This window comes from Boleophthalmus pectinirostris, unplaced genomic scaffold (assembly GCF_026225935.1).
Source record: "Boleophthalmus pectinirostris isolate CB_2022bp ecotype Guang Dong unplaced genomic scaffold, ASM2622593v1 HiC_scaffold_1, whole genome shotgun sequence".
Taxonomy (NCBI): domain Eukaryota; kingdom Metazoa; phylum Chordata; class Actinopteri; order Gobiiformes; family Gobiidae; genus Boleophthalmus; species Boleophthalmus pectinirostris.
This window is the reverse complement of record NW_026570970.1, coordinates 36,379,992-36,524,170: the sequence shown is the minus strand read 5'-3', so window position 1 is coordinate 36,524,170 and position 144,179 is coordinate 36,379,992. Positions and strand designations below refer to the sequence as shown.

Below are 144,179 nucleotides of genomic sequence, written 5' to 3'. Positions count from 1 at the left end.
ATGTTTTAAACAGACCATGTATGAAACATGGAACAAAAATTATTTCCCAAATTTCAAAGATCTGCAAATCATGAAATAAATGGATGTATTTCATATCTTGTGTTATTCCATCTTTGAAATGTTGATGAAGGTTCATGATTTAAAAAAAATAAATAAATATTTAAAATGATACAAATTAGCTTGGAAGGACTGACATATTTTATAGAAATAGTTTCCTTTCATTTTGAAGTAATATTAAAGTATTCAGAAGAAAAAAGCGACAAATGATGTAAAATCCTGCACCTTCTACTTGTTTGTACAATTTTCCCTCCGTTACTTTTCCCTCCGTTACCATGACCTTTCTTCATAAAAAATCTCATGAGTCAAAAAGTAAGAGGTTTTTCAACCTAATCTTGTACCATATGGTAGAAAACTATATGAAGCAAATATTCAAACCAGTTTGTTAAGGATATGGAAGTGAGAACCAAGAGTTATCACTGTTTGGATTTATTGCCCAAAAAGTGCTGCATATTTCATTCCCTCCGTTACCGACATGAGTTTTTAAATTTTTTGTCAACAACTTGAAAGAATATCACAGGTTTAACTTGACCCTGTTGGAGTGTAACTCTTTCCTACATTCTGATACTTTACTTATTTCAATAGTCCCTCTAGTTTCTGAATAAGAGACATTTGAATGTCAAAAATCTGCCCGTTTCCCTCCGTTACCGCTTGACCAGACCCATAATCGTACAAATCAGCAAGTGCAAAAATCAATTAAATAAACCAGGAAAAATACAAACTATGAGCTCTTTTAGCAGAGGAATCTCGGGAGGTTTAACCAGTGATAAAGGAGCTATGAGATATCCCACAATCCACTGTACAGATCAAACCCAAAAGATTCTTCATTAAATTTGAAATTGAAAGTTTAAGTTACAACATATAAACCATAACCACTATAGATCCACATCAGCCATTTGATCAAATAATTCAGCTTTGATCACATTTGTTTACGTTTTACAGAAACGAAACTTAAAACCGCATGACTCATTTGCATAAACTGTTAGCTCGCTCTTCATGCCACTGATGCAATTCAGCTTCTGTCGGACTAAAGGACACGACTCAATGGATTATGTGTGTTCTTTTTGTGACAGAAGAGGTGCTGATGATGGTGAGTCTGTTCTGTGTCGTATAGGAGATAGTTCATGTTTAACTTTTCAGCGATCAAACACGTGCAGATTTAGCGCAGCTTTTTATTTTACAGTCATTTCACTCATGTATGGTTACTTTATTTATGTTGGTCACTTTATTTATGTTGGTCACTTTATTTAAGGTGTTTAGTGATACTAAAGCTGTGTCCGAATGTCCACACTATTCCCTACTCAGAGCACTATTTATGGGGGTCCAAATGTCCAGTGGTGAAAAAGTAGTGCACTCAAAATTTCCCACAATGCACCTTGAAAAGTAGTGGGCACCGGTGGGCTCTAGACAAGTCAATATAGACCACAGTGCAGTGCGAGAGTTGGGAAAACAGTGTACAGCGACAGGTGTTTAACTGGACACAACACGACTGAATGAAAGCAGAAAGAGTGCTGGTTTATCGGACTATTGATCGCTCCGTGTTTATGAATAAAACACGCTTAAATAAAGTGTTCTGGTGTTTGCGGTGCTCCAGCTGCTAAAAGAGCCGTTTACGTGAATTCCAGCTTGACATAAACTTGTATGGTTATTATTAGTTCAAATCCAAACAGTGCTGCCAGATTGGGTTTAGTGATTTCCACCCAATAACGTTCAAAAACCTGCCCTCTTCAGCAAAAAACAAAACAAAGCAACAACACACACACACACAAAAAAAAAGCCCAACTACTTTTTGTCACAGAAAACACTGAATCTTTGAATAAACATATGTAATCCATTGTTGGGCTTTTTAAAAACATTTCCAGTATTGAGACGTTAAATGTAGAACAGTATTTTCATTAATCACAGAAAAAAATGTAATTTAGTCAATATTTGAATAAACATGTTGTAACTTAATCTGTTGGCTTTTTAAAACCATTGCCAGTATTGAGAAAACACGTTAAATGTAAAACAGTATTTTCATTTATCACAAAAAAAAATGTCATTGAGTCAATGTTTGAATAAACATGTTGTAACATAATTCATCCATTGGCTTTTTAAAACCATTGCCAGGATTGAGAAAACCATCCATCCATCCATGTTCTTCCACTTATCCGGGGCCACGTTGCGGGGGCAGCAGTCTAAGCAGGGACTCCCAGACTTCCTTCATCCCAGACATGTCCTCCAGCTCCTCCGGGGGGACCCCCAGGCCAGCCGAGAGACATAGTCCCTCCAGCATGTCCTGGGTCTTCCCCGAGGCCTCCTTCCGGTTTGGGGACCACAGGATGTCATGTTGTTGATGTTGTCCTGTTGGCTTCCTCAAACCAGGACCTGTGCACTGGGGCGGTTTGCAGGCGAGTGTGAAGCAGCCGGGATGAGGATCAGCTCTTCCAAATCCGAGGCCATGGTTCTTGACCGAAAAAAGGTGTCTTGCCCTCTCCGGGTGGGTGGAGAGTCCCTGCCTCAAGTGAAGGAGTTCAAGTATCTCGGGGTCTTGTTCTCGAGTGAGGGGAGGATGGAGCGTGAGATTGACAGGCGGATCGGTGCAGCGTCAGCAGTGATGCGGTCGCTGTATCAGATCGTTGCGGTGAAGAGGAGCTGAGTCGAAAGGTGAAGCTCTCCATTTACCGTCAATCTTTGTTCCTCCACTCACCTCTGGTCATGAGCTCTGAGTAATGACCGAAAGGACGAGATCGCGGACACAAGCGCTGGAAAAGAGTTTCCTTCACAGGGACAGACTGGTCGCTCCCTTAGAGATAAGGTGAGGAGCTCAGTCACACGGGAGGAGCTCGGAGTAGAGCTGCTGCTCCTCCACGTCGAGAGGAGCCAGTTGAGGTGGCTCGGGCATCTGTCCCGGATGCCTCATTGGCGCCTTCCTTGGGAGGTGTTTTGGGCATGTCCCACCGGAAGATTGAGAAAACGTGTTCTGTAAAACCTGGTAAAACATAGAACAGTGTTTTCATCACACTTAAAAATGAATATCATCAATGGTCGGCTAAAGCCTCGACTACTGCAAGAACAGCTGCACACACAGAGTCTGCCTACACATACATCCATTCATTTGTGCACAGGCCAGAGCGCACGTGAAAGCCCACTACAGTTCCTCGTGTTATTGTGTATCACGTTGACTGTTGTGAAACCAAAAACTGCCCACACTTGTTGAAAGTCGCTTTAATATTATCTGCCCGCCTAAGACTTCCCCTCCCCTCCCGATGTAGTCAAAAGAAGCCCAATGCCCACCCAATATGCCAACACTGAATCCAAATCCAAATCCTCTTTATTTCTACAGCTCATTTTACAAACAAAGCAGTTTCCAAAGTGCTGCACAGAGATCAGAAAATGAAAACAACAAAAAGGTAAATTGCTAAAATATGGTCATTCCAGTCCTAAAACAATAAAAACAGTCAAATCAAATCAAAGTCAAAGCATAAGAATCATAAAATAGCAGTAAATAAGTAAAATAAATAAAAGACAGAGGACCACATAACTCATGCAGTGCTGATCATTAGTTATGACAGAAATCAAATTTTATCAGAGTTTAGCAGACTTTTTTTTTTCACCCAGACGCCAGAGTTGCATGACCAGAATGCAGCGAGCTTTGTGTTCGAATCTCTCTGTGGATAAGTGCAATATAGCACGCTGAACAGTTTGGGGTTTGGATGGAGGGTGGTTTTGGTTTTATTGGGGGTCCACCGCCTATTCCAACATCCCTTCATGACAACATCCCTATATTGAGACATCCTGGTATTACAACATTCCTCCATTTAGACATGCCGGTTTTCTAACACTTTTTGGTATCTCTCTTTTGACCATCATGTTTTATGTCTCTCTCCGTGGTGCTGAATGCAGCAGATCAGGATATAAAGTTGTGAGTGCGACGTCGTCAGTTGTTTCCTGTCTACAATAAAACCAGTCGCTCTGAGACTGTTAAGTGTTCAAAGATCAGAGCTCTGCACTTCTAGTTTAGATACAAGTCAGAACTGAGTTATTATTATTATTTGTGAAATGTGGTGCAAAACTTCAGATACAGGATTTGTAAAGCATAAATATTGGCAATAAAATCCACATCTGCAGCTTCACCTTGATTTGTGCGCTGTGTGGATGTACCGTATTTTCCGGGCTATTATGCTCTCTGGAATAAGTCATTAAATGGTCTATTTTCAAACTTTTTTTCACAAATAAACTGCACTGGACTTTAAAGGAAACCCAACAGTGTGATGGGTGAGTGGTTTTGTTTGTTTGTGGCGTTCACGGTGACTCTGGGCTTTGTTCAGTTGTGGCGTGTAGGGAGGGTGTGTCTGGGATCGCTGGATTGTCGGCGTGTTCGCAGTGACTCAGTTGTTCAGTCGTGTCTAGAAGTGGCACATTGCACTCGCTTTTTCAGTTCGTTCCTCCGTTCTGTTCCTCGTCGGCGTGGAATGATGAGTGTGTCTGTGGGTGTTTTTCTCTGTGTGGTCGCTGTCTGCTCCGTGTGTGTTTGTGTGTTCTGCAGGTGGTGCGGCTTTGCAGTTTACTGAAGTCGTGCTGGGACACCGGAGTGGATGCGTGTATAGGGCGCTCTGGATTGTGGGGTGCGCGGTCGTTTTTTGATGGGTTGGAGGCTTAAGAGCGCGCCCTATAGCCCGGAAAATACGGTTAACAGACATATGTGAACTACTTTCATTCTTTTTATTCTTAAAAAAACATCTCAAACTGGATTAACAGCTCTGTTTTGTGGACTGGATGCATTTATTTCATGTCTAACTTACTAGCTTTGTTTCTCTAACATGTCGGTTGCACATATAAAGTTGTCATAACTGTAAATATACTTTAGTTATTTATCATAAGATCAAGTCAGCGCTTGAGAGAGATTATTTTATGTTTACATTGACTTTTTGCCGTCTTCTTTTCGCGTCTGCTTTCTCCCTTCTCCCTTTAATCATCTCCTAGCTCCTCCTAAACAAAGTGAGTCAGACAGTGGAGACACTCTCAGGTCTCTCTCAGGTCATACCGACCGCTCCAAAGTGAACCAACGTGAGCTTAAAACACCTGTAATGGAATAAATGTAAGATAGATGCATTTAATGTCATAGTGTGGAATATTTCAGGTAAAGTAATAACATCACACACTGAGTCACTGTTCCCCAGAATGGATGTTCAATCCCAGCTCTCACAGATGGATACTGATGTTAAATCCTTGGGCAAGACACTTAAGCTGCCTCACCCTCACTGTGTAAGAGTGAGTGAGTGTGTGTGTGTGAGTGTGTGTGAGTGTGTGTGACGTAACTGAATGCCTTGAAGGTAGCAGAGAGCTGTGGACATTTCCTTCTGGTTATTAGAGGCAGAACTTTACATCAGACACACTGTTCTGTCTCCTGCCTCATTCTCAGTGTTATTTCTGTTTCAGATTCAGGAGCTGGAGACAGAAAACGCAGAGTTGAAGAAGCAGCTTCAGGATCTAGAGGAGCAGCTCATGATCGCTCATGTCCCCCCGGTAAGAAACCACGGACCCAAAAGAAACCACTAACTCCAATCTGACCAAAATACAGACTGAAAACCAACTAATGTTATCACTAACACCAACATGACCAAACTACAGACCCAAAACAAACTACTGTCACCACCACCACCACCAATCTGACCAAATTACAAACTGAAAATCAACTACTGTCACCACCAACTCCAATCTGACTAAACTACAGACCTAAAACTAACTAATGTCATTACTAACACCAATCTGACCAAACTACAGACCTGAAATAAACTACTGTCAACGCCAACAACAATCTGACCAAACTACAGATTAGAAAACTAACTAATGTCACCATCAACATCAATTTAACCAAACTACACACTGAAAACAAACTACTGTCACCACCAGCACCAGTCTGACCAAACTACAGACCTGAAATAAACTACTGTCAACGCCAACGATAGTCTGACCAAACTACAGATTAGAAAACTAACTAATGTCACCATCAACATCAATTTAACCAAACTACACACTGAAAACAAACTACTGTCACCACCAGCACCAGTCTGACCAAACTACACAATTGAAATAAACTACTGTCAACACCAACAACAATCGGACCAAACTACAAACTGAAAACAAACTACTCTCACACTACCAATACCAATGTGACCAAACTACAGATGGAAAACAAACTACTGTCACCAACAACACCAACCTGACCAAACTACAGAGCCAAAAGAAACTACTGTTAACACTGACACCAATCTAACCAAACTACAGAATTGAAAGAAACCACTGTCACCACCAACACCGACCTGACCAAACTACAAACTGAAAACAAACTACTCTCACACCACCAACAGCAATCTGACCAAACTAGAGACCCAAAACCAACTAATGCCACCACCAATACCAGTCTGACCAAACTACAGACCTGAAAGAAAGTACTATCACCACCAGCACAAATCTGACCAAACTACAGACCCAAAACAAACCACTCTCATCACCAACACCAATTTGATCAAACTACAGATTAGAAAACCAACTAATGTCACCATCAACATCAATTTAACCAAACTACACACTGAAAACAAACTACTGTCACTACCAACACCAATCTGACCAAACTACAAACTGAAAACAAACTACTGTCACTACCAACAGCAATCTGACCAAACTACAGATGGAACACAAATTACTGTCACCACTAACACCAATCTGACCAAACTATGGACCCCAAACAAACTACTGTCACCACCAACTCCAGTCAGAACAAACTACAGACTGTAAACAATCTACTCTCACCAAACACACACAAACCAACCAACTCACTACAAACACCACACCATAATCCCATGAATAAACAACTCCCTCAGCACCAAACCAAATGACCAAACTCTAGACTGGAATAATAAAAAAAAAAATAAAAAAAGTAAAATTAAGAACAGCTTGAGATGAGTAGTAATTATTTGGATGTGAGCACATGTTGGCTGTTTTGCCACTGGCATTGATTTACTTAAAATAAGAAAAAAATAACACATTTTCAGTTTCAAATGAGGAGACAGATTCTATTGCCCTTTAAATAAGAAAAATTAATCGAAAATGTTCTTAAATCAAGATAACTACTGCTACTGGATTCAGGGACATATGAACTTATTATGTTAATTTAGATAGTATTTAGTACAAGCAATATCTGAGCAAGTTAAAATAAATAATAAAATAAAGGGATAGTCTTGAATTTTGGACATAGGGCCTCATTTCCTAGTGAGCCAGAGTGTTGGAGACATGTGGAGACACTTTTTGAAATATTCCATCCAGTCCTTGTATTTGCAGAGGTCGCTGGTGCTAGGCTAGTGCATGTCAATGGCCATAGTTAGCCTGCCACTAAAAACAGTCTTACCCACTCCACAAAACACCTGAAACAAATCTATTATTACACCAGACTGTCCATGTGAATGTCTGTGCTGATAAAATAATGTTTGAAATAAAACTAACATTGCATCATGTGAATCGTTGCATGTTAAGGGACTATTTTCTCATATATCAGTCCGCCGCTACCGAGCTTTCTATCAGGAAGAACAACTCACTGCTGCTGCTCAGACATAAATCCTTCAAATACAAGGTTGGTTTTACTTCTAAAGATGTGTGAAGAATCCCTCAGTCGTCCAGGTAGAATCCATGAGGAGAAAATTCAGTTTGTCGACTGGACAAAAGTTAGTTTGGTTGAAGACGTTTTGCAGCTCATCCAAACTGCTTCTTCAGTTCTGGTTAGATGCTGGTGGACACTTCCTTATATCTGCAGGGAGGAGCTAACTACACTGAAACTAATACAGACTTGTTTACAGTTTCTCTTAGTTAATTAGGCCTATTGACCTGTACAGGGGGTGGGGTCTAATTAGCAGAACAATTCATGGCGCATAATGGAGCTTCCTCACCTCTGGACCTGACCTGACTACACCTGTTGTTCTCTTGTTTGTTTTGTTTTAGGGTTGAGGATGGAGTTGTAAATAGGAGAGAGTTGGTGTCTGTGGCCTCCATTTCTATTTAGAGAAAGATTCTCTTTCTTAACAAAAATGGATTCTTTCACTCCCCTCTCAAACCAATTCTTTTCTCTGGCTAAAATCTGTACCTCGCTGTCCTCAAATGAGTGGCCCGTGGAGATGTACAGCAGACTGAGGTCCACTGCTGCTCTCTCGTCTGTCCAGAACTGAAGAAGCAGCTTGGATGAGCTGCGAAACATCTTCAACCAAACTAACTTTTGTCCAGTCGACAAACTGAATTTTTCTCCTCTTTTACTTCTAAAATGATTCTATCAACACAGACATTCACATGGACAGTCTGGTGTAATAATAGATTTGTTTCGGGTGTTTTATGGAGTGGGTAAGACTGTTTTTAGTGGCAGGAGAACTATGACCATTGACATGCACTAACCTAGCACCAGCGACCTCTGTAAATACAAGGACTGGGTGGAATATTTCAAAAAGTGTCTCCACACGTCTCCAACACTCTGGATCACTAGGAAATGAAGCCCTATGTCCAAAATTCCAGACTATCCCTTTAAGAACATTTTGCTTCAACTTGACAAGTAAACTAATCTACCAATGGAATAAGTGTGATTTTCTTGATTCAAGCTAAACTGTGTGCAAAGTTTTGGTTTTTATCTTAAGTGTAACAAGATGTATTTTTATATTTTAAAGGGCCCATCTCATGCAAACTCAACTTTTCAGAGCTTTGTACCTTCTAAGAGTGATGTTTGGGCCTTGTATTTTAGATTTTAGATAGAGTTTTTTGGATTGATTCTGCGTTTTTTTTTTGTTTTTTTTTTACAAATTCCAGTGTATTTCTGCCACCCTCCCACATGACAACAAACAAAAGCTGCTACAACGATGACGCGTTTGACGTAGCAGAAAGCGCTTCAAAAGTCTTGTTCCGTTGATTCTTTTACTTATCAAGTGAAATCTACTTCAAAACACGATCAAACTTAAAATTCAAGTCGTCTTAACTTAGCTAGATGTTCCTTTTAACATTAAAGGAATGCCCCCCGCCGAGTCGACCGAACTCCAGACCAAAAAAACCCCCAAAAAACGACTAAGTGTAACAGAAATAGTGTGAGTTTCCTCTTTTAGCCTGAGCCTCCCACAGTTCAGTGTCTCTGCTGTGATTCTGAACAGAACCAGGCCCAGCTGAGAGCCTCTGATACCTCTATCTCTTCCTCTGTCTACCTCTCCTCTATCTCTCTCTCTCTCCATCTGTCTCTCTCTTCTCTCTCTCTCTCCCTCTCTCTCCTCTCTCTCCTCTACCCTCTCCTATTTTGTCTCTCTTATCCTCTCTCCTCTCTCTCTTCTATCTCTCTCCTGTCTCTTCTTTATCTCTCCCTCTCTCTCTCTCTCTCTCCTCTCTCTGCTCTCTCCTCTATATCTCTCTCTCTTCTCTCCCATCTTTGCTCTCTCCTCTCTTCCTCTCTCATCTCCCTCTGTCCCCTCTCTGCTCTGTCTCTCCCTTTCTCTTCTCCCCTGTCTCTTCCCTTTCTTCTAGCTGTCCCTCTCTCTCCTCTGTCCTGTCCTTTCCTTTCCCCCTCTCTGCTCTCTCCTCTGTCTCTCCCTCTCTGCCCTCTACTTTATCTCTCCCTCCCTCTCTCTCATCTCTGCTCTCTCCTCTATCTCTCCCTTTCTCTCCTCTCCTCTCTCTGCTCTCTCATCTGGCTCTCCCACTCTCTCCTCTCCTCCTTCTGCCCTCTCCTCTATCTTCTCTCCCCTCTCTTCTAGCTCTCCCTGTCTCTCCTCTTCACTCTCCCCTCTCTCTCTCTCTCTCTCTCTCTCTCTCTCTCTCTCTCCTCTCCACTCTCCTCTCCCTCTCTCTTCCCTCTCTGCTCTGTCTCTCTCTTCTCTTCCATCTCTCCCCTTTCTTCTAGTTCTCCCTCTTTCTCCTTTATCCATCCCCACCCCCCGCTCTCTTTTATCTCTCCCCGCTCTCCTCTCTCTCTGCTCTCTCATGCCTCTCCTCTCTCTCTGCCCTCTGATCTAGCTCTCCCTCTTTCTCCTCTATTCCTCCCTCTCCCCCTCTCTGCTCTGTCCTCTAACTGTCCCTCTCTCTCACTCTCTCTCCTCTCTCCTCTCTCTCTCTCTCTGTCTCTCTCTCCTCTCTCTCTCTCTCTCTCCTCTAGCTCTCCCTCTCTCCTCTTTCTCACATTCTCTCTCCTCTCCTCTCTCTGCCCTTTCCTCTATCTGTCTCTCTCTCCTCTCCTCTATCCCTCCCTCTCTCTCCACTCTCTCTCCTCTGTCTCTCCCTCTCTCTCTCTCCTCTCTCTCTCTCTCCTCTATCTCTCTCTCCTCTCCTCTCCTCTCTCTCCTCTATCTCTCTCTCCTCTATCTCTCTCTCCTCTATCTCTCTCTCTCTCTCTCTCTCTCTCCTCTATCTCTCTCTCTCTCTCTCCTCTATCTCTCTCTCTCTCTCTCTCTCCTCTCTCTCTCTCTATCTCTCTCTCCTCTCTCTCCTCTATCTCTCTCTCTTTATCTCTCCTCTCTCTCCTCTCCTCTCCTCCTCTCCTCTCTCCCCTCTCTCTCTCTCTCCTCTCTCCTCTATCTCTCTCTCTCTCCTCTCTCTCCTTTAGCCCTCCCTCTCTCCTCTTTCTCACATTCTCTCTCCTCTCCTCTCTCTGCCCTTTTCTCAATCTATCTCTCTCTCCCTCTCTCTCTTTCCTCTCCTCTCTCTCTCCCTCTCTCTCCTCTCCTCTGCTCTCCCTTCTTCCTCTCCGTCTCTCTCTCTTCTCTGTTCTGTTCTTCTCGGGTCTGCAGGCTCCAGACAAGAACTGGACAAGAACCAGTAATTACCCACACGTCTGAGGACCGAAAGTTCACTGCTAAAAACTTTCCCTTTTCTTCATCACAGCGGAGCAGCCGTAGCATAAAGAAAACTACCCTTGTGTCCACGGGCAAGACACTTCGCCCACATTATGACTCATTCTTGCTTGCTGTGTTATTCTTTGTTTAGTCTCTATTTATGCAAACTAAAATTGTAATTTCTGTTCAAATATTCTGATTTCTGACTAACAAGAAACTCTCTCCATCCCTCTCTCCCTCCCTCCGTCCTTCCCTTTGCTCTCTTCTCTCTCTCTCCCCCCTCAGCCTCTCCTGACTCCCCCTCTCCCCTCCCTCCTCTCCTTCTCTCCCTCCTCTCTCCTCTTTTCCCTCTCTTGTTTCGAGATCTCTTCGCTCTCCCTCTCTCCGCTCAGTTCTCCGGACTCCAACACGTCTTCTTCCGGCCTTCTGACGCCGCCGCCCTCCAAACCTCTGTCCGCCGCGGCGCCCCCCGGCTGCAGCATCCCGCGGCCTAGAGTAAAATACTGCAATACTTTTACTCATGCTTTTACTATCACTTTTACTGCTACTACAACCTTTGCAAATGTGACTTTCAATTCCTTTCTGCCTTTGCTCTGTGCTTTTGTGTGGACTTTTGCTGCCCCCTACAGGCCATGTCTTGTACCTGCAATAACAATGTGCTTAATAGAATTTTTTTAGGAAATATAATTAGTCTGTGCGTTACAATAAAAAAAAATAATAAAAAAAAAAAAAAAAAAAAATTAAATTGAAAAAAGTAATAAAATAGAAAAATAGAAAAAAGTAATAAAATAGAAAATAAATAAATATAAACAAAAAATAAGGGTGAGTCTGTTACATAAAGGTGAGATGTTGTACAGTTGTAGGGAGTATTATATGTTCTATAAGGGTGAGTTGTTGTACAGTTGTAGGGAGTATTATCTGTTCCATAAGGGTGAGTTGTTGTACAGTTGTAGGGAGTATTATCTGTTACATAAGGTGAGTTGTTGTACAGTTGTTAGGGAGTATTTATCTGTTCCATAAGGGTGAGTTGTTGTACAGTTGTAGGGAGTATTATCTGTTCCATAAGGGTGAGTTGTTGTACAGTTGTAGGGAGTATTATCTGTTCCATAAGGGTGAGTTGTTGTACAGTTGTAGGGAGTATTATCTGTTCCATAAGGGTGAGTTGTTGTACAGTTGTAGGGAGTATTATCTGTTACATAAGGGTGAGTTGTTGTACAGTTGTAGGGAGTATTATCTGATTGGATAATTATACCAAATAATATGCCAAATAATAACATGAACAAAATGGTGCCCAATGTATTTTGGTGATTAAGAGTAAAATCAGAATTACAGTTGTTATCAGTAAAAGTAATTTTCGATGTGAAAATGTTTGCCTCATATCTGGGTCCACAGATCGCTAAAGTTTATGGAATTTAAATGAGAAATTATGCACATTTTGGCGACTGCGGTTTAGAAATATAAAGTGGACTTCTTCTGGGAATTTGTGTAGTGTATTTAAGAGTGTATGAAATATGAATGTGCACTGAGCTGTTCCACCCACTATAGGCCAATGCAAATGAGATCTTATAATGGAGTTTGCTTAGTTTAGTTTGTCTTCTTTTGCATTTTAAAATGTTTTTCTGCCTAAAACTAAATTGTAAAAAAAAAAAATTAATAAGCTCAACAAAATGTTAAATTCCTCCAGCTAAGGACAAAGACTAGTAGACACTAGACCTGAGACACAAATGCAGGAAGGACAAATGGGTCAAATGGGTCAGATTTTAACCCAGTAACACTGAAGACTGGGTCAAATGCAAGACAGGTTTAACCCACAGGAGAGGACACTGAAGGATGGGTCAAATGCAGGTTTAATCCAGTAACACTGAAGGATGGGTCAAATGCAAGTCTAACCCAGAGATACTGAAGGATGGGTCAAATCCAGGCTTAACACAGTAACACTAAAGGATGGGTCAAATGCAGGTTTAACTCAGAGACATTCAGTCCAAATAAAGAGTGTGTGTAATCTTTGTGTATCATCTGGTGTATATTTTGTGGTGTGTTTTCAGGCGGGCAGTGTGTCTCAGAAGCCTCAGTCCACAGACATCTTCGACATGGTTCCCTTTTCTCCGGTCGCTCCCTTGGTTCCCACTCGGGCGTCCAACGGGTGCCCCCCTCCGCCCCCCACCTCACCCCCTCCAGACATCAGTAAGAACTACACCTTTTGACCTTTTTTTTTTTTTTTAAACCTTTTTACCATTTTACCATGCGCTGAGGTCTGAATTAGTCCACTGTGTTCTGTCTGCATCCAATTATGAACCATTTAATTGTCTGATCATCAGGACATGTTTGTTAGCATGCTGGTTGTTGTTATTAGTTCTTTTACTCTGCTCTGGTCTCTGAGAGTTGTGAAGAGCTCTTATAAACGCATCATGGTGAATAATTAGGATGTTCTGAATGCATGAGCTGAGTGAGGACGAACTTTGCACTGGTGTTACTAAAAATTCAAATCTCAATTTCATTAGACTAGTTTCGATCAAACTCAAGACAAAATGATTCAGAAAAAGTCAATTTAAATTATTATTTTTTTTTTAATTATAATATTTTTTTTTATTCTTTTGACAGTCCTACTTTGGACCACTGCAAATGGTCCTAAAATGTACAAGTTCAGCTTTTTTACATTTTCAAAACAGTGGAAATCATTTACAGCTCCTTTATGCCTCCCGGTTATATCTGATGTGATGTTTTGTGTTGTTGATTTCAGACAAAGATCTGTTTGGAGCTGAGCCGTTTGACCCGTTCACCTGTGGAGCTGCAGACTTCCCTCCAGACATACAGTCCAAACTGGACGAGATGCAGGTCAGGAGAAACATCTGATACTTTTATTGTTTATTCAGTAGCAAGGACCACGCCTCAACAATGTAACACGATAATGATGTTTATTGACGGTGGATAGATGTTGACAGTGTTGTCGGGAAAGGCCGTATAAACAGGGTTTCTGGGTAACTGAAGGTGTGGTTGAGATAAGTTGTGGTTGGCTGGAGAGGAGGTAGAGACAAAGACAGTCTGGTGCCACCTAGTGTCTCCACTCAATTTCATTTCTCTCCAGCGACTAGGTCAGGAATCAGAATACACTAGAGCAGAAGTGTCAAACTCATTTTGGTCCGGGGGTCGTATCCAACCTACTTTGATCCCAAAGGGGCCGGATCAGAAAACTCATGGCATATAAACCCCAAAAATAACAATAAGTTCAAATATTTGTGCAGAGAAACACAAATCTATTACAGAAAACTTTTACAAAATATGATAATATTATGAACAACCTGAAACTTTAAGAAAAATGTAATTTCAACACAATGTTTTAACATGAACTTGTATGTAAATAGGAATAAGTCCATTTTTGTTGTAAAATTCTGCACTCGGCTCCACTTTTCTCATGTTGGACATTTTTCTGATGAGGGTGTCACGGTCAAGAGTCAAAACGATCGTCCTTTAAGAGCGTTTGGAAAGAGACAAGTCTTCATTTGTGCTGCTCTGGTGGGAGGGGCCACGTACAGAGACGCTGGAGACGCTGCTGTGATAAACACCACAGAAATTTACCAATATTTTAATAGAAAATATAATTAAAATATTTTAGTAGAAAATCAGCCGAGGGACAGATTAAAGGTCTTGGAGGGCCGGATCTGGTCCTCGGGCCGTATGTTTGACACCCCTGCACTAGACGATTCGCAAAAACCCCAGAAGTGCAAGTTTGGGCACCAGCCAATCAGCAAAGAGCTATATATTCTGTGTTGATAACAATTCCCAAGCCAGAACAAAGAGAATGTTTGGTGAATTTTATCAAGGGGAAAGATGTTATTGTCCTTCTTCCTACAGGATTTGGGAAAACCTTAATATACCAGTTAGTCCCGTTAGCGGCGCTTTACATACGTTACAACCAAATAGCAGTGATTGGTTAAATAAAAAAGTACACGCCTAACATTGAGCGAACGAACCCTAATGCTGTGAAGTCAGACGGTTTCCATGAAGTGAAACTGTCTGATGAATCAGGCTAATAGAGACGTGGTCCAGCTCCTGAATCTCATAATCATATTAACTTCACATATGAATTCATGAAACTGCAATATCAGCACTGTTTATCTTTCTATAGTTTCTCTTCTCTCTCTTTCTGTCTCACTTGCTCTGGCTGTCTTTCTCTGTTTCTCTTTCTCTCTCTGTCTCTCTCAATCTAAATTTACTGCGGTTGTTTCTAACATGACTCTTCCAGCATTAGGCAGAAAAGTGCACATTGTTCTGACTGTAAATCTTACCTGTGTTTCTCTTCTCTTTTCCTCCTTTTCTTTCTGTTCCCTCTCTTCTGTGGTTCTGATGCAGAGACAGAGATGGTCAGTACTTTTCCTCTCTGTGTAAATGTTTGGATGTGTTGCTTGTTCATTGGGCTGCACAATTTATCACAAACATATGGATATCACAATACTCACTATCACAAGAGAACAGATCAAGTTCTTTATCTGACACAAATGTACTGTGTTTAAAAGACATTTGACTTTAATTTTTTTCTGTCTTGTTTTTATTTTTATTTATTTGTTTATTTATTATTATTATTATTATTATTATTATTATTATTATTATTATTATTATTATTATTATATTATTATTATTATTATTATTATTTTATTATTATTATTACATTTTATACAGTTTTATTATTTTTATGTATTTGTTTTATTTGATGAAACACGTAACACACTCCAGTCCTGATTCAAGGCTAATTTGCAACACAGTTAGACTAGTAAATCATGCCATGTACATTTTAGTTTTAAATTAAAGCCACAGTATGTAACTTTTCAGTCTAAATGTCTGTTTTTTTTTGTGTTTATTGCACAGAAAAAACATATAAAAACATGCGTCCTTACTGTAAGTGGGCTTGCATCTCCACAAACTTGACTCGAATTTAGTACTTTCTGTTTCCATGGAATCATGCAGGTCACGTCCAACTCCAGAAAGTCACATGGGCTACGTTCAGACAGCAGCCTGAAGTGATCCAAATCTGATTTTTTCACTCCTATGCTCCTGTATCTGATCTTTTAATGAGTCTGAATGACACAGATCTGATTTTTTTTCAAATGTGACCCAGGACACTTGGATATGTGCTCCTAAAACCCATAAATATCTGATCTTTTGACATGTGACTTCAGTCTGAACGGTCAGGTCACATTCATCCCACCTACACGTCACAAATGTACACAAACATTCTTCATGTCAGATGAAAACTGTGTCTGAGCTCTGTGTCAGTGAAGCACATGTCAGTCCCACCACTCTTGTCTGTGACTCTGCATCCACATGTTTCTTTCTACGGACGTCACTGCCACTGCCCCACAAAACATCATGACCAAAAACCTCGTCCTTCTCCTTCTCAATCTCCTCCTTAAAACAAATAAGCTGTACATTAGTGTTATAACTTTTTTACAACCTCTATACCCTGTATCATATTTTGATGAACTTTTGCGAGTAATGAAAGGAATTGACCTTCAGTTGGTCATATTTTTGAAAAAAGTCCCCCCAGACTCAAAATGAAGTTTTCGTAAAGCCTCCAACAACCAGAATAAAACTGTTAGAAGGTTAATATCTGTTCAATCATAAAATAACCAAAGGCAATTTTCTCTTTAATAACACAGGAACAAAACACATAATCAGGGTAAAGATCATATAAAATAGGTCACTAAAAGTCAAAAAATGATGATTGTCAGTGAGTGTGTACACATGCACATCAATAACCCGGTTATGATCAGGTTTTTTGAGTATCCCGGTTTCTTCATGGTGCATGTAAACGCAGTATCCCGGTTTCAGTATCCCAGTTATGGCAGTATCCGATAGTAACCAGGATACTTGTGACATGTATACACAGTACCCCGGTTACTGCAACATAAAGTTGAGTGCGTATGCGTCCAAAAGACACTTTCCAGTCTTTTCACCACAACAGTAGCGACATAAATAAACTGACCAACATAAATAAAGTGACCAAATGAGTGAAATGACTGTAAAATTAAGAGCTGCGCTAAACCTGCACATGTACAATATGAACTCGTATGACCTGCACTTGTGTGATCGCTGAAAAGCTAAAACATGAACTATCTCCTATACGATATCCACACAGAACAGACTCACCATCATCAGCACCTCTTCTGTCACAAAAAGAGCACACATAATCCACAGAGACGTGTCCTTTAGTCCAAAAGAAACTGATCGCATCAGCGGCACAAGGAGCAGCTGTTTTTATCACCACTAACCGTTTATGCTAATTAGCAATGCGGTCTTAAGTTTCGTTTCTGTAAAACGTAAACAAATGTGATCAAAGCTGAATGATCTGATCAAACGGGCTGATGTGGATCTATAGTCTTTATGGTTTATATGTTGTAAAGTTGAGTTTATTTATGCAGAAGATTTTAATGAAGAATCTGTTGGTTTGATGTGCGCAGTGGATTGTGGGAGATCTCGTAGCTCCTTAGCTTCTTATGCTAAAGGAGCTCACGGTTTGTATTTTTCCTGGTTTATGAAATTGATTTAAGTTAATTTTTGAGCTTGCACATTTGTAAGATTATGTCAAGAAACCGGGATACTCCATTTGATCATGTACACAGGGATATGAGTGTCCCGGTTTCTCAGTGCACATGTAAACGCAGTAACCTGAATACTGACATAACCGGGATATGGCTAATAACTGGGATACTGATGTGCATGTATACACACTCAGTGTTGGTTAACAACGATGAATCGAATGACTTATAAAGTGAAAGCAAGAATAGAAACTGAAACTCCATTATATTATGATGCAGTTATTAACTTATTATTGATCCATTTTGAATTAAATTGACTTGTAATGGCCTTTGTGAGAACTTAGCACGGTTTCACATTTCATATCATTGGCTGTAATGTGCATTTAATATGTTTTGTTTTGGGGGGACTTTTATAAAAGAGTGTTGAAAATGTTGTTTGGTTTCTTCAATTATACCAAAAAGTTCATCCAATCATGAGGCAGGACTTTGATTTTGGGAATAAAGTTCCAAAAGTTATAACCCTACTGTCCATGTTCTGCTCCAGTACGACACCAACTTTAAAATCTCCAGGTGCTCAATGCTGCGTCCATGTTTAGACGACTTCTGACACTTTGGGGGCATTTAAAGTTCACACTGGAGATCACATACAAGTTACATTTACCGTATTTTTCGGACTAGAAGTCGCACTTTTTTTCATGGTTTGGGGGGTCTTTTAAATTTTCAGACTGACAGCCACGAGAAGGAGCTCTAGGCTTGTTTTCTGCACGTCTCCTGCAGAAAGAAAGTTTGGAGTGAGCGAGAAACTTGAATTCAATGGATTCAGTGGATGTAGTGATTTGGAGTGAGATGGAGAGTTTGATAAACTTGTTCTGTTCTATTGTTTATGCTATATTCACAGTGTTGTGCATGAACGAGTTCAAAAGAACACTTTCATCGAACACGTTCATTTTTCAGTGAACTTTGAACTTGAACGCAACGCTTTTGTAAATCAAGAACTTGAACGTGAATTTGTTCAAATTATGTGAGATGAACGACGTACGTCACTGTTGGTTCAGTCCTGGTTTAGACCTGGTTCAGTCCTGGTTCAGTCCTGGTTTAGACCTGGTTTAGACCTGGTTTAGTCCTGGTTCAGTCCTGGTTTAGACCTGGTTGAGTTCATCCTGGTTTAGACCTGGTTTAGACCTGGTTTAGTCCTAGTTCAGTCCTGGTTTAGACCTGGTTCAGTCCTGGTTTAGACCTGGTTCAGTCCTGGTTTAGACCTGGTTTAGTCCTGGTTTGGACCTGGTTCAGTTCTGGTTCAGTCCATATATGGTGCAAAAGTTCAGCATCTTAACAGTTCTTTTGGTGAGAGTAAATTAAAAGTGCTGCAATAGTCATGCAACGTTTTACATTTTAAATACAGTAATATTGTAATGTAACAAATGACTTTGAAATGACACTAACAAGTCATAAATAACACATTACAGTTTTAAAGTCACTTGCCCAACAGTGTATCTTGTAAAGTTGTTGTAAACTAGAAGTCAGTTTGAAAAATGAGTTCAGCCTTTCATTTACAGATCTCACCTAAAAATAAAATGAACTGAACTTTGAACTAGTTCAAATTTACAATTGTGAACTATGAACGTGAACTATTCACTTTGAACAAGTGTGAACTGAACTTTGAACTAGTTCATGAAAAGTGTGAACTTGCACAACACTGTATATTCAACTGAAGAACTGTTCATATGTGACATTAACATACCAGACGCCTATTCAGCCTGTTGTTCTTTATTCTGTTATTACTAGAACTTGCCTTTCAAGATGAAATGTTAGTTCCTGGCCTCTGATTTCATAAAATACATTTCCCCAAAAAAGTGCAATTGATATATGTTTTCTCTTCTTCATTACGCATTTTTTGGCTGGTGCGACTTACAGTCCGGAGTAACTTATAGTCAGAAAAAATATGATAATTGGAAATGTGAACTACCTCGCCAAAAAATCGACCATTAAGCCCCGCAGTCTGAATGTAGCCAAAGTGTTGCTTTAACTGCACTTATTGTGTCTAAAAGTGTATTCAAATATAGTTTTAATACCATTATCACATTTTTGTCACATCTTTTTGTCACAAGGTTCAGTCTGTGGTTTGTGTTGCGTGTGTGAGTTCTTTTTTTTTCCTGTTCATTTAAAAGTGTGTCTGCAGAAGCTCCATTGTTCTTCCTCTTCACTTGGACGATAAACATCTTCTCCTGTATTTCTTCCTAATCCGAGTTCCTGTTTATTCTTCCAGGAGGGGTTCAAAATGGGACTGACTCTAGAGGGCGCTGTGTTCTCTCTGGACCCGCTGGACAGTCGCTGCTGATCGTCTCAAGAGGAGGAAGAGGAGGAGAGGAGGAAGAGGAGGAAGAGGAGGAAGTGCCAAACTCGAGCCAAGATGTCCGCCATCCGTCCACACGTTCACAAGTTTATATGCACCCAGCGGAAAAACGCCCCGCACTGCAAAACAACTCTGACCGGAGTTCTCAGTATTGATCTTGTTTTCAAGTTTAGTGTAGTTTCAAAAGTAAAATCCAAACTTGTGGCTTTATAAATGCATTGCCCAAGAGCACAACAGTATGAACTCAGGAATTGAACCAGTTTGCATTGAAATAGTCAAAATTGGCAGTAGACAGACTAGAAGATCATGGCAAAAATTACATGAAACACACAAACTCCAGTGATTCAAAAACTAGTTTTGGTTGAACTTCATCATCAATAGCCACTAGTAAATTTTAAATAATAAAATCATTTGATCAAAGTCGGCCTGAAAACTCCTGATCGCAGCACGTCTAGTAGAAAAAGTTACACCACAAAAACTAAAATCTATCCAAGTTAAGATGACTTGAATTAAGAAAGTAAAATACATTTCACTTGACAAGTAAAACAATCTGTCAGTGGAACAAGACTTTTTGTTCTTAAATTATGAAAATACATCTGGTTACACTTAAAAAAAGAAAAACAACAACTCCTTGCACTTAAAATAAGAAACAGAATCAAATGTTACTTGAATTAAGAAAAACACACTTATTCCATTGTCAGATCATTTTACTTGTCAAGTTAAATCTAGTCAAAGTAAAATGTTCTTAATTTAAATCATTGTAACTTACTTAAATATTGTGTTTTGTGTACATATTATTTACAAAGAAGTGTGTTTGAGTTCTTCTTAAAGTGCCTATGACAGGTTAGACCTCTCATTTGACTAAAATACAGTCAACATCATGAGATTTCAGATTTGACTAAAAGTTTTTAACAGAATTCTCCCTGTTTGGTGTCAAAAAAAAAAAAAAAAAAAAAGTGTGATTCTCTAAAATAGAAATCTCTACTTCCTCTAGGATCAGGGGTGTCAAACTCAAATTGACAGAGGCCAAAATTAAAAACTGGAACTAAGTCATGGGCCAAACTAAATCCATACATCCAAACTAAATATTTATTGAAAAATGTATCTCCTTTCGAGATATGTAATGTACATTTTTTTCTTATTAAAATGTTTAATAATAGTTTTGCTTAAACACTGAATCCAGAACATGCAAAATATAAAATAATAACAACATTTTAAATAAATCATGTGTCTATAGTCTATCTGCAGCCAGCGGGCAGCTTTAACACATGTTTGATATGATCTCGCGGGCCAAATATAATTATAACACAAGGCCAAATTTGGCCCCCGAGCCTGAGTTTGACATGTCTGCTCTAGAGCAGTGTTTCTCAATTATTTTCTGTCATGCCCACTCTAGGAAGAAGAAAACATGTCTCGTGTCCCTTCATTCCTCAGAACTACTACCAAACATGGACAAATCGCACCCTCGCCTTCAGTAGTAGTAGTAGTAGTAGTAGTAGTAGTAGTAGTAGTAGTTCAGGAGTAGCTTTCAGTACCTGCAGCACGTGTCCGTCCATATTACTCACTGTGTTCACCTGCGTCATGAGGCGTCCGCTCCTGTGTTCTCCTCGTCTTTAAAGATCATGTCTGTTATAGTTCGGGGCACTCGCTTCATCCAGCGTGACAGAAACCACGTGTAATGCTGCAGCAGAATCAGCTCCTCTGCTGTTTGGTATGTCACCTTATATCAGGCATGTCCAAACTGCGGCCCGTGGGCCAAATGCGGCCCTCGGACAAATTTTTCTTGGCCCTCGGGGTTCCAGGTGATTTGGCCCCTATTACTTTGCATCAATTAAAAATGAACTTTTTTACCGCAAGTTTTTTGAAAATCTACTTTGATAAAGCAAATATTGAAGATTTAATGTGTGGTTTGAGAATTTTGAAATGAGTGAATAAAGACTGATGGCTTATTCTAAAGTGTTAAACATGCACATATTTCAATTATTCACTGTATTGAGCTCCAGTCTATGGCCCTCGATCGGCCCTCTGCTTCATCTGTGTTTAGACATGTGGCCCGTGATGAAAAAAGTTTGGACACCCCTGCCTTATATGATTCCAGTAGAGCGGGATGATTATTGTAATATTCAGCATGTTTTCTCTGAAAAAACTCAAACGGCTTATCAGCAGGATTGGGCTGTAATGTCTTTAAGTGACGCTGTAATTTATTTGGCTTCATGCTGTCCGGTGCCAACATTTTTAGTCACAGTAAACGCAGCGGTCTTTCCTCGTTTCCCGTCGTAGTCACAGTGAAGCCGAGCGCTACAGACGCTTTACATACCGTTTGTTCTCTGCACTTCATATCTCCTGCTCTATAGTGCTAATACTCCGTGCGCTCACTCCGACAATGAGAGCGTCACTGCCAACTACTGTAGTGGATGTGCATTTACACTTTACGAAAAAAAAAAACATATTCCCCGAGGTCACACGTGCCCCCTCTGGCATCGCACGCCCCGCTATTTGAGAAGAACTGCTCTAGAGAGTTTACTGTTCTCAACATATTTTTCAACTTTTCTTCACTAATTGTGTTCTTGATTGAAACTATAATTTATATTTATACAGCTGTAACTCAATTAAGTGGAAATTTCACCAGAATTTGTCACACATACTTTAACCATGTCCATGTGTGTGGACTATGATCATTGAAAGTAAAACATTTGCTTTGGATTAACTGAAAAAAAAAAAAAAAAAGTAATAATATTTGCGTGGGATTTTTAACTCTACACTAATAAATAGTGTGTAATTTTAATTATATCATATTAATAATAATGATAACCAACACTAACAAAAATAAAAACCTTATATTCAAATGAGGCCAAAATAAACCTGAAAAAATTAAATCAAAATGAATATTGAGAATCCAAGTCATGATTTGAAGCAGGATTGTTTTGCAGTGCACTTCCCATTGTAGAAAAGAGATATTTTTGTAAACAGAATCTCATAGTTTTGAGTACAGGTGACAGGTGTAAATAATGTAACGTTCAGAGGTACGGTCAGTGTGGGATTTTTCATACTCGAGCAGTTTGAGTGAATGCATTTGTTTAAAACATTCCTTTTGTACGTCCAGTGTTGATGACATATGATTATGAAATGTAGCTTCAGTTTCGCAGCAGCAGCAGAGTTTAAACAGACAGGACTGGAGACTCTCTCTAGAAACTCTATTTGTGTTGGGGTTGGTGCAGTGGCAGAGTGGTTAGCCTCTTGCCCAAGGACACAACAGCAGTATGTATTAGTCTGAGCAGCATTTGAACCACCAACCTTCCCTGACTTCATCTGCAAGAAGAGAAGTTTGTGATTATGGTTTCCACAGAAGAGGAATGAGTCATCATTTCTAGTACAACAGTGCCCTCTACTGGCCCTATTCAAATGTTTTTAAAAATCTAATTAAAGTGGAACTAAAAACATTAAATCCACGTTAATTTGGTTACGAAACTGTGAATATGTTTTTTTTAATAACATTATCTACCACTCCTAATCATTTTTTTGGCAACTTTAATGCTAACTAGGTATATTTGCAGCTTTCTGCTGCAAATGTATAAATGTAAGTGTGAGCTGACTCATGCCAGATTGATTCATCTGAATCACTCTGAACTGAGTTCTACACATCATCCCTCTGGAACGGCTCTCGCTGAAAGCCATTCATCCATCCATTTTCTTCCTCTTCATCCGGGGCCGGGTCGTGGAGGCAGCAGTCTGAGTAGGGAGGCCCAGACTTCTCTTTCCACGCACACTTCCTCCAGCTCTTCCGGGGGACCCCGAGGTGTTCCCAGGCCAGCCCAGAGACATAGTCCCTCCAGTGTGTCCTGGGTCTTCCCCAGGGTCTCCTTCCAGTGGGACATGCCTGGAACACCTCCTGAGGAGGTGTCCAGGAGGCATCAGAACAGATGTCCGAGCCACCTCAGCTGCTCCTCTCCACGTGGAGGAGCAGCGGCTCTGCTCCGAGCTCCTCCCATGTAACTGAGCTCCAACCCTATCTCTAAGGGAGCTCCCTGCCACCCTGCAGAGGAAACTCATTTCAGTCGCTTGTATCCGTGATCTCGTCCTTTCAGCCAATACCCAGAGCTCATGATCATAGGTGAGAGAAGGAACATAGATTGACGGTAAATCGAGAGCTTTGCCTTTCGACTCAACTCCCTCTTCAACACAGTGGTTCGATACAGCGACCGCATCACTGCCGACGCTGCACTGATCCGCTGAAATCTCAGTCCCAAAATCAATCTCGCTGAAAGAGTTTAGAAAAAGGAGGGACTTGCAGCAGAATGACTCAAGCTGATTGAGTGAACCACCCCAAAGTGCCCACCCACCAGTTTCTTTTTAGCCAATCACGGCAAACCTGTCAAAATTAAGTATCCAACTAGTGGCAGGTAAAACCAAAACAAGGGAACATGTTGGAGAGGGAACATGTCCATAAACAAATCTAACTGTTTCTGCAATACAAATTAAGCCACCATCACTGTCTGCCAGCACCACCATGTTTGTGCAGCTCTCTGTAGACTGTATATAGAATATATATAAAGTCTGTGGTGTGGGCCTGGAGCTTGAGGCTGTCGTCATGTCGCCTGAAACTCCTCCCCCTGTCAGACAAGCTCTGTGATTGGGCCGACCACTGCGAGGGTCTGATTTAAACTGTACAGTTGGAGCAAACCTAGATGGATTCTCGTGAGTTTGTGAACTCAAAAAGAAGAATCCATCCAGCAAGAATCCATCTTGCTGCACTAGGCTGGACTTCAGTGGCCTCTGCAATTTCAAGTACTATGTGACATCACACAAGACTGCCCTGATTACAGCCAGGTGTTTTTGATAGAAAGTTTGAAGTGTGGATACCTGTTAGACCAATCACACTCTTTCTTATTTTCAAAATCAGTTCTCTCCACATCCTCGTGTGCGCTCGGCTCTGCTGCTGCTGCTCAGAACATTCCAGTGTCTTTTACATTTCAGTATTAACATGTTTGAACTATAGTCATTTGATTCTTGTGTTCATGTTGTTTTTGCACCAGAAGGCACTTTGTTTTTTATGGGAGGTATTTTACTACATGTGGAAATGTCCACTCGGCATTTTGGTTGCAATGACTGTTGTTTGATTGATAATAAACAGATGTCTACACAAACGTTTGAGTCTTTTGAATAGAATACTTTTTAGTTTAAGTATTATACACTTCTCCAGTGCTTTCTGAAGGTGTGAGTCTGGTCACCGGTGAATCTTCCCAAGTTCAGATGGACAGGTGGATGAGCCAATGAGGGACGCTTATGGTCCGTCTGTATCAAAACAAATATGGCTGCTTACGACCAAAAAATAAGAGCAAATATTTTCACGGAGGGCTGAAAAACATGACAGATGTGTGCAGAATCAATGAGCGAAGCATATTAGTTTGTTGAGAAAGAAAAGTCAGTTTATTTATTAAAGGTGCACTGTGTAACTTTTCTGCTATCTGCTTGTCTCCATGGTGATATTATGACTTTGTCTGGAATGTTCCACAGTATGCCCTTAAACAAATATATCTTGTATTTATTCAATTTTTATGTTTTTATTTATTAAACTACTGCAAACCATGTACATTATTACTGCGATCGGGCCCACCTCTCCACAGATCTGACCTGTAACTTGGCCTGGTGACGAGGTCATGGAGATATAATGGTTAAATTAAATGTTGCACTGTAGGAAAAAACAATAACATCTACATGGAATCAAGCAGGTGCTGGACACTTTATTAGAAAGTTACACAGTGCGTCTTTAATGATGGGGACCAATGAGCTTTTTAGTTTCACGCGTTACTCAAACAAATCTGATTGGATGGTCATGTTTTTTCGGGCTTCAGACAACAGAGTGTGCACGGACAGTCTGGACACTCAACCTCGTCTAGATGTGACACATGAAACGAACGAGCACTTTGGTCAACATCATGTACAAACAAAAACACGTTTCTCTTTCCTCAGATGAATAAAATTTAGTGTTTCGCTCATTGATTCTGCAGAAATCCCTCTGATTGGCCAATCTGCCCGTCAATCACACCCATCTGACCTCTGGAAGGTTCACAAGTGACCAAACTCACATCTTCAGAAAGTGTTTAAGCAGTGTCTGTTCTGGACCTCAGACAAAGGTAAGTTAACCCATATAGAAGTAGTTTTTGTCAACTAAAAAGTATGTCTATGTATTTCACTTCCTGATCTGGTTTGGGTCTGGGGTTAAAAAGTAGGACTCGTAGACACATTCTTTCATTACCTTAAGTTTACTTTATATGATTTATTATCAGTACCTTATTTTTCAGACTATTAAGTGGCACTTTTTATCATGGTTTGGATGTTTCCGGTGTGACTTATATATTCAAATGTTGACAGTGAAGTGGTGAGAGGTTCTAGTCTTGTGTGTGAGTATCTGCTGCTCCTGTTCCTCCTGTACCACTGTCACTTCACTCTACTGCACATGTCTCCTGCAGAAAGAGCCTCTGTTCTGTCTGGATCATGTCAGTCGATCGCACCATTACTTCTGCACCACTGAACAATTTAACATTTAAACAAACTTATGAAGACGACTGAGAAAACTGAACACAAATAAACCCTAAAACAAAATCAGATTTTGCAGATTACAAACTGCAAGTCGTGAAATTTGCAGTAGAAAACGGTAATTGAGCAGCAGAAAGAAAGTTTGGAGTGAGAGAGAAACTTGTGACACCGGGAGGATGCACCATGAAACTTTCCTGAAGTCACTGGATGGATGGACAAAGTCTGGACTTCAGTGACACTGAAACCATCCTGTCGAGATTCAGAAAGACCCGAATAATTCTAACTGGAACTGATGCTGAGTCTGACGACAGCGACACAGAAGAGGAAGCGACGCTCTGTTTACCTCCGGAGGTCGAGGCCGAGTTGTTCAGAAGTGACACCGAGGATGAAGAATTGAATGGATTTAGTGATTTGGAGTGAGATGGAGAGTTTGGTTAAACTTGTTCTGTTCTGTTGTTTATGTTATAGTTTATCTGAAGAACTGTTCATATGTGACGTTAACAGTCTGTTGTTCTCTCTTCTATTGTTATTACTACAACTTGACTTTACACAGGAAATGTCAGTTCCTGGTCTCTGATTTTATAAAATACATTTCCCCCAAAAAGTGCAACTTATAGTCCAGAAAATACAGTAATTTTAATCATAGTTTAAGTTGCCAAAAATGTTTTACTGTATTGATAAGTGATGATGGTCCATTTCTATTTAGTTTGAATCAGCAGAAATATGACATGGACAAAATCTATGATGACAATATTTTAGCTGACAAAAGTAACTCTGTGTGAAAGCAAACACACGCAAAAAAAGAGAAAGGAAAGATTTATTTATTTATTTAAAAAAAAAAGTTAAATTTCATCTGCCTGTTTACCTGTAGTTTTTCCTGTCCTCTAAAATAAATAGATTGATTAAACTAATTAAAGGTGCTGCGTGCACTATGGAACTTTTCAGGGTCCACCACCTGCTTGTTTCCATGGGGATGTCATGACTTTTATTGTCTGGAAAGCTCCACAGTGTAGCATTAAACAGCAGTATGGCAACTACAGATGTGATGACTAAAAATACAGTGATTAACTTAAGTGGGCTCGCATAGATCTGACCTGTAACTTGGCTCAATCATGATTTAATGCCGTAGTGTGGAAAATTCCAGACAAAGCAATAACATCTCCATAGATACAAGCTCATCATCCACCAGAAAAGTTACACAGTGTAGCTTTAATAAACAAAAAGTCAATTCTACAGTTACAATAATCTATCCAGACCTGTCCCTGACCAAAGCTGAATTAACGTGACGAGAGCTGTGAACAGTTTACACTTTAATGTGATGCAAAGCAAAAGTACAGCCAACAGCGCCCCCTTCCTGCAGCATGCAAACAACATGCAGAAAAATACACGGTCAAAAAAAAACTACACAGTGACACGCGCTCATGTCCATCAGATCTTTATTATGGGCCCGGAGTGCACGGGCCGCCTCTGTGTCACACGAGGTAGAAGCTAACACTGCAGTACCGCCTACAACCACCAGGGGGAGCACGGACTCTGAGCCGCGGGGGAAGGTGCGTCGCTGCGGTCGTGCGGAAGCAGCCGAACGACCAAAGGTGAAGATTCAGTTTTACCGCTCTGTCTACTCTCCTCTCGCCTATGGTCCTGGTTTAGTCCTGGTTTAGTCCTGGTTTAGTCCTAGTTTAGTCCTGGTGGTTTAGTCCTGGTTTAGTCCTAGTTTAGTTCTGATTTAGTCCTAGTTTAGTTCTGGTTTAGTCCTAGTTTAGTTCTGGTTTAGTCCTAGTTTAGTCCTGGTTTAGTTCTTGTTTAGTCCTGGTTTCGATCGCTGCTCCTTCTCTCACCTCTAACAGTAAAGAACACAATTCCGGATACAAAAAGCTGAAATGAGCTCCGGGTCCGCCCGTAGATTTACAGAGGGTAGAGCTTGACAGAGCTTGGAGTAGAGCCGCTTCTCCTCCACATCCAGAAGAGCAGCTGAAGCTCCGACGCCCGATCTGTCAACCTCCCGGACTCTTTTCCGAGGAGATACTTTTTAGACGCCAAAGAAAACCCGGGGCTACAGTTCGTGCTTCTGGACTAAATCATCTAAACCTGTCGTAAACACGCTCCGAGTCACGACTGGAGGTACTGAGCTGGAGGAAGCGTCTGGGGAGAGGGAGGTACACACTCTACAGTACACACAGACAACAACAGAGCAGCTGACAGCTCTATAATCGCGTACATCGCTACTGCAAACAGCTCAGAGATGTGTTCAAAAGTCTGAGTGGTTCAAAAATCCTCCACGGAAATCACTAGAATGCAAACGTACTCCTGTATATGGATCGATACTCTTTAATAACACTGATTTGAGCCTATTCTACAGATTTTACACATTTTCTAAAAGCGTGCTGAGCCGAAACTCGTCTTTACAGTGGCGCGGTGTCTCCCCCTGGTGGCCGTCGGCGAGTATAAGTTTTCCGCGGGCAGTACAAGCTGATGTGTCACATTCATACAAATCCCAGCTCCTCTTCCTCAATAGCACCACAAAGACTTTTACACAACATTTATTATAAAAAATGAAATTAAACAAAAACTAATTTATAAAAACAACATGTAGAAGTACCATTCGACTCCATAGAAATTTCTTACACAGTAGTTGGGAGTACTACCGGAAACGTTCATTTTTAACGGGGCGGGGGATAATTGGGAAGAAAGCACCATAAAACTTTGGCTATAAACAGTAAACACAAGCGCTTGGTCCGGTCTTTGGGTCTGGATTAGGTCTGGTTCTGGGTCCAGTTCTGGGTCCTTTTTATTGGGTCTGGTTTAGATCCGGTTTAGTGAAAGACATAATAAATATCCTTGTACACGTGCAGCTGTCTGTACAAAATGGCCTCCGGTTGGTTTAGAGTCTTGGGGTCCGGGCTACACAGAGCTGGTTCCTGGTCCGGTCTTGAGGAGGTTTTTTTTTTTTTTTTTTGTGGGGGGTCTTATAAGAAGCAGACCGGTCCGATGTCCAGTCCGAACTCCTGGTCGTTGCCTCCGATGTCCACGGGGGCGACGTCCACGATGGGCAGACGCGCCGTCTTCTGGGTCCTGTACTCGAACACGGTCTTACCCCACGAGCCTGTGTGTTTCTGCAGAGGAAGAGCAGGAGACAATCAGGGACTAAAGCAGGACTGAATCAGGACTAAACAAGGTCTAAACCAGGTTTAAACCAGGTCTAACCCAGCTCTAACCTTGCATGTGTCCTATTTGACAGTGTATCTAAGCGGTTGTTACCCTAAAACTAAGGACTAAACCAGGTCTAACCCAGGTCTAAACTGGGACTAAACCAGGACTAACTCAAGATTAATCCAGGACTAAATCAGATCTAACCCAGGTTTTACCATGCATGCATCCTGTATGATGGTCTAAAGCAGGTCTAAAGCAACTAAACCAGGACTAACCCAGATCTAAACCAACTAAACTAGGTCTAACCCAGATCTAAACCAGGGCAAAACCAAGTCTAACCCAGGTCTTACAGTGCACATGTCCTGTACAATGCTCTAACCAAGATCTAAACCAGGACTAAACCAGGTTTAACCCAGGCCTAAACCAGGACTGAATAAAGATTAAACCAGGACTAAACCAGGTCTAAAACAGGTTTTACCGTGCATCCATGATGTATGATGGTCTAAACCAGGTCTAAACCAACTAAACCAGATCTAATCCAGATCTAAACCAGGTCTAAACCAACTAAATCAGGTCTAACTCAGATCTAAACCAGGACAAAACCAGGTCTAACCAGGTCTTATAGTGCACATGTCCTTTATCATGCTCTAACCAAGATCTAAACCAGGACTAAACCAGGTCCAAATCCGGATTAAGCCAGGTCTAACCCAGGTCTTAAACCAGGACTAAATCAAGGTTAAACCAGGACTAAATTAGATCTAACCCAAGTTTTACCATGAATACATCCAGTATGACGGTCTAAACCAGGTCTAAAGCAACTAAACCAGGTCTAACCCAGATCTAAACCAGGCCTTACCCAGGTCTTACAGTGCACATGTCCTGTATCATGCTCTAACCAAGATCTAAACCAGGTCTAACCCAGGTCTGAACCAGGACTAAATCAATATTAAACCAGGGCTAAACCAGCTCTAACTCGGTTTTACCATGCAAGCATCCTGTATGATGGTCTAAACCAGGTCTAAACCAACTACACCAGGTCTATACCAGGTCTAAAGCAGGTCTAAACCAGTTCTAGTCCAGTCCTCACCGTGCACGTGTCCTGTATGACGGTGTATCTGAAGCGGTTGTTGCCTTCAGCCTTGAGCTCCAGGTCGTTGGACCCTTTGAGGATCAGGGCTTTCTTCAGGTTTCCGTTCCTCTCGTCTTTGTAGGCCACAGAGTTCTTGCAGTGGTACGTGAGGCTCTGAGAAGCTTCTTTAGACAGGAGGCGGATAAATGTCATCTGCACCGTCACAGAGTTTGCAGACTGATCCTTATTTCCATACGAGAACTGGAACGAGACACAGAAGACGTGACAAGGATTAGTAGTAACCAGTGGTGGAGGGAACATAGTACAAAAGTAAAAGTACAACACATAAAGTACCATTTTTAGGCATGTGTGCTCCACTTAAGTGAATTTTTCAGTGGATACTTAACTACGTTTGTCAGCAATCTGTACTTTCTACTCCAACTATATTTTAAATCTGGACTGAAAAGTAAAAAGTACTTTTCTTTACGGTTTGAGAAATGACATTTAATTTGAGTTAATGTCCCAACTTTGAGCAAACTAAATACACAAATACACTCAAACAGCTATAAAAATCAAGAAATCAGCTGAATCACTTAAAATCAACTAAAATTTGAATCAAAATCACTACATTTGTTGCTTTAGCTGTTCCAAACATCTCTGCAAAATACCTTTACGTTTTCTCTTTAAATACATTTATAAACAGCTATATATAGTTTTCCATGTGATACTTTTACTTTTACTTGAGTAATATACTGCCCCTGTATGTGTACTTTTACTTAAGTAACATACATTATGATTAGAGGTCGACCAATGTGTGTATATTTTTTTACTTTTCAGGGTATCAGCCTTAAATCTACTGCCTAAAAAATACAAAAAAACAAAAAAACTAAAACGTTTTATTAACAGTAAGAAAGAGATAACTGCTGAAAACTACACTGCTCTCTTAAAGGCGCACTGTGTAACTTTTCTGGTGGAGAGTCTGCCACCTGCAAGTCTCCATGGAGATGTTATTGCTTGGTCTGAAATGTTCCGTGGTATGACTTTAATCTCATTTCCATCTAGCATTTATTCATTACAGGTGTTTCTATTGCACAAAAAATACAATAATTCCTTCTGTGAATAGGGGCACTTCTCCACAGATCTGAACTGTAATGTAGTGTTGTGATGTAACCTGTGTGTCTTTCTTGTTATACAAGTTTAATCTACACTGTGGAACATTCTAGATACAGCAACATTTCCATAGAGACAAGGTGGTGGACTCTCAACTTGAAATGTTACACACTGCAGCTTTTAAGTTTTATGGTAAAAAGGGCTGTGGGTGAGTTTGTAGTAAATTTTAAAATAATCAAATTGACCCAAAAATATCAAAATATCGGCAGAGTTTATACATTGGTTGCTCTGGATTCTAAATGATCAGCATTGGCTATGAAAAACCCATCTCTGCTGATTTCTTGTTAGGATTGTACTAGCAGGCCTGGTTGCGGTGGTAGTAAAAGTAGTTTTTACATAATAGTCGTAGTAATAGTACATAAAAGAGATTGGTGTGATGTCATTTGTCCAGGTGTGGTCCACGCTAGAATGACTTCTGCACTGCAAAAAACTTAATCTTGTCTATTCTAGTGTAATCTTGACTTGAATAAAAAATAAATAAATAAAAAAATCATAATGTGAGTCAATTTCACTTGACAAATAAAATGATCTGCCAGTGGAACAAGACTTTTTGTACTTAAAATATGAAAATACATCTTACTACACTTAAAATAAGAAACAGAATCGAATGTTGTTTGAATTAAGAAAAATAAACTTGTTCCATTGGTCGATAATTTTACTTGTCAAGTTGAACTGACTCAAATAAAGTAAAATGTTTTTAATTTAAGTCATTTTAATTTACCTAGATATTGTTTTTTCTAGTGTGGATGTCAAAATACCTCAATTTACAAAATATTGTCCGCATGACAAATTTTAGAAAAGAAAAGAAAACAGTGGTAATAGCAGTAACATTTGGTTTGCTTTGTGAAGTTATAGTGAATTGTTTTGTATCATGCTTTCGTATATTTATGGAAAAGTGTTGCCTTGGACAGAATCATACTGCTAAGCACAAGGAAGGTCTGAGAGAGATCTCTAGATTACTCAAACATGCATGGACGATATCTAAAACCTCTTCAGGCAGGTTTTTGATAAGGAAACAACATTATAGTAGAAAGAAGAAAGCTCCAGAAGTCAAATTTGCATAATACATACTAGTGCATATTTGTCTCTAGTTTAATTCTAGTACTACAGGTACTTTGCATACATGTAGTTGCAGTACTACTAGAAAAAGTACATTATCCCAGGTGTCTGTGTCCCTCTCACCTGTGTCCCTCTGTTGATGTCTGCTCCCCACCACACAGGTTTGCCTCTGGAGGAGGTCCACCACACCTTCTTGGGGATGTTCTCTGGGTTGGCAGAGATGCACGTTTCTCCTGTCTCCATGTTACAGTGCACTTTGATGGCATCTTCTGCACTGCCCTGGTTCGGGTCCACCCAGTACTCTCCTAAAGACACGTGTGATCAGGATCAGGATCAGTATCAGGACAGTGAGTCAGTCCAAACTCCCACACAGACATGCACACAGTGTCTAAGTGCTGAGGAGCTGTTTATGAGACTGCGCCTGCACATGATCTCTCCCATTTTTATCCCATTATTACTCCATTTTCCCTGTAAGATTGTTTTTGGATCAGCCCTGTGTTTCCCTCATCCTTTACTCTCACTAATCAAGAGAAAGGAATGTGTTCCACCAAACAAGGGCCAGATAAAACTCTCTCAGAGCTCTCACTACAACTCTAAACCTGACCCACTCACCTCTCCTCTACATTTGACCTACTCATTGCTCTTTTACATTTGACCCACTCCTCCACATTTGACCCCCTCACCGCTCGAGTACATTTGACCCACTCACCTGTCTTCTTGTCGGGGTAGCACTGCTTGAGGTCTCCACAGGTGCGAGCTGGGTGCTTCCTGGTGCCGTCGGGACTCTTCATGCTGTCGATCTGGCTGCTCAGGGCCTTCAGAGTGGCCTGGACTCCGGGGTCCACGGCCACGATGGTGCTCTGGTTACTGTTGGGCAGAGCCTCGTCTTCACTGAACTCTGGAGGAGGAGGGGGGCCCGAGTCGTAGTCGTGTGATCCCGCAAACAGGTCGTCCATTGCAGCCATGGGGGGTCCGGGGGGACCGGGAGGGCCTGGGGGTCCGGGCTCTCCTGGAGGGCCCTAAGAGAGAGAGAGAGAGATTAATACAGGACTACATTTACATGATACTACATTACAACTGCACAACTATTCATCCTCATGTAATACAAAAGCTTATGTCAGGTCAAAGGTTCAAGCTTCTTTATTTGTCATTCAAACATGCAGGAGAAACACATGGCAGAACGAAATGTTCTCCCCGAGGCCCAGTGATCCAGAGAGAGATCAAAACAATAATAAATACACAATATTAAAAAAAAAGTAAGTACATCAAAACAACTACATTTAGCAGTTCCAGTAGACAAGTACAAGTAAAAGTAAAACATGTGGCAAGACAGAGACGCAGGTGAAGCAGGTAGTCAGTGTGCACTGTTCAAAAGTCTGACAGCCTCAGGAAAAAAGCACCATTTCACATGGAGTATACTGTTGTATGCAGAATAGATATATTTTATATTTACTATACACAAACATCTGAATATTTGTACTAGAGGTGTTTTGTCTCTCGCCCGCAAATCCCGCAGGATGGGGACGTTGTCTTAATCTCTATCAAACATGGAGAAGCAGAAAGGAATTGTCTAAAATGTTTAGATTAGACCACATCTACAAGTTTAGGCACTTAAAATGTTTTTATGAATGCCAAATAAAATATCCAGCACAAATGATGTATGATAGACAAATATGAATCATTTGTATATTTCACTTTACGTTCATATTTAGTTTGCAGGACTGCAGTTTATCATCCCACCCGCCCACTCCCTCATTGTGCAGTCTCACTCCCGCTTCCACCTGCGCCCGTGCCCACGATGAGCTTTCAAAATGTGTCCCGTACCTGCACTGTTTTGTGTTGGTTCCCACAGGTGCAGGACACAAATCCTTTCTATTTCATGATACTGTAATGCCATTCTTGTTATGGGTGTGTGTAATGAAGTATTCAGAGATAGACTAATATCTGAAGAGTGTGTTTACCTCTGGTCCCACTTCTCCTGTGATGCCTCTGGTTCCAGGAGGTCCCATGGGTCCCGGCTGCCCGATGTAGCCTTCCTTTCCTGGGGGTCCGATGGGTCCTTGAGGGCCCTGGATCACACCAACAAAAGCGTATTGTTATTATCACTGATAGAACACTGTGCTGCTACGACCACATGATAATCTGTTTGTTATCCCAGTGTTCACGTGTGGTTTGCTTTAGCGTAAATATGGCACATGACAGAAGAAAGACATACCCTGGATCCACTGGGTCCAACGATTCCTGGAGCTCCCTGTTCTCCGGTGGTGCCCTGAAAAGAGAGAAGGGTGTGAGAACAGGACACAGAGGGACATTTAACTTTTAATATAAAGCTGCAGTTCAATTTCTAATGTGTTTGTTTGGGAATCACAGATGGGCCAAACACTGGACTCATATTTAAACCACAGTGTAAAGGTGTTTCAGACGATATCCTAACATTCTACAGGACAATCATATGGAATACAGAATGAATCTTGTGCAGATTTGTGTTGTAATACAGTGGGTTCTTGGCTCTAGTCACTAATAGAAATGAGCAGGATCAACATTTGTGAATTTACCTTTTTGAGATTTCAAGGCAAAATACAATGTAAAGACTATCTCTATCAACCTCCAGAAGCTCTTGAGTTATTTTTGACTCCCTCTCCCTTCGCTGTTTGTTTTGAAGACTAATTCATGAAATAATCTGACCCCTCATATAAGCGTTGAATGTTTCCCAAAGTATGGACCTTGTGATATATGGATTTAACGCGAGAAATAAAGTTATTTGTTTTTGGATTTCTTCTTTTACTTTACAATTTGATAAAAGAGTATTATTAAATCGCCACCTTTTGTTTACTGGGTTATGTTCCATCTCTGTCTGGAGTGTTACCGGGCTGTGATCTGATAATATAATTGCTTCATAATTGCAGTGCCTGAATTTCAGTAGATATTCATAGTCAACTTAAAAAAAAAGAGTGGTGGACTGGCGAAAAGAAAGAATATTTCCTTGTGTTAGGAGACTTGGCTCAAAATGGGTCATATCATTTGTATTTTGTCATAAATGTTTGAATAGCTTTGGCAGATTTGGACATAGACGATATTTTTTGTGATGATCTATCAATCACTGGGTCCAACACTAGATTGAAGTCACCCCCAGTTATCAACTGATGGGAGTCCATGTTAGGTAGCGCTGAAAAAAAAGTGTTCTTATCATCAGTATTGGGAGCATAAGTATTAGCTAATGTAACACGATTATTATACAAGACGCAAGAAGTACATTATGAATTAAGGGGAAGGGGTCAATTTAAAACAAAATCAGTGAGAAGCACCAGAAAAAGCCTGAAGCAGTGCCCAAATATTCACAGGTTCAAAAGGAATTATAAAGAATTTCTACTTTCATGGTATAAGAGTGAGTGACAGCAGTGGGTGAAAAAAAAAAAACAAAAAAAACATGTGTGTATGTTTGTATATATATTTATATATATTGATCAGTGTGTGTTTATTTATGGGTGTATATATGTAGAATATATATGTATATATGTATATGTATGTGTATATATATGTATACAAGTGTGTATGTGTATATATATATATATATATATATATATATATATATATATATATATATATATATATATATATATATATATATATATATATATATATATATATATATATATATATATATATATATATGTCTATGTGTATGGATATGTGTACAGTACAAAGTGGAAAAAAAAAAAAAAAAGAAAACATTTTGGGGTTAATATTATATTTTGTTTGCATAATATGTAATTTATTTTTTCTATATGTAAATATTTGTTAAGTTCCGTGATCAATGTACAGAAGCAACCACATAAATTTTGAAACTACGTCATGAACAGAGGTGGGTTCATATAAGTGTTTCTTCTTCCCACTCCTTTTCGAGAAATGTGCTTTTCTGTTGTTTATGATGTATATGTAGTATATATGATTATTGTTTCTCTCTTGGCACAAACTTCGAAATAAAAAATGAATGAATGAATTAATGAAATTTGCCTGTAACTATAATAGATCGTCCATGAGGGTCAGACACTACTTTTGAGGCTATAAGCAAAGTACAATGTAAACAAAAAGAAAACTGTCTTTCTATGAGGTGTATGTTCGTAGTATAAAAACTTAATTGTATACACAGTGTACAGGAGGTCCGGGCTGTATTATATGTGTATTGCATTTTATAAATTTTGTATTTTAAGGTACAGTATGTGACTCACAGGAGGTCCGGGCAGACCCTGGAGTCCAGTGAATCCTCGGTGACCCTTCTGTCCTCTCTCTCCATGATCTCCCAGGTCTCCTTTATCTCCTCTAGGTCCTTGAGGTCCCTAGAAACAAAAATAAAAAAACAACAGATTTCACAGTTTATGACTAAATTAAACCTACATTCTGCTCTACATGATGCTGCAGTACCACTTCTTACCCCTAGGCCTCTCTTTCCGGCTGCTCCTGGGGGTCCCACTGGTCCTCTTGAACCCTGCACAGACACGTGGGTTAGAGAAACACTGCTTGTAACATTCAGAACCTTTTATAACATGGATATAAAAGTAAATTCTGGATTATCATAAGAAAAGGTTTTGGCGTAAATATTAAACATGGACTAAACCAACACCAGATCAATGAAGTGTACTCACGGCATCTCCCCGTTTCCCGGCCGGTCCTGGAGATCCGACCGGTCCTGCGGGTCCTGGGAGTCCCTGAGGTCCCACCAGCCCCTCTGCGCCCGGGTCTCCTCTGTCGCCCTGGACACAGCGTCACATGTTTACTGAGGATTTACACATTTTATGACGATTGTTATGATCCTCTGTGCGCTCCACTCACCCTCTGTCCCATGAGGCCATCTTTGCCTGGAGGACCGTCAGAACCAGCAGGGCCCTGGAACAGAACAGCGTCAACGTCAGGTTTGGACTAAGTCAGAATTAGTTCAAGTCTGTGTTTGTTTGAGTCAGAGTTTGCATAAGTCTTAAAGTAAACATATGATGCATTCTTGTGGCTTTAATTCCAATTTAAACATCACACTGGCACCTCTATTTAACATATTCTAACTGAAAATAACGTCTAACTGCACCTCAGTTTTTAATGAGATATGTAGCCATTTACACATTTAAAAAAAAATATAAGACCAGAATTATAGAGAAATATAAAGAAATACAATGAATCATATTTTACCCCATGGAACTTACAGAATAACTGTAACCCTCAATTATATTTATATACCGTATTTTCTGCACCATAGGGCGCGCTCTTAAGCCTCCAACACCCACAAACCCGTAGACACACTCATCACTCCACGCCGACAAGGAACGGAACGGAGGAACGAATCGAAAAAGCGAGTGCAATGTGCCACTTCTAGACACGACTGAACAACTGAGTCCGGTCCCAGACAGCACCCTCCCTCCCCTGCGCCTTATAATCCAGAGCGCACTATAGCGTAATATGATGTATGATTATGTTAACTGATTGAAGAAAATAAACCAACTAAATAACTAACTAACTAGCCACTGGAGCGCCCTCTCCTGTCAGCAGTGGGAATGAAGAATGACAAAATAAATGAAGTCATTACGTTCATGAGCACAATTTAACTCAGTATGGTGATTTTTACCTTTGACGCAACAATCCCGAAAATAAATAAATAAATAAAACGGAGAGATTTCTGAGGCTCAGAGAAAACAACCTCATAAACAGGATGAATGAAAAATACAACTGCAGGTATGTTTTTGATCAGGGAACATGGTTACAACATATTTAAAAGCTAAAGTAAATATACGATCATAAACGATACATTTTGTGCCTAGATTAACATTATTATTAGTTTGTACGACCATAAACGAAAATATGTTTCTGCATGTATGTATATGTGTGTTATGCATATGTGTGTATAAATATTTATATTGAGTATATGTACTGGATATCTATGATGCGTATATGTATGTATGTATGTATGTATGTGTAGATATGTTTTTTATATATGTGGGTATATTTTTGCAAATGACAGGTAAGCACTCCAAGCATATAAAAAAAAAAAAAAAAAAAAAGTGAACCACTCTATTGTGTAAAACAGTTGGGGTAGGACTCCATAAGTTTTTTTTTAAACTTCATCCTCCTCCTTTTAAGCACCAGGTCCCAAATATGTCATGTCCATATCACTATTTTTGTTATTGTTTTTGAATCATGTTGTACCTGGCTCAAATAAATAAATAAATAAATAAATGAATGTAGGACATACAGTATTATGCAATATTTACTTAAGTCTGAGTTTGTTCAAGTCAGACTTAGTTTGAATCTTGGTTCTGGACTTACATCTGGACCAGGATCTCCTCGGGGTCCGTTCGCTCCCTGCGTTCCCACTGGACCAGATGGACCTTTCTCTCCGGGTGCGCCTGAGGATCCCTGCTTTCCTGGAGGACCCTAAAACCAAATGTACATCTTCAGTGCACTGCTCTGACTGATAAAATGAGTGATAATAATGTTACTTCAAATCAGTGACTCACAGCAGGTCCGGGCAGGCCGGGCATGCCCCTCTCTCCTCTCTGGCCGGGCAGACCCACAATGCCCCTCTGTCCGGTGGTACCAGCAGGACCTGGAGGACCATCAGGGCCCTGGAACACAAACACAAGCACTCAGACACAGACCACACTGTAGATTATTATTGTTATCTCTCATTCATCCAGATGGGCCCATAGCAACAGACAAAGGAATTTGGTCAAGTGGACAAAGGTTTTAAGAGCGAATACATTTTACTGCTCATCATAAGTTTCTTCAGTTGTGACAGAGCTCAGTGAGTCTCTGTCATGTGTCTGTCTGAGGGGCGGAGCAACGTACAGTGAAACTAAGGCCACGTTCACATTGCAGCCTGAAGTGACCCAAATCCGATTGTTTGGCCTCTATGCTCCTGTATCTGATCTTTTAATGACAGTCTGAACAACACAGAGCTGATTTTTTTCAAATGTGAATCAGGCCACTTGGATATGTGCTCGGGATGTAACAATAACCAAAGTATTGTGATATTGTATCATCAAAGTTCTCACAATAATATCGTGGACCATCAAAGTATATGAGAAAGTTTATTTCAGAGGGAACTACAGAGACCATGATCCTTTGCTCCATTGCAGTGCAGACTACAAGAAGAAATAACAGTTCTAAGCGCTTTTATGTTTTAGTTTTTTTTGTTGTTGTTGTTGTTGTTTTTGTTTTGTTTTTTAGATTAAGTCTTGTCAAGGCATTTTAAGAGGAAAAAGTAGCATATTAACAGTTTTTTTAGCCTAAATATACCATGAGATGTACATTGTGAAAATATCATACCAAGAGATTTGGATATTGTTACATCTCTAATCGTGAGTCTCCCCAACATATCGTGAGCTTTCCCAAGATATCGTAATAAATATCTTATCATGAGATTCATACTGTGACGATATCATATCGTGAGACTTGGATATCGTTACACACCATATTTTGTGCTCCTAAAACCGATACATATCTGATCTTTTGACATGCGACTTCAGTCTGAACGGTCAGGTCACATTCATCCCACCTACACGTCAGGCTCAGAGTCTCGTCAGTGGAGGGAAAGTGAGGTTAGAGAGTTCATTCATATTTGGGGGGATCGCTGTATTCAGGTCAAACTGGAGGAGTCTTATCGGAACCGAGCGGTTTTTGAAATGATTGTCAAAGAAATGTCCAAGAGCAGCTACAGACGTCCTGACTCCAGTGTCAACGAAAAATAAAGAGCCTATAAAGATAAAGACTCAAACAAACGAAGCGGGCGTGGAATTGTAGCCGGTCCATTTTACCAAGAACTGGACTGGATTTTGGGAGACAAGCCCAGAGTTTAGACGACTTCAGTAAACACTGAGCTTTGTGTGTGACGTCGTCGTGTCTTCCAGTGCTCACGTAGGACGCTTTTGGAACGCTTAAAGTTCACACTGGAGATCACACACAAGTCACATTTAACTGGAAATGTGAATTGAAGTAACCTACCACACCCCGGTTGTTTACAGTAAGGAGCATTTGTTATTAGTTAAGTTGACTTGGATCAGTTGTTCAAACATTCTCCCGGGTCACCAGGGGGTCAGACGGAGCAGCTCTGTAGTTTGGGTGATGGATTTCTGGAGATTTGATTGGAAAGAAACCGGGTAGAGGGAAATGTTTTCTGCATTTGTGGAGGGAAAGATGTCTGTACTTTCCCATCTGTGTCTTAAATGATTAATTTTCTCTCAAATGGATTTAACTTAATTTTGTTTTGTTGTTCTGCTGTTGTGACTCGTCGACCCATCAGATGCAAATATTCATCATGACGTTCCAACTTTTCCTGATCACTTTCATCGAGAGCCGTTCCAGACTGATATGAATGCTACTCATATCAGTCTGGTGTTAGTGAAGCGTATCGAGTTCTATTTTCAGATTTTCTTTTATCATAAACTTCAGAAGTCTTTTAAGAGCTCACCGTGGGCCCGTCCTCTCCAGAGTCGCCCTTGTCTCCGGGGGTGCCTGGGGGTCCTGGGGGTCCTCTCTCTCCCTGTCGGCCCTGAGCTCCGTGGTCTCCGCGCAGACCGGCTGGACCCTCTTTACCGGGAGGTCCTAGGGGTCCGGCCTCTCCCAGCGGGCCCTGATTGGACAGGAGCAGGTCGTGTGATCAGTACAGACACATGTATGACTGCAGATGAGAAGGTGTGTTAGAAGGTGTGTTACTCACAGGAGGACCAGGGGCACCCACTCTCCCAGCTGGCCCCGGGTAACCGCTCGAACCCTGAAGAAGAAAAGAAAGAAAGCTCACTTAGCGTTGAAACTGACAGCACAATTATTAACAACATCACTCTAACATTTACTCTAACATTTACACAAGTTTACAGTTTAAAGGAGCACTCACTGGAGGTCCTTGAGTTCCTCTTCCTCCTTTCAGTCCGGCCACACCCACTGGACCCTGGACACATCGCACAGTTGTCAGTGATGTTATAATCATCATATAAAAGCTTTGTAAACAAATACATTCAAATTTCTTTTTAGGTTTTACTGGACAAATTGACAAAACTAAAACACAAAGAAGTACAAAAAGTAAAAAAAATCACATGAGAAAAACTGTTTTGGAAATTGTTTTGTTTATAAAATTTGCTATACAAATAAAGTTGGATTGTATTGGATTCAATTCAAAAATAGCGGCTGATTTTTTGTTAGAACGTCTTAAAAGTCATTAGCATTTATATCTAATGTCACTTAATTATAAAAGATGTGGTTGACTTCATTTAGCCTCAGTCAACTTCATTCCGTTTGAATATACGTTGTTGACATGGCATTTATAAAGTCTTTCTTTATTTCACTCAGACTCACTGGAGGTCCGTGAGCTCCGGCCTGTCCTTGAGGTCCTGGTGATCCAGCGTCTCCCTTCTGACCGGGCTCTCCAGGCTCTCCCTTCACTCCAGGCTGACCGTCTGGGCCCTGGGCATGAGATGGACAGAGAAGCACAGGTTTATGTTACAGTAAACACATGTGCACAGTGTATTTGTATGAGAGTCAGTTTGGTCAGTGCTCCTGACACTCTTCATGTTATAGATCACACTGAGTCGGTGATGGTCAGAGTTACTCACAGGAGGTCCAGCAAATCCAACAGCACCGATGGGACCAGGGTCTCCTCTCGACCCCTGCAGCAGGAAAAAGGAAGCAGAACTTTAAAACTGAAGCAGTTTTCAATGACACTTCATAGAAACTAAAAAAAGCAATACAAATATCAGGCTTCTGAACGTGCCTGTATTTATATCCACACAACAGCAGCAAGAACTGAGACTGAACCTCCAACCTTTGAGGTGAACATTCTCACCACTGAGCCAGTGTCCATCCAATTATTATTATTATTATTATTATTATTATTATTATTATTATTATTATTATTATTATTATTATTATTATTATTATATTTGAGTCAAATAAACTTGATTTTGCATGAATGCACAGGAACATAGAGTCTTGTAAAAAGAGATTACTCACTGGAACGCCTCTGGATCCTGGAGGTCCATGGGGTCCTTTAGGTCCTGGTTCACCCTACAACAGATCACACTTATGAGTTTAGGTTTCATTTCTGTGTTTCATTATTTCACTTGCAAATGTCTAAGATAGTTTGATTACAAACAGAAAAAAAATGTATAAAACATATACCATACCTTTTCTCCGCTTGGTCCTGCAGGTCCGGCTGGTCCCACAGGCCCTGGGGCTCCCTGTTGGACACATACACATCAGATATGTGACTCCAGCACAGTGTAAAATAAAAACAACATATATAGGAGTTTGTGTGAAGGTGTGAAGGTGTGAAGGTGAAGTGACTTACTCTGGCTCCATCGTTTCCTGGCGTTCCCTCTGATCCTTTCTCTCCAATCGCTCCCTGAAACAAAACGAGAAAGTGAAATGAGTTTTCAGACTACAGCAGCTGCGGCGACAGGACACAGAAGACTGACTGCAAAAAGACAGCTGCAAGAAACCAAATCAATTCACTCAAATGTCTGTGAAATGAAGATGAGGTAGAAGTGGTTTCATTTATGGAATAAAATACTGTACGGAGTCGCACATGTGGGAGAATCTGGAAACTTGCTCGTATTTTCAAGGTTATGAATTCAAGAAAGCTGCAGTTTCATTTCACATTTCTATACTATCTCTGACTACAACCACGTCACAAAACACAAAACAGAGTGATTTCAGCAGCCACGTGTTACTACAAAAGCAACCGACACCAACACACAGCTGTACTACTTCACTTATGTCTTCTGTATTATATAAGCAAAGTATTATTACCACAACTCACTCATTTTCAGAGTAAAACAAACGTACCCGGTCTCCTTTGGGTCCTGGTGGTCCCGAGATGCCTCTCTCTCCGGGCATTCCCTGTAAACCTAGAGGACCTGCATCTCCCACTGTGCCTGGGGGTCCTGGACTGCCCTGGAGGAGGGACACGAGACATAAGGTTAATAAAGGTCACTGTTATGGTGTAGAATTTGACATGGGCATGTTCGTCTTTGTGCCAGTTTTTTGTTTCGTGTTTTTCGACATGAACCAGAAACCAGGTCAACAAATCTGTGATTTGACAGTGACACAACAAACTCCAGCTGAGAATAAGGGCCTTCTCCAGCTCAGTTTAAACTACAGAGACTCTGAACTCTACCTACATCCACCTGAAAGCTCACCAACATATTACATCACAGCTTTAATTCGGAATAAAAATGAATTCCGCTTAAAAAAAAAGACCATGTAAACAATTCCTAATGATTATTCAGAATTAAACTTGTTCAGAATTAAACTTAAGTGCGTGGTTTATTCAGATTTTAAAGCCAAATTAATTTATTCCTCGATCATGTAAACATTTATTCCGCTGAAAAATATTGCCGGTTGTTCGCATGCTCGTCGGGTCGCCCTTCTGACGCAACGACGCACAGCAAGATGGCGACCGGAGCAAACTTTTACATTTTTTTTTTATAAGTACGCTGGAAGAAGAGCGTTCGTCCACGTCTCTTTGGATTTGCGAGCGGGATGCAGGAGTGGGCTAAGGTAGAGCAGCTGTTGACTCAGTTTGTCTTCTTCCTCCTTTCTCCGACCTTCCCGTCTCCTCCTCAGCTGACAGACGTAAGTTTGGATCATGTTTGTGTCCGTGGCATAACAACAAACCAAGATGATAAAAAAAAAGCCGGTAGCAGATGAAGTGTGTGTTTTCTTCAGGTCAACGTATATACATTCATGTGCGTGTCCAATCAGAAACTGCCTGACTCCCCGACGTTGAGCAGAATTAAATAAAACCGATTTAATGTGTTTTCCATGTAAACCTTAATTTGCAATGATTATTTCCATGTAAACTCGAAGGAGAATAATTTAATTCCAAGGCAAAGGAGAAATTCAGTTTGTCGACTGGACTAAAGTTGATTTGGTCGAATACGTCATTTCTTCATTTTTGGGAACTGTGACACACTGAATTTCTCCTTAGTCATGGATTCTACCTGGACGACTGAGGGATTTTTCACACAAATTAAATTCAAAACTATTTAAGTCATAATAATGAATTCGGAATTGAAACCATCATGTAAACGTGGACTCTGTATCACCAAAGACATGTGATAGTCAACAGTTTTGCACACGTACCTTAGGCCCGTCTGGACCGGGCGCTCCGGGGATACCCTTGGGTCCCTGTAGTCCGGTTGGTCCCAGCTCTCCTCTCTCCCCTGGGATCCCTCTCTCTCCCTGTGGGTGAGCTTCAGTCAGTCTAAAGTAAATTCTAAACTTTATATAAAAGACAAACCCTACTCACCCTTGGTCCGACTTGTCCGACGGGACCCAGCTCTCCGGGAATGCCCTGGGACCACACGCAGGTTTGTCAGTCAGAAAAAAACTACACATGATGAATAATGTTTGATTCTGTTATGTTTAAGTGGCTCACCAGATCTCCAGGTTTACCAGGCTCTCCAGGAGGGCCTTGGTTTCCGGGCAAACCCTAAAAGTGTAAAAGGCATCAACACAAATGTACCACAAAATAAAAGGAATATTTATTTTAGTGTAAAAATGACAAACCTGGAATCCAGTGACTCCTGGGGGTCCCTGCTCTCCTCTCTCTCCTGCAGAGCCCTGAAACACACAGTCAGAGCTTTCGAATCATCAGGGATCATTAAGTGTGTCTGAACCCCTCTGAGATCTGCTGAGTCATGTCTGTGTCGCAGCCCTGGGGCACACTGACAGATGACCACTGATCACACTAATACATGAGGCGTGTCCAGCTCAAGGACACAAGGACAGCAGGGCCCCAGATGCTCCTGACAGGGACAGAAACAGAAAAAAAAATCCTAAATGTGAGTGATACTTACAGGAGGTCCTGGGGGTCCGGCTGGTCCCACCTCTCCGTCTTTACCCGGGGGTCCCTGAGGACAGGAGCAGCTCAGAATCAAAACTCAATCAACAAAATATCAACCACAAAGTGTCACTGTGTGAATCCAGCACTCACCCTCTGACCCGGCACTCCAGCTGAGCCCTGCTCCCCTGTCTTCCCTGGGTCACCCTGTCAGAGGAAGTACAGTTAATAATACATATGGTAGTAGTAGTATAGATAGTATAGTACAGTAAGTATAATTCTGTCTTTATTAACAGCACAAAGTATCTGGTTCATACAAGTTTTCTCATATTCCGTATTTGTTGGATTATAAGTGGCACTTTTTTCATGGTTTGTTTGTTTCCTGCAACTTATACTCTACTGTGACTTATATATTCAAATGTTCACAGTGAAGTGGTGAGAGGTTCTAGTCTTGTGTGTGAGTATCTGCTGCTCCTGTTCCTCCTGCACCACTGTCACTTCACTCTACTGCACATGTCTCCTGCAGAAAGAGCCTCTGTTCTGTCTGTATCATGTCAGTCGATCGCACCATTACTTCTGCACCACTGAACAATTTAACATTTAAACAAACTTATAAAGACGACTGAGAAAACTGAACACAAATGAACCCAAAAAGAAAATCAGATTTTGCAGATTACAAACTGCAAGTTGTGAAATCTGCAGCAGAAAACGATAGTCGAGCAACAGAAAGAAAGTTTGGAGTGAGCGAGAAACTTGTGACACTGGGAGGATGCACCATGAAACTTTCCTGAAGTCACTGGATGGATGGACAAAGTCTGGACTTCAGTGACACTGAAACCATCCTGTCGAGATTCAGAAAGACCCGAATAATTCTAACTGGAACTGATGCTGAGTCTGACGACAGCGACACAGAAGAGGAAGCGACGCTCTGTTTACCTCCGGAGGTCGAGGACGAGTTGTTCAGAAGTGACACCGAGGATGAAGAATTGAATGGATTTAGTGATTTGGAGTGAGATGAGAGTTTGTTAAACTTGTTCTGTTCTGTTGTTTATGTTATAGTTTATCTGAAGAACTGTTCATATGTGACGTTCTCTGTTCTGTTGTTTTTATTACTAGAACTTGACTTATATATGTTTTTTCTTCTTCATTACGCATTTTTTGGCTGGTGCAACTTATAGTCCAGAGCAATTTATAGTCCGAAAAATATGGTATTCAGAATAGAGGTTCTTACAGCAAATCCTTTGGGTCCTGGAGCTCCCATGGTTCCAGCTGGACCTCTGTTCCCAATGGATCCGGCTGGACCAGGACGACCGTCTTCACCTGGAGCTCCCTGTGACCCACACAGACAATTGTCAGTCCAAATGGATCTAAACCAGGACTAAACAAACACTAAACCAGGTCTAAACCAAGACTAAACCAGGACTAAACCAGGACTAACCCAGGAATAAACCAGGACTAACCCAGGACTAAACTAGGACTAAACCAGGGCTAAACCAGGACTAAACCAGGACTAAACCAGACTAAACCAGGGACTAAACCAGGGCTAAACCAGGACTAAACCAGGACTAAACCAGATCTAAACCAAACCAGGCCTAAACCAGGACTAAATTAGATCTAAACCAAGACTAAACCAGGACTAAATTAGATCTAAACCAAGACTAAACCAGGACTAACCCAGATCTAAACCACGACTAACCTAGGACTAACCCAGGACTAAACCAGGACTAAACCAGATCTAAACCAGAACTAAACCAGATCTAACCCAGGACTAAACCATACAATTACACTCACACTTTGACAGACTGTATTGTATTTTAACTCACCAGTGGACCCGGTTTGCCCTCAGCTCCTTGCACTCCAGGCGTTCCAGTCAAGCCCTTTCAAAATAAAACACATTATATAGTTTTATTGTGAAATCTTGAACATTTAATTCCACAAGTGTTGGCTCCTCTTACCCTGGCACCAGGAAGTCCAGGCTCTCCAGTGCGACCAGGGTCTCCCAGAGCACCTTTAGGACCTGGAGGACCCGAGACACCCCGATCTCCCTGCGCTCCCTGTGGGTACGAAAAGAAAGTTTAACTGGAGGAATATTTGGGGAATACTGAAGGAATACTGGAAGATAATGGAGGAATACTGTAGGAATACTGTAGGAATACTGGAAGATAAAGGAGGAATACTGGATGAATATTGGAGGAATAATGGAGGATACTTGAGGAACAGTGGAGGATACTGTAGGAATACTGTAGGAATATTGGTGCAATACTGGGGAATACAGGAGGAATACTGGAGGAACATTGGAGGAATACTGTGGGATACTGCTGGAATACTTGAGGGATACTGGAGGATACTGTAGGGATGCTGTAGGAATATTGGTGCAATACTGGGGGATACTGGAAGAATACTGGAATAATACTGGAGGAATATTGGGTGAATACTGTGGGATACTGCTGGAATACTGGAGGAATACTGGAATAATACTGGTGGAATACTGGAAGAATACTGAAGGACTACTGGTGGAATACTGGTGGAATACTGGTAGATAATACTGGAGGAATACTGGCTGAAATACTGGTGGAATACTGGAAGAATACTGTGGGATACTGCTGGAATACTGCAGGAATACTGGAGGATACTGTAGGGATACTGAAATGTTTGAGGAATACTGGTATATATGGAAGCATACTGGAAGAATAGAGGAAGAATACTGGAGGAATGCTGGAAGAATATTGGAGGGATACTGAAAGATACTTTATGAATACAGGAACAATGTTGGAGGAATAGTGGCGGAATACTGAAGGAATACTGAAGGAATATTGGAAGAATACTGGAGGATACTGTAAGAATACAGTAGGAATTTTGGAGCAATACTGGGGAAAACTGGTGGAATACTGGAGGAATAATGGAAGATTTTGTAGGAATACTGTAGGAATATTGGAGGAATACTGGGGGATTCTGGGGGAATGCTGAAGAAATACTGGAGGACAGTGGTAAATAGTATCATTTGTATGAATCTAGTGAGGGGTTCATACCTTTGGTCCAGGCAGTCCATCAGCTCCCGGGAATCCTCTGTTACCAGGAGGTCCCTGAAATATACAACTCCAATTAGATGTTGATATGTTCTACTTCCTGAACTGTCTCTGTGTTTATTTCTTGAGAAGAGTCATTTGTTTTTGCACCTGGAACAAATACCAGCACTGTCTCTCGTGACCCGTTTGTGTAAACCTTGTCTGTAAATGTGATTAAACTAAAACTAAACTAAAGAGTAAGAGTAATACACTTTATTATCCCTGTAGAATAATTAGTTCTCTGCATTTAACTCATAATGTAGGGTCCGTTTTTGTACTTACACTAGGGTTGGGTGGTATCAGTTTCATCACGGTCATAAAAAAATAAATGAATAAATACATTTTTTAAAAATTCAGTGCATAAGGACCTAATAATGTCATTTATTGATACCTAAATTTGTTTGCTCAACACAAATGAAGGTGTTGTTTTATTTTAATGTTATCGCGATTTAAAACTAATAGTGTCTATAATGTTTCTTTTAACTGCGTGGGTTCGATTAGTTTCCTTCCGTCACGTGACAGCTCAAGACAAAATGGCAAGTCCGGTCGCAAGTGAGTTGGTTCCCCCACAAAAAATAAAAATAATAGTACTTCTGCAATTTGGCAGCATTTTGGCTTCAGGCTGAGTGACAGTATCCTGATTCATCAGCCGGTTTCACCTCACAGTGTTAGAATTTGTTCACTCAACAGTAGGCGGGTACTTTTTATCATTTAACCAATCGCTGCTGTTTGGTTGTCACGTATGTAATGCACCGCTAACGGGGCTAACTGGAATATTAAGCTTTTCCCAAATCCCGTAGGAAGAAGGACAATAACGTCTTTCCCTTTGATGAAATTCACTAACATTGTTTTTATTCCGGCTTTAAATCCTCGATCTCTGGAATCGTTGACAACACAGAATATATGTCTCTTCGCTGATTGGCTGGTCTCTGAACTTGCACTTCCAGGGTTTTTCGAAGTGTCTAGTGTATTCTGATTCCTGACCTAGTTGCTGGACAGAAATGAAATTGAGCAGAGGCAGGTGTGACGGGACAGCCAGTAAATGCTGACAAGGCTGTATGCAAAATATGTACGAAGACGACGGTAAATAAACCAACTGAGCATGCCTGTTGCAATCTCAGGATACGATGTAGCCTATAGCCTATATTTTCATTACTGCATTTGTTATTTATATTTCTTTTATTATTAGTGTTTTCATTATTATAAGTTCTGTTGATAAGAGTGCAAAATGCTATAGGTCTGTGTTTTAATTTAGACTCATTGATTTGTGTTGATTAAGTTGAAGTGCACTTTAGCTCCTTGTACAGTTTGTTGTTATTTTATTATGATCCATTAAGTGTTACATTTGCACTTTAAACATGTTGATAAAAGTTGTAAATGGTGTACATGTTTTGCTGATACTTTTCAATATGTTTGGCAAATATAATGCTTGCTATTCTGTTTCTGAATGTTACAGGCGCAAGTTACAAAATAATTAGTAACAATAATACCATATATCCTGGTAAAATGCTGAGAAGGTTTAACGGTATGAAAATTTTAGATACCGCCCAACCCTAACTTACACTTTTCCAAAATAAACTGAGACTAATTGCAGAACTAAACCAGAACTAAACCAGGACTAAACCAAATCAAATCAAGCGTGAAACCGTTAGAGTCAGGTGTGTCAAACTCATTTTGGTCCAGGGGCCGTATCCAACCTACTTTGATCCCAAAGGGGCCGGATCAGAAAATTCATGTCATATAAACCCCAAAAATAACAATAAGTTGAAATATTTGTGCAGAGAAACACAAATCTATTACAGAAATCTTTTTTAATTGAAGAACTCTTTCTTTGACAAAATATTATATTATGAACAACCTGAAATTTTAAGAAAAATGCAATTTCAACACAGTGTTTTAACATGAACTTGTATGTAAATAGGAATAAGTCAATTTTTCTTGGAAAATCCTGCACTCGGCTCCACTTTTCTCATGGTGGACATTTTGTTGATGAGGGTGTCACAGTCAAGAGTCAAAACGATCGTCCTTTAAGAGCGTTTGGAAAGAGGCAAGTCTTCATTTGTGCTGCTCTGGTGGGAGGGGCCACGTACAGAGGCACATTACCAATATTTTAATAGCATTTATAATTAAAATAAGCCAATGATGTTCATTTTGTCTTCTTATATACTTTAACTTCTTAGGTTCTTTTTAACACTTTACTGCACTGTCTTTAAAAAGAACCTAAGAAGTTAAAGTATAATTAAAATATTTTAGTAGAAAATCAGCCGAGGGCCAGATTAAAGGTCTTGGAGGGCCGGATCTGGACCCCGGGCCGTATGTTTGACACCCCTGCCTTAGAGTGTCTAAACTATGGTCCAGAGTCCAAATGCAGCCCTCAGAGCAATTTTTGGTTTATATGAGCATAAACAGAACAGTTTTATTGAAATTTGATACTAATTTGAGTAATTCTACCACTGTAAACTCAATAATTTCAAATCATATTGTGACACAAAACTCAAATTAATGGACTAGTAAACCAGAAGTAGATTTTAAAGGACGATTAATTAACTTGGGCATCAAATTTTGGACTTTCTTAATGTAAGAATACAGACACTGCCCCCTGGTGGTGATGGGAGACACTCACCCTCTCTCCCACAGGTCCGGGTGGTCCAATAGCTCCAGAGTCTCCTCGGGGTCCTCTCTTTCCCTCTTCACCCTGAGGTCCGAGGATGCCCTGAGAGCCGGGGGGACCCTACGGTGACACACATACGCACAGACTTTGTAATAATCACAAATCTACTGACAGTTTTCAGTCATGTGATGTTCTTGAAAACAGTTCTGATCCGACAGGACTTGTAGTTTTATCAGACGGGTGTTGATCTTACCGGTTCTCCCTTTGGTCCTGCCTCTCCTTTGAATCCAGGGACTCCAACGTCTCCCTGAAACAAGCAACAGAATGAGTCAGGACAGCACAAACTATAACTGGGACTGAACCTGGACCAAACCTGGACTAAACCTGGACTAAACCTGAGCTAGAACATGACCCACCCCGGACTAGAACAGAACTAGAACAAAGACAAAAACAGGTCTACATCAGGACTAAACCAGAACCAAACCCAAGTGTGAATCCAGCTTTTGTACATTTACCAGCTGTCCTGTGATACCTGGAACTAAAACTGGACTAGAACCAGACTAAACCAGGACTAGATCCAGACTAAACCAGGACTAGAATCAGACTAAACCAGGACTAGATCCAGACTAAACCAGGACTAGACCAAGACTAAAGCAGGACTAGACCAAGACTAAACCAGGACTAGAACCAGACTAAAGCAGGAATAGAACAAAACTAAACCAGGACTAGACCAAGACTAAACCAGGACTAGAAACCAGACTAAACCAGGACTAGAAACAGACTCAACCAGGACTAGAACAAGTCGATATTTACCAGTTGTCCCTTGATACCCGGCTGCCCGGTGCTGCCTTGAGGTCCAGGAGGTCCGGAGGGTCCTGGATGACCAGCGCCTCCTTGAGGACCGATGTTACCCTACAGGAGAAGAACAGGGGTCAGGTCAGAGAGTATTTACAGTAAATGTATACGTAAATGTACGTGTATGTGTATGTGAGGTATAGAGGTGCTCACCACTGGTCCTTTGGGTCCTGGGCCTCCATCTCCTCCTGCGGGGCCCTAAACACACGGTTTTGGACTTAGATATTTAAACAGAACTTTTGATAACACATTGTTCATTTACTGTTGTAGCCACAGCTGCCCCTCCCAATACCAACATTGTCTCACCACATTCATACTAAGCAAGGTGGGTGAAGTGTCTTGCCCAAGAACACAACTACAAAGCCACTACCACCCAACTGTGTGAAATAATACAAACTGCTTTTCTTGTCAGTTAAATGGTTTGAAAACATTTTAATCTAAAGGATTAGATTGAGACAGGTGGACCAGGACTAGACCAAGACAAAACCAGGACTAGAATCAGACTAAACCAGGACTAGACCAAGACTAAACCAGGACTAGAATCAGACTAAACCAGGACTAGACCAAGACTAAACTGGGACTAGAACCAGACTAAACCAGGACTAGAATCAGACCAGGGCTAAACCAAGACTAAACCAGGACTAGAACCAGACTAAACCAGGACTAGACCAAGACTAAACTAGGATTAGAACCAGACTAAACCAGGACTAGATCAAGACTAAACTAGGACTAGAACCAGACTAAACCAGGACTAGATCAAGACTAAACCAGGACTAGAACCAGACTAAACCAGGACTAGAACCAGACTAAACCAGGACTAGAACCAGACTAAACCAGGACTAGACCAAGACTAAACCAGGACTAGAACCAGACTAAACCAGGACTAGACCAAGACTAAACTAGGATTAGAACCAGACTAAACCAGGACTAGATCAAGACTAAACCAGGACTAGAACTAGACTAAACCAGGACTAAAATCAGACTAAACCAGGACTAGAACCAGACTAAACCAGGACTAGAACCAGACTAAACCAGGACTAGATCAAGACTAAACCAGGACTAGAACCAGACTAAACCAGGACTAGAACCAGACTAAACCAGGACTAGACCAAGACTAAACCAGGACTAGAACCAGACTAAACCAGGACTAGATCAGACTAAACCAGGACTAGATCCAGACTAAACCAGGACTAGAACCAGACTAAACCTAAAATTCTTGCCAACAGAAAGTATTGAAGGAAACAGGGATTTAACCACCAACTATGCTGATGAAAATGAGTCTATTAGTGGATACTTACAGCGAGTCCAGTGGGTCCTGCTCTGCCTTGGTGACCGGTCTCTCCTCTCTGTCCTTGGGGACCTTCAGGACCTCGGACTCCGGTGGGGCCTGGTTGTCCCTGGATCAAACATTTCATGATCATTCAAATAAAAGTAAATACATGTGTGATTTTGTATCTTTTGATGACACATTTTGTGCATATGGACGTACCTTCATTCCTGGAGTTCCTGGGTATCCAGGAGGACCGTTCATACCCAGTGGACCCTGTGCAACAAAACCATAAGAGTTCATTATTTTGCCACAAACTCATGCTGTGTCAGATTATACATGTTCAGATTTGACTGAGTCTCACCATTGGTCCTGGTTTGCCCATGTTTCCAGATGAACCACGTTTTCCCTGAAGAATGTAAACGTAAATGTTAAAATGATTTATTCAAACTAAATGTTCAAATGTGAAATGATAATATTCATTTACAGTGTTGGGAGTAACATGTTATAAAAGTAATGGATTAATGTAATACATTGCTTTTTGCTCTAACGCAGTAATGTTCGGCATTACATGGGGAAAAAAAATGTAATATTGTACTGGGTACAAATGTGAGTAACGCGCGTCACAAAGCTTTTTTAACCTGGATTGAAGTGGTGGGTTTTTCTTCATACAAATTCGCTAAAATCACCGCGAAATCAGTAGCGGTGAAACACCGGAGACACGCCTGTGGAGACTGTCAGGTGACCGACACAGAACCGCACGCTCCATGGGGAGAAATGCAGGTGACGCCCGAAGGCGCTTCTTAGGTCTAGTCCAAGATTAGCCCTAGTTTAGTCCTGGTTTAGTCCTGGTTAAGACCTGGATTAGACCTGGTTCAGCTCTGGTTTATTCCTGGTTTAGTCCTGGTTCAGTCCTGGTTTAGTTCTAGTTTAGTCCTGGTTCAGTTCTGTTTTAGACCTGGTTCAGTCCTGGTTTAGTCCTGGTTCAGTTGTTTTAGTCCTGGTTTAGACCTGGTTTAGTCCACATACGGCGCAAAAGTTCAGCATCTTCGCAGTTCTTTTGGTGAGAGTAACTTAAAAGTGCTGTAATAGTCATGTAATGCCTTACATTTTAAATACAGTAATATTGTAATGTAACAAATGACTTTGAAATGACAATAACAAGTCATAAATAACACATTACAGTTTTAAAGTGACAGTGATCATTTATAAAGAGACTTACCGGGATACCACCGGGTCCTGGACGACCTCTCTCTCCAGGCATACCCGCGGGGCCCTAGCACAGTACAATAAGTCAGTACGATCTATGTTTTGTGACACACATAATGAGCTTCAGATGAATGATTAGAGAAAACTATTAAACTCACCATTGGTCCTGGAGCGCCCATGGGACCAGAGGGACCTGTAGCACCCTAAGGACACAAGCATTAGCATAATATGATCATTATACTGTCAGATATTCAATAAAGGAGACATATCATTTACACTGGCTTTTAACATATTTTAAAGTTTAATCATCTACAATCTAAAAGTGTAGATCTGAAGGGAAAAACATCTACTTTTGCTGCACTTTCACTTAAAAAAAAAAAAACTGATTGAAAAGTCTGCATGGTTATTGAGAGCTGAGTGGAGATACAACAAAACGTGTCATATTTTCTCGTACCTTGGATCCGACCGTTCCCGTCTCTCCCTTCTGTCCTTGGAGTCCGCCGTGTCCCTGAAAATACGTCATTATAAAAGTTACAAGAGTGGAAAAACCTTTAAAGATCGCTCATCATTTAAGGCGCCGACTGAACTCACCCTGTGTCCTTTGAGTCCAGGAGGTCCGGGGGTGCCAGGGAATCCACGGGAACCCTGAAAGAAGATTTGATTTAGTCTTTTTTGTGAGTTTTTTTTTCAAACGTGAGAGAAGGTGGGCGTCCTCACAGGTGATCCGGGGAAGCCTCTGTCTCCGGAGTTTCCAGCTTTTCCGGCTTCACCCTGAAATCACACGAAATATCAATGTAAATAAGAAAATTATGACTTTCTTCTTCTTTAAAGCTATTGTGTAAAGATGTCACTTTTTAGTTGGGGGTCCGTCACCTTTTTGTTTCTCTGGAGATGTCATTGCTCTGCAGTAATGACATTAAACAGCTCTACCTTACATTTAGTTAATAAGCTCTATTCATGCTTACGTCACAATCCAGGAAGACATTTGGAAAGATGGGATTACAAACCCACTGATCAAACCCACTGAAGTAAATGTGATCAGCGGTAAAATAAAGATCATCTTGAACTTAGTGCCCTCATCTCTTCTAATCGCATGTACCCAGTGTGCTCAGAGCTGAAATGATAGACGCATCAAGAATCGTGGACTTCCGGTCATTGTGCAGTGCATACTGGGAAGGATTCTCCAAAAAAGTGAGCATCAAACCTCCATGTTTGTTTTCCCAGTGGGATGTGTCTATTGACAAATCCGATCTTTTCAAGTCTTTTGAACCATATCACTTTTGTTTCTGGTTCTGATATTGTCATATTTTACTTTTGGGATTCGGACATCGTAATTGTGTGGTTGTTGGATCCTAACAGTGGAAAACGGCTCGAGAAATTTGTTTGCAAACTTCATAAATGTAAAAGGGAATCAGATTCTTTTCCCAACGCAAATGAAAAATAGTGAAAGGTGAAGGTGATGGGCAGGATTGATCCACAGGAAGAACCAAAAAGGAAACATTTGACTGTTGAAATCATCGTGAGTTTGCAGCGAACATTTTGTATGTGGAGCGACAACAAAGCAGGATCCTGTTTGTTAAGTGAGAGGTACAGAAGACAAACAGACTGAGCTGCACTTTCTTGTTCTTGTGGTTTTACAGCAACATCACATCTTGGTCTCTTTGCAGTGGAAGGTGTTTCTTGGTGAACAGTTGGTGCCTTTCGCTTTTACGTTGACTTTTTAAATTCATAACCAAGACTGAGTGAAGGATCAGAATTTTGCTTTGATGTTCCACATACTAAATGTTCACTGTAAACTCAGGATGATTTAATCAGTCAAATGTTTCCTTTTTGGTTCTTCCTGTGGATCAATCCTGCCCATCACCTTCACCTTTCACTATTTTTCAATTCCGTGGGGAAAAGAAACAGTTTGAACAGAGGTTTGCAGTCACACACATCTGATTCACTTTTGCATTTATGGAGTTCGCAAACACATTTCTCGAGCCGTTTTCGCTGTTAGGATCCAACAACCACACAATTAACAATGTCCGAATCCCAAAACTAAAATATGACAATATCAGAACCAGAAACAAAAGCGACATGGTTCAAAAGACTTTGTCAATAGACACATTCCACTGGGAAAACAAACATGGCGGTTTGATGCTCACTTTTTCGAAAAATCCTTCCCAGTCTGCACTGCGCAATGACCGGAAGTCTGACATTCTTGATGCGTGTATTGTTGATGAGCCGAACATAAGGGAACACTACAATGACATGGAGATGAAGAAAACTGGGACACTTTCTCATTTTTCCTAGATTTTGTCAAACTTACTACTGCGAACAGAGCCCAGAGGAAGTTGTCATGGCATGTTTCTAAACGTCTTCCTGGTTTGTGACGTAAGTGAGGATAGGGCCTATTACAGGTGGTTTTATAGCTCAAAAATATGTGTAGAACCCCTCAGTCGTCCAGGTAGAATCCATGGCAAAGGAGAAATTCAATTTGTGAACTGGACAAACCTTTATTTATGTTGAAAACAGCTCATCCAAGTTGCTTCTGAAGAACCGAAGAAGCTGCAAAATGTTTTCAACCTAAATAAACGTTTGTCCAGTTGACAAATTGAATTTCTCCTTCGCCATAGCCAGATAAACAGGCATTCTGACTGTGAGCGGGGTCGCCTCTCCACAGATCTGACCTGTAACTTGGATCTGGTTTGTTCTCCATGAAGATAGAAAAGTTTAATGTCGTACTGTGAAACATTCCAGACAAAGCATTAACATCTCCATGGAGAAAAGTATTTGAGGGACCCTCCACCAAACTAAAAATAATCATCCAAAAATAATAATATATGTTGATCATACAGGTTAATTCAGAAAAAAAAAAAAAGTGATGTTTTGCTCACATCTTCACCAGGCTTTCCAGCTGGTCCCTCGGGTCCTCTCTGACCAGACGGCCCCTGTTACAAACACAAAACACATTGAAACACATTCACGTTCAAACTGTTTGTGTTACAATCCAGATATTATTTATTTACGTTAAGACAAAATGAAAATCATAAAAGTAAAAGGTCTCACCATGTGTCCAGGGTCACCCACATCTCCAGGAGGTCCCTGAGGTCCAGACTGACCCTACAACACAAAACAATGGATTTAGAAAAAATAATCATGTTTTTTTTTTTAATTGGATTGTTTGTTTTTCTTTTGGTTTTATTATAATAGATTGTCATTAAATATCAGTAAAACAAAATTCATGGTATTAAGTAGGAAAAAAGTGTTCAATTCCACATTAAAAACACAGAGAGGACAGATGAGTTCAAACGTTTGTGTGTTATGATCAATGAACACCTGACATGGAAATCCCATTCAGGTTAAGTCCAAATGAAATGATCCCAAGTAATATCTGTGTTACATGAGGTTATTTGCTGTATAATTCATTGATTGTTCAATATTTAATCTGCTGAACTGAAGTTTAGGGAAGTTAATCCAGTGTTCCTTTTACAGAAAAGAGCTGTAAGAGAGGTCAGTGGAAGTGGAAACAGAAACTCAACAAACAATATTTACATAATTACAGATCATGAAATTCAACAACTTGGTAGAACTTTATATTTAAAAAATTATGTACAAAGCAAATCAGCAGATCTTGCCCACAAATTTACAAAGAGAGAAAGTCATTATAATTTGAAAGCAATTGAATGGAAAAATGTGTTTCAGTTAAAGGTGTGAACCTATGGAACAGTCTAAATCAGGGCTCATCAAACTAAGGCCCGCGGGCTGACTCTGGTCCTCCACCCACTTTGATCGGCCCCCAGCCCCTCTGCCCCCACCACATGAACTGGCCCTATGAGACAATCCTCAAAAGTGTTATGGTCTATTTTTTTTTTTTTTTTACGTTTTGGCAAATAATAACACGTCTGCATCTTGTATTTTGTTGATTTTTTTCAATAAAAAAAAATGATACTGAAATGACATATTTACATTTGCCTCCGAATTTGCCGCCAAATTTTCGTCACCTGATGAAAACAGCGACAGTCGATGCATGTGCAGAGTTGTGTACTGCAGAGTTGTGTAGTGCAGAGTTGTGTACTGCAGAGTTGTGTAGAGTTGTGTAGTGTAGAGTTGTGTGGTGCAGAGTTGTGTAGAGTGTGTGGTGTAGAGTTGTGTAGTGTAGAGTTGTGTAGTGCAGAGTTGTGTACTGCAGAGTACTGTAGTGCATTTAAGGACAGCAAAATTGTGTTAAAGTTCTAAAAGTTGAGTTCCGAGTTTTCAAAGAACAGTGGACAACCAATTATTTTTTTGTTCAGTGTAAGGACCTTACAGTTTGTTCAATATGTAAAGAAAATGGGGTGGTTTTCAAAGAATATAATCTGCGTCGTCAGGGTCAAACTTTTCTGTTATACGGCCCTGACTTGACCCCGGCCCCCATCACCGTTCTGGAGCCATAATGTGACCCCCAGAGAAATAAGTTTGGTGACCTAAATGAAATTCTAAATGAAAAAATCAAAGCCTCAAAATCTAGTCAAGTGTTTAAACAAAATGTCAAGCATGAAGAGCTAAAAAAAGTACGGTAACACTTCATAATAACTACACCTTATTTAGCCTTAATAAAGTATGAAGAAAGAGTTAATTAATAATGATTCATGCTTAGTAACTACTTAATTACTACCTTAATTAGCACTTGCACTTAATTTGCCTGTGCTGTAAATAGTTACTCATAATTATTTCATACTTAAAATACTCATGGACTAACCATTTGAGCATTTATTAATGATTAATAAGCTATGAGAGAATGATTTACTAATAATACAATGCAATGATCATTCAGGCAGCTGTTATCTGTTAGTTAAGTCTTTCTGAGAGCTTTTCTAAAGTGAAGACAAATTATGCTTTATTAAGCATTTACTAAGTGTGAATCATTATTAATTAAATCTTTGTTCATTATTAATTAAGTCTTTGTTCATGCTTTATTAAGGCTAAGTAAGGTGTAGTTATTATAAAGTGTTACCAAAAGTACAAACTGTCCTTTTGTGTTAAGTATTTCACATTGTGTATGTCAAGTAAATAAATTGCTAGTTGTAATTGTTGAAGCATTAGAAATGTTTTACTTTGTGTGAAAAGGGGCAGATATTACAGGTCTAAACTTCTTTCTGCTCCTTTTCATCTACATTGAAGCATAAAACATGATTATTTTGTATTCATTTTCATGAATGAAACAAATAAAAGAATGAAAATGACTCTTTGTTGTCTTTGTTTTTTTTCTTTGTCAGATGTGAAGAGAATTGACCAAATGTGTGTAGTTGGACATTTTAATTAGGTTAGATACAAATGATAAGACTGAAATATCACTGTGATAAGAACTGTTCTACATGTATTTGAATGTTATAAGTCAAATGCATGTAGAACAAATCTTCTCACAGTTACTTTGGACTTACAGGGGATCCGTTTGGTCCTGGAGGTCCTCTGGTTCCGGCTTCTCCCTAAACAGTCAAATATTGTTTAGAATGTATTTAAAATCAAAAAATACAAATAGAATCAAATTTAAATGTACTAATACTGACTCTTGATCCACTGAGCATTCCCTGGGGTCCGGTTTTCGAGTCAAATCCTGAAGTCATGTGAGCTCCCAAACCCTGAAAGAAAAGATCAATATTAAAATGATATTAAAGTTTCTCTTGTACATACATTATATAGACCAAAATGTGAAAAGTTTTGATGTACGCATAATTTAATCAATTAAAGCTGAGTTTGCACTTCACTGTGATTGGTTAAATCCACCTGTCAATCACTCAGAGCATGACAGATACTGACCAATAGGAGAGAGAAGAAAAACGTTTGTGTTTCAGCATAGAGCTGCAAAAATGATCTATGTTCTCATGTCGTTTCCTCGTCACAAACAGACCTGGAGTTGTGTTTTGTTTCATTCACACATGTTAAACTCACAAACCTTGCATATTTAGGGTGGGTTCTTCTCTCAGGAAGTGCTCCACTGTGTTTTTAAACTGCATACACCTTCACGAGAATCATTTGGATTTAGACCTTTTTCACAACGTCCGGAAGCGCCGGGATGTAGGGTAAACATCACTTCCGGTTAATGGTTTTCTATGGCAAAATATCTGTGGAAATGTCTCACGTATTTTCCACCAGCTTCATAAATCTGCCCCATCACCAAATCTTCAACCAACAAGGTCGAAAAATGAAGAATTTATCCACAACTATCAAGGTAAGAAAGACGAAAACTTAAAGGCGAACAATGACAATGCTTTAGTGAACTACTCCTGCGCTGGAAAAAACTTTATTGAGTAGATTCAACTTGACAAGTAAAATGATCTACCAATGGAATAAGTGTGTTTTTAGATTGTGTTTCTTATTTCAACTGCAAAAAGTTTTTTTTTTTTATTATTATTTTAAGTGTAACAAGATGTATTTTCATATTTTAAGTACAAAAAGTCTTATTCCATTGGCAGATACTTTTACTTGTCAAGTGAAATTTACTTAAAAACAAACAAAACAAAAACTTTCTTAATTCAAGTCATCTGAACTTGGCTAGATTTCTTTTTTGTTTTTGCAGTGTGAGAAAAATTAACATTATAACCAAGAATAAAACTTAAGTAGTAAAAGTAATTCATTAATAAGTGACTTGTTAACTCAGACTGATTCTAGAATTAAAATAAACAATTGATTTCATGATGTAGATATGAGCATAGATAGATAGTAAGTGTGTGCAAAAATATCAAAATATTGATATATAGTATCGTTTAATGTGCTGATACAGTATCGATATCGTGGGCTGGTATACTGATATATCACCAAGAGTATTTTTTGGTTTGTCTTATTATAATTATTTTGTTACAGCTACAGTTTTGTGACTTTATGCGACACATTTGACATTTTCACAGTTTTCATGATTAAAATGTTTGTGTTTCATATGAACTTTGCACAAGAAGTGATTTAATAAAGTGGTTTAATAAAGTATCATCTATTTATTTATCATCTTTTAGTATATCTTCTTGAACTGTATTGAATTCGACTTGAAAGATATATCAAATTGAAAGTGCACTGTATCGAGGTATGTATCGTACCCTGGCCTATGTATCGAGGTATGTGTATATTATATATATATATATATATATATATATATATATATATATATATATATATATATATATATATATATATATATATATATAATAAATGTTTGAAATAAAACTAACCTCACATCGCATGAATTGTCACATGTTGAGGGACTATTTTCTCATATATCAGTCCGCCACTGCTAAGCTTTCTGGTTGGTTTTACTTCTAAAATGATTCTATGAACACAGACATTCACATGGACAGTCTGGTGTAATAATAGATTTGTTTCGGGTGTTTTGTGGAGTGGTTTAGTGGAAGGCTAACTATGGCCATTGACATGCACTAGCCTAGCACCAGTGACCTCTGCAAATACAAGGACTGGATGGAATATTTCAAAAAGTGTCTCCACACGTCTCCAACACTCTGGCTCACTAGGAAATGAGGCCCTATGTCCAAAATTCCGGACTGTCCCTTTAACCAGCTGTTGTGAAAATGGTCTATTTCAGTCCTGGAATTTCCATTCGCTACTGAAATTAAGGTAAAAGGAGCTGTTCACTTGAAAACTACATCTTCATCTTCTTCTTCACAAGGTGGAACAGAGCACTTTGAGCTTTGGAGATGCAGAAAGACTAATAATAAAGATACTCAAACATAACACCTACTCAACAAAACACAACTCCAGGTCTGTTTTTGAGGACGAAACAACATTAGAACATGAGTAAAAGCTCACAAGAGCCAATAGAGGACCTTTAAAAAAAAAAACTGAATCATGTCACCAAAGAGCGCATTGTAGGAATTAGATCATTTATGTTTATGTTTCTATTACCAAATCACCCAGAGACCACAGGGTTAAGACAAAGGTAACACGTCTTCTATAAATCATACAGTTGGAGTCCGTCTTACCCCCTGGTGAGTGGGGTGTCCTGGGGGTCCGGCCTCTCCTGGGTTTCCTGGAACACCTGGCTCTCCATCGTAACCCGCGGGGCCTCGCTGACCCTGGACAAAAACACAAAGATTGACATTGTTCATTCATACACTGGCAAGAAGTGAGGCTGCCGATCTGCGCCACCGTCTCCTCCATCCACCACCAACCCTCACACCATGTCGTAAAAGGCAGTGTGGGTGGAGTGTCTTGCCTAAGGACACAACAACTCGTATAAACAGCTGTAACAATGGTCCTTTATTTTAGGTTCAAGCAGATAAATCATAAGTCTCTCTGTGGTTTCTTGGAGCGCTGTCATTTCCACTCCATTTCTGTCTCTATGTTTTGTTTTGTTTTGCTTTTTTTTGTTGTTTTTTTACTGAGTCACACTGAAATCAATAAAAACTGGCAGATCTCACAGTGGAGGGAGCCGTGGGTGCGGTAAAAGACTGAACAAATGAGCTGAAGTCTTCACTGGAGGACACTGTGAAGAGCTCAATTGCAAAAACTGATATCACTGTTTTGGAAAATTCTTTTGATAGATTTGGCTTTTGAAAATATTACTGTGATGAAAATAAACCAAAAGCTTCCTGTGATTTTTTTTTATTATTATTTTATTTTATTTATTTTTATTTTTTCAAATGGCTGTTTTTGCAAATCTGTTTTTGCAATGAACTCTTCGGTCTAGTTGAATAACTTCTTAAAGGAAACTAAACACTACTAAACTGTTTACATAGTGTTTTAAGAACATTATCTGTCCCCAAGTGGATTTCTTTTTTTTTTTTTTTCTTAGCAGTATTGGTGCAGACTTGGTACATTTACAGATTTCTGGCCAAAAAACGTCTTAATTGAGTCTGGCCTCTGCAACTTTAAGTACTACATGACATCACACAGCACTGCCTTGATTACAGCCTGTGTTTCTGATTAGGGCCCCACCGATATATCGGTTGGCCGATATTATCAGTCTATATGGGCACTTGGAGGCACATTGGCTAAAGGCCTAAATCTTGCCGATCTGGGCCAGTAGTCCACGTGGGCAGGTTATATCTTATTATAAAGCTTAAACTCTCTTTATAATTACTTATGTTATATTACTGCCCCTGAACGCACCCCAGAGTCATGTCACTCACATGTGCTTGTGCACAGACATAGATCCACGTGCACCACACTGAGGCACTGCTTTACGCTCTTGTGTCTGATCTCAAACTCACCATAAATAAAAGTGAACTTCAGCACAGAAACAAAACTACTACTGTATTTATCAAAGTGCGAAGAAGACGGTCCCCACAGACAGAAGACTGTCCCACAGACAGAAGACTGTCCCCACAGACAGAAGACTGTCCCACAGACAGAAGACTGTCCCCACAGACAGAAGACTGTCCCCACAGACAGAAGACTGTCCCACAGACAGAAGACTGTCCCCACAGACAGAAGACTGTCCCCACAGACAGAAGACTGACGACACCGACAGAAGACTGTCCCCACAGACAGAAGACTGTCCCCACAGACAGAAGACTGTCCCACAGACAGAAGACTGTCCCCACAGACAGAAGACTGTCCCACAGACAGACTGACAGACAGACTGTCCCACAGACAGAAGACTGTCCCACAGACAGAAGACTGTCCCACAGACAGAAGACTGTCCCCACAGACAGAAGACTGTCCCACAAACAGAAGACTGTCCCCACAGACAGAAGACTGTCCCCACAGACAGAAGACTGTCCCCACAGACAGAAGACTGTCCCCACAGACAGAAGACTGTCCCCACAGACAGAAGACTGTCTAACAGACAGAAGACTGTCCCACAGACAGAAGACTGTCCCACAGACAGAAGACTGTCCCCACAGACAGAAGACTGTCCCCACAGACAGAAGACTGTCCCACAGACAGAAGACTGTCCCCACAGACAGAAGACTGTCCCCACAGACAGAAGACTGTCCCCACAGACAGAAGACTGTCCAACAGACAGAAGACTGTCCCCCAGACAGAAGACTGTCCCACAGACAGAAGACTGTCCCACAGACAGAAGACTGTCCCACAGACAGAGGACACACACACAGCTGCTGTCAACATGCTGGATTCTGTTATTTTTATGGGCAATAGTTTTGAGTCAGGATTAAAAGGACACTTATTAGTGCAGATTTGTGATCTGAGAAGAGCTTGTCTGAGGCTGAATCTTCAAATGTGTCGGTTTTGAAGCTACTTTTGGTTCTTTCTCATTGGTTAGTGCTTCACTGCTGTAGCTCCCACATAAACAGTCTGTTTTCTTTTCCACTGGCTGACTGTAAAGTGACTATAATGTCTGTACATGTTACTGCACCTGCATTGATATATAAATGAGCTGTGAATAGAGGTGTGAATGATTGGCATTTACGCATATAATTAATTACCTCAGCACACACACATTTATCAATAAAGGCTAATAGCAATAGTTTTTACTTTTTTTACTGGCTAGAATGTGATGTAAAAATGTCCTTAGTCCAACCTACTGTCTTTAAATATGACATAAAGATGCACAATAAGAGTAAATGTCACCTAAACAAATGTCATTTAGAGGCAGACCTAAGTTTTATAATCAATTGAAGATTTACAGTTTTACATCACTAACTATATCGGCTTTTATATCGGCTATCAGCAGCTCCGACTCCCATTTTTAGTCCACCCTTTAGTCCTCCAGTAAAAGTCGGCGGGGTCGTACCGGTCGTCCTTTGTTTCCGCGTTGTCCTCTGGGTCCTGGAGATCCTGGAGGACCCTGGAAACATGGAAAACACAAACAAACAGTTTAAAATCAAAATAGTCATCACCATAATCATAATAATAATAGTTAGTGCAGAGTTTGGGAAAAAAAAAAAAGGGAGGAAGGAGAGAAAGTGACAGAATTAAGAGAGAGGAGGAGGGAGGGAGGGAGGGAAGGAAGGAAGGAAGAAAGAAAGGAAGGAAGGAAGGAAGAGGGAGAGAAAGAGAGAGAGGAGGAGGGGTGGAAGAGAGAAGGAAGATGGCTCTACTGCCATCTAGAGTCAATGAGCTGAAACTTTTCCAAATATATGAAAATATTTTTTAGAGAGAGAGAAAGAGAGATAGATAGATGGATGGATGGATATAGATATAGATAAAGGAAAAAAATAAAATAAAATAAAATAAATCATAAAATGGCCTGGTGGCATTAACTGCTTGTCTCCATGGTGATGAATAAGTTTTATACAAGACTGTGGAACATTCTAAGCACAGCAACAGCATTACTTAAGTACTTATTACTTATTATACTACTTTTACTACTACTACTATACTACTACCCTGCCTGCTTCTGTCTCATAAACCGTGTTCTTTTGTCGTGGCACTTCCAGTTAAACGGGAATCCCATTTATTTCAATGGGGAATTTGGGAAAATGTTCTGTGTTGATGTGACCAACAAGTCACAGATTCTCTGGAGGCTTTAAAGCGTCTTTATAGTCCATATACAGTAGAACTTATCTGCTGTCCCCTACACAATAAGACAATGATGATGGCAGCGTCCATAGAAACTTCCGAAATAAAGTGGGTATGTAATGCATCATTTATTGAAAACAGGTTTATAATCAATCAATATTGTGAGTTTGAGTGTGTCTCACCATTGGTCCAGGTCGCCCTCTGATCCCAGTCACCTGTGGAGACATTTAGAATCAATGTAACCTTCACTCAATCATAAATAAAAAAAATAAAAGTATTCCACATGAATACTTCATATAACAGAATCCTTACCACAGGTACATCTCCAGGCTCTCCCTTCTGACCCTGAGACAAAACACACAACGTTAAACCAAGTCAAGAGTTATTTGATAAATAAAAAGTGAGAGAGTGAGTTACCCTATAGATTTTTCCACCACCTGAAACATAAGAAACAAAACACATCATTATTATTAGTGTCATAGTGAAAGTGAATATGCTGAAGGTGAACTGAAAAAGTTAAAACAGTATAAATAGACTCATTATAATTATAAACGGTGGTGGAGTGGCCAAAAGTAGTCTGATTAGAGTACAGTTACTTCAGAATAATATTGCTCAACTAAAAGTACAAGGAAGTGGTTCAAGATATTACTCAAGAGTTGTTGTTTTTTTTTTCTTTTTTCACCACAGAACTGATTGAACGAGACAATTTCCACAAGACGAGATGAGATACAAGATGAGATTTGACCTCACTATTTCTTACTTACTTGATTTTATGTTTTTGTTTCCATTCCAGTACACACTTGTTTTAAACATTGTAAATACGGTAAATTCGTTACTCACCGAAGCTCCCTCCTCCTCCTCCTCCTCCCTGGCCTCCTCCTCCTCCTCCTGTACTCCCGGAGTCCTGGCACACGGGGCAGCACTCCCCCTCGGGCACCACGGTCCTGTCACAGCCCACCACGTCGTCACACTGGATCTCGTCGCACAGCACCAGCCCGTTATCGCACACGCAGATCCGACACGGCTCCGGCTTCCAGATGTCCCTGTTTGTGTACGTCTGCCCGTCCGCCTCGCACGGCTTATCGTCATCTGGAACAGCAAGAGCACGAGGAAAAGTTCATTTAAAGTCATTTTTTCTAACGCTTTTTGTAAACACAGATCCTTTAAATTGCATTATACATTCACATTTAACAATCTATATCCCAAAACTACAACAAACGCACACAACTTGAATATAATGTTTGTCTCCTTCTGCTGGCAACATTTATCCAAGCTGGCGCCACCTAGTGTCTTCGCTCAGTTTCATTTCTCTCCAACCACTAGGTCAGGAATCAGAACACACTGAATACACTAGACCAGGGGTGTCATACTCAAATTCACAGAGGGCCGAAATTTAAAAATGGGACTAAGTTGTGGGCCAAACCAAATTTCAACAACATCTGAAGGTTTTCTCTTCTTTCAAAATATGTAATGTTAAACCTTTTCTTATTAAAATAAATGTTTAATAATAGTTTTGCTTAAACGCTGAATCCAGAACAAGCAGAATATAAAATAACAACATTTAAAAAAATAATGTCTCTATATTCTATCTGTAGCCGGTGGGCAGCTCTAATACATAACTGATATGATCCTGCGGGCCAAATATAATTATATCGTGAGCCAAATTTGGCCCCCAGGCCTGAGTTTGACATGTCTGCTCTAGACGGTTCACAAAAACCCTGGAAGTGCAAGTTGGGGCACCAGCCAATCAGTGAATAGCCATATATTTTGTGTTGGCAACGATTCCTGAGATCGAGGATTTAAAGCTGGAACAAAGAGAATGTTTGATGAATTTTATCAAGGGGAAAGACGTTATTGTCCTTCTTCCTACAGGATTTGAGAAAAGCTTAATATACCAGTTAGTCCCGTTAGCGGCGCATTACATACGCCACGACCAAATAGCAGCTATTGGTTAAATGATAAAAAATATCCGTCAGACAGTTTCTACGAAGTGAAACTGACTGATGAATGAGGCTGAGCAACAGTTGGGAGTGATGCAGTGTTAAAAGGCAAATTAGCCAATCAGTCTTTATTTACAGACAACACTCAGGGTGACCAAAGTGCTTTTCAGTGAAACCAGGACATGTTACGAGCATTACTGTTGTATACACACTGGAGTATAACCCTAATTTACACCAAAGAAGTAACAGTGGGTAAGCACAGCAGCACAACATCCACACAAGTAATGCTTTCCATTTTAACTGGTCGGACAATTTACACCAGCAGTGTCATACACACATCCAAAGGTCGTCATGACACTACGTGCTGCTCAGATAAGGTTTTAGTTCTAATTTTGCAGTGTCAACCGAGCGTCTCCAGGCTTTTTATCAGGGACAAGACATGAAATAAGCACGTGATGTCAAAATAAACGTCCAATGCCCTTTCAAAATACGTTCTGTAAAACCACTACAGTCACATAAACACCGTGCGTCGCATCAGGAGCTCGGGGAATGACTCACGATGGACTACAGAAAGTTTACAGCCGTGGAAGATAAATATAAAACACTTTACAACATCAAACAAAACTTTACAAGAACAACTTCTGAAGGAAAAGACGCCTGGTGCAGACGACCGAAGTGAAATGGTGAGTAGCTTCAGTCACCACAGATACGGCTCAGTTATCACAGCAAAACATCGTCTCTCTTGTTGTCAACTTCTGTTTTGTGACTTTAAACAGAATTTGTCCAATCAATACACTACATAAACAATATAAAAAGTTTAGTTTAGTATTTAGTTCAGTATTGCCTCTGGTGTAAATTGGAGCTTTTAAAAGTACATGCATGTGTAGCTCTGCCTTGGCTACGTGCTGCTGACTCTCCTGGTGTAAAGTCCAGGAAGCACTTGTCTTGTTTCAGAGTGACTTTAGTCAAGAGTTCATCATCTCTGGCAATGACACACTCCTATAGTTGCCCCAGGCAGTGTTGGGGAGTAACAGATTACATGTACCGGAGTTACGTAATCAGAGTACAAATTATGAGTAACTGTATTCAGTTACAGTTACTGTTTCAGTGAGTGGTAATTGGATTACAGTTACTTTGTTGAAATAAATGGATTACACAGCAGATGTTCACATTTTGGGCTATTTGGGCTTTTTTTCTTTTTCTTTTTTTTTTTCGGTAATTCCACTCATTGCCAGAAACTAAACCAGGTCTAAACTAGATCTAAACCAGGTGTAAAGCAGGACTAAACCAGGACTAAAACCAGGTCAAAACTACATCTAAACCAGGTCTAAAACCAGGACTAAACCAGGTCTAAACCAGGACTAAACCAGGACTAAACCAGGACTACACCAGGTCTAAACCAGGTCTAAACCAGGAATAAACCAGGACTAAATCAGGTCTACACCAGGACTAAACCAAGACTAAACCAGGTCTAAAACAAGATTTAACAGGACTAAATCATGCTGCGGGGGCATGTTTCCTCGTCTTCTATCAATAATATTTTTAATTTGTTTAAGTAAAGTCTGGGCTTTTTATTTTCTATTAGCAGACAAAACATCTTATGTGAAGATTTCCTCGTCTTTGCTTCTCTACAGCAAATCAAGTAATCCAAAGTATTCAGATTACATTACTCAGTTTAAGTAATTTAATGGATTACGTTACAAACTACATTTTGGGGTCTGTAATGTGTAATCTGTAAGGGAATACATTTTAAAAGTCACCTTCCCAAAACTGCCCCGGGGCAGATGTGGCAGCCACCGAACCACAGCCAAACAACAGAGCTGTTTACAGCGCCTCCATAAACTGTGCACCGCCGTATTCACACATTTGGACTTTCTGTCAAACGCTTTTCTCCGTGGAGACGTTGTTGCTTTGTCTGGAATGTTTCAGAGTGGCTTTAAACCTTTCTATCTTCATGGAGACCAAACCAGATGAAGTTACAGGTCAGATCTGTGGAGAGGCGACCCCGCTCACAGTCAGAATGCCAGTTTTTTTTAGGTATTTCTGCGCCATAAAACCACCTGTAACTGAATCAACGTAAGGTAGAGCTGTTTAATGTCACACTGTGGAACATCTCCGTAGAAACCAGCAGTGATCAGTGACGGACACTCCACCAGAAAAGTTACACAATGCACCTTTAAGTATCAAGAGCCCAACCATAAATAAAGGAGATTGCACCACAACTTCAAATGCCATGTGAAAAAATGTGTTTGCCATCCAAAAAATGAAGTTTCAAGGGTTAAATTTGAAGTTAAATACAGATTTATATTTTAAACAAATTACCTTGGAACAAATATTTTTTGACTTTGGGTCAGTATTAAACAATGACATGGGAAAACGTGACATAGTCCAACTTTTTACCACATTTTATACTGCAAATATACAAATAAAGTTATAATGCAGTACTGTTGATGTAGTATAAGTATTCATGACAAACCCAAATCCAAACGTCACTCTTTTATAATCCTTCTGTGTGCATATTCCAGGTGAGGAGAGTCCTGCTGTACCTGGAGCACACAGCAGGGGGCAGCTGTGAGCCTGGTTCAGGTAAAGTGTCAGGTTAACCACGAGAAGCCACTGTTCACCAAAACTCACACTTGTATTTATCCGATCTGAAAACATCAGTGTCCGGTTCACAGCAGCTTAACAGGATCTGAAGAGCTTAATGATGCTATTTCCTGATCTATGTTCTGATTTTGTTTCCTCACAAGAGTCACAAGAGGAAATTTAGTGAATATTGGATGTTTAAAGGACAAAAATTAGAAATGGAAACCAAAACTGTGAAGTAATGTGGGTTTGGAAAAAGTACAAACATATACTGTCCATAAAAAGATGATTTTGATTTCGATTGGAATGTCATTAAACCAAAACTAAGATCATCTCTCTGGAAAACATTTTAATGATATTTTCCATGTTTTAAAGCCGCTCTATGTCACTTTTCAGGTCAAGTGACAGGTTAGATCTGTGGAGAGGCGACCCTGCTCACAGTACAAATGTTTTTCAATGGATTTTTGAACTATGAAAACAGCGGGAATTGAAGAAATATGAAATTTCCAGGACTAAACCAGAATTAAAGCAGGACTGAACCAGGACTAAACCAGAACTAAACCAGGACTGAACCAAAACTAAACCAAGACTGAACCAGGACTAAACCAGGACTAAAACCAGGACTAAACCCGGACTAAACCAGGCCTGAACAGGACTAAACCAGGACTATTATTATTATTATTATTATTACATTTAGTTAAAGATACAGTATGTAACCTCCTGAAATCTCACTTATTTCCATGGAAACAGAAAGTTCAAACTACACTTCAGAACATTCTCCACAGAGACAGATAGACATTTAATGCCATACTACGGGATATTACAGCCAAAGGAACTGCATTTCTATGGCAACAACAAGCAGTGAGACCACATACGAATCAGGTTTGTGGAGATGCGAGCCCAGTCTCAGTGAGGACGCAGGAGTTTGAAGGTTTTACCGTGCACCAAGTAACCTTTATCAGAGTGTTTTTCTTGGCTAAAAAGTTCCAGACTGAGGCTTTAATCAGAGTGGGCTGTGTGCAGATGTGGTTCAGACCCTCGCTCTCGCTCTTTTCTCCGTAGGATGGACAGATTTTTCCCTTTGCTCAGCTTCACTTCAGTTTTTCCGCCGTCTGCAAGAGGTGAGGAAATCCAGAGGAGACGTGACACCACAGGACCGCAACGCTTTCAACCAATCACGCGTCAGATGCCCTCCCGTCCTCCCGTCCCCCTACAGCGCTGTGAGCCAGATGCCCTCCCGTGTTCACTTTCATGTAGAAATGAGAGAAAAAACTAAACCAAGACTAAACCAGGACTAAAACCAGACTGCAGGATTTAACTAGAACAACAGGACAACAGGACTGAACCAGGACTGAACCAGGACTGAACCAGGTCTAAACCAGGACCAAAAAACAGAACTAAAAGAGGTCGAAACAAGGTCTAAACCAGGACCAAAAAACAGAAATAAACTAGGACTAAACCAGGATTAAACCAGGTCTAAACCAGAACTAAAACAGGATTAAACTAAATTAGGACTAAAGTACTACTAAACAAAAAATAAACCAGGACTGAACTAGGACTAAACCAGGACTAAACCAGGAGTAAACTAGGACTAAACCAGGACTAAACTATGACTGAACCAGGACTAAGCCAGGACAAAAGCAGAACTAAAAGAGGTCGAAACCAGGTCTAAACCAGGACCAAAAAACAGAACTAAACTAGGACTAAACCAGGATTAAACCAGGTCTAAACCAGGACTAAAACAGGATTAAACTAGGACTGAACCAGGACTAAGCCAGGACTAAACCAGGACTAACAATGGTCTAAAACAGGACTGAACCAGGACCAAAGTCGGACTAAACTAGGTCTAAACCAGGACTCAAACAGAACTAAATGAGGACTAAACCAAGACTAAAGCAGGACTAAACCAGGTCTAAACCAGGTCTAAACCAGGACTAAACTAAAAGTAGGATTGAACAAGGTCTGGAGCAAGACTAAACCAGAACTAAACCTGGACTGAATAAGAACCAAACCAGGTCTGGACCAGGTCTAAACTTTTCTTTCTTTTCAAAAATGTCCAGAACAAAAACAGGAGTCTGATGTATCTGGCAGATGTTTGAAACCTGGGCACTTTATGGATTTTCCTAAAGCAAAAGAGACGGATGGAGAGAAAGAGGGAGGGAGAGAGAGACGGATGGAGAGAGAGGGAGAGAGAGAGAGAGAGAAGGAGAGAGGAGGAGAGAAGGGATTGAGGAAGCAAGAAAAGAAAGAAAAGAGGAGGTAAAAGAGAGTGGAGAGAGGAAAAATAAGTAAGGGAAGACGGGTGAAAAGAAAAAGAGTCAGGGATAGAGAGAAGAAGGTAGGGTTAAAATGAGAAGAGAGAGAGAGAGAGAGAGAGAGAGGAAGAGATGGAGAGAAGAGAGAGAGAGGGAGAGATGAGAGACAAAGAGAGGAAGTAAGAGGAGAGAAGGAGAGGGGGCCGTGATGGAGAGCCAGGAAAAACGAGATACGGAAAAAGGAAAGAACAAGGCAGAGAGGGAGGGGAGGAGGGAGGAAAAAAGAGAAGTGGAGGAGGAGGAGGGAGAGACGAAGAGACAGGAGGGAGAAGAGAGAGAAAAGGAGAGGAGGAGGAGGAGGGGGAGGAGAGGAGAGTCTATGGAAACTTTGAGTCACAGAAAGATTCAGACAGAGCTTTTCTAATCATTACAGCAGATATACAGGACTGAAGGGGATTTCACTTTAGGCCCCGTTTAGTCCTGGTTTAGTCCTGGTTTAGTCCTGGTTTAGTCCTGGTTTAGTCCTGGTTTAGTCCTGTCTGGTTTAGTCCTGGTTTAGACCTGGTTTAGTCCTGGTTTAGTCCTGGTTTAGTTCTGGTTTAGTCCTGGTTTAGTCCTGGTTTAGACCTGGTTTAATCAAACGAAACAGAAAACGCACAAACCAAAGCAAGAAAAATGATCTGACAAAAGTTTTGTTTTTTCTGCCAATGTGCAATTTTTTTTTTCACTTTTATTAGTCCTGGTTTAGTCCTGGTTTAGACCTGGTTTAGTCCTGGTTAAGACCTGGTTTAGTCCTGGTTTAGTCCTGTTTTAGTTCTGGTTTAATCCTGGGTTAGACCTGGTTTAGACCTGGTTTAGTCCTGGTTTAGTTCTGGTTTAATCCTGGGTTAGACCTGGTTTAGACCTGGTTTAGTCCTGGTTTAGTTCTGGTTTAATCCTGGGTTAGACCTGGTTTAGTTCTGGTTTAATCCTGGGTTAGACCTGGTTTAGTCCTGGTTTAGTTCTGGTTTAATCCTGGGTTAGACCTGGTTTAGACCTGGTTTAGTCCTGGTTTAGACCTGGTTTAGTCCTGGTTTAGTTCTGGTTTAATCCTGGGTTAGACCTGGTTTAGACCTGGTTTAGTCCTGGTCTAGTCCTGGTTTATACCTGGTTCAGTCCTGATTCAGCCCTGGTTTAGTCCTGGTTTAGTCCTTGTTTAATCCTGGTTTAGTTCTGGTTTAGTTCTAGTTTAGACCTAGTTCAGTCCTGGTTCAGTCCTGATTCAGTTCTGGTTTAGTCCTGGTTTAGTCCTGTTTTAGTCCTGATTCAGCCCTGGTTTAGTCCTGGTTTTAGTCCTGGTTTAGTCCTGGTTTAGTCCTGGTTAGTCCTGGTCTGTAGGTGTGTGTGGTGCAGCTGTTTTCTCTAAATCTCAAACACAGGCTCAGAGTTCCACATAAATCACCATCTCTTTTGCTCTCTTTTCTTTCCACTGATGACATCATGAGGTGTTACGTAGGATTAGTGACAGGAGAATGAAACAAAACTGCACAGTGTGGAACATTTCAGCACATTAACAACTGAAGCTCAAAATAACAACTTTAAATTGCAGGGGAAAAAAAAAAAAGGTTTAGTAACAGACTGAATGTACTCTGTTTAAATAAAACTAAACCAGGACTAAATCAGGACTGAACCAGGACTAAATCAAGACTGAACTAGGACTAAACCAGGACTAAACTGGGACTAAAACTGGACTAAACCAGGACTAAACTGGGACTAACCCAGGACTGAACCAGTCCTAAACCTGGACTAAACCAGGAATACAACGAGTCTAAAACAGGTCTAAACCAGGACTATACTCAGGACTAAACTAGGACTGAACAAGGACTAAACCAGGACTGAACCAGGACTAAGCCAGGACTAAAGCAGGACTAAACCAGGACTAACCCAGGACTAAACTAGGACTGAACAAGGACTAAACCAGGACTAAACCTGGACTAAACCAGGACTAAAACAGGACTAAACCAGGACTACAACCAGTCTAAACCAGGCCTAAACCAGGTCTTAACCAGGACTCAACACGGATTAAACTAGGACTAAATGAGGACTAAACCAGAACCAGACCAGGAGTTAGACCAGGACTAAACCAGGACTGAACCAGGACTTTTTCCACAGTTAGATTTGGCTCGGTCACAGTTCTCCTCAGACATGTTCAGACTGATCCTCTTTAATATTCAAACTTCTGAACTCTGTGATTATTATTCCTCCATCTTTAACTCCAGTCTGCTCCTCTCTGAACCAGGCTCCACGGGACAACATGGAGCTCAGGAACCTTTAGGCCTGGTTTGGTCCTCATCAAGTCTTGGTTTAGTCCAGGTTTAGATCTGGTTTGCTTTTTCCTTTTAACATGTTTTAGATTTGGTTTAGTCCTGGTTTGTCCTGGTTTAGTCCTGGTTTGGTCCTGGTTTGGTCCTGGATGAGTTCACACTTGAGACGGTTTAATTCAGATTTAGATTTGGTTTGGCTCTCTTCTAGTCCTGGTTTAGTCCTGGTCTAGTCCTAAAATAGTTCAGAATTTAGGCCCAGTTTAGTCCCAATGTTGTTGTTTTGTTGTTAATGTTTTATCTAAGTGCAAGTGTGAACGCAACCTTGAACTTGATTTAATTCAGTTTTAGTCCTGGTTTGGTCAGTCTGGGTTCAATCCTGCTTTAGTCCTGGTTCAGTCCTGGTTCAGTCCTGGTTTAGTCCTGGTTTAGTCCTGGTTTAGGTCTGGTTCAATCCTGGTTTAGTTATAGTTTAGTCCTGGTTTAGTCCTGTTGTAGTCCTGGTTCAGTCCTGGTTCAGTCCTAGTTCAGTCCTGGTTTAGTCCTGGTTTAGTTCTGGTTCAATCCTGGTTTAAGTCTGGTTTAGTCCTGTTGTAGTCCTGGTTTAGTCCTGGTTCAGTCCTGTTCCAGTTCTAGTTTAGTCCTGGTTTAGTCCTGGTTCAGTCCTGGTTTAGTCCTGGTTTAGTCCTGGTTCAGTCCTGGTTCAGTCCTGGTTCAGTCCTGGTTTAGTCCTGGTTTAGTCCTGGTTCAGTCCTGGTTCAGTCCTGGTTTAGTCCTGGTTCAGTCCTGGTTTAGTCCTGGTTTAGTCCTGGTTCAGTCCTTTAGTCTGTTTAGTCTGGTTCAGTCCTGGTTTAGTCCTGGTTCAGTCCTGGTTCAGTCCTGTTAGTCCTGGTTCAGTCCTGGTTAGTCCTAGTTAGTCCTGGTTTAGTCCTGGTTCAGTTCTGGTTAGTCCTGGTTTAGTCCTGGTTCAGTCCTGGTTCAGTCCTGGTTTAGTCCTGGTTTAGTCCTGGTTCCGTCCTGTTTCAGTCCTGGTTCAGTCCTGTTTCAGTTCTGGTTCAGTCCTGGTTTAGTCCTGGTTTAGTCCTGGTTTAGTCCTGGTTCAGTTGTTTGTCCAGTAGAAAACACAGGGACATGAATTATGTTAAAAACAACAAACACAGACGAGTCAAACAGACTGAAATCTTCCACCTGTAAATCCTGTTGATAAAAACATGAGGACATGAACAGAAGCTGGAGTCCACACAGTCAGGCTCCTTTATCTGTGCTCATTTAACAGAAGACCAACGCTACTCAAGTATAAGTACTGAAGTACAAAATAATATTACTCAAGCAACTGAAGAAGCAGCTTGGACGAGCTGCGAAACATATTCGACCAGATAAACATTTGTCCTGAATTCCTCCTTTGCCATTACTCCAACAAAAGTACAAAGAAGTGATCCAAGTCAGACGAAAAAAAGATTTAGAAAAAGTAACAAGGTCATAACAAAAATGAGACAAACTAAATCAAATCTGAAGGAGCCACAAGAAACACAAATGTTTCAATCATTTCAGATTGTGTCACTTTAGACTCACAGTGGAAGAGGAAGTACAACTTTTACTCAAGTAAGAGTACTGTTACTCTGTACTATATTACTCAAGTAAGAGTACTGTTACTCTGTACTATATTACTCAAGTAAGAGTACTGTTACTCTGTACTATATTACTCAAGTAAGAGTACTGTTACTCTGTACTATATTACTCAAGTAAGAGTACTGTTACATTATATTATATGTTACTCAAGTAAGAGTACTGTTACACTGTACTGTGTATTACTCGAGTAAGAGTACCATTATACTGTACAACATATTACTGAAGTAGTAGTAAAAGTACAGGGTCTGTAGTAGTTTTTCAGTGAGTATTTACTACTCTACAAATCTAATACTCTGACATTCTTAAAACATTCCATTTGGTCCAAAATTCAGTCAGAAAAAAATATGTTTTTAAATCCTGTACAAAAGTTATTTGTGAGTAAAGGAGGAAACATGTGACTCCTGGAACTGTCCAAGGAAAAAAAGGAGGCTTTTTTTTTTTTTTTTTTTTTTTACATTTTGGACTTTTTGCTGTTTAAAGTTGCACTAAATAACGTGACTGTTATGACGGGTCTGATATCTGTTTGTCTCCATGGTAACGCTCACTGCATCATTCATGGTTTAAAGGCTGAAAAATCACTTGAGAAACACATTCTTCCTTTGAGAAAGGTCACGTGCTGCTTGATGACAAGTTTAAGTTCTTATTTTGGAACTCTTCCAGAAAAGTGACAGAGTGCAGCTTTAATATACCACGTGTCATAGGCCTGCTGTTAAATACATTAGACATATGTATCCTCTCTCCTCCTGACAGGAGAATATAAATGTTTTAAATCTGTATGTTGTCGTGTAGGAGCAGGTCCAGAGAGAGGAATGTTACACAGTGGAGCTTTAATGTAGCACGTGTCATGTGCTCTGTGTCTCTTTGAGTCCTGACAGGAGAATGTGAGTGTTTATAAACGGGTCCCACTCTCTTTGTCCTGAGTCGTGTAGAAGCAGGTCCACAAGAATGAAACACGCCACGGATTCCACAGCTCGCACTCTAACGCCAAACTATACTCTAATATACTCTAATATACTACACTACACTATACTACACTACACTACACTACACTACACTACACTATACTACACTACACTACACTACACTACACTACACTACACTACTACACTACACTACACTACACTACACTACACTACACTACACTACACTACACTACTACACTACTACTACACTATACTACACTACACTACTACACTACACTACACTACACTACTACTACACTACACTACACTACACTATACTACACTACACTACTACTACACTACACTACACTACACTACTACTACACTACACTATACTACATTACACTACACTACACTACACTATACTACACTATACTACACTGTACTGTACTACTGTACTGTACTGTACTGTACTGTACTATACTATAATATACTGTAATATACTATACTACACTGTACTGTACTATACTGTACTGTACTATACTATAATATACTGTAATATACTATACTATACTGTACTGTACTATACTATACTACACTACACTATACTACACTACACTACACTACATACTACTACTATACTACACTACACTACACTATACTACACTACACTATACTACACTGTACTGTACTATACTGTACTCTACTATACTATAATATACTGTAATATACTATACTATACTGTACTGTACTATACTATACTACACTACACTATACTACACTATACTACACTATACTACACTACTACTATACTACACTATACTATATTATACTACTATACTATACTACACTATACTACACTATACTATACTATACTATACTACACTATACTACACTACTACACTACACTACTACACTACACTACTACACTATACTACACTATACTACACTACACTACACTACACTATACTACACTACTACACTATACTACACTGTACTGTACTATACTGTACTACTACTATATACTATAATATACTGTAACTATACTATACTGTATACTGTACTATACTACTATACTACTATACTACTACACTATACTACTACACTATACTACTATACTATACTACACTATACTACACTATACTACACTACACTATACTACACTATACTACACTACACTATACTACACTACACTATACTACACTATACACTATACTATACTATACTATACTATATTATACTGTACTATACTATAATATGCTATTCTATACCATACTATACTCTTAACTAATGTCAAACTACTATATACTATACTATACTATACTATACTATACTATACTATATACTAGTGTAAAAGTATACTCTCTAATCCAGGCGTCTCCAACCTGTAGGAGAGTTACCAGTACCTCTTCACCCCCGTCCAAGTAGCACAGCAAAGGGATTTCTGAATTCTATGTATAGTGGATAAGAAGTCAAATTTGATTAATCACCAAGGTAAATATGTCATTTTGATGCTTCACTTGGTGCACTGATAAATGATTATTCTATACTCCAAACAAGAGTGTCTCTAAAGGAAATCTATACTATTCTATAGTCTGGAACAGGAGTCTAAAGTAAAAATATCTCAAACCAGAGTGTGATTAAAACTCTTCTCAAACTGTGCCAACTGTGGAAACTTGAAACCTGATTTAAAATATAAACTAAAAGACAAAACATAAAACGATGCACAAAAAGGGAGACAATATTTAACCGTCAAATCACGTCTAGTGTTTGTAACATCATTCAAAACGACAAGTAACTTTGACACAGTGGAGAAAATTCAAGCTTTTTCTGCTCTGGAATTCCCAATCTCTATTAAAAACTACAGCTTCATGACATCACAAGGTGGAACAGAGCATTTGGAGTTTTGGAGAGCTGGTCGGCGTGTTGTTCTCCAGGTGATAGTCTGTTCCCGGTGTGTTCCAGGTGATAGTCTGTGGTGTCGTGTCTTTTACGGCGTCTGTGTGTTTAAGTTGATTTTATGAGAGCAGAAGGTTGTTATTACACACATGACACTCTGTTAACCTGCACAACACTCTGCACTTTCACACATTTTAACAACATACACACAACTGCCTCACACTCTCCAACGACAACCGCACAATTTGTAAATAACATGTTAGAAAGATCTTTTTGGAACATTGTTGGACATTTTTACAACTTGATCCTGTGTCAAAAACAAGTGTAATTTGCCTTTACAACTCAAATGACTCCATGTTTCAGTCCAGACAGGTTCAGTGTCGTACTGTGGAACATTCCAGACAACGCAACAGTATCTCCATGGAAACAAGGAGGTGGAAAAGTGACACGGTGCAGCTTTAACATCAGCTCTAAACGTCTTGCATTTTAGATAAAGTGTGTGTTATTTCTATTTTTATTTAACTTTTCTTCTATTCTCTCCATCCTAACTCCTCCTTAATCTGTGTTTCTTCCTCCTTCTCTCACTCTGCTCCTCTTTCTCTCTCTCCTTCACCTCCTGTATCCCTCTCTCTCTCACTCTATCTCTTCTGTCTCTCTTTCCAAGCTCTACTTCCCTTCCTTCCTTCTCTCTCCTCCGACCCCTCTCTCTTTCTCTATGCTTCTGCTTCCCTCTCTTTTCCCTTCACCAAGTCTTTCTCCTCCTCCTAGTCCTCGTCGTCCTCCTCCTCTTCCTTTCTGTTCCTCTTCTTGTTCTCTTCCTTCTCTCCCTCCATCTCTCTCCCTCGTCCAGTTCTTTCTTCAAAGTGAAGTTTTTCTCTCTACTTCTCTCCTGTCTTCTGTCTTTCTTTCTTTCTCTCTCTTTTCCTTCCTTCATCCCTCTCTCTCTCCTCCTACCTCTCTCTCCTTTCCCTCCACCTCCTACTCCTCCCTCTCTTTGCCTCTTTATCTCTTTTCTCTCCCTCCATCTCTCTCCCTCCTCCAGTTATTTCCTCAAAGCAAAGTTTATGTGTCTCTCTACTTCCCTCTCCTCTTCTGTCTTTCTTTCCCCCTTCATCCCTCTCTCTCTTCCTACCTGCCTCTCTTCATCTCTCTCTTTCTTTATCTCCTTTCCCTCCATCTCTCTCCCTCCTCCAGTTATTTCCTCAAAGCAAAGTTCATCTACCTCTCTACTTCTTCTCTCTTCTCTTCTGTCTTTCTTTCTCTTTCTCTTTTCATTCCTTCATCCCTCTTTCTCTCTCTCCTCCTACCTCTCTCTCTCTTCCTTTCTCTCCTTTCCCTCCTCCAACTCTTCCTCCATCTCTCTCCATCCTCCAGTTCTTTCTTCCAAGTGAAGTTTATCTATCTCACTTCTTCTCTCTCCTCTTTGGTCTTTTTTTTCTCTCTCTCTCTCTTTTCCTTCCTTCATCACTCTTTCTCTCTCTCCTCCTACCGCTCTCTCTTCCTCTCTCTCCCTCCCCTCCTCCCTCCATCTCTCTCCCTCCTCCCTCCAGTTCTTTCTTCAAAGCGATGTTTTCTATCTCTCTACTTCTCTCCCCTCTTCAGTTTTTTCTCTCTCTTTTCCTTCCTTCATCCCTCTCTCTCTCCTCCTACCCCTCTCTCCTCTCCCTCCACCTCCTACTCCTCCCTCTCTTTGCCTCTTTATCTCTTTTCTCTTCGTCCATCTGTCTCTCTCTCTCCTCTCCAGTTCTTTTTTTCAGAGCAAAGTTTTTCTACCTCTCGACTTCTCTCTTTCTTTCTCTCTCTCTTTTCCTTCTTTCATCCCTCCTTCTGTTTCTTCATCTCTCTCTCTTCCTCTCACTCTTTTCCCTCCCTCCATCTCTCTCTCTCTCTCTCTCTCTCTCTCTCCTTCCCCTCCTCCAGTTCTCTCTTCAAATTGAAGTTTAGCCATGTCTCTTCTCCTCTCTCCTCTTCTGTCTCTCTTCCTCTCTTCTTTCCTTCCTTCATCCCTCTTTCTCGCTCTCCTCCTACCTCTCTCTCCTTCCCCTCCTCCCTCCATTTCTCTCCTTCCTTCCAGTTATTTCCTCAATGCAAAGTTTATGCATCTCTCTACTTCTCTTCTGTCTCTTTTCCTCTCTTTTCTCTCAGTTCTTCATCTCTCTCTCCACTCTTTCTCTTCCTACCTCTTTCTCTCTCTCTCTCTCCTTCCCCTCCTCCGTTTCTTTCTTTAAAGTGCAGACTTAATCTCTTGTTTAAATCTTTCTAAACATGTTCCAAACACGTGGACGAGAGGCAGCTGTTTCCAGTCGTCCAACGGAGAAGCGTAAACTCTTTGAATCTCTCCTTCCTCCCTCCTTCCTCGCTCCTTCCTCCTCTCGCCTTCATCGTCTTAAAGAGTTTGTTTAGCTCAGTGAAAGCGTCTGTAATCGAGAAAACACAAAACGTCTCTGCGCTTCACAACAATCGTTCCGTCCTTTCTCCTCACACTTTTTGTTTCATCAAAATCAACACTGGCACTTTGCAGCAATTCCACTTTTTTTTTTTTTTTTTTTTTTTGGTGTTGGTTCCCGTCAGCTGCTTGTTTCTACGGCGATGTCATTGCTCCACCTGGAATGTTCCACAGCGTGACATTAAACAGCCCTACTTTACATTTGTTCAATTACAGGTGCAGGTTTTATAGCTCAAAAATATCAACAAAAATTATGATAAAAAAAAATTATCATGTATCGAAAACAAGTGAAATTCTGTCTTTACAACTCAAATGACTCCATGTTTCAGTCCAGACAGGTTCAATGTCGTACTGTGGAACATTCCAGACAAAGTGACTCTATCTCCATGGAAACAAGGAGGTGGAAAAGGGACACGGTGCAGCTTTAACATGAGCTCTAAAAGTCCTGCAGTTTAGATAAAACATGTGTTATTTTTTATTTTTCCATGTTCTCCTTCTCTTCTCTCTATATTAACTCCTCCTTAATCTGTCTTTCTTCCTCCTTCTCTCGCTCTGCTCATCTTTCTCTCTCTCTTTCACCTCCTGTATCCTTCCTAGGAACAAGAGAGGGAGAGAGAACAGCAGAGGAGAGAGGGACAGGGGGAGAAGAGAGAGAAGAGAGCAGGAAGAAGGAGAGGGAGAGAAGAGAGGGAGGGAGAGAAGAGAGAGAAGAGTGGAGACGGGAGAGAAAGGGAGGGACAAGGAGAAGGGGAGAAGAGGAGAAGGGAAAGAGAGAGGGGGGGAGAAGGGAGAGAAAAGAGGAGGAAGGAGGGAGAGAGAGGAAGAAGGGGAGGGAGGGAGAGAGAGAGGGGGATGGAGGGAGTTAGGGAGGAGGATAGAAGAGAGAGAAAAGAGGCGGAGGGAGAGAGAGGGAGGGTGAGGAAGAGGGAGAGGAGGGGGGAGAGGGAAAGGATTCAGGAGAGAGAGGGTGGGATGGAAGGAGAGAGGGAGGGGGAGAAGAGAGAGAAGAGAGGAGGGAGAGAGAGGGAGGGAGTGAGAGAGAAGAAAGAGAGAGAGCTTTTGAGAGAGGGAAGGAGAGACATAAGACGAAAAAGAGGCAAAGAGACAGACAGATAGAGCAGTGAGAGAAAGAAAGAGAGAGAGAGAGAGAAGGAGAGAGAAAGAGGAGGGTGGGACAGAAGGAGTGTTGGAGGTCAGAAGGTCAGAGAGATGAAACCAAGAAGACACACGAATGAAACCTCGCCAGCTTAATCTGAAAACTCCACAAAACTCCACAAAATAACACTTGAAACTCGACTCAAAACACAGTTCACTCCTGTCCCTCTCACTGAACATCTACTGAAGAAGAAGAAGACCTGAATCCATGAGGAGCACGTGTCATCTGGATGAATCTGCTGCACGTGTGAGGAGCAAATCCACGTCCTCCGCACACTTCTGTCACTGCTGAACTCTGAGTAACACTGACAAAAGCTCTAAATATTTGCAGAGTGATTTATCTTCTCTATATCTCTTTCATTTCTTCTTCTCTTCTCGATGACCTTCACAATCTCATGCTCACTGGACTGTTCTACTACTGGATGTGTTCAGTGCTGGAGGAAACCTGCACAGACACAGGCAGAACACACAAACTCCACACAGAAAAGCCCCAGGAATCAAACCCAAGACCTTCTGACGTACACAAACTTTACTGATCCACAAGGGGAATGATTTGGACAAAGGAGCTCAAACAAGAGACAAAATATAAATGGTGATGGGTCTGGTCAAGTGTTAACGGAGGGAAACAGGGGCAGATTTTTGACATTCAAATGTCTCTTATTCAGAAACTAGTTGAAATAAGTAAAGTATCAGAATGTAGGAAAGAGTTACACTCCAACAGGGTCAAGTTAAACCTGTGATATATTCTTTCAAGTTGTGACAAAAAATTTAAAAACTCATGTCTGTAACGGAGGGAATTAAATATGCAGCACTTTTTGGCAATAAATCCAAACAGTGATAACTCTTGGTTCTCACTTCCATATCCTTAACAAACTGGTTTGAATATTTGCTTCATATAGTTTTCTACCATATGGTACAAGATTAGGTTGAAAAACCTCTTACTTTTTGACTCATGAGATTTTTTATGAAGAAAGGTCATGGTAACGGAGGGAAAAGTAACGGAGGGAAAATTGTGCAAACAAGTAGAAGGTGCAGGATTTTACATCATTTGTCGCTTTTTTCTTCTGAATACTTTAATATTACTTCAAAATGAAAGGAAACTATTTCTATAAAATATGTCAGTCCTTCCAAGCAAATTTTTATCATTTTAAATACTTTTTTTTTTTTTTTATCATGTCCCTTCATCAACAGTTCAAAGATGGAATAACACAAGATATGATGAAATACATCCATTTATTTACATGATTTGCAGGTCTTTGAAATTTGGGAAATAATTTTTGTTCCATGTTTCATACATGGTCTGTTTAAAACATATGGAACTTTAGAACCAAAAATGGTACAGAAAAAAGGTCAACAGTTTGATAAACTAGAGTACATATGTATCTGTTCAATACATTTTTAGATCAGATGCATTAACTTGAATTTTTGGCCTTGCTGTTTACTTCTGCTTGGCCCAGATGTAAAATGTAAACAAATATGCTCAGGTGTGTGGATAGAGAAGGACTGTGGATCGTTTCTGATACGGTGATATGTGGATTTGTTTCAGTGTAAACGTAGTCTGTTCAATGTAGGATTCTCTTTCTTAACAAAAACAGCTTCTTGAACTCCTTTCTGAATGTAAATGAACACGTCAAAATAAAACAGAAAGGTAAGTCATAAAATATCAAATGTGAGCTTTCAACAGTAGCTCATAAAGACATTACAGTGCAACATGTACATGAGAAGTTAAAAGAATCTGCTTTGTTGTGTTGTGAGTCGCGCTGCAGCTGTGGGTGACGTCTGCTCCAAAGAATGCCACAGATTCAGAGGAGGGAAAGGGAGCGATGGAGGAGAGGACGAGGAAGACGAGGTGAGCCCAAACGGAAACATAAAATAAAGTGTTTTGCATATCAGACGCCTGTAGCCAAAACGAGTGTGAAATAAGTTGCAGAAGTTGTATCTGAGTTTGGAAAAGTCTCCAAATATGTTTTATAGTTTAGAAAATAGAAGAAGGAACCAAAAAAATGGAAAAACGACTTTGACGAGAAGTGGAGATATACTGTACGTCCAATTACGTGTACAGTCTTGGTTCTCTTTCCTCACTTCCTTCTCCTTGATTCCTTTCCTTGATCCTCCATTTTTCATCTGTCAATCAAATGTGTCTCAAAGAAAACTACGGAATGAAGGAGTAAACCTGAGGGAGGCTTCAGGAGCAAACTTCAGAAAAAAGAATGAAACGTCATTGGTGTTTAGATCCTCTCTCCTCCCCGTGTCTCCTCTCCTCTGTAACTTAAAGATGTAGTGTGTAACTTTCCCTTTCTTTGTTCAGACTCTGCCTCATTCCAGAGTTTAATTTTAAAGTCATTTTGTGGAATGTTCCAGGCAAAACAATAAGGTCTCCATGGAAATGAGCAGGTCGCAGATTTCAATAGAAAGGTTACAGAATTGAACTTTAAATGATGTTTTAGGCCTAATTTACTTTACTCTTAGTTCAGTCCTGGTTTAGTCCTAGTTCAGTCCTGGTTTAGTTCTGGTTTAGTCCCGGTTTAGTCCTGGTTTAGTCCTTGTTCAACCCTGGTTCAGTTCTGGTTCAGTCCTGGTTTAGTCCTGGTTTAGTCCTAGTTTAGTCCTGGTTCAGTCCTGGTTTAGTCCTGATTCAGTCCTGGTTTAATCCTGGTTTAGTCCTGGTTTAGTCCTGGTTTAATTCTGGTTTAGTCCTGGTTTAGTCTTGGTTTAGTCCTGGTTTAGTCTTGGTTTAGTCCTAGTTTAGTCCTGGTTCAGTCCTGATTCAGTCCTGGTTTAATCCAAGAGTAACTCAAAATTTATCTGGATTTTAATCTTTTTACTCAAACAATTTGTAATGTAAATTCTGTAGAAATAAAAACGATACCAACAATATTTCACCTCAAAGACTGGAAAAGAAAACACCTGTACGTCAAATTTCCCAAACCAGATTTCTCCCAAATAAAACTCTTTCATCTTCATCCTAAACTCCGGTGTTCCTGTCTCTGTCCACTCTTTCATTTCCTGTTTTTCCTTTTAACACTTTTGCTCAAATCTCCTCCAGATATTTTCATAAAAACACATGTCGGCTCCGTCGCTCACACGCAGCTTCAGTATCACCTTCACTAAACCGATTTCTCATGCTAGTCCTCGAGGGAGACGTTTTGTGGGCGAAAACAGAAAAACTAAAAACTCAATCACGAACCAACTCATTTCAAGGAATATTAATAGTTCTAATTGCTCAAAAATACCTTAAAAAAAACATGCTTCAACTTGTAACCTGGTGCTGTCGCCTGCTCGTCTCCATGGAGATCTAGAAATGAAATCTCAGACTGCAGAATATTCCAGGCTGACTGTCCTCTACAAAGGTTACATGGTGAAGCTTTAAAATGGTAATGTTTGCACCATTTTGCTGGAGAAAACGAAAAGAACGGAAGAATGAAGATGAGAAAGGGGGAAAGAGGAGAAAGTGAGAGAGAGAACTAAGAATTGTGAACTGCCATTGTGCTCTTTTGCAATGCATCTCTTCCAGTACATGTTATTTATTTATTTATTTTTTTATTTCAATTCAAGTTTGAGGGATTGGATACCCAGCACATCCACAACAAGACATACATAACTAAATATAAAACTAACACGCTAAAAAAAAAAAAAAAAAAAAAAGTACACGTTATTTATAAGAACATACCGTAAAATACCAAACAGTAGCCAGGTTTCAATTACCTTATTTTTCAGACTATAAGACACACTTAAAATCCTTTAATTTACTCAAACATCAACAGTGTGTCTTGTAATCTGATGCGCCTTCTGGACCAATTCTGCTTGTGCTCACTGATCTCAAACTGATTTTATGTGGTACACAGCGCAATCAAAATGTTTTAGTACGACTTTAGTAAACTACGAAGCCGCACCGCTTGATGGATTGTCTGATTAGTCTGACAGAAGCTGAACCGCATCAGTGCACAAGGAGCGCTGACAAGTTTATGCAAATGAGCCATGTGGTTTTAAGTTTCATTTCTGTAAAACGTAAACAAATGTGCACAAAGCTGCATTAAACACATTATTACTCATTGTAGATTTGAGTCCACCTCATATTCACCACATTCACCAAGACAGGGAGGCAACGCCGGGCGAGTTACACCACAATCTGTCGATGGACCGTGGACGCCTGGAGTAAGGATCAGTCTCAAGTGTCGTCCGTTTGTTTCACTTAATGCTCCTTATAATCCAGTGCACCTTATGTATGAAAATAGACATAGACATTATTGATGTTGCGCCTTATAATCCAATGCGCTTTACAGTCCGAAAAATACGGTGAGCAACCCTTTAAACAGTGTGTGCAGGTTTATATTTGATATTTTTCATTCTCATTACTGTTTATTTTGTACGATCTTAAACGATAAACTTTGTGCCTTCTTTATTACTATTATCAGCTTGAACGACCATAAACGAAAACAAAAAATCCTCACATTTTTCATTCTCATTACTGTTTATTTTATACGATCATAAACGATAAACTTTGTGCCTACGATAACATTATTATAAGTTTGTATGACCATAAATGAAAATATGTTTCTGCATGTATGTATATGTGTGTTATGCATATGTGTGTATAAACATTTATATTGAGTATATGTACTGGATACCTATGATGCGTATATGTATGTATGTATGTATGTATGTATGTATGTACATATGTGTGTACATGTTTATGTATGTATGTATGTATGTATGTATGTATGTACATATGTGTGGACATGTTTATGTATGTATGTATGTATGTATGTATGTATGTATGTATGTACATATGTGTGTACATGTTTATGTATGTATGTATGTATGTATGTATGTATGTGTGGATATGTGGATATAAGACAGGTAAGCAATCCAAAGATGATATAAAAAAAAATAAATAAAAAAAAAGTGAACCACGTGATTATGTAAAACAATTGGGGTAGGACTCCATAAGGTTTTTAAATTTCATCCTCCTCCTTCTGAGCACCAGGTCCCAAATTATTATTATTAATTTATTTATTTATTTGGGTCACAGGTATATTTTGAAATTAATTCACAGACAGTCATATTTAACACACACAGACCGAAAAGGTGCAGGCTGAAGCTTAAGCTTATTCTGCCTTTTACCCTTTATTCCTTTTACCCTTTATTTCCATCTTTATAAATACAGCAGGAGGAAACAAACTAATCAGAAAAAGTACAACAAAGTTCCTACAGCACAAACTAAGTATCATATTTCATGTATCTGTCCAGAGTTAAACATTTAAACTTCTTTATAAAGTGAAAGAGCGTGGGGCACAGTTTGAGGTTTTCTGTACAGTTGTTCCAGAGCTCCAGCCCTTTAACAGATTTACAAAATTTCATAATGTTTGTTCTGATTTTCTTTTAAACGTCGTGCCTCTGAGCTCATATCGGCTCTTTTGGATTTTGAACATGTTCTGTAACGATTTTGATCAAGGGGATTGTTGTTTACTTTGAACATGATTTTCAGAGTGTAAAGGTAAAGACTAAATCATAAAATTTCAGCATTTGAAGGTTTATAAATAATGCATTGGTTGGTTCGTTATAAGTTGATAATGTGATGCTCTTATTGCCTTTTTTTGCAGGTAAAGACTGGATTTGTATTAGTCTTATATGTATTGCCCCAAATCTCAATACCGTAGGTTATGTAGAACATTACCAGCCAGTTATATATAATAAAAAGACTGTTTTTATCTAGGGTATATCTATATTTATATATGATTGCGATCACTTTGGATAATTTATTTCTAACTGTATTTATGTGTGATTTCCAAATATGTTCATGTACATATCACTGCTTTTGATATTGTTTTTGAAGTCTTGTTGTACCTGGCTCAAACAAATAAATAAATGAATGAATGAATAAATAACCTCCAGTTTCAAATAAACGTCCCCCCAGCGGTCGTTCTGCTGCTGCCGAGGAGCTGCTCAAACTCCCATTTCCTGTTTTTTGTGCTTTATTTACGCAAGATATCATGATTAGTGCAGCGACCATATTTTCCCAGTTTCTTGAGCAAGATTTTTGTGAGGAAGGAATTAATCAGACGCCCCAAATTGCCGCCTGGTCTCAAATAAAAGCCTGGTCTGTTAAGTGACTGAAACAAATAAACATCCCAGCTATTATTTGGTATTTTACAGTTTATGTTCATGTAAATATATATTTTTACCTGAAAGTATGTTTTGTTGACTAAATGTATTGATACTTTGACATCACGCTGGGGGTGCTCTACATGTATGACTAGGACGGAATGTGCATCAGTTACCATGGTGACACATTGCACGATTGTCAACTGTCAAAATGCTTAAAAATTGCCTGAAAACTCGAGAGAAAATGCTAAAAGGATTTAAAAGAGCACATTTTCAGAAGATTGTGATCAGTGCGAGCGTTCATGGTCATGTTTAGGAGTTTTAGGAGCTCACCTGTTATAGTTCCAGCTAAATCAGCTCTTTTTTGATCAGATTGTGTTTGAATAAAGATTAGATTAAAGTCTAAGAAAGCCTCAGACGGAGCACGCCTACAGTTAACATCACAGCTGCAAAATATCAACAATATATGGAACTTTTGTGGACTAAAGACAGATAGACTGACCAAAAAAAGTCTCATTGTTCTCAAATTAGTATGTCACTGACCCCTGCACAGCACCAGTGTGAAAAGAGTCAACGCACATTCTGAAAAAAACAATTTCAGTTTCCCCAAAGCTGTTTATACGTTTAGTCTGCGTCCTTAAATCTTTCCTCAAATGAAAAGAAACGGCGTAAACATGAGATTACAACGAGGGCAGGTTAATTACAGCTTAAACTTCAACTTAAACTGTGAAATTACAAGTCTGTCTTCTCAAATGACACAAACGCTCTTTGATGTAAACTGCATACGCTCAACGGTAAATACACGACCTGATCTGAATCATGTGGCAGCCATTTTGAAACCTCTCAACTTGCCTAACAGACAAATATGAGGGAAAATGACAGACTTAAGCATATTTAAGTTTTCATTTCAGGTTAAATTGACCATAACTGTTAACTTGTTGTCACAGCAAATGGTGTTTTGAAGAAGAAGTATGATGCAGCAGTGACTTTTTGGAGCTTTCTACCGTGTTATAATGTTGTTCTCTCATCAGAAACCTGCCTGAAGAGTTTAGATTCATCCATACATGTTTGAGGAATCTAGCGATCTCTCCCGGGGCCTATTCGAACCCTATTTACTAGGGATGCAATGATATTTGCTATAATATCGAATCTTTCAATACTGGTCCTACAATTTGATACATGTGTTTGTTTCATACGCGTGTCCGTCCAGGCCTCTGTGTGTCATTTATTTTGGTCCGAAAGGAAAACGATTATTTTTGTTTTATTATCTCTGCGTCTTCCTCAGATGCAGCAGAAAACAGCTCCATAGAGACTTACAGCTGAAATATTCTAACAGAGGAGGATTTTATCTTTCAGTCACTTTTTATTTTGATATGAACTTTTAAATACTTCAGAATCACTTTTGGTTTCATATTTAATCAAATACGCTCGCATAAGCACACTTGATACGGCTCGTGATATACATGGTCTTTTTCTCAGACTCTATCTCATGAGTTTTAGTCAGAAAACAGTCCATTGAGACATTTCTATGTAATATAACACAGTTTTAGTGTCCAAAAAGAGGATGGGAGAGCACAGTGTGTGTGTAAGGGCAGTGTGGGAGGAGCTACGTACTGTCTCTGCTGGAGGAGGTAGAGCAGCACCAGCACAGACATGTGAACTCAGTGAGACTCAGGAGGAAAAGAAATCATGATTAAAGAAGGAAAATCAGATAGTGTAACTCCCCTACAGAGTCGACTGGTTTATTATGAAATATAAAACAGCCTGAGAAACTTAGGCTAATTTTCTTATTTTCACTGAATCAACATTCGGAGCTGTAAATCACTGAACCAAATGAACTAAAACACTTCACATATAAACTACAGCCGTACAGGAGTACTACTGTCAGGTATTGTGTGTAATGTATGTAAAGTTTCATTAACATCATAGTGTTATTAAATTATACTCAGCAGAAAAAAAAAAAAAAAAAAAAAATATATATATATATTATATATATATATATATATATATATATATATATATATATATAATATATATATATATATGTGTGTGTGTGTGTGTGTGTGTATATATATGTATTTATTTTATTTTTTGCATCTTAAAAATGTATCAAAAATCGAATCAATATCATGCAATATCATGACCCGAGTCATATCGCGAAACATATTCAATCGTGGGAAAACCATAGCGTTGCGTCCCCATTACTTACACTTAACAGTACAGTTCTGTCCAAGGCTCCGCCCACAAGCCAACGTCACCCATGCTCAACAATTCTCCAAAATATACAAAAACATGCTACAAAACTGTTCACAACAACTTCACAAACCTGTAGAACTGTAATACTTCTATACTAAACATGAATAAATAAATAAACAAAACAACAAGTCAGTTCTTAATTACAAATAAGGCTCTAAATTCAAGGTGCACTGTGTAAATGTGTGATGGATCGTACGCCACCTGCTCGTCTCCCTGGAGATGTTATTGTCTGCCTGGAATGTTCCACAGTATAACATTAAACTTATCCATCTTATCCCCATGGCAACACGCACATAACACCACCAGGCAAAGTTACAGGTCAGATCTGTGGAGAGCCGAGTCCTCTCACAGTCAGAAGGCATGTGCTGAATGTAGTTTTAACTGAATTAAAAAAAAGCTACACTGTGGAACATACAAAGCAAAGTAGTAACATAGAGACAGAGGACAGAGAACGTGCACCTTTAACTTTGAAAAAAAAAAAAAAGTAGGTCACTTAGGTGTTTAAGCAATGTATTTCAGAAGAAAAAAAAAAACAGTAATTACTTCCCAAAATGACGTCAAGTACAAAGTGGATGAAACGTCTCTCCAAACGACTCCACAAACAACCAAACCACAAGATTATTTCCTCATAAAATCAACAGAAATTTGTATTAAAAGTGCTCTGGCGCGTTGTGCGGACAGAGTGAAGTCATGTCTTTTGAATGGGACGTGAGAGACGCTTTTAAAACAGACGTGAATGGGACGAGTGTGAGGACAGATTCACAGATGGACGTTGTACTGGGACAATGGAGCTTCAGTGTGTTCGGAGCACACTCTTTAGACTTTACTGCGGCCGATACAATGGGAACATGAACTCTACACAACACGAGGCCCATCAGCACAAGTCAGGGGACAATATTGTGCACTGTATTTTCCAGACTATAAGTAGAGTATAGAGTATATGCCACATCAGCCAAAAAATGTGTAATGAAGAAGAAAAAAACAAATATATGTCACACTTTTCAGAACTCAGAGACCAGGAACCAATTTATCGATTAAAATGAGTGATTAAACATTCTTCAAACATTCATAAATCACTCCAAATCATAGACTGTATACAGAAGGAACTGTGACGCTCCGTGTACCATTCGTTCTTTTGAATTTCAAATAAGAACGAAAAACAATACAATGGGAAAACAGTTTGTTATTTAATTTTTACGTTTCAATGTCAAACAAAAAAAAACAGATTTCACCAATCAAACAACAGTCATCTTGTCTATTTTGCCCAAGCGCTTTGTGTTGCATTTTTGTATGAAAAGAGTTCTATAAATAAAGTTTGACTAATTGATTGATTTCAGTTTTGACATTTTATTCTCTCTGATTTATTTGCCCCAGATGTTCTGCAGCACGTGTGAATTCAATTTCAACTCATCAAAGAAGATTTCTACTGACTTAAATACACACAAACAGCATTTGCATTGAAATTGTACATAAAATACCTTTTATCACTACTAGGATGTAGTAGCCTGATTCATCAGACGGTTTCACTTCATGGAAACTGTCTGACCTCACAGCATTAGGATTCTTTCGCTCGATGGTAGGCGGGTACTTTTTTTATGTAATGCGCCGTTAACGGGGTTAACTGGTGTATTAAGCTTTTCCCAAATCCCGTAGGAAGAAGGACAATAACATCTTTCCCCTTGATAAAATTCAACAAACATTCTCTTTGTTCCGGCTTTAAATCCTCGATCTCGGAAATCATTGACAACACTGAATATATCAATCTTCGCTGATTGGCTGGTGCCCAAACTCGCACTTCCAGGGTTTTTGTAAACCATCTAGTGTATTCTGGTTCCTGACCTAGTCACTGGAGAGAAATGAAATTGACCGGAGGCACTAGATGGTGCCAGCCTGGCTAAGAATGTAGATGCTTAAATTTAAAAACATGAACCTCAACAACATTAAATCTCATTAGTTAACGAAAGAAGAAGCAGAATTTTGACAATGTAAACAATGTTTATTTAAGTCATTAATTATAAACCTTAGGACATGAGTCATTATTATTAACAGTATAGGACTTATATACCCTTCTGAGTTAGTTCACCAATGCTTCATTCTAAATATGAAAATGACAATTTACAGTCTTTACTAAGTACTAAAAACAGTTCATGTGAAGCAAAGTTTAAAAAATAAAAGCCACATGAGTAAAAGCTTGGACAGATGAGACTGAGTTGTTCAGTTGACAAATGAATTCACAGCACTGAGCAGCAGAACTTCTGAGAAAAAAAACAAAAAAGAGAGAATAAAATATCCAAATTGAAATAGATATGAGACTGTTTTTGATTGGTGTTCATTTGAAATAAACTTAGATATTGGAAATAGAGGTCGAAATCTGTTTTTGTTTTGTATTTTGTTTTGTTTTTTTAAACACTAAAACGGAAAAATGAAATAAGAAACAGTTTTCCCATTTTATTGTTTTTGGTTCTTAACTGAAATTCAAAAGAACGAGTGGTACACAGACCTGTGACGTCACCTATAGTGTTCAGCTCCAGTCAAATGAAGCTCATCGATGACACAGTTACAGGGGCAAATTTAAAGCTAAGTTCCATATTTTGAACAGGAATTTATTTACAGACAAAATAGTGAAATAAAAACACCAGGATCATGTTGAGCGGGTTAACACAAGCGTTTTAAGAACAAAATAACGACGCTTCCTGCAGCAGTTACAGAAAGAGAGGCGACAATTTCTCAATGTACAGTTTTTTGGAAAGTCGATGGAGCCGAAAGCACACTCATAAGTCACTTCTAGCAATGTCTACTTATATATAACAACTATGATACGATTGTTAATGGTTCAAAGCTTGCATAATAAGTGTGCTTTTAAACACGACGTTAATCTGTTTACCACCGTGGAGCTCCCTTACAGACATAACAATGAGTTTTCTCCTACACAGTTTAAATCAGCAACATTCATCCTCTTGATGCTTTATTGCGATGTGGGAAAGTTTTGAAATTATACGGGCTTAGATGAAATCCGTGTGCTTCCCAAATAAGCATGTCTTAAGTGTTTGCACAGAGCGCAGACCGAGGGAGCCACAATTATTGGATTTAATATTGAGGCTGATCCAAGTTGTGATAGAGCGGAGACAAGCTCGGGCGCAGGAGCATACGGGGAATTCCAGAACACTGCGAACCCGATGAGCTGCGCAGAAGTGTGCCACATGTACAGGAGTCGAACCCGCGACGCCGGCTATGAGCGAGTGACGCCGCCGGGTCGAGTTACGGGTCGGATCTGCGAGAATGTGATTTTGAGCAAAAAAAAAAAATACGGTGAACTTTGATTAAATGTGCGATACATCGGTTTAACGTCACACTGTGGGAATTCTAGGTGAAGTCGTAATATCTCCATGGCAACAAGCAGGTGATAGACCGTACTCCAGAGAAATTACGTAATGCAGCTTTAATCTTTGTTTTAAAAATGTCAAATAATAGATAAGGCAACATTTTCCACACTATAGGGCGAGCTCATAAGCCTCCAACCGCATTAAAAAACGACCACGTGCCCAAAATCCAGAGCATCCTATACACGAATCCACTCAGGTGTCCCAGACTTCAGTAAAAGGACAAACACCCGCAGACACGCTCGTCGCTCCACGCCGAGGAGGAACGGAACGGAGGAACGAACCGGAAAAAGCGAGCGCAACGTGCTGCTTCTAGACACGACTGAACAACTGAGTCACTGCGAACACGCCGACAATCCGTTGGTCCCAGACACACCCTCCCTACACACCACAACTGAACAAAGCCCAGAGTCACCGTGAACGAACAAACAAACAAAACCACTCACCCATCACACTGTTGGGTTTCCTTTAAAGTCCGGTGCGGTTTATTTGTGAAAAAAGTTCGAAAATAGACCATTCAATGACAGTGCGTCTTATAATCCAGAGAGCCCAATAGTGAGGAAAATACGGTAACTGTAAAATACCAAAATATAGGCGAGTTTCATTGAAAGCGCGCGTTGCATGCTGGGAATTATTTTGGTCGGCGGCAAGAAACACTAATTCAACATGATGGACGGAGCGAGAAAGCACGTAAAGGGTATTGATCCCGGTTATTTATCCACTCTAACGGCAGAGGAGCCAAGACCATTTGACCAGAAATTGGTCATAAGCATCGATGGAGCCAAATCACCCTTTTCAACCCCGACAAAAGGTGGACCAAACCACAATTTCTGGTCAGAATCACCAACTACCTGGACAAATATTCACTTGGGCGATATCCACAATGACTTGGTGGAAACTCCTGGGCCATTCACAGCAGAAAAGATGAAAACCTCCAAGAGTCTCGATGTGTTGTTGAACTTGTTGGAGTCCACGGTTTGTTAGGATCTTCTACGTTTGCTCTGCGGAATGTTTGAAAGTCATTTAATTCACCGTTAGCGGTTCTTTTCACTCAGAATACGAAAAAGACATTTTCCTTCTTCCGTGCTTCTATTTGTGCATCCGATAATGCAGCAGGAATTTACCATTATTCGGGGAATAAATATGCGAGGTTACGCACTGTGTTTGATCGCTACCGCGTTTCTTGCCTCGGACCAAAATATTTCCCAGCATGCAACGCGGGCTTTTAATAACAATGACGTCAGCTGAAACTCGCCTATAGCCGGGTGCAAGTGCAGGTTTGATAAATAACCATCGGTTCCAAATAAACGCTGAGTCTGTCTAAGTCTGTGTAGACAGTCGCCTATGATGACACCTCCAGCGGTCGTTGTGTCTGCTGCTGAGGAGCTGCTCAAACTCCCATTTTCCCGTTTTTTGTGTTTTATTTAACCAAGATTTGATGATTAGTGCAGCGACATCACAGAGAGCATCATGTTTCCACTGACACGGCAGCAGTTTGACTTCAGGTCAGTCCTGCCTGGTTGTGTGACTGAATGGATAGGCTGTATTCTCTGTGCTGTGTCCGATCAGCCTCAGCTTCTAAATGACGTAAAAAAGAAAGTGGTGCAACATAGCAGGCAGGAAATGGAAGCTGTTTTTAGGAGTTTTGGTGATATTACTTCAGTTTGGCAAATGGGAGAAAGCAGTAATGTGATCATCACTGCTGTGGCGTAAGAGGAAAGTTGTGGCAAAGGGGTTAGGAAAGACAGGAGGACGAGGCAGCAGGAATCGTGCCCACAAGGTCAGGAAAGTAGTCGCCAGGACGTCGCATAACTGCTGTAATGCCTGTACTACTGTAAATTATAATCATACTGGTTAAAAGCATTTGAGAACCATATTTTCCCAGTTTTGCTGAGCAAGATTTTTGTGGTGAAGGAAATAATCAGATGTCCCAAATTGCAGCTTGATCTCAAATAAATGCCTGGTCTGTTCAGTGATTGAAACAAATAAACTCTCAGCTATCATTTGGTATTTTACAGTAGCTCTGTTTATACTGTATATTTGATCCAATCTTCTTTGTCTTGAACCTTTTACAAAAGTTACATAGTGCACCTTTAAGTGAATATTATTTGTAAGTTTAAAGCAACAATCTGTACCTTTCTGGCTGTGGCATGTCATCTATGATTCTATGTAAAAAAAAAAAAAAAAAAAAAAATAAAGTTCAAACTATACTTTGGAACATTTTCCATGGAGATACTGTACATGTGTTTTACTACTGTGGAATAGTACAGCCAGAGGAACAACATTTCCATGGAAGCAAGCATCTTAGAGTCAGGTTTATGGAAATGCAAGCCCGCTCACAGTAAAGACACATGTTTCTATGTTTTGTTTTGTTTTTCTGTGCAATAAACACAACCAGTTTTTACTTTTACTTACTCAAATCACACTTTGATTTGGTCTAATTTGAGGCTAAAATGTTTCATACTGTGTTTAAAAAAAGACAGTGACCAATTTAATCTAAACCAGGACCACATCAAGTCTAGACCAGGATTAAACAGGACTATCACATTTTTTGACTAATCTGATCCCCGCCAACAGTAATGTGGAGCATAAATTGTTATTTTTTAAGTCAAAATACAGAAATCCGTGTTTGCGAATGACCATAAAGCAAAAAAATGCAGCGTCAGAAATCCCTCAGATTATGACAAACACAAGAATCCAGACTAGAATCCAAAACTAAACCCGGATTACATTAGGTCTAGACCAGGACTAAAACAGGACTACCATAATTTTTGACCAATCTGACCCCCGCCGACAGTAAAGAAATATAAATGAATTGTCATTTGTTTTATGTGTTTGTGAATGACCATAAAGATCATGACTGACACGACAATGTTCCACACTCTTCACTATTTTATTTATCTCGACCGTCCAAACCCAGGTGTGTCCCAGATTAGAACTTTGAAAATCTGGTCACACTAGTATTGAGTATCGAGTCTTTTCCTTAGTATCGAGTTGGAAATGTATCATGGCAACACTACTTTAGTCTGGTCAGCTCTTAAAACAACCACTGACCGTTGGTGCTTCATTCTCAAACCTCCGTAGCCGCCGCAGCGCTAACCCCGGACTAGCCAAACACATGTAATATACACAAGCTAACGCCAACGTAGCATTTAGCCTCGCCACAACCTGTAATTACCAGGCCCAGGATCAGGGGTTAGCGCCGTCTGACAGGAGCGCGAACGGATAATTGTGCCATAAGGAAGACAAATGAGAAACACTGCAGTGAGTGTGAAACAGAAGGGTTTGGCTGCAGACGGACGGACGCAAATTTATGAGTCGTACTACGGCCACGCCACAGTTCACCAAACTCTACTTCTGACTGAACTTCAGACTCGACCCAAACATGTGATCTGCATCAGCGGGAGATGGAGAAGATGAGAAGGTTATTATTTATGAAACACCCAGTTAATGTATAGTTATATGATTATTGATTATATTGTGAGCTGTATTCTTTTTCTTGGTGCATGTATATTTAAAATGCCTCTGGTTTCCCTCTGCTCTCCTCTACTGCACCTCAGATGTCTTTGTGATCAACACTTTTTACTGTCTGACTCTGATGTAGGCCTATAATAGATTTAGAATAGACTTATAATAGTCCTATAAGAGACTTATAATAGACTTATAATAGTCCTATAATAGACTTATAATAGTCTTATAATAGTGCTATAATAGACTTATAATAGACTTATAATAGACTTATAATAGACTTATAATAGGCCTATAATAGACCTATAATAGTCCTATAATAGACTTATAATAGACTTAAAAATAGTCCTATAATAGACTTATAATAGACTAAAAATAGTCCTATAATAGTCCTATAATAGACTTATAATAGACCTATGATAGACTTATAATAGACCTATACCCAATATTGATATTTGACATCATTACATCTGTTACTCATTAAAACTTCAATGTTGGAAACAGCTAAGATTATTCTTTTTTATTATGTACAGTTTCCCACATTACATTATTTATTTTCATCCTTAAAAAACTATTTGTTGCCCACTAACTGTCTTCCTGATGTAGGTCTGGTCTGGCTTATCATCACGTGACCTTGTGTCTTTAACATGTGTAAGATGAACCAAACATGAATCTGATCTTGTTTATGTTGTAAATGATGAACAGTGTGACTCTGCAGCTAAAGACATGAGACTATTATTCTTTAGTTCCAGCGGCGAAGCAAAACAATTGTCTGACTTTCTCATCTTCTCCATCTTCTACTGATGCAGATCACAAAGTCTGACTTATCTGACTCTTTGGTTTCACTTAATGTGCTTTGCTTAATCCTCTGCGCCTTAAAGTCCAAAAAATATGATGTGTGAACAAATTCCAGAACATAAAAACATTAAACATATAAACTACATGACTAATTAATCAATATTTTCTGTTCTAGAGCTCCACTTACTCTAACTTGAAAATTATTGTTTGATGACATCACAAGGTGGAACTGAGCATTCAGACATGTGCGAATGAAACAAGACACAACTCCAGATCTGTTTGTGATAAGGAAACAACATCAGAAAATATCCTAATATGGACTCTTTAACATGCATCAAATCTACAAAAGCTTTAATTTAAAATGCAATGTGTGAAGTGTCTTGCCAAAGTGAACAACAACAGCTTATTTGCAAAAAAAGATCATTGCGGTTTGGAGAAAAGGTTTAGAGTTTGTTCTTTCAGTCTTTTCAAAAGCTCAGTCTGGTTTTGTGCAGTAAAAACAGTCTTCCATACTTTCTTATCTGGAGTAAATTCCTTCAACTGGAACTATTACAAAAATCAGGAAGTCTCTCTCTCTCCTTCTCCTCTTTTTTTCCCTCCCTCTGCTCTCTCTTATTCTCTCTCACTATCTGTCTTTATCTCTTTCCTTATCTCTGTCTCTTTTTTCCTCCCTCTACTCCTCTCTCTTTCTATTGTTTCTGTCTGTTTCTTTCTCTTCCTCTCTCCCCTCACTTTCTTCCTTCTCTCTCCTCTTTCCTCTCTCTCACCCCTCCCTTCCCGTCCCTTCTTTCCTCTCCTCCTCTCCCATTCTCTCCCTCCCTCTCCTGTCTCTCATCCCTCTCCTCTCTTTCCTCCTCCTCGCTCTCATCCTCTCCTTTCCTCCCTTTTCTCTCACTCCCATTCTTTCTCACTAAATTTCTCTCTCCTTTTCTCCTCACTTTATTCCTCTCTTTCTCTCCATCGCTCCCTCATCTCATTCTTCCTCCTCCTCTCCTCGTCGTCGTCGTGTGTCCCTCACTGGGAGCTGGAGCTCTGCGGGGCATCAGGTTGTGATTTGTAGAGAAAACATTCACAGCTGAATCAACAGAGAGTCAGAGAAGTGTTCTGAGCCGCAGCAGCTGCTCCACCATTTTACACACGACCTGAGCCCAGCGTGGGTTTACGTTAAACCTGACGCTATACATTTACATATGGACCTGACTCTATAATGTGTTTACATTAAACCTGACTCTATACATTTACATAAGGACCTGACTCTATAATGTGTTTACGTTAAACCTGACGCTATACATTTACATATGGACCTGACTCTATAATGTGTTTACGTTAAACCTGACTCTATACATTTACATATGGACCTGACTCTATACATTTACATAAGGACCTGACTCTATACATTAACATATGGACCTGACTCTATACATTTACATATGGACCTGACTCTATAATGTGTTTACATTTATAAGGACCTGACTCTATACATTTACATAAGGACCTGACTCTATACATTAACATATGGACCTGACTCTATACATTTACATACGGACCTGACTCTATACATTTACATAAGGACCTGACTCTATACATTTACATATGGACCTGACTCTATAATGTGTTTACATTAAACCTGACTCTATAATGTATTTACATTAAACCTGACTCTATACATTTACATATGGACTGACTCTATACATTTACATATGGACCTGACTCTACACATTTACATATGGACCTGACTTTATACATTTACCTATGGACCTGACTCTATACATTTACATGAGGACCTGACTCTATACATTTACATATGGACCTGACTCTATACATTTACATATGGACCTGACTCTATACATTTACATATGGACCTGACTCTATACATTTACATATGGACCTGACTCTACACATTTACATATGGACCTGACTTTATACATTTATATGAGGACCTGACTTTATACATTTACATATGGACCTGACTCTATACATTTACCTATGGACCTGACTCTATAATGTATTTACATTAAACCTCACTCTATACATTTACATATGGACCTGACTCTATACATTTACATATGGACCTGACTCTACACATTTATATGAGGACCTGACTTTATACATTTACCTATGGACCTGACTCTATAATGTATTTACATTAAACCTCACTCTATAAATTTACATATGGACCTGACTCTATGCATTTACATAAGGACCTCAGTCTATACATTTACAGATGACCTGAGTACATCATGCATTTACATAAAATCTGATGTTATACATTTACATATGGACCTGAGTCTATAATGTATTTACATTAAACCTGACTCTATACATTTACACGAGGAACCGAGTCTATACATTTACAGATGACCTGCTGAGTCCATCATGTATTTACATATGGATCTGACTCTATACGTTTACATAAAGACTTGAGTCTGTAATATATTTTACATTAAACCTGACTCTATAAATGTACATAAGGAACTGAGTGTGTACATTTACATATGAACCTGAGTCTGAGTCATTTACATATGAACCTGAGTCTATACATTTCTATACATTTACATATGAACCTGAGTCTATACATTTCTATACATTTACATAAGGACCTGAGTTTATACATTTATATATGGAAATTAGTTTTTTTTTTTTTTTTTTTTTATGTATTTATACATGGACCTGAGTCTACATATTTACATAATGACCTGGGCCTATACATTTACATATGGACCTGAGTTTATAATGTATTTACATAAGGACCTGACTCTATACATTTATATAACAAACAAGAGACATGAGGAAAGTCTGACACAGGAAGAACACGCAAACTGTACACAGACAGACCCTATATGATCAGGGGAATAGAACCTCAAACCCTCTGGTCTTGTGGTACAGAAGTGACCCCACTGTGCCACCTGTTTACACTTCCACAGCACAAACAAGGGCAGCGTCACCTCATGACATCACTAAGTGGAGTCAGAGCTGAACGTGCAGTTTAACAAAACACAGATGCTTTTCAGAGAGAAGACAGAGACAGAGAGAGAGAGAGAGAGAGAGAGCAGCTGTATAACCTGGTCAGAAACAGATCACTATAATGCTGTACTGTGGAACATTCCAGGGGCGTCACATCTCCATGGAGACGAGAGCACTTGTCTGCACAGCTGCTCCACAGACTGGAGGTTCACACGGAGCAGACGTGAAGACGCGAGCGCAGGTGGATTTGTGTTTAGACCCAGACAGATCCTTCATCAGCCCCCTCCTCCTCCTCCTCCTCCTCCTCCTCTGTCTGTGAACTCTCCTGTCATCAAGACCGGCCTCAAACCAGGACTAAACCAGGACTAAACCAGGACTGAACCAGGACTAAACCAGGTCTAAACCAGGACTGAACCAGGACTAAACCAGGACTAAACCAGGACTGAACCAGGACTGAAACCAGGACTGAACCAGGACTAAACCAGGACTGAACCAGGACTAAACCAGGACTAAACCAGGACTAAAACCAGGACTACTGAACCAGGACTGAACCAGGACTGAACCAGGACTGAACCAGGTCTAAACCAGGACTTAAACCAGGACTGAACCAGGAACCAGGACTGAACCAGGACTAAACCAGGACTGAACCAGGACTAAACCAGGAATGAACCAGGACTAAACCAGGACTTAACCAGGACTAAACTAAACCAGACTAACCAGGACAAACTAAACCAGGAACTAAACCAGGAAACCAGGACTAAACCAGGACTAAACCAGGACTAAACAGGAATAAACCAGAACAAATCAGGATAAACCAGAACTAAATCAGGACTAAACCAGGAATAAACCAGAACTAAACCAGGACTAAACCAGGAATAACCAGGACTAAACCAAAACTGAACCAGGACTAAACCAGAACTAAACCAAGACTAAACCAGGACTAAACTAGGACTAAACCAGGACTGAACCAGGTCTGAAACTGAGTTTAAATGAGTTCTCCACCAGGTCTAAAACTATTCCAAATTTGAACCACTTCTGAAAGTAGTAGAAATCAGGACTAAACCAGGACTAAACCAGGTCTAATCCAGGTCTAGACTGTCCTGAGACCTGCCTGGAGCACAGTTTCTATTACAGACCTGTTTAGTCCAGGAAATACTCAGGACGGGTCTAATTACAGCTCAGACTGGACCCTCCACTTTAACTTTGACCTAAGGAGGACTGACTCACTGAGGGGGTGTGAGAGGAGGCCGGGGATGAGGTCTGGACCAGGTCTGGACCGGGTCTGGACCAGGTCTGGACCGGGTCTGGACCAGGTCTGGACCGGGTCTGGACCAGGACTACAGGGGTAATTTACAAGGCTATGAAAATGGATATCAGCAATTGTACAACTGGACTAGACCAGAACTAAACCAGGACTAAACCAGGACTAGACCAGAACTAAACTAGGAAAACTAGGACTAGAACAGGACTAGACCAGGACTAAACCAGGACTAGACCAGAGCAAAACTAGGACTAAACCAGGACTAGACCAGAACAAAACTAGGACTAGAAAATGACTAAACTAGGACTAAACCAGGACTGGACCAGAACTAAACCAGGACTAAACCAGGTCTAGAAAAGGTCTAAACCAGCACTAGACCAGAACTAAGCCAGGACTAGAAGAAAACTAAACCAGGACTAACCACAGTTTACATTTGGATTAAACCAGGATAAAACCAGGGCCAATCTGGGCCAAACTACGACTTTCCAATTTAAATTAAATCAACGAATAAACAACGTGAACGAATCCTCTGTTTTAATGTGAAAATGCAGAAGTTTCTCTCTTTTCATTTCTCTCTTTCTTTTTCCTCTATTGCTTTTTCTCTTGTTTGTTTTTGCTTCTTTCTTTACTCTCTCTCTCCCTGTTTCTCTCTTTTCCTTTCTCTCGTTCTCATTTGTCGCTTTCTCTCTCTCTTTTACCCATCTCTCCCTTCCCTTTCTTTATCACCTTTCTCTCTATCCCTCTCTTCCTTCCTGACTCTTCCTCTCCTCTCTGTATTTTTCCCTCCGTCCTCTCTCTTTTCTCCTCCATTATTCGCCCTTTCTCTCTTTTCATCTCTATTCTTCATTCTTTCTTTTTTATCTCTTCCCTTTCTCCCCCTCCATCTCTCTCTCTTTCACTCACTTCCATTTTTTTTTTCACCTTCCTCTCTCTTTGTCCTCTCTTTCTCTTCTCCTTCTCTTTCTCTTCTTCTTGAAACATTTTAGAATTTGATTTCCAGAATTCTCTCACAAAATCTGTCTCACATTTGAATCTGTTCTTTTGTTTTTCTAGAATTCAGAAAATTTGAAAAAAAAATCTTTTAACAAACACATTGTCCAAACTAAAAACGCAGAAGAACCAAGACTAAACAGAACGCTTTTATTAGTAATATCCCGCAGTATGGCATTAAACACATCTATCTCCATGCAGGTACAGGTCAGGTGTGTGGAGAGGCGAGTCCACTCACGATAACCCTGCATGATTTTGAGTCGTTTTTTAGCAATTCATCTCCAGAAATCGACTAAATCCAAACCGACACTGCGGAACATTTCAGGGAAAGTATTCGCATCGCCACGGAGACGGGGCTCGGGAACGGGACCCCCGACCTCCCCGCGACGAGACGAGTGTGAGCCCCGCGCCGCTCTCTCCTCCGTTTTCTCCCAGAGCCATCCCTCGCTCCGTTTTATTGTGTAAATCCTTCCACTCCGACGGCGAGCACATCTGGAAGTCATCCACTCCTCCTTCACTCTCCCTCTCTTCTCTCGCTTTTTCCACTTCTCTCTCTCTTTTTTATTCCTCAAGTGCTTTTTTCTCTCTTTCTTTATGCTCTCTCTCTGTTTTACTTTTTCCTTTCTCTCTTTCTCTTCCTCTTGTTTTCTTTGTTTCTTTCTTTTTCTGTGCCCTCTCTCTCTCTCTCCCTCTCTCTCTTTTCCTTTCTCTCTTTCGTATTCCTCTAGCACTTTTTCTCTTGTTCTCTTTTGCTTTCCTCTATTTCTGTGCTCTCTCTCTCTAACTTTCTCTCTGTTTTCCTTTCTCTCTTTCTTATTCCTCTGTCGCTTTTTTCTCTCGTTCTCCTTGGTTCCCTCTTTTCCTATGCTCTCTCCCTGTTTCTCTTTTTCTTTTCCCTTTTTTATTCCTCTAGCCCTTTTTTTTCTCTTTCTCTTTTTGCTTCTTTCTTTTTCTGTGCTCACTCTCTCCCTTTTTCCTTTCTCTCTTTCTTATTTCTCTAGCACTTTTTTTCTGTCTTTCTCTTTAGTTCCCTCTTTTTTGATGCTTTCTGTCCCTGTTTCTCTTTTTTTCCTTTCTCTCTTTCTTATTTCTCTATGGCTTTTTTCTCTTTCTCTTTTTGCTTTTTTCTCTCTATTTCTGTGCTCTCTCTCCCTCTCTCTTTTTCCTTTCTCTCTTTCTTTTTTTTTTTTTTTTGCTTTTTTCTCTTGTTCTCTATTTCTATGCTGTTTTCTCTATCTATCTCTGTCTCTGTCTCTCTCTATCTGTCTCTCTTTTCCTTTCTCTCTTTCTTATTCCTTTAGCACTTTTTCTCTTGTTCTCTTTTGCTTCTCTATTCTTCAACCTTTCCTTTCTCCTCCTCCTTCTCTCTCTTTTTCCTATCTCTCCCTTCCCTTTTGTTATCCCCTTTCTCTCCATCCCTCTCTCTATCATTCTCTTCCTTCCTCTCTTCTCTGTCTTTTCAATTTCGGTCCCCTCGTTATCCCCTCTCTCTTTTCTTTTTTTCTTTTCTATTCTTCACTCTTTCTTTGTTTGTTATCACTTCTTTCTCCTCTCTTCCTTTCTCTCTCTTTTTTTGAATCATTTTCCTGTTTGAATTTGTTCATTTGTTTTTCCAGCATTTAGCAAAATTTTGAAAAAATAAATAAATCTTTAAACAAATCCATTTCAAATTCCAGTCAAAACGTGAAACTCGTGTGTATATTTGTGGTATTTTAGTTTCTTGAAATAGTTGGGAGCTTGAAAGAAACGAGGGATGAGCCGCTTCAGCCAATGAAACATGACACAGAGTTAAACAGGAAAACCCCATCAAGAGTCAAACTGACCCCAGTGAAACACAAGAAACACGACTGAAACTGAAGGAAACTATACACCATCATGAAGGTTTATTTAGTCCTGGTTTAGTCCTGGTTTAGTTCTGGTTTAGTCCTGGTTTAGTCCTGCTTCAGTCCTCTCTTAGTCCTGGTTTAATCTTGGTTTAGTCTGGGTCAAATGCAGAGACACTGAAGGACGGGTGAAATGCAGAGACAAAGAAGGATGGGTCAAATGTTAAGACACTGAAGGACAGGTCAAATGCTGAGACACTGATGGCTGGATCAAACACTGAGATACTAAAGCACAGCTCAAATATAGAGACAACAAAGGACGGGTCAAATGCAGAGACACAGAAGAAAGAACGGGTCAAATGCAGAAACAATGAAGGATGGGTCAAATGCAGAGACACTGTAGGTCAAATGCAGAGACACTGTAGGACAGGTCAAATGCAGAGACACTAGGATGGGTCAAATGCAGAGACACTGAAAAACGAGTCAAATGCAGAGATACTGGAGGACAGGTCAAATGCAGAGACGCTAATGGATGAGTCAAATGCAGAGACAATGAAGGATGGGTTAAATGCAAAGACAATATAGGACAGGTCAAATGCAGAGACACTGAAGTATGGGTCAAATGCAGAGACACTGTAGGTTGGGTCAAATGCATAAACACTGCAGGACAGGTCAAATGCAGAAACAGTGTAGGACAGGTCAAATGCAGAGACACTGACGACTGGGTCAAATGCTGAGACACTGAGAGACAAGTCAAATGCAGAGACACTGAAGGACGGGTCAAATGAAGAGATACTGAAGGACAGGTCAAATGCACAGACAATGATGGATGGGTCAAATGCAGAGACACTAAAGGGATGAGTCAAATGCAGAAACAATGAAGGATGGGTCAAATGCAGAGATACTGTAGGACTGGTCAAATGTAGAGACACCGAGCGATGGGTCAAATGCAGAGACACTGAGGGGTGGGTTAAATGCAGAAACACTGAAGGATGGGTCAAATGCAGAAACACTGAAGGATGGGTCAACTGCAGAGACATTAGGATGGGTCAAATACAGAGACACTGAGGGACAGCTCAAATATAGAGACAACGAAGGATGGGTCAAATGCAGAGACACTGCAGGACGGGTCAAATGCAGAAACAATGAAGGATGGGTCAAATGCAGAGACACAGAAATATGGGTCAAATGCAGAGACATTACAGGACTGGTCAAATGCAGAGACACAGAAATATGGGTCAAATGCAGAGACACTACAGGACTGGTCAAATGCAGAGACACTACAGGATGGGTCAAATGCAGAGACATTACAGGATGGGTCAAATGCAGAGACACTGTAGGACAGGTCAAATGCATAGACACAGAAATATGGGTCAAATACAGAGACAGTGAAGGACGGGTCAAATGCAGAGACAGTCAAAGTGCCTATGACCGGTTAAACCACTCATTTTACTAAAACACACTCATACAACATAATTTGATTTAAGATTTTACACAAAAAAAATACAATTCTTGTTTCCAAGTTTTAAAAATTGTATTTCCTGGATGAAAATCACAACATGACACTTTGGAATTCCAAAACAGTTACCGACAGCAACCAGTGAAAACCAAACAAAACTCCTCTAATGTACACAGAAAATATAATGTGACAAATACAAATGGAAGAAAACACCTTGATTTGGTTGAAATCATCTTTAAAATCATCAAATTGTGTTGATTTTGTAAATTGCGTTGGACATTAAAACAGAATTCTCCCAGTGTGATGTCATCTTGAACTAAACTCTCAACTCAACATATTTTTCCACTTTTCTTGGCAAATAGTTTCTCAGAGTGTAAAACTATCATTTATATTTACAACAGGTTTTATCCCACACAATTGAAATGAAATTAAAGAATCATTTGTGATTTATTTTGATTCAATTTACCAAATAAATTGTTTCATTATTTTCTCCTTCTCACATCTCTCCCCCAGCATCAGCTCTTTCTCTCTCTCCTCTGCCCTCTTTTATGTCCCTCTCTTTTTTCTCTTTTTCTCAGCTGCTTCATTCCTTCTCTCTTTCCCCCCCTCTCTCTCTTTCTCTCCTTTTCTCTCTTTCTCTCTCTATTCTTTTCTCTCTTTCTCTCTGTCTTCTGTTCTCTGTCTCTCTCTCCTCTTCTCTCTCTCTTCTCTCTCTCTCTCCTCTTCTCTCTCTCTTTCTCTCTCTCTCATCTCTCTGTCTCTCTCTCTCTCTTTCTCTCACTCTCTCTTCTCTCTGTCTTCTGTTCTCTGTCTCTCTCTCCTCTTCTCTCTCTCATCTCTCTCTCTCTTCCTTTCTCTTCTCTCTTTCTCTCTCTCCTCTTCTCTCTGTCTCTCTCTTCTCTCTTTCTCTTCTCTTCTGTCTCTCACTTCTCTCTTTCTCTTCTCTTCTCTCTCTCCTCTTCTCTCTTTCTCTCTCTCACTCTATTCTCTTCTCTCTTTCTTCTGTTCTCTGTCTCTCTCTCCTCTTCTCTCTCTCTTCTCTCGCTCCCCTCCTCTCTTCTCTTCACTTCTCATCTCTTCTCTCTCTCTCTCTCTCCCCTCCTCTCTTCTTTTCTCTTCACTTCTCATCTCGTCTCTCTCTCTCTCTCTCTCTCTCTGTGTCTCCCCTCTTCTCTTTGCTCTCTCTTTCTCTGTCTCCCCTCTTCTCTTCTTTTCTCTCATCCATTTCTCTCTTCTCTCTTTTTTCTCTTCTTTTCTCTCTCTCTCTTCTCTTCTCTCTGTTCTGTCCGTTGCAGATGGAGCAGAGAGATGGAGTCACTGCCCAAATATGTGCATGTGTTTCTCATCATCATCACTTCTCTCTCTCTCTCCCACCCTCCTTTTACCTCTTTCTCTCTCTCTCTTTCTCTCCCTTGTCTAACACCCCCTCTCTCTTTCTCTCTCTCTCTCTCTCTCACTCTTTCCCATTCTTCCAAGTTTTCCTTTTCTCTAGCTCATCATAAAGATTCTCTCTTCTCATTCCTCCTTCTGTCTTTTCTGTCTTTCCCTGTTTCTCTCTCTCTCTCTGTCCTGCACACTCTTTTCTTCTCTCTCTCCTCTCCCTCTTCTTCTTCTCGTCGTCTTTTCTCGCTCTGTCCGTTTGTCAGTGGGTGGTTTACTGCTGCGGAGCTGTGGCCTCATGTGGAGCAGCAAAAGAACGTTTTTATTTTCACTAATGATTCGAAAACAAATTCAATCACAAATGACCTGATTTGAAAAATAAACTCCAAATTTCCCGTCACTGATTTGAGATTTGAGGTTCTGTAAATCCTGAACTTTTTGCCCATATTCTGTGTGGAGTATTTAGAGTAAGTTTAGTCCTGGTTTAGTCCTGGTTTAGTCCAAATTTAGTCCTGGTTTAGTTCTGTGGTTAGTCCAGATTTAGTCCTGGTTTAGTCCAGATTTAATCCTGGTTTAGTCCTGGTTTAGTCCAGATTTAATCCTGGTTTAGTCCTGGTTTTAGTCCAGATTTATAGATTATGGTGTTTATCTGAATCTGATTGGTCAAAACATCACAACAACAGAACAAGAAAAAAAATAAAAAATAATAAAAAATAAAAAATCAAACTTGAGTTAAATCCAATATCCAATCTCCAGATGGATCCTCACAATATCAGAGACAAAACTAAAACATCCACAGTTCTCCTCCAGCAGATCCTCCTGACCAGGATCCTGACTCAGACCTGGTCCACTGCTCCTGACAGGTTCAACCTAAAGACACTAATGGACGGGTCAAATGCAGAGGACACTCTTCATCAGTACAGATGTGTCAGTCTTATAAACAACCAGACTCGATCCCCTTGATCATGTGTAGAACTTCAGATGTTCCTCTTGTACCTCTGCAGTACATTTCATGAGTCTGAACTCTCAGTTCTCTGCTCTTTGAACATTTTTACAGTTTTCTGCACCAAAAGATCCACATCATCCAAACACATGTGTCCACCAGAACCTCCTGCACCAGAACCTCCTGCACCAGAACCTCCTGCACCAGAACCTCCTGCACCAGAACCTCCTGCACCAGAACCTCCTGCACCAGAACCTCCTGCACCAGACCTGCACCAGAACTCCTGCACCAGAACCTCCTGCACCAGAGTTTCCTGCACCAGAACCTCCGGCACCAGAACCTCCTGCACCAGAACCTCCTGCACCAGAAACCTCCTGCACCAGAACCTCCTGTACCAGAACCTCCTGCACCAGAACCTCCTGCACCAGAACCTCCCGCACCAGAACCTCCCGCACCAGAACCTCCCGCACCAGAACCTCCTGCACCAGAACCTCCTGCTCTGATTGAGAAACCTGCTGTAGGCACGTTTCACATGGCTGTTTAGTTGTTCTTCTGAGTCCTGATTTTGTTCTAATTTAGTCCTGTTTTAATCCTGTTTTAGTCCTGTTTTAGTCCTGGTTTAGTCCTGGTTTAGTCCTGGTTTAGTCCTGTTTTAATCCTGTTTTAATCCTGTTTTAGTCCTGGTTTAGTCCTGGTTTAGTCCTGTTTTAGTCCTGTTTTAATCCTGTTTTAGTCCTGTTTTAGTCCTGGTTTAGTCCTGTTTTAATCCTGTTTTAGTCCTGGTTTAGTTGCAGGTCTGTAGTTTGATTCCACAGTGACTCTTCTCTTCTTGTACAAACTCCCTGCACTTTTCTCTTTCTGTTTTTAGAAAACAAAAACAAAAAAGTGTCGAGCCAAACTCCAAACATGTGGATCTCTCATGACGGTGCATAACGTCAAAGCATGACCTGTGTCTTTCTCTCCTCCATCTCTCCCTCTCTCTCTCCCTCTCTCCTTGCACCACCACCCCATTTTCTCTCTCCTCCCTCTCTTTTGAACTTCTCTCCTTCTCTCCCCTGTCTCTTTTTGTCTCCTCCCGCTCTCCATTTTTCTGTTTCTCTCCCTTCTTCTCTAATGCTCTTCCTTCTCTCTATCTCTATATTGTCTCTCTGTTCTCCCTCTCTCTCTCTCTCTCTCTCTCTCTCTCTCTCTCTCTCTCTCTCTCTCTCTCTCTCTCTCTCTCTCTCTCTCTCTCTCTCTCTTTCTCTCTCTCTTCTGAACCACATTTTCCTTCATCAACAAAAAACAGGAGCCATGAACTTTCCACAAAATACAAACCACAGCCCCTCCTCCTGTGGATGAAACCAGGACTAAACCAGGACTAAACCAAACTAAACCAGAACTAAACCAGGACTAAACCAGACTAAACAAGGACTAAACCAGGACTAAACCAGAACTAAACCAGAACTAAACCAGGACTAAACCAGGACTAAACAAGGACTAAACCTGGACTAAACAAGGACTAAACCAGAACTAAACCAGGACTAAACCAGGACTAAACCAGAACTAAACCAGAACTAAACCAGGACTAAATCAGGACTAAACAAGGACTAAACCTGGACTAAACAAGGACTAAACAAGGACTAAACCAGGACTAAACCAGGACTAAACCAGAACTAAACCAGGACTAAACCAGGACTAAACCAAGGACTAAACCAGGTCTACACCATGTCTAAAACAGGACTAAACCAGAACTAAACCAGAACTAAACCAGGACTAAACCAGGACTAAACAAGGACTAAACCTGGACTAGAACTAAACCAGAACTAAACCAGAACTAAACCAGGACTAAACCAGAACTAAACCAGAACTAAACCAGGACTAAACCAGGACTAAACCAGAACTAAACCAGAACTAAACCAGGACTAAACAAGGACTAAACCTGGACTAAACAAGGACTAAACCAGAACTAAACCAGAACTAAACCAGGACTAAACCAGGACTAAACCAGAACTAAACCAGAACTAAACCAAGACTAAACCAAGACTAAACAAGGACTAAACCTGGACTAAACCAGGACTAAACCAGAACTAAACCAGAACTAAACCACAACTAAACCAGGACTAAACAAGGACTAAACCAGGACTAAACAAGGACTAGACCTGGACTAAACAAGGACTAAACAAGGACTAAACCAGGACTAAACAAGGACTAAACCAGGACTAAACCAGGACTAAACCAGACTAAAGGACTAAACCAGGACTAAACCAGGACTAAACCAAGGACTAAACCAGGACTAAACAAGGACTAAACCTGGACTAAACCAGGACTAAACCAGAACTAAACCAGAACTAAACCAAACTAAACCAGGACTAAACAGGACTAAAAACAAGACTAAACCTGGACTAAACAAGGACTAAACAAGGACTAAACCAGGACTAAACAAGGACTAAACAAGGACTAGACCTGGACTAAACAAGGACTAAACAAGGACTAAACCAGGACTAAACCAGGACTAAACAAGGACTAAACCTGGACTAAACCAGGACTAAACCAGAACTAAACCAGAACTAAACCAGAACTAAACCAGGACTAAACAAGGACTAAACCTGGACTAAACAAGGACTAAACAAGGACTAAACCAGACTAAACCAGGACTAAACCTGGACTAAACAAGGACTAAACAAGGACTAAACCAGGACTAGACCAGGACTAAAGCAGGGCTGGATCAGGACCAAAGCAGACACATGGGTCAGTGACAGGATCCAGGTACATACAAACATGTGTACAGGCGCTGCTGCCTCTGACCTCTGACCCCAGCCATCTGAGCCCATCCCACACTGATGACATCATCGAGTGCCAGACCTGTGATGTCATCAGTCCCATTCCTGATGACAGGTCCAGAGCTCAAACATGAGACCAGGTCTAAACCAGGTCTAAACCAGGTCTAAACCAGGTCTAAACCAGGTCTAAACCAGGTCTAAACCAGGTCTAAACCAGGTCTAAACCAGGACTAAAACCAGGTCTAAACCAGGTCTAAACCAGGTCTAAACCAGGACTAAACCAGGTTCTAAACCAGGTCTAAACCAGGTCTAAACCAGGACTAAACCAGGTCTAAACCAGGACTAAACCAGGACTAAACCATGTCTAAACCAGGACTAAACCCGGTCTACACCAGGACTAAACCAGGACTAAACCCGGTCTACACCAGGACTAAACCAGGACTAAACCAGGACTGAACCAGGACTAAACCAGGACTGAACCACCCAGTAAACATTAGACATCTTATGGACGTTCAGATCATGTTAGTCCAAGACCAGTTCTGGACTAAAATATGGCATGTAAATGACGTCTCACTCTGACCCACTTGGACGTCAGTCTGCAGTTCAACATTTGGACAGTGGACTAGGGGACTTTCGTGGACGTCATGTGGACGTCTCACACAGACGCAGGAAAATGATGTTATCAAAGAATAAACTCACTGCACAAAGAAACGATGAAAGTGTTTGTAGGTTTGTCTGATCTGGGTCCAGTGAAGGAGCAGGACTCTGGATGAGGCTGATTCTATGATGAGGTTGTTGTCCACGACTTTTCAACTTTTTATTATTAATTTATGAAAACATTGTTGTGATCAGTATTATTCATTAATACTAATCCTGATGATTTGTGATTAAACATTTATTACAAATTATTTATTTGAGTACATGATATTTTGTCAGGTCTAAACCAGGTCTAAACCAGGACTGAACCAGAACCAAACCAGGTCTACACAGGTGTCTCCTGTTAAAAGAGCCTGTACCTCTAAAATGATCTGAGCACATGTTCTACTGACATGCCAACAACGTGAAGTCATTATGTTTCCAGACCTACAACCAGGACCAAACCAGGACCAAACCAGGTCTAAAGCAGGACTGAACCAGGACTAAACCTGGACTCTAGATTAGAATTAAAACAGGTCTAGACCAGGACTAAACCAAGGCCCAATCTGGACTGAACCTGGCTAAAGCAGGACTAGAGCAGGACACTTCAGAGCCCAAACCTGAAACTGCACCAATGATCAAAACCAAATATTCCACAGGTTTAAACGTCAAAGAACTGAACCTAGAACACGACTCTTCTGAATCCTGTTCTGATGTTCTAGAGGGACGTAAACGTCAGACTAAACCACTAAACCAAGACTAAACCAAGACTAAACCGAGACTAAACCAAGACTGAAGATCCTAAACCGGGTCTGGACCAGGAACCATCCACACACCAGGACTGATGCAGGACTGAACCACATGTTCCAGTGAGGAGGAGGAGGGGGGTGGGAGTGAGGGGGGTAAAGGGGGGTGAGGGGGGTGAGGGGAGTGTGGGCACATGGGGGGTGGGGGGAAACAGACTTTTTCCAGAAGATGAGGTCATGATGTTTCCTCTCAATTACAGAGCAACAAAAAAGACATTTCAAACTGTACAGATAAAACAAAACCCAAGAGACCAAACCAGGACTAAACCAGGTCTAAACCAGGACTAAACCAGGACTAAACCAGGTCTAAACCAGGACCAAACCAGGACTAAACCAGGTCTAAACCAGGACCAAACCAGGACTAAACCAGGTCTAAACCAGGACCAAACCAGGACTAAACCAGGTCTAAACCAGGACCAAACCAGGACTAAACCAGGACTAAACCAGGACCAAACCAGGTCTAAACCAGGTCTAAACCAGGACTAAACCAGGTCTAAACCAGGACTAAACCAGAATTAAACCAGGTCTAAACCAGGACCAAACCAGGACTAAACCAGGTCTAAACCAAGACTAAACCAGGACTAAACCAAAAGTAAACCAAGACTAAACCAGGACTAAACCAGGACTACACCAGGACTAAACCAGCACTAAACCAGGACTAAACCTGGACTAAACCTGGACTAAACCAGGACTAAACCAGCACTAAACCAGGACTAAACCAGGACTAAACCAGCACTAAACCAGGACTAAACCTGGACTCAACCAGGACTAAATCAGGACTAAAGGTGCACTAAATCAGGATTAAACCAGCACTAAACCAGGACTAAACCAGGACTAAACCTGGACTAAACCAGGCTAAATCAGATCTAAATCAGGACTAAACCAGAACTGAGCTAGGATTAAACCTGGACTAAAAAAACACTACACCGGGACAAAACTAGGTCTAAATCTGGACTAAATTAGGACTAAACCTGGATTAAAGCAGAGGTAAACCAGGACTAAACCAAGACTAAAACCAGGTCTAAACTTGTACTGAGCTAAAACTTTGTCAGAAACCATCCTGGACTCAAGTGGGTTCAGGAGCATATTTGACCAGGAACTAAACCAGGACTAAACTTGGACTAAACCAGGATTTGAGCAGATCAAACAGGACTAAACAGGACAAATAGAACTAAACCAGACTAAAACATCTGACAAACACTCACTTGTGCCGGGAGCCCAAACAAAAGCCCTCAGAGCAGCTTCAGTTTGTGGGAACAGTTTTTATTGTTCCTGATTTGTGGAAAAAGCTCGGAGTGTGGGGGAGCCAAAACGTGAGCGAGATGTTCCCGAGGTGGAGGGTGCAATTCCAGACACTGACATCATCAGGACTCATGGAAAAAGACTGAGTCCATACATGAACACAGACCACATGAAACCAGGACTAGACCAGGACTAAACCACCAGGACCAGACCAGGATTATAACTCGACTAGATCACTAGAACTAGACTAAAACTGGACCGGTACTAGGACAGGACTAAACCGGGACTAAACAAGAACTAGACCAGGATTTACTTCATTTCTGCCTTCGCACGTCCACATATAAAAACCTGAGACTAAAGTGGGATTTAACCTGGATTTAACAAGGTCTAAACCAGGACTAGACCAGGACCATAATGAGACCAAAGGATGTCTACATTAGGATTTTTGGAAAAGGACGAAACCAGGACTACTTTGATCACACAAACATATCACAAAACTGGGACAAAACCTTGAGGAGACCAGGACTAAACCTGGACTAAAACAGGACTAAACCAGGACTAAACTAGGGCCAAACCCAGGCCTAAAACAGGACTAAACCAGGACCAAACGTCGGACTAAAACAGGACTAATCCCAGGAGTAAAACAGGACTAAACCCAGGACAAAAACAGGACTAAACCAGGACTAAAACAGGACTAAACCAGGACTAAAACAGGACTAAACCAGGACTAAACCTAGGACTAAACAGGACTAAACCAGGACTAAAGGAGGACTAAACCAGGACTAAACCAGGACCAAACCAGGACTAAAACAAGACTAAACCCAGGACTAAAACAGGACTAAATCAGGACTAAACCAGGACCAAACCTAGGACTAAAACAAGACTAAACCAGGACTAAAGGAGGACTAAACCCAGGACTAAAACAGGGCCAAACCAGGACTAAACCAGGACCGTTGTAAAGTCTGTGTTCTAAACGTTGGTTTCAGGTTTCAGAAGTTGGTCGGTGATTTCTCGTCTGTCAAAATGCACAGCACAGTTTGGTTTGGCAGAAAAACTGGACAGAGGACAACACTTCACCGGTTCTATTTACTCGTCTGAATTAAAGGGGCCTGTGTAACTTTTCACCTGCTCGTCTCCATGGAGACGTTCTTGTTTTGTATTGTTAAATGAAACAGCGTCAGCATGTGCACATGTTTATTATCACTTTAAATAAATCAAACCTGCTCCAAATGTTATGCCCAAAAACGGCTGCAGAGTCTTCACACGAAACCAGGACTAAACCAGGACTAAACCAGGACTAAACCAAGACTAAACCAGGACTACACCAGGACTAAAACCAGGACTAAACCAAGACTAGGAACAGGACTAAACCAGGACTAAACCAGGACTACACCAGGACTAAACCAGGACTAAACCAGGACTAAACCAAGACTAGAACAGGACTAAACCAGGACTACACCAGGACTAAAACCAAGACTAGAAACAGGACTAAACCAGGACTAAACCAGGACTAAACCCTACACCAGACTAAACCAGGACTACCAGGACTAAACCAGGACTAAACCAGGACTAAACCAGGACTAAACCAGGACTAAAAGACTAAACAGGACTAAACCAGACTAACAGGAAACCAGACTAAACCAGGACTAAACCAGGACTAAACCAGGACTAAACCAGGACTACTAAACCAGGACTAAACCAGGACTAAACCAGGACTAAATCAGGACTAAACCAGGACTACTACACCAGGACTAAACCAGGACTAAACCAGGACTAAACCAGGACTAAACCAGGACTAAACCAGGACTAAATCAGGACTAAACCAAGACTAGAACAGGACTAAACCAGGACTACACCAGGACTAAACCAGGACTAAATCAGGACTAAATCAAGACTAGAACAGACTGAACCAGGACTGAACCAGGACTAAACTAGGTCTAAACCAGGACTAATCCAGGACTGAACCAGGACTAAACCAGGACTAAAACAGGACTAAACCTGGACTAAACCAGGACTAAACCTGGACTAAACCAGAACTTAACCAGGACTAAAACAGGACTAAACCAGGACTAAAGAAACACTGGTAAAAGACTAAAAAGCATCAAATATTGGAAGAAAATAAACCTTACAAAACACAACTGGTTTAAACTTGTTCCACTTTTTCAGCACATTGTTCCTAATTTGAAACACATTTTCAGATTTTTACATTTTTACAGCTAAAAGGAAATGACAAGAATTTGAATTTCAGTTTGAAATCTTCTGGTCTCTGTGGACTTCAGACGAGATGGAAAACAACTCTGTGTCTTGTTCCGTTGTAAATCCTGTCTGTTTTTTATATTTGACTCATTCTAGACCAGACTCGAGAAGAAGAAGAAGAAGAAGAAGAGGAGCACGTCTCACGTTTAGAAGAGTCAGTGTCAAATATCTGATGTGTTTTAAAATCTACTACAGGTTTTTAATCACGTCATGTTTTCATTCCAAAAATAAATCTCATTTTATTTGTAAAACGGTACAAATTCACAATTTCTGGGATGAATCTGAAGGAGCCAGACTTACGTGTTTTATTTCATTTTTGTTTATAAGATACTAAAAGTTATACAGAGAGGATTTTGGATGTCGTTTAGTATTTGAGTAAACGAAATCTGATTGAAAAATTGCCTAAAAATTCGAATTTCGACACATTTTTTTAGTTAAAACTTGAATGGAGTTGTGTTTTGTTTCTTGCACACATGTTTAACGCACAAACCTGCAGATTTATAGTGACTATTTAGACTTTTAAACACTCTATTCCACCTTGTGATGTCATGTGGTGATACAGGAAGTGCTCCACTGTGTTTTTAACTCCAAACACCTTCACTTCATACCTTTAATCATTTGGATCATTTAAGCCCTACAACTGTCAAACTTTACTGAACTAAAGGTAAAAGAAAAGCAGCTGTTAACTTGAAAACTAACTCTACTTCGTGACATCACAAGGTGGAACAGAGCATTTGAAGCTTTGGAGATACAGACAGACTAATAATAAAGTGTTACTCAAACATGTGTGAATGAAACAAAACACAAGTCCACTTATAACATGACTTAAAGCTCACAACACAACAAAAAAGTGTTGTGTTAAAATCAACTCTCACAGAATAATTTTGAACATTTTCTCAGAGTTTATATGAGTCCAATCTGTTCTAGAGTTAATTTAACATGATTGGGAAATGTTCATTAAAGTAACACTGGACCAAAGTTCCTGTGTAACCAAAATCAAGAGTTATATGAATGTTCTGAGAGTAAACAGATAACACTTTTTAGGGTTATCCTGAGTTTTTTTTTTTTTTAACACTTTTTAGGTGTAAAAGTGGTCTTCTCTCGTGGGAGTTGGTTCAGTCCTGCTTCAGTCCTGGTTTAGTCCTCTCTTGGATTAGTCCTGGTTTAGTCCTGATTTAGTCCTGGTTTAGTCCTAGTTTAGTCCTCTCTTGTTTTAGTCCTGGTTTAGTCCTGGTTTAGTCCTGCTTCAGTCCTGGTTTAGTCCTGGCTTAGTCCTAGTTTAGTCCTAGTTTAGTCCTCTCTTCAGTCCTGGTTTAGTCTTGGTTTAGTCCTGGTTTAGTCCTGGTTTAGTCCTAGTTTAGTCCTCTCTTGGTTCAGTCCTGGTTTAGTCTTGGTTTAGACCTGGTTTAGTCCTGTTTTAGTCCTAGTTTAGTCCTCTCTTGGTTTAGTCCTGGTTTAGTCTTGGTTTAGACCTGGTTTAGTCCTGTTTTAGTCCTCTGCTGGTTTGGTACTGGTTCAGTTCTGGTTCAGTCCTGGTTCAGTCCTAGTTTAATCCTGGTTTAGTGGTGGGTGGGAGGTCCCAAATTAACACTAGCGGAAGTTGAATTAACTCCAACCACATCAACTCTGGCAAATAACCAACCCACATTTAACTTTCAAACAGTCAAAATAAAACTTTTTGTGTTAAAAACAACTCTGAAATTTTTCACTCTGACATTTCAACACTCCAGTTTTTACTCCGAAGAGCCCATTCTGCACAATGTAGAACCCTGAAAACATCTGTCAGTGCAGATTGTTTCCATATCAAACCAAAAAAAACAAAAAATCCTTCAGTGGGGATTATTTTTCCGGTGTTGAAATTGCTGATTCTTATTTCCACAGAGCCACTTTAACACCACGTTTTCAACACTTCACTCTCCGTAATCCTCCAACAGGAACACAATCAAGTTACAACCACTCAAAATACCAGCTCTTTATTGCCCCTTCAGGCTACATCTCCTCTCCTCCTCACCCCGAGTTAACTTTCAGCCTGGAACTTTGCCAAAACGACACAAAACTTCCACCGAAAACTCAAAGAAACTCCAAAAAACCTCCAGCCACTTTCTCTTTTTTTGCAGAATCTGACAGAAGCCTCCACTCACCCGAACCTTCAGCTTCCTGCGCGACCACCGCCAAAACGTGCAGTCCGATTAGAAGCCCAAACGTCCATAGATACGCGGAGTTCCCCATCATGTCTCCGGACTAAGACATGGACGAGAAAAAAGGGGGAAAAAAGGAGGAAGAGTTTGGAGTAAAAAAAGGCTAAACGATCATGAGTGAGTGTGATGTGTGGGGCAGACTGGAGCGCTCTGAGGAAGCAGTGAGCGGAGGGAGAGAGAGGAGAGAGGGAGAGGGAGGAGAGGAGAGAGAGAGAGAGAGAAGGAGGGAGGAGGAGGAGGGGTAGAGGCTTGTTCTGGCTCCCCCTTTTGTCATCAGCAGATTGTAACCAGACCACTCCCTCAGCGCAGAGTGGAGACAGAAATCAGTTTTATGTTGAAGGGAGGACGCAGAACTGAACCAGGACTGAACCAGGTCTAAACTAGGACTAAACCAGGTTTGAACCAGGTCTGAACCAGGACTAACACAGAACTTAACCAGGATTTGGGAGATTCCAGTCTGCAATTAGTTTTATGTTGTTGGAAGTCTAAAGCAGAACTAAACCAGGTCTGAACCAGGACTGAACCAAGACTAAACCAGGACTAAACCAGGTCTAATTTAGGTCTAAACCAGCACTAAACTTGGTCTAAACCAGGATTAAACTTGGTCTAAACCAGGATTAAACGAGGACTAAACTAAGTCTAAACCAGGACTACACCAGGTATAAACCAGGACTAAAACAAGGTCTAAATTAAGTCTAAACCAGGACTAAACTAGGACTGAACCAGGTCTGAACCAGGACTGAACCAGGACTAAAAACAGAAGTTAACCAGGATTTAACCAGGGCCAATGGGAGTCTCTAGTCTGCAATATGGAGAGAAAAGTTAGTACTTTGTTGGAGGAAGTCAAAGCCAGAACTAAACCAGGACTAAATTTTGTCTGAACTATAAACTGAGACTAAACCAAGTCAAAACTAGGACTAAACCAGGTCTAAACAAGGTTAAAAAACAGGACTAAACTAGGTCTAATCTAGGTCTAAACCAGGACTAACCCAGGTCTAAACCAGGACTAAACCAGGACTAACAGGAGTCTCCAGTCTCCAGTGGAGAGATAAAGTATGTTGAAGAAAGTTAAAGCAGTTCTAAAGCAGGACTCTTTCAGGACTAACAGGGGCTTTGAGTCTGCAGTGTTGTGAGTTTTATGTTAAACTTGAAGAAGAACTAAACCAGGACTAAACCAAGTCTATATAACTGGGTCATGGCTACAGGCCCAAACTGAAAAAAGTGCAAAGCTCTCCACTCCTCTGGTCGCTCTCTGTCTCTGCTGATGCCTCAGACCCCAGTACAGCAGAGTGACCTGAGTGACCCGAGCCCCACAGACTCTCACAGACCTCCACACTGCACCAGGTTCTTTATGGTCCTCCTCCTGTGACTCTGAGAGTGAGCACTGACCCTAACCCTCATAATGCACTCATACTTTGTCACACTCTCATGTTAAATGCAGTTTTTTGCTTTTTTTTTTTTTTTGGAAATGGAACAGACTCTTCAACTTTATTACGGGAACTTTGACTCCTGCTAAAAGTTTTACTGAAGAAATAGGTGAGCAGTGGTTCTACATCAGTCTCCAACCTGTCGCTCTGGAGCCACCACTAACTCTCCACCTCCTTCCAACACAGCAAAAACTGGAGGGTTAAAATGTCAGGGTAAAATTTGTCAGAGTTGTTTTTAATCCAAAAAGTGTTATTTTAACCATTTGAAAGTTAAATGCGTGCTGGAGTTGGGGTTATAAGTCAGAGATGATATGGCTGAAGTTAATTCAACTTCGCCTAGTGTTAATTCAACTTCCCTTAGTGGAAGGCTGAATGATTTAAGAAAAAACTGAATTGTGATTTTTCCAGCAGATTTCGATTTTATCCACTTTTTTTTTTTTTCAAATCAAGTTTCAGTGCACAGGAACATTTACAAACATTTACACAGACACTTACATCATGTCAGAGTCCAGCACCAACGATTTGATGCTGGACCATAAAGCCCAAGTTACCCCAGATTACACAGACGATAAGAGCTGTGATTGGTCGTCTCTACCACCGCTCATGGCTCATTTGCATAAACTATAAACGCTGAAAAAAACAGCTCACTCCTTGTGTGCTGATGTGGTTCAGCATGTGTTCGACTAATGGACATGACTCAGTGGAATATGAGTGTGTCTCTGTCTCTCTGTGACAGAGGGGTGTTCTGCTGACGGTGAGTCTGTTCTGTGCTTCTGTTGCATTGGAGATGGTTCATGTGAAACTTTACACAGACACCAGGTTTAAATCCTTGTCTCCTCGTGTTCTGGTGGTGAATTACTTCGTGGCCATAGACCTTGATGCAGAGCCATAAATCAAAAACAAGGCGAGAAGTCGACGACAGCAGTGTGCACTGAGTTGATGCAGAACTAAATTTCACCCTTAAATTGGGCTTTAGGAGCACTGCAAAAAAAAAAAAAAAACACAGCTTTGACGCTCCCAAAATCATGTTGTCTCAGATTGAGATTTTCCGTCCAAAACAACAGATCGTTCAGTTCTACCTTAGTGTTAATTTGGCACATCTCACCCACCTCTTCAAACTCCCACTAGAGAAGACCAGTTTGAACCAGCTTTGTTCATAATTTCATCTTAAATTAACTAAAATAAAGTGTAAAAAGAAAACACTTCTGTGTGTTGTTTAGCTAAATCAAGATAACCCTACAAAGTGTTATCCCTTTACTCTCAAAACATTAATATAACTCTTGATTTCGGGGTTAAACAGGAACTTTGGTCCAGTGTTACCGCATTAACATTTCCAAAAATGTTAAATTAACTCTAGAACAGACTGGACTCAAATAATATTGCTCCACTTTTTTCTGTGTAGTACCTCACCAAGGGATTTCGGAATTACACCATTGTGCTCAATAACATAAATGTGGTTAATTACATGACCTGTTATAATTGTACATGTGTCATTCTGAAACCCAAAATGGACAAAGGTTGATGTTTTATGGGCGTCTAACTGCACCCAAAGGCTCGCCCTCTTTCTCAGAATCGTCTCAGTTTCTTGCGGCCGCTAAAATGTGTAGTTCTCTGGCATTTTTGTTTTGTAAGCTCGTCAAATCTCTGAAGCTAAGTAGGGCTGTTGTTGTGTCCTTAGGCAAGACATTTCGCTCAACTTAATCATGATGAGTGAGTGTTCGGTGGCTGATTGCACATAAACATTTTGAAAGACTTTATATAAATCTAGGGCAAGCAATGTTACTTTTTGTTACGCTACTGCTGACAACACGTCTCCCTGCTGATATGACTATAGTACTGCAACTACGAGGCGCTGAAGTACTTTTTTCACATTGTATCTCGTGGCAGGGATCATAAAAGTGAAGTTTACTGCTGTTTCTGTTGCACACTCTCTATCCATCCACCGCACTGTAAAAACAAGAATAGACTCGAGACTGTTTACACGGCCTGTAATATGTGAAATGACTCTTGTTGTGTGCTCTAAGTTGTGTTTTCTTCGCTCACACATTGCAGTAACCCTTTATGTCGTGGTACTTTTCAAGTTAACATCAATCTTTTATCTTTAGTTCAGTAGTGGCAATTCCAGGGCTGAAAATGAACCATGTATGAAGCACAGTGAGTCATATAAAGACGAAATAAGGAGCAGGGTAAGAGTATACGAGTATGTGAGTATACGAGGGTAGTAAAAGTAGTAGTAGTAGTAGTAAGCTGGTGGGTGGTCGTGCTGAGTAGGTGGTCTTCATTGGAAAGGCAGAGTAAGTTTAGAGTGACAAGAATAGAAAGGTCAAACATTCACTGGACCAACTGGACCAGAAGTAACAGGAGCACATCACCACACTGATAATGTACATGACTGATCAGGTCTTCATTAGCAGTGATGGGCATTTTACTTGAATTACTTTCAAAAAGTAATTAGTTACCTGTTACAAATTTACTTCCCCATAAAGTCACTGAGCTAGTAACTCAATGATCAAGCTGTAAAAGTAATTCATTACTCAGCAAAGTCATTATCCAGTTATGGTCATACCAGCTTGTCAAAGTCTGATCCCGTCACATCTCAGAAGCTCAGAGGTCGGGTCTGGTCAGTATTTGGATGGGAGACAACTGAGAAAATCAGGAGCCACAGGGGGCATCAACAAACTCAACTCATGTTATGGTCCTAGAGATGTCGAACATTCAAACTGCACAAACTTCTCATCATCATGAAATAGACTGATGCTGGAATTAAAATTAAAAATCTGAGTGAACAAGTTCCTTCTGTTTTATTCATGATCATAACATGAGTTTTGTTAATGTTTATTCTTTGTGGAGTTTGTTGGTTGAAGATTCGGTGATGGGGCAGATTTATGAACCTGCTGGAGAATACAACACACATTTACACACACACTTACACACACATTTACACACACATTTAAACACACATTTACACACACATTTACACACACATTTACACACACATTTACACACACATTTACACACACAAAAAAATGGCCATCATGAAAAAGGTCGAGCAGTAATGATGGTCACACCGGCTTGTCAGAGTCTGATCCCGTCAGATCTCAGAAGCTCAGCAGGGCTGAGAGACGTGGGAAAATCACGAGCCAAAGGAGGCGCCAGTCGAAAAACTGTTGTTGTGTCCTTAGGCAAGGCACTTCACCCTCATTGCCTAGATGAAAGTGGTGTGTGTGTGATGGTGGTGGTCGGAGGGGCCGATGGTGCAGATTGGCAGCCTCACTTTCGTCAGTGTGCCCCAGGGCAGCTGTGGCTACAGTAGTAGTTTACCACCACTGGGTCTGGAGTGAGTGAATAATGTAAAGTGTCTCTGAGTGTCCAAAAAAAGTGTTTTATAAAACTGATGCATTATTATTATGTTTCATGTTTTGTACCATTGCTTGAAAAATCGAGTTTGGTTTTAGACCTGTTTAGACCTGGTTAAACCTGCATTTGACCCATCCCCCAGTGTACTTGAGTTAAACCTGCATTTGACCCATCCCCCAGTGTACTTGAGTTAAACCTGTATTTGACCGATCCTTCAGTGTCCCTGGGTTAGACCTGCATTTGACCCATTTTCAAGTGTCTCTGGGTTAGACTGGTATTTGACCCGTCCTCCAGTGTTTCTGGGTTAAACCTGCATTTGACCCATCCTCCAGTGTCTCTGGGTTAGACATACATTCGACCCGATTTCAAGTGTCTCTGGGTTAAACCTGCATCTGACCCGTCCTTTACTGTCTCTGGGTTAAACCTGCATTTGACCCGTCCTCCAGTGTCTCTGGGTTAGACCTGCGTTTGACCCGTCCTCCAGTGTCTCTGGGTTAGACCTGCGTTTGACCCGTCCTCCAGTGTCTCTGGGTTAGACCTGCGTTTGACCCGTCCTCCAGTGTCTCTGGGTTAGACCTGCGTTTGACCCGTCCTCCAGTGTCTCTGGGTTAGACCTGTCTGTCTGCCTGAAGCGCCTGTAAAGTCGATGAGGATTCCAGATGTCACAGCTGTAAAAGAGGGAGGAGCCACGACCTTTTGTTCTGCCCCTCTGCTCAGCACAATAGTCCCAATAAAACCAGGACTAAACCAGGTCTAAACCAGGACTAAACCAGGACTCAACCAGGTCTAAACTAGGACTGAACCAGGACTAAACCAGAATCAAACCTGGACTGAACCAGATCTAAACCAGGTCTGACTCAGGTCTAAACCAGATCAGGACTAAGGCAAATCTAAACTAGAACTGAACCTGGACTAAAGCCGCATCAAGTCCACTCCAAACTCCAGACAGAACACTGCGTCCTCACACGTCTCCTCTGGGCCGTCCCATCCTCCTCCGTCCTCTTAAAGCTGTGTGTGTTCAGCCTTAGCACTCGTCTCTGCAAACACACTCGGCTCTAAAGACGCCTCAGTTGTAGCTCAATATTTACAGATCCTCGTTTTAGTTGTAGTTCAACAAACAGATTAGGCCCCCGATGGTGAACAAACAGGGAACAAAAGGATCACCACGGAAATACCACTTTTTCACAGTCACCCCGACACAAGCACGAGGATTTAAACTGGACTAAAACAAAAAAAAAGTTCTACAAATCGAGACAAACTCAAGAATAAGGCTGTAGTTCACACTTGAGACTGGGACTAAACTCGGACCAGGACCAGTGTGAGAGAACTCCAAAACAGTTCCAAACTACACTCAGGACCAGTGTTGGGGAGTAACAGATTACATGTACTGGAGTTACATAATCAGAGTACAAATTATGAGCAACTGTATTCAGTTACAGTTACTGTTTCCATGAGTGGTAATTGGATTACAGTTACTTGGTTGAAATAAATGGATTACAGGGTGGTATTTTCCTGTTTTCACATTTTGGGCTAAACCATGACTAAAGCCAGGACAAAAGCAGGACTAAAACCAGGACTAAACCAAGACTAAAGCAGGTCTAAAACCAGAACTAAAACCAGAACTAAAACCAGGACTAAACCAGGACTAAACTAGGACTAAAACCAGGACTAAAATAGGACTAAAACCAGGACAAAACCAAGATTAAAGCAGGTCTAAAACCAGAACTAAAACCAGAACTAAAACCAGGACTAAACCAGGACTAAACTGTATGACACTAACAGTAGGTGGACATACTTTAGCAGTGATCTCATGTAAAAATTATTTCTCTATCAATAATATTTTTAAGTTGGTTAAGGAAAGACTGGACTTTTTATTTTCTTTTAACAGACAAAACATTTTATGTTCACATATTCTAGACTTTGCTGCTCTACATTAAACAAAAGTCTGTTCATGGAGACTTGGACTCAACAACCAATTTGAAGAGAACAAGAGAATGTTCAGGATGTGGTTGCTACATCCATGTAGTTTTAAAAAGCATGACAATATCAAGTAATCCAAAGTATTCAGATTACGTTACTCACGTTAAGTAATTACTGGATTACGTTACAAACTACATTTTGGAGTATGTAATCTGTAATCTGTAGGGGAATACATTTTAAAAGTCACCTTCCCAACACTGCTCAGGACAGGAATGGCAGTTTCCTAAGATTTACGGGGTCTAAGTCATGTTGTGTGACACCTGTCTCTGTCCACTGTTATTTTCCTGACTCTCCCAGTAGATTGTAGTTTACACTGACCGGCAGGGATGGGACAAGACCCAGTTCCCACAAGACCAGACAACATACAAGGTTGGGTCCATGAGAACGAGACGAGACTTTGACATAATTTATTGTTTACTTTGTGCAACCCTGGTCACAATTTGGAAGTAAGTAAAGTTTATTTATATATCATTTTTCACAGACATAGGTCACAAAGTGCTTCACATACAAACGATAAAAACAGCTGAAGATACATTCATAATAAAACAAGAGCAATCAGAGATATCAACCTGGTCCCATGAGGCGTCGGTGGGTCAGTTCATCAGCACAGAAGCAGTTTATGAGGAGTCCAGTCCATATTACATGATCATTATATCCACAATACAATGTGTGTATGTGTACAGGCCCATGAACATTTGTGTGATGTTGGTCACACATGAGAATGTCTGTGTTTACTAGTGTGGAACCAAAATGTCATTGTTCATGAGTTGTGTGTATGTTAGTTGTGTGACTGTAGATCAGTGTGTTGTGTATCACCAGAAAAACAAGAAATGGAAATTATTTTGACACCCCTGCTCTAGTTCGATCCTTTCCGGAGTTATGACCAAAAACACATATTTGACCTTGATTACCTTGACCTTCAAGTGACCTTGACCGGTTTCAACCTGTAACATCCAGTGTGCCCTGGTTATGTGTGTGCCAACTTGTGTGATGATTGGGTGAGTATTTTAGGCCGCAGATGGTTCAGAAATGGCAGAACTGGTCTGATCCTTTATAATGACGTGACCTTTCAATTGACCCGTGTGACCTCAAATGACCTTGGATCATCATCAAGACTTTTTTTTTTTGCAGCATTGGGCACAGGGGCTTGACCCACGTACCAAATTTGGTGACAATCGATCCATAAATGGTGGAATTATCGCGGGTGGACAGACGCACATAATATTATGAACAACCTGAAACTTTAAGAAAAATGTAATTTCAACACAATGTTTTAACATGAACTTGTCTGTAAATAGGAATAAGTAAATTTTTCTTGGAAAATCCTGCACTCGGCTCCACTTTTCTCATGTTGGACATTTTTCTGATGAGGGTGTCACGGTCAACAGTCAAAACGATCGTCCTTTAAGAGCGTTTGGAAAGAGACAAGTCTTCATTTGTGCTGCTCTGGTGGGAGGGGCCACGTACAGAGACGCTGGAGACGCTGCTGTGATAAACACCACAGAAAATTACCAATATTTTAATAGAAAATATAGTTCAAATATTTTAGTAGAAAATCAGCCGAGGGCCAGATTAAAGGTCTTGGAGGGCCAGATCTGGACCCCGGGCCGTATGTTTGACACCCCGTATGTTTGACAGCAACAGGAGTGTCTCAAAATCTCAGAAAAATTATTATCTGTTTATAATTCTATGCATTTGTACAGTCAAATATGCATAGTTTTCGAGATCATCACTAATTCTAACAGTTCCTTTCTCTTTCAGTGTAGCCGTTAAAACTGTAATTTAAACGAAAATAATTTCCATTTCTTGTTTTTCTGGTGATACACAACACACTGATCTACAGTCACACAACTAACATACACACAACTCATGAACAATGACATTTTGGTGACACACTAGTAAACACAGACATTCTCATGTGTGACCAAGATCACACTAATGTTCATGGGCCTGTACACATACACACATTGTATTGTGGATATAATGATCATGTCATATGGACTGGACTCCTCATAAACTGCTTCTGTGGTGATGAACTGACCCACCGACGCCTCATGGGACCAGGTTGATATCTCTGATTGCTCTTGTTTACATTTGGATTGGACAAAAAAGGGTTAACACATAGAAAAAAAACAGTACCCTTCAAGGTGCATTATGGGAAATTGTGAGTGCACTACTTTTCACTCACTGGACATTTGGACACCACTAAAAATGTGTGACCTCGAAAGTGGTTTAGTCCTGGTTTTGTCATGATGAACCTGGTTTTGCAGATTTAGCTTCAGTCCCGGTTTAGTCCTGGTTGTAGTCCTGGTTCAGCTCTGGTTTAGTCCTGGTTCAGTCCCGGTTTAGTCCTGGTTTAGTCCTGGTTCAGCTCCTGGTTTAGTCCTGGTTAGTCCTGGTTCAGCTCTGGTTTAGTCCTGGTTCAGTCCTGGTTTAGTCCTGGTGTAGTCCTGGTTCAGCTCTGGTTTAGTCCTGGTTTAGTGCTGGTTCAATATTTAATTTTTGCTCCTGTTTTAACACATTTAAAGTTTTGGTTTAGTCTTAGTTACCCCAAGTTTTATTTTTTAACTTTTTAAGTCTTTAAGTCTTTTTTTAGTCCTGGATCAGTCCTGGTTTAGCTCCAGTTTAGTTCTGGTTTAATCTAGATTTAGGTCTGGTTTAATCCTGGTTGAGTCCTGGTTTAGTTCTGGTTCAATCCTTGGTTTAGTCCTGATTTAGTCCAGGTTTAGTTTTGATTAGCCCTGGCTGAGTCCAGGTTTAATCTAAATTTTGTTCTGGTTTAACCCTGGTTCAATCCTGTTTTAGTTCTGATTCAGTTCTGGTTTAGCTCAGGTTTAATCCTTGTTTAGTCCTGGTTGAGTCCTGGTTTAGTTCTGATTCAGTCCTGGTTTCATCCGTATTTAGTTCTGGTATGATCTAGATTTAGTTCTGGGTCAGTCCTGGTTTAGTCCTTCTTTAGTCCTGGTTTAGTCCTTCTTTAGTCCTGGTTTTGTCATGATGAACCTGGTTTTGCAGAGTTAGTCCAGATTTAGTCTAGACTGGTGTAATCTTGGTGTAATCTTGGTGTAATCTTGGTTTAGTCCATTTCCTTTCTTCCTTGAGAACACTTCACTCCAGCTTCTTGGGAGTCCGTGTTTGCTGCGCTGTGATTGGCTGCTGTGGTTTGTGGGCGGGACATAAACAGATGTCTTTCTCATTAGATTCGCCACATTAGATTTTCCTTTCTGGGCTTTGGACCCTCACATTCCCCACGTGCACTCCTCTATGCTCGTGCACGCTCCTGATTCGGTCCTGGATCAGTATTTCTTTTTGCTCCTGTTTTAACACATTTAAAGTCCTGGTTTAGTCTTAGTTACCCCACATTTTATTTTCATTTTTTTAGTACAGGTTTTGTCTACTTTAGTCCTAGTGATGTCTAATCCTAGTTTAATCCCGTTAGTGTAGTCTTAGGTTTAGTTTTGGTTTAGTCCTGATTTGGTCCTGGTTTAGTTTTAGTTACCCCACATTTTTATTTCATTCTTTTTTAATCCTTTTTTTTTTTTTTACAGTCCTTCTTTGTCCTTTTTTTAGTCCTGATTTTAGTTCTGTCTAAATCCTAGTTTAGTCCTGATTTAGCTCTGGTTTAGTTTTAGTTACTCCACATTTTATTTGCAATTTTTAAGTCCTTTTTTAGTACAGGTTTAGTCCTACTTTAGTCCTATCTAAATCCTAGTTTAGTCCTGGTTTAGTCCAGGTTTAGTTTTTGTTAGCCCTGGTTTAGTCCAGGTTTAATCAAGATTTAGTTCTGATTTATTTAATCCTGGTTCAATCCTGTTTTAGTTCTGATTCAATTCTGGTTTAGCTCAGGTTTAATCCTTGTTTAATCCTGGTTGAGTCCTGGTTTAGTTCTGGTTTGATCTAGATTTAGTTCTGGGTTAGTCCTTCTTTAGTCCTGGTTTAGTCCTGGTTTAGGCTCTCATTAGTTCTGGTTTAGTCCTGCTTTAGACCTGGTTTAGTCCTTCTTTAGTTCTGGTTTAGTCCTGGTTTAGACCTGGTTTAGTCCTGGTTTAGACCTGGTTTAGTCCTGGTTTAGACCTGGTTTAGTCCTGCTTTAGAATTGGTTTAGTCCTGATCTAGTCCTGGTAGTCCTTCTTTAGTCCTGGTTTAGTCCTGGTTCAGTCCTGCTTTAGTCCTGGTTTAGTCCTGGTTTAGTCCTGGTTCAGTCCTGCTTTAGACCTGGTTTAGTCCTAGTCCTGGTTTAGTCCTGGTTCAGTCCTGGTTTAGTCCTGATCTAGTCCTGGTTTAGTCCTGGTTCAGTCCTGGTTTATTCCAGATGTTAGTATCTTTCCAGAAACTGCTTTTGCCATGTTTCTTTCTCCTCTTCTACTCTTTTCACTCTTGGTTTAGTTTCTTTTCTCCCTCTCATTCTCCACGTGCACGCCCCTACACCCCGTGCACGCTCATCTGTGTCACGTGCACGCCCCGCTCACGTGCACGCTCCTCTCTCACACCTCGTGAACTCCACACAGCTGTTTCCTGTCGCCGCAGACAACAAGCATTAGTAAATATTTAACACATCCATATGCCGCACGCTGTCCAAGAACTGGGTTAGTCCTGCTCCACAACTAAACACTTCGAAACCCGGTATGTGACAGGAGCCAGCTCTCACAAGGTTGCGGGTTTGACTCCTGATCTCTCTGACTCAAGTACAGGAAATACTCCGCAGTCTCAGTGGGGGAGTAAACACAATTTCCAGCCCCGCTCCTCTTTTCGCTCAGTTTTAGGGGAACTATTTGGGAACTTCTGAGTGTGTATAAAGGGAATTCTTTGGAGATTTCGATATAAACATGTTCTGAAATCTCCCTGTGAGTCAGACGCTCTCCCCGTGTGTCGAGTCAGATGCCCTCCCTGTGTCTCAGTGTGGTCTTACTCTGCTTTAGACCTCTGCTTTAGACCTCTGCAAACATGTTCTGAAGTGCACGGGAGTTAAAAGTTCAGGTTTCAGTCTCGCTCAGATGTGAATGCTCCTGGACCGGTTTCAAATATGCACTTTTGACGGTAAAATATGAATTGCAAATGTAATGTTATGCAAATGAAAGCCGCACATGCCGTTCCTAAATGTGCCCTGTGCAACGTTTCGGCTGCAGGGTCACCACCTGCTCTTCTGCACGCAGAGTTGAGGGTCATGAAGGTGGAAAAGCTATAAAGATATAAACATGTGACCACTGACCATGTGATTCCGATGGAACTTTCCATTATGATGTTAAATGTATCAGTCTCCATGGAAGGACATCTTCTGGGAAAGTATTGATACTTTGCCGCTCATGTCGTCCACATTCCCTGTGGATGTGATGATAACTGCTCTGTCTGAGATTTTGTTAGTCTTAAATCTGAATTTTATTTTGACACAGTCTGAATTAGATGATATAGCTAGAAATACAACAGGTGCAACTGCAACTTTATTTATAACGCACTTTCAAAACAACACAGGTGGACCAGAGTGCTACAGAACATGATTAAACTAGAAAAGCAGTCAGAGAGCGCAGACCTCCGCCAAGGACTACCCCCATTTTTTATATAAATTGCGATAAAATCAGTCTTCTGGATCAGATCCGGATCAGCCTTTGGAATATGAAAGAGGATCCCATTGTCCATCCCTGAGTCAAATTTCATGGGGTTTGGTCAATAATTAACCGAGATATTGAGAAACAACATTTTTGGCCCCATTTACCACAATGTTAACTAAAATTTCAAAGTGATCCAGAATCCAGGATTTCTTCCGGATCACCCCCAAAATGAAATCAGTTCTTCCTTTTCACATTTCCAACAAATCCTGAAAATTTCATCAAAATCGGTCCATAACTTTTTGAGTTATGTTGCTAACAGACAAACAAACAAACAAACAAACAAACAAACAAACAGACAAACGCTGGCAAAAACATAACCTCCTTGGCGGAGGTAATAAAAAACACAGAATCTAATAAAAGATTTAAGTCATTTTTAGTACATATTTAGTGCTACTTCAGTCCTACTTTAGCCCTCACGCTCTCCTCAGAGTCACATTGACCCAAAGACCCAAAAATTTATTTTCAAATAAATCAAATAAGTCAAATAAGTCCTGATTCAGTCCTGGTTTACTCCAGTCCAGGTTCAGTCCTTGTTTAATCTTGGTTTATTCCTGGCTCATTCCACAGTTTTGGTGCAGCCACCACAAAGGCTCTGTCCCCTCTGAGCTCCCGGCTGCTCTTCGGCACACCGACCTGAGAGACAACGGAGGGGTGAAAGGATGGAGGAGCTCAGAGAGGTCCAGCGGGGCGGCACCATTCAAACACTCAAAAACTAATAAAAAATCTGTTTAAAATGGATCCTGAAGTGCACGGGCAGCCAGGGAAGGGAGAAACGGGGGTGATGTGTTCATGTTTTCGAGTGCCAGCTAAAAGTCGTGCAGCCGCATTTTGGACGAGCTGCAGTCGGGAAAAGGAGGACTGACTCAGCCCAAAATAAAGTGTGTTACAGTAATCCAGCCGGGTGGTTGCAAAGACGCAGATCACTGTTTCAGAATGCTGACATGCCAGGAGGGGCTTGAGGTCAGAGTTGTGGTGAAGAGGGAGCTGAGTGCAAAGGCAAAGCTCTCGATTTACCGCTCTGTCTGTGTTCCTCCCCTCACCTGTGGTCATGAGCTCTGGGTAATGACCGAAAGGACGAGATCGCGGATACAAGCGACTGACATTTGGCTGGCTGAGCTCTCCCTTAGAGATAGGAACTGTCCCCAGGGAAGACCTAGGACACACTGGAGGGATGTTCAGACTGCAGGGCTTAATGCTCAGTTCAGATTTTTTGGTGAAATCCAATTTTTTTGTGAGGTCGATGACATTTCCAGTTAAATGTGACTTGTAAGTGATCTCCAGTGTGAAATTTAAATGCTCCAAAAGTGTCTCGCAGTAACCTAAACATAGAGGGAAAGAAACTATGTTCCCTCAGCCCTATGTTCCTTCATTTCTAAGGCCTTTCCAAAATGAGGCCCTGTGTTCCCTCATTTCCTTTATCATCAATTTGCATCAGAATTTATCCCCATTTCTCCCGATTTGGTCGTCAATTACACCCAACTTATTCTCCATCAGCAGGTGACTACAGATGAAATGTAGAGGCCATGGTGCAAAGGATCCGAGGTTGAAATGACTCTGAATCATCCTTTAAATGTGGTATAAAAGTAAAAATGACTTGACTTAGGCTATGTTCAGACTGCAGGGCTTAACGCTCAATTCCGATTTTTTTGTGAAATCCGATGTTTTTGCGAGGTCGTTCACATTTCCAATTAAATGTGACTTGTATGTGATCTCCAGTGTGAACGTTAAACGGCCTGAAAGTGTCCCGCACTATTTTAGTAACCCTAACCCTAACCCCAACCCTGGAGATTTTAAAGTTCCTCTTGTACTGGAGCCAGAACATGAACAACTTACTTGTTTTAAGGAGGAGATTGAGAAGGAGAAGGACGAGGTTTTTGGTTGTGGTGTTTTGTGGGACAGCGGCAGCGACGTCCGTTGAAAGGAACGTGTGGATGTGGAGACGGAGCCAAGAGTGGTGAGTGGTGAGTGGTGATGTGCTTCGCTTCAGTGAGTTCATTAACAATTTTCGCCTACTTCAGCGCAGAATAGTGACATTTGTGTCTTAGTGTTCGCGTAGGTCAAATGAATGCGCTTTGGCCGTTCACACTGAAGTCACATGTCAAAAGATCAGATATGTATTGGTTTCAGGAGCACATATCCAAGTCTCCTGGGTCGCATTTGAAAAAATCATTCAGACTGTTATTAAAAGATCAGATACAGGTCACACAGAAGCCAAAAAATCGGATTTGGGTCACTTCAGGCTGCAGTCTGAACGCAGCCTTAGAGCTAGGGTCTTCAACCTGTACCTCAGGAGCTACCAGTAGCTCTCCAACCCCTTACAAGCAGCTCACCAAGGGATTTCTGAATTATATGAATTGTACTGAATAAATCAAATTTGATTAATTACCACTGTAAATGTGTTATTTCGAACTTTGTGCACTAATAAATAAATAATGAATGAATGTTTATTTGGATAGTAATACATAGAACATAAATAAAACATTGAAATACATAGATATAACACAAAAAGTAAATATTTCTATTCTATAATAACAGGCAAAATAAATGTTACGCCGAATTTTCCTTGTGTCCGAAAAAGGAGTGGGAGGAAGTAAACACTTAAGTAAATAGATAATGGTTTTAGGTTTTATAGGCATCTGACTGTACTACACTAAGGCTCGCCCTCTTATATTGATTTAATTTGTTGCAACGGCTAAAATGAGTGACTCTCCGGTATTTTCGTTTTGTAACGGTAGCTCACCAGACATAAAAGGTTGGAGATCCCTGAGTTTAATTTTGAGAAAAATCTTAGAAATAAGGGAACATAGAACTGACCCCCTTGGACATTTTAAAGTTGGTGTCGTACCGGAACCAGAACGTGTACGGCTTATTTGTTTTAAGGAGGAGATTGAGAAGGAGAAGGATGAGGTTTTTGGTCATGGAGTTTTGTGGAGCAGTGGCAGAAACGTTTGTAGAAAGGAACGTGCGGGTGCGGAGTTACAGACAAGAGTGGTGGGATTGCGATGCGCTTTGCGGTTTTACTGACACGGAGTTCAGACACAATTTTCATCTGACGAGAAGAATGTTTGTGTACATTTATGACGTGTAGGTCGATGAATGTGACCTGGCCGTTCAGAGAGAAGTCGCATGTCAAAAGATCTGATATGTATCGGTTTTAGGAGCACATATCCAAGTGGCCTGGGTCACATTTGAAAAAAAAATTGGATCTGTGTTTTTCATTAAAAGATCAGATACTGGAGCATAGAGGTGAAAAAATCAGATTTGGGTCACTTCAAGGCTGCAGTCTGAACGTAATCTAAGTCTCTCAGCTGGCCTGGGAACGCCTTGGGATTCCCCCGGAGGAGCTGGACGAAGTGTCTGGGGTGAGGGCAGTCTGTGAGTCCCTGCTCAGACTGCTGCCCCCATGACCCAGTGCATAAGTGGAATAAAATGGGTGGATGGACCTACGCAGGACCATGAACAAGCTCCTGAAAATGTAAAATCTAAATCCATCATCTATTTTGTATTTTTCTTTAGTTTTCAGGCTCAGATCTTTTTTTTTTGTTTTTTTTTTTGTTTGTTTTGGAGATGTTTGCTAAAATGTGTATTGTGTCTCTATGGTACTGAACATTCCACCAAAGAAATACATGTAGAGCCCTCCCACATGATGTCACTGCAAAGAAGACAGTGTCTCTTTCTTAAAGCTCACTCTTTAATGTTTTTTATGTTTTTTTTTTATGTTTTTGTTGTTGTTTTTTTTGACCCATTAAAAAAATAAAATAAAATTACAAACACAAATGGATTTCATCTTGGTAAAGATTGTGCATTCATGATCAGTCATCAGTCAGTATTGCTTCACAAATCACAGATTGTCATCACAGTACAATCGCAGTACAGTACTCTGTTGTGTGTGCAGGTTCCTCGAGTTCTTGGGTTCGTTCGTCTTTGGCTCAGTTGTGTTTCTGTGTTGCGCTGTAAGAATGTGCAGCAGATGGGAGCCACATGTCTCAGTGTAAGTGTGATCTGTTCTGTGGGAGACAAAATGGAGGAACAGAGACCAGAAGAACACAGCTCACATTTGAACATCACACACAGAGTCTGGACAGAGTGTGTGAGACGGATCACACACTCACACATGGACCTTTTGTGTTGTGATTGGGTTGTGGGATTTGGCCAAATTCAAGATTCAAGAGTTTTGAATCACACACTGTATCTGTGGGTTAGAAAATGATGAGACATTAAGACTGTTATTGTAACTGTTAACAATTTATAACAAATTATTATATTTCTGAATGAGAAAAAGTCTTCAAGATGTTGCATGTTGACACTCTGCAGCCGGGCGTGTGATGCTAACTGTAGACACTGCTCTGTCTGAAGTTCTGTTACTCAAGTTAGAGTTTAACTTAGTTTGAAAACAATATGACCAGAAAGAACTGCTTTAGTGGGAACTATAATGTCACAGAAAAATAAAATAAAAATTGGCAGATGCTACTTGCAGCCCGGGTGTAAATAACTAACTTTGTTATTCACACATAGGGCAAATAGTCATTGTTGCTATTTACATCCGGGTGTATTTAACGTGGCACATAGTGTTCCTAGACAAAAATGCTATTAACACCCAGGTTATTTATAAATAATAATAATAATAATAATAATAATAATAAAATTAATTAATTAAAAAGTACAAACATAAAGGCGCCAGCCCAGTGAAAATCAGTAATATTTTATGTTTTTGTCAATCATTCACAGTCTGCACCTAATGGTTTAATCAATCAATCAATCAAACTTTATTTATAAAGCGCTTTTCATACAAAAATGTAACACAAAGTGCTTTACAGTGATTAAAAACAATCTCACATTTCCATCGACCCACCCACCACCCCAACCCCCACACCTGCCCGACCCCACACAACCAAACAACACACACACACACACACACACACACACGCACACACACGCAGACACACACGCACACACACACACGCACTAACATGTTAAAATACATCAAACCGGACATAGTAAAATGTGAGGCTGAATACAGGCCGGTTAAATCCTGGTTTAGTCCTGGTTTAGATCTGGTTTTAGTTCTTGTTTAGCCCTGTTTTTTTCTTCTTTTTTTTTTATGTCATGCTACGAGGCAGCACTGCTTGATGGATTGTTGGAGCATTACAGTTTCAGTAGTCAGGAGCCTCGCAAAGTTAGTTCGACAAAAGTTGAACTGCATCAGCGAGGAGCGAGCTGTTTTTTCAGACCTTATAGTTTATTCAAATGAGCCATGTGGTTTTAAATTTAGTTTCTGTAAAATGTAAACAAATGTGCACAAAGCTGCATTAAACACATCATTACTCAGTGTATATTTGAATCGTCCTCGTAGGAAATAAAACAAACGTACATGATCCACCCACATTCACATTCATAATCCACATTCACCAAGACAGAGAGACAACGCCGGGCGAGTTACACCACGATCTGCCAATGGATGGTGGACGCCTGGACTAAGCATCAGTCTCAAGTGTCGTCCATTTGTTTCGCTTAATGCACCTTATAATCCGGTGCGCCTTATAGTCCAAAAAAAAAAAAAGGTACATATTTTCAGTGTTTAAAAACCTAAATAAAATCTCCAATGTTTTAAATTTTCAAACACACATTTTTAAGAGCTTAAATTCAAGTCAAAATTCAGAATAAAAAATTCACAGTGGACAGTGTCTCCATACACCTTCACTAGATAATTTTAGCTCTGAAATTTCCTGTCTGTACTGAACAAAAGGTAAAAGGAGCTGTTCACTTGAAAACTACCACAATATGACATCACACGTTGAAACAGAGCATTTTGAGTTTTGGAGATGTGGACGGAGTAATAATAAAGTTTTACAACAACATTACAAATGGCTTAAAGGGTCCATCTCATACAAAATAATTATTTTCACATTGTATCTTCTGCACATAAACAAGCACAATTTGGGTTTTGGAACATCCATTACACAATAGTTATGAAATCTTACTGATTTCTTGGAGACATCACAGACCAGAAACTGTGAAAAGTCAACTATCGCTCAACTCCTCGCCCGTCCTGAGAAAACACAGGCTCCACCCTCCAAACGTGACGTAGGCAACGAGTGAGCCGCCCTTCCTCCGCCATCTCAGGGAGGGAGGGGGAGACAGACGTGCACCCTGATAGTGGTAGAATAAGCTTTTATTCATCATGGAGATACAGCATGTTCAGCCCACATGTGTTAGACCGGACGAGGACTTTGAGGAGCACGAAGCTCAAGCACCGCGTCCACATCAGCTGAACATTACTGATTGATAAAGTATTAATAAATAATAAAAAAAATAATAAAATAGTAGATCAACTTATTATATCGTGTTCACTGCAGTGGAGAACAATGAGCTTAGGATGACGCTTTTCTTTAGGTGTTCATGTGGGACTTGTCAGCTGATGCGGGGTGGAGGCGGTGGAGCAGGGGAAGGGGGGCTGGTGTGAAGCGTTTTCTGCTACGTCAAACGTGTCATAGGTGTATCTGCCGCGTCATCGTTGTAGCAGCTTTAGTTCGTTGTCACGTGGGAGGGTAGCAGAAATACGCTGCAATTTGTTTAAAAAAAGCGCAGAATCAAACTAAAAAACACTTCGGCGACAAATACAAGGCCCACACATCACTCTTAGAAGGTAGAAAACTCTGAAAAGTAGATTTTGCATGAGATGGGCAAGAAGCTCACAAGAGTCCATGTGGTGTACTATGTGACCTTTCACCTTTGGACGATCTTACAGTATTTCCCCTCGAGTCTCTTGTGTTTTCAATTCAAACCTGAGGCATGACTGTGTCTTTTAAACACACATATATTTCCGTTTATGCCGTGAGCATGGGAAAATCTCAAACAAAGAGCACATGTTCAGGTGACTAAATCCCCACATCATAAATACGGTGAGCTGTCCGTGACCTTCTGTTTCCACGGTGATGGGAACGCTGGTCTGCTGCCCCGTTTGACTCACAGGGGCAGACGGAGGGTGAGTGAGTGTGCTTCAGTGTGGAAAAACCCTCCGTCCTCCACGTCCATGTCCCCTCCTCCTCCTCCCTCCTTCTCCCCTCTCATCTGTTTTACTCGTCACATCTGGACAGTGGCACGAGACAGTCCTCTGAGACAGTAAAGTATCCGAAGAATGTCCTAAAGCCAGAGTACAGTTACTTCAAAATAACTCAAGAAGTACAACGTAGTGGTCTAAGAAACTACTCAAGTAAAATATTTCAGTCTGGAGGGACGATGAGAGGATGAGGAGAGCGAAGGGGACGATGAGAGGATGAGGAGAGCGAAGGAATGATGAGAGAGTGAGGAAGGTCAAGGGGGTGATGAGAGGATGACGAGAGAGACAGAACGATGAGAGAATGTGGAGAGAGAAGGAACGATATTTGGATGAGGAAGGTGAAGGGGACGATGAGAGGATTAGGAGAGTGAAGGAATGATGAGGAGAGTGAAGGAACGATGAGAGGGTGAAGAGAGAGAAGGAATAATGAGAGGATGAGGGGAGCAAAAGGAACAATTGGAGGATGAGGAGAGTGAAGTGGATGATGAAAGGATGAAGAGAGTAAAGAGGAAGATGAGAGGATGAGGAGAGCGAAGGAACAATGAGAGGATGAGGAGAGCGAAGTGGATGATGAGAGGATGAGGAGAGTGAAGAGAGTAAAGGGGATGATGAGAGGACGAGGAGAGCGAAGGGAGGATGAGAGGATGAGGAGAGAGAAGGAACAATGAGAGGATGAGAAGAGTAAAGGGGACAACGAGAGGACGAGGAGAGCGAAGGGGAAGAGGAGAGGATGAGGAGAAAGAAGGGGACGATGAGAGGATGAGAAGAGTGAAGAGAGTAAAGGGGACGATGAGAGGGGGATGAGGAGAGTGAAAGGGATGAGGAGAGCGAAGGAGAGGATGAGGAGCAAAAAGGAATGATGAGAGGATGAGGAGAGCGAAGGAACGATGAGAGGATGAGGAGAGCGAAGGAACGATGAGAGGATGAGGAGAGCGAAGGAACGATGAGAGGATGAGGAGAGTGAAGGAACGATGAGAGGATGAGGAGAGCGAAGGAACGATGAGAGGATGAGGAGAGTGAAGAGCGTCAACAATGAGAAGGGGATGAGGAGAGCGAAGGAATGATGAGAGAGTGAGGAAGGTGAAGGGGACGATGAGAGGATGAGGAGAGTGATCCTGGGGAGGAGGTGAAGGCAGAGTTAGGTCTTCCAGGTTGAATTTTGAAGATAATATAAGACAATATAACTGGACAAAACATTAAGTAACACTGTGCATGGCTCACCTCTCCACAGATCTGACCCATAACTTGGCCTGTTTATGTCCACAGAGGCAGTATTGTTTATTCTGAACGCTCCACAGCCTTTAAACATTAAACTTCTCGATCTCTATGGAGACAGTCGTCGTCTGTGGAGGAGCAGGCCAACGTTAAAGTGCAGTTTGCAGAGTTGTTTGGTTTCTCAAAAGTAATTGGCACAGTGGACTACAGGCTCATGTATGTAAACACAAAACACATGTCCTGCACTCTACCATGACTCCTTCATTTAACACAGAAGTACAGGGACCAAATTACAGACACGCACTGGGTCCGTAGTATTACACAAAGATTCATTGTTCTTTAATGATTTCTTCTGCTGGATTACAGGCCACGGTGGGTACAATCTGTAGGTGGCTCTTGACCCTTTTATGGACGCACAGACTCCAGAGGCCCATGTCTGTCACACACTCCAGAGTCGAGGCTCCTCACCTGCAGGTGGAGGAACCCAGGTGCTTCAGGGGTAACACCAGACCTGTGTAATGATATCCAAGTGTCATGATAGGATATCATCACAATATGAACCTCACAGGACGATATGGGTCCAGTTAAGTGGTAACGGAGGGAAACAGGGGCAGATTTTTGACATTCAAATAGCTCTTATGCTGAAACTATAGGGACTATTGAAATAAGGAAAGTATCAGAATGTAGGAAAGAGTTACACTCCAACAGGGTCAAGTTAAACCTGTGATATTCTTTCAAGTTGTGACAAAAAAATTTTAAACTCATGTCGGAAATATGCAGCACTTTTTGGGCAATAAATCCAAACAGTGATAACTCTTGGTTCTCACTTCCATATCCTTAACAAACTGGTTTGAATATTTGCTTCATATAGTTTTTTCTACCATATGGTACAAGATTAGGTTGAAAAACCTCTTACTTTTTGTGAGATTTGTTATTGTGCAAGCAAATAGAAGGTGCATGATTTTACATCATTTGTCAGTTTTTTTCTTCTGAATACTTTAATATTACTTCAAAATGAAAGGAAACTATTTCTATAAAATATGTCAGTCCTTCCAAGCAAATTTTTATCATTTTAAATACTTTTTTTTTTTAAATCATGTCCCTTCATCAACAGTTCAAAGATGGAATAACACAAGATATGATGAAATACATCCATTTATTGACATGATTTTCAGGTCTTTGAAATTTGGGAAATAATTTTTGTTCCATGTTTCATACATGGTCTGTTTAAAACATATGGAACTTTAGAACCAAAAATGGTACAGAAAAAAGGTCAACAGTTTCATAAACTAGAGTACATATGTATCTGTTCAATACATTTTTATATCAGATGCATTAACTTGAATTTTTGGCCTTGCTGTGTTTACTTCTGCTTGACCGGGCACATATTTATTGTGATATCGTGGGAAAGTTCACGATATGGTGGTGAGGCTCATTATTAGTGATGTAACAATATCCAAATCTCTCAGTACGATATTTTCACGATATACATCTCATGCTACAATATTTATTGTGATATTTTGTGGAGGTTAACAAAACTGTGAATATGCTACTTTTTCCTCTTAAAATGCCTTGACAAGACTTAATACAAAGAACTAAGACTTATTTCTTCTACAGTGAAAACGGAGCAAAGGATCATGGTCTATGAAGTTCTCTCTGTTTTTTTTTTGTTTTGTTTTTTTTAGCTATTATTGCACCATAACTCTTAATTTAAGCAAAGAAACTTGTAATTTGATATATTGTGATGGTCCATGACTATTATTGTGAGAACTCTGACGATACAATATCATGACATTGCAGTTATTGTTACATCCCTCGTATCCCGGGGATGATCGGGTTTTTTAGGTATCCCAGTTTCATCATGGTGCATGTAAACACAGTATCCCGGTTACTGCAACATAAAGTTGAGTCACATGTGTCACAATTTTCAAGTCTTTTCATCACAACAGAAGCCAAAATAAATCAAGTGACCAACATAAGTAAAGTGAAATGATGTTAAATAAAGTGAAATGATGTTAAATAAAGAGCTGCTCTAAACCTGCACATGTCTGATCTCTGAAAACATGAACCATCTCCAACACGACACACACACAGAACACACTCACAGATTTTTTATTATTTACTTTTTTGCACCATAATTCTTAATTTAAGCAAAGAGACTTGTAATTCCATATATTGTGATGGTCCACGATATTATTGTGAGAACTTTGACGATACAATATCACAGTGTTTCAGTTATTGTTACTGTGCGCCTTTTGTCTCTGGCATGATGCCACAAACACCAGCCTCGCTGATAACTGAGGCAACACTGGTGTCACATTCTGACACCTCTGCAGTGCTTGGCCTCCTCCAGTGGCATGAGGCTTTGTTTGTATAACAGCTTTTGGCTTCGACCCACACAATAGTAGAGCAGAACAACATCAGATCTGCCCACAGAATGAAAAGGAACTCAAAACTGTCCAACATGTACCATCAAATGTGCTCACCTAAACGTCAGACTGTTTCTTCTTGATCTCTTCCACCATGCACGTCGAGCTGCAGACTGACCTGACTGAGGCTACGTTCAGACTGCAGGGCTTAACGCTCAATTTTTTTGTGAAATCTGATGTTTTTGCGAGGTCGTTCACATTTCCAATAAAATGTGACTTGTGTGTGACTCCAGTGTGAACGTTAAACGGGCTCAAAGTGTCCCACATGTGCACTGGAGACACGACAACGTCAACCACAGCGAGCGTGCTCTGTGTTTACGGAAGTTGTCCAAACATGGACGCAGCATTGAGCACCTGGAGATTTTAAAGTTCCTCTCGTACCAGAGCCAGAACATGAACAACTTACTTGTTTTAAGGAGGAGATTGAGAAGGAGAAGGACGAGGTTTTTGGTCGTGGTGTTTTGTGGGACAGCGGCAGCGACGTCCATTGAAAGGAACGTGTGGATGTGGAGATGTAGCCAAGAGTGGTGAGTGGTGATGTACTTCGCTTCAGTGACACGGAGTTCATTAACAATTTTCGACTACTTCAGCTCAGAATAGTGACGTTTGTGTCTTGTTGATAACGTGTAGGTGGATGAATGCACTTTGGCCGTTCAGACTGAAGTCACATGTCAAAAGATCAGATATGTATAGATTTTTGGAGGACATATGTGGCCTGGGTCACATTTGAAAAAAATGGATCTGTGTCACTCAGACTGTCATTAAAAGATCAGATACAGGAGCATAGGGGCCAAAAAATTGGATTTGGGTCACTTCAGGCTGCAGTGTGAACGTAGCCTAAATGTGTGCTCAGTTTCCTCTCAGTCTGTTTGTGTTTATTGGTGATAACTTGGCTTTACGTGTTTCCACCTCCTCAGTCAGCGAGTCCACCTCCAGGCTGATAAAGTTGTCTTTCTCACATAGTTTCATTTAATTTTCATCTTGATTTACCTCTGCACCGACATGCCACCCTTATGAACACACGAAACACATCGATGAGGTGATTAGCATGTCCAACTAAGGTATGAACAGGCAGCTCCGGGGCATGAACCGTGGAGGATCTTCTCTGCACGCCGCGGAGGCAGACTGGTATTTATGAACGGCACATTGCTCGCACCTGTGGAGACGAGCGGTTTTATAAATCTTGAACTCCTTTCCCCCATGTGTGAAGGTTGTGTTTTTTCCCGTACGCTCTCCTTCCAGTTGACTTCAGCATTTATAAATGAGGCGTGTTTTTTAACTCTTTCCC

The 144,179-nt window shown here is 40.5% G+C and overlaps 2 protein-coding genes across 2 annotated transcripts in view; one reads left to right on the top strand and one right to left on the bottom strand.

Moving 5' to 3' along the window:
• The window catches only part of gulp1a (GULP PTB domain containing engulfment adaptor 1a), a 301,457-nt gene extending 276,541 nt beyond the window's left edge, over window positions 1–24,916 (top strand). Inside the window, 4 exon segments of the mRNA XM_055161647.1 lie at window positions 5,479–5,565; window positions 12,932–13,070; window positions 13,627–13,721; window positions 19,686–24,916. Of these exon segments, the coding sequence (XP_055017622.1) occupies window positions 5,479–5,565; window positions 12,932–13,070; window positions 13,627–13,721; window positions 19,686–19,757 (393 nt within the window). The 3' untranslated portion in view covers window positions 19,758–24,916.
• A 2,686-nt stretch (window positions 24,917–27,602) lies between these two features.
• col5a2a (collagen, type V, alpha 2a) lies at window positions 27,603–119,955 on the bottom strand. Its single transcript, XM_055150396.1, has 54 exons — window positions 119,761–119,955; window positions 66,819–67,067; window positions 66,396–66,415; window positions 66,291–66,323; window positions 66,161–66,193; window positions 65,251–65,304; window positions 62,534–62,626; window positions 60,116–60,187; window positions 59,990–60,034; window positions 57,636–57,689; window positions 57,464–57,517; window positions 55,302–55,355; window positions 55,176–55,229; window positions 55,039–55,092; window positions 54,743–54,787; window positions 54,598–54,651; window positions 53,740–53,784; window positions 53,598–53,651; window positions 53,407–53,505; window positions 52,262–52,306; window positions 52,067–52,165; window positions 51,507–51,560; window positions 51,266–51,373; window positions 48,607–48,660; window positions 47,533–47,631; window positions 47,401–47,454; window positions 46,809–46,907; window positions 45,731–45,784; window positions 45,594–45,647; window positions 45,304–45,357; window positions 45,173–45,226; window positions 45,044–45,088; window positions 44,878–44,976; window positions 43,579–43,686; window positions 43,082–43,135; window positions 42,918–42,971; window positions 42,745–42,798; window positions 42,348–42,401; window positions 42,091–42,198; window positions 41,633–41,686; window positions 41,459–41,512; window positions 41,210–41,371; window positions 39,258–39,365; window positions 39,067–39,174; window positions 37,588–37,641; window positions 37,401–37,508; window positions 37,190–37,243; window positions 36,987–37,094; window positions 34,973–35,026; window positions 34,719–34,826; window positions 33,467–33,776; window positions 32,881–33,062; window positions 30,547–30,789; window positions 27,603–29,422 (listed from the first exon to the last, which is right to left on the bottom strand). Exons 1-54 carry the CDS (start codon window positions 119,849–119,851, stop codon window positions 29,276–29,278), a joined length of 4,515 nt encoding a protein of 1,504 aa, XP_055006371.1. The 5' UTR covers window positions 119,852–119,955; the 3' UTR covers window positions 27,603–29,275.
• Window positions 119,956–144,179: the final 24,224 nt, after the last annotated feature.

What these genes read in the sequence shown, in the direction of transcription:
- col5a2a (XM_055150396.1), bottom strand. Translation starts at nt 119,851, where the DNA reads ATGATGGGGAACTCCGCGTATCTATGGACGTTTGGGCTTCTAATCGGA. An exon ending in TGGGCGCTCCAGGACCAATG is followed by an intron (nt 54,652 to 54,742) that starts GTGAGTTTAATA and finishes GTACTGTGCTAG; the next exon opens with GGCCCCGCGGGTATGCCTGG. An exon ending in CAGGACCCACTGGACTCGCT is followed by an intron (nt 52,307 to 53,406) that starts GTAAGTATCCAC and finishes CCGTGTGTTTAG; the next exon opens with GGCCCCGCAGGAGGAGATGG.